Here is a 144179-nt window from a genome sequence, read left to right as displayed (position 1 = left end):
TCATGGAAAGATGGAATTACTCTGGATCTTGATTGTGGTGTCATTTACAAAGCCATTTACACCCGTTAAAATACATCACACATACACTTGAAAGTTGTGCATTTTATTTTATATAAATTATACCCAACAGAGTTGATTTATTTTTCAAAGAATATTCCTCCCTCAAAGTAACATAATAGGCATTTTAAAAGTGAAAAAATGTCCTGTTTTCATTGATATAGAAAATGCCTTCCCGCATGACTATCTATCACAAACGGTCTTTCATGACTTTTAAATTCTAATGTCTAAGCAACAAGCAGTAACAACAGTTACCATCTATTTAGTGCCATCTATAAGCAAGATTCTCTGCCATACACTTACAAACATTTCATTCTCACAACAACCCTGCAAGATAGGTCTTATCTTCATCTTCGGATGAGAAATGCAAGTCTTAGAATAGTTAAGCAATTTGTCCAAGAACATCCTGTCAGTAGAAAGTTGAGGTAGCAGTTATCCAAAAACTGTCTCCATAACCCATATTCTTTCTACTATTTGTCACCTTCCAGTTAATTCATATGTCAGACTTATTCCAATGCCATTTAGCCATGGGCACTAGGTAAACAGCCATTTCTAGTCTATTCATTTAATTGGTCTGGTCACAATGTCCTCGTCATGTTACCTTTAATGAGTCACTCATTTAATAATTATCCAAATAATTAAAACAAAGAAAGAAAACCAAAGAAACAAATACTTAACCTTCTTTCGACTTCACATGGCAAGAGTTTAATATGGTGTTTATAACAGGATAGACCTAGCTTCAGTACCGGGAGCCGGTCCATGCTTGCTGTTTCAAGGGACCTGGCATATATGGCATACTGTTCTTAATATGTTTGCTCACCTTCTTGGCACTATGTGTTTTAACCAAGGTCTCTGAGAAAGGTTGTTTCCCCAGGTTGGGATTTTCCCCTGAAGTTAGGGAGGGAATAAAACCTCTTAACTAAGTGCCAGGCGGGTAATTAATCACTTTAACTACGAACAATCATGCTTAAGCTACATAATCTTTACTCCCTGGAATGGAGATAAGAAACACCCTAACCTTTGAAATAGAGATTGATAGGATTGGAATCAACTGGTATAAATACAGATGTAAGAAGACAGAACTGGGAGAGACAGAAATTGGCACAGAACCTACACAGAACGTTCTCTAGAGACAGAAGAACTTCACTGGAGAGAACATGGCAAAAGATCCTGGACAGAAACTGGCCTCAGAACCTAGAGACAGAACCTAGCGAGAGAACATAGCAAAAGATCCTGGACTGAACCTGACTACAGAAATTGGCAAGAGAACCTGACTAGAACCTGGTGACTGAACCTGGCTGAAGAACCTGGTGACTGAACCTGGCTGGAGAACCTGGACAGAACCTGGCTACAGAACCTGGCTGGAGAACCTGGAGAACCTAGCAAGAGAACATGGACACAGAACCTGGCTGGAGATCCTAAGCAGAACTTCTCTGGAGATCCAGACCAGAACTTGGCTGGAGATCCTGGCTAGGCTGCTGATCAACTGAACACTGTCTCCGTGTCCTTCCTTCTTCGCCGACTCCGTCCACGCCTTTGGGAACCCCTGGACCCGCTGGGGCAGGACCCCGGCACTTCGGCAGTTTTTAACTGAGCATATTGCTTAATCTCTCTAAGCTTCTATTTCCTACATGAAATGAAAGTACTAATGACCACCTCATAGGGTTGTTGTGAGGATAAAGTGAGGTAATACATCTAAGAACTTTGCATTAGGCTAAGAACACTGTAAATGACTAGAGATAAAAATGTTTGTTATTAATGAGAGAGCAGATATCATTTTTTAGAAAAGCTGATTAATTGCTTATTTTTCTTATTATTGCATATTTCCTTATTATTTCCTTTTACTAGGGACCATTTTAGCAAGCCTGGAAAGACCCTGTGTATTCAACTCAATTATCTGGACTTCAGAGATTCTTTAGCCAAAAATCATTCTAAGGTTGTATACATTTAGTTTCCACTTAATATTTATTTAATATTTTCACTCAAACAATTCATTTAATATTTTCCATATTCCATTGTATTATTTGCCCTTATATTACTTCCAATAACTTATATGGACAATTGAGAATAAAGTATACAAGATATGCCACTGTCTTGTTCTCTGTAAGTAGCCCAGAACGATGGTCGAACTGTCCAGTGCCATTATGTGACCTATAGGAACATGATTCCCACAACTATGAGCTTCAGTTTTTCCCTTTTTATTTTCCACCCTCTGGAAGAAATCCCTGAAACAGTGAAAATGTCAAAAAAGAAAATAGGTAGAAGCCAAATAAACCAATGTTTGTAACAATGTACTAACTATAACTAACTGGGCCTGCTTTAAAAGACTCTCCTGGCTTTAAAAGGCATTATATAAAATTCTTTGATTCTCTGCTTAGGGTGTTATATAATTGAGAGAAAGTAAGATGATACAATGAGTAGTGTTCTAATAATAACAGAAAAAGAAAGTATGATTCTCAAAACTGACCTTAAACCCAATCCGGGGAACAAGTTTTCATCTTTACAGCCCCATCACAATCTTCCCTCCACTCTGCCTCTATTCCAAACGTAAAACACCCTCAAATGTTCTCAGAACTATCATTTTTATAGGGAAGAGAGAAAAACAAACTCCATGAAATTTGCAATAGGTTATTAGTAATTTGTCGTCTTGCTCCTCCTGGGTCTCCAAAGAAAGCAGTGCACCTTGGGTTAAGTTAAAGCAGTGGGCTTACTAGTAATGGTGGATTGTAACTATTTGTGTGTGACAGGCAGATAAGAAAGATGGCCCAGTTAAACATCAATGTCCTTTCCACTTCTCTCCTACCATCTTAGAGGATCACATGCAGGTTATCTTGGATTAAATAACTTTTAGGGTTCTGGGACAGTGAAGCTGAATCCAGAAAGAGCTGAGGAGCAGCAAACAGGCCAGGATGTAGAGCCAGAGTGCACAGTACTCTATCAGTTAAAAACAGAAACGACCTAGTACACCCCACAGCATGAACAGTTGCCTCATTGTCATTGGACAGTCCGTCAGGCCTAATCAAATCACTTGGGCTTCACTTGTAGGCAGTTTTGCCAACTGGCTGATTCCTTATTTTTGTGGTCAATATAACCAAATTACTTTGAACTTTGTTTCATTGAATTTCAAAGACCCATTCTCCTACCATAACTTCACCTCTTCTCATTTCTTCCATTTTGTTCTAGTTACTAACATTATTTACTTAATCACATATGAATATGCGTTAAAGATACCAGAATGAAATACTTTTCCATTCCCTAGGGTTAAGCTCCACTTTTCCATTCCCTAGGTGGCCCAAGGGGATAGGTAACCAAACAAGATATATTTAAAATTCATTATTTCTGGAATTCTCCTACCCAGTCTGTTTACAGATTTTTTTTTCCAGTTCAGTCTTGACACACAGACAAGTGTGTACCAACTGTCTACTTTTTATATTTGGGTGAGTACCTGGAAGTGGTATGTGGTAAAAGACAAGAATGAGGAGAAGGGAACACAAGCACACTGTTAACTTCAAGACAACCTTACTCCTTGCCTTCATTTTACTCCAAGTGAAAAGATTCCTGGTTTTTTATTTCACTCTGTTACCCATTTTGAATTACCTTTTTAAATGTGTTCATGTCCTCATTCACCTCTCAGTTCATCCCCCTGGTGTTGGATGTCATATCTACCTCTTTTCTCAATAATTTTCCCCTTACAGATCTCCAGCTTCACACTTTCTTTATTCTACTTCCTCTGATGTTTTCGAACTACACAGCATCAAAGCACATATGAGCATTAGCCTTGACCAAAGAATAGGATTTATGAGCTTCCTGAGCCCCAAACAAAAGAATTTATGTTCCACCCGGAGTCCTTTGACAATGGCATTGGTGTTCTGGAATTGGTTGTTCAGAAACACTACTATATGGTTTGGGCTTTCTATGTAACACAACTTTCCATTTATATGGAAAATATTATTCCCAAAATATAAATACAGTTAAGTATCAGAAACATAGCTTTATGACCACTTCCCCTTTTATGACAACTTCCCCATTTTGGGCCAGATTTTGCAGTTTAACTCCTTAATATTGATACCTTAGAACCTTAAATAAAAATTTTTAAAAAGTGACATCAGCCTGACCAGTGTGGCTCAGCGGTTGAACATCAACCCAGAAACCAAGAGATTGTAGGTTCGATTTCTGGTCAGGGCACATGCTTGGGTTTTGTGGACTCGATCCCCAGTAGGGGCCATGCAAGAGGCAGCTAATTGATGATGTTTCTCTCTCATCAATGTTTCTGTCTCTCTGTCTGCCTCCCTTCCTCTCTTTCTAAAAATCAATAAAAACACTTTTTTTAAAAAAGTGACATCATTCCATCTCTCTTCCTCTTATGGTATACGCTGCAAAATTGTCCACAAAAAGAAAGTCTCAATATCAAAGTGAAAACATCTGTGGATTTTACCAAAACTAAAGGTATCTTGATATAGCTGCAGTTACCATTATTATTATTATTTCAGTGCTGAGTAGAAGGAATTGTGGTTTCTCCAATATTGTGAATAATCGTTTTGTCATTAAACAGAGAGTACAATATGTGTCTAGACTAACTCCCATAGGGCTCACAAACACTTTCAATTGTCCCCAATGTGGTAGCCACATGTTTGTTTTCAGCTGGCTGAGTCTTAAGCCAGAGTTTAGAGAAAGTGGAAGAGAGAGAAAACCAATTAAGCGTCTCTTTAGGATGTGTCACAAAGGGTAATGCGCTTCCCCCCATAAAGTAATGCTTTTAAAGAAAATAAATATTGCACACCATTACTGTTCTCATTAGTTACTTATATTCTGATAAGAGTATAAAGACATTTTTAAAACTGTTGGAGCAAATTCAAAAATTGGTGAACCTCATTCAGCTATAAATTCTGAGAATGCATGAACTCATTGATATTCATTGAGTGCTCATGTGTGCCAATTACCATTACGGTATACTACACTTCAGAGCATAAATGTGTTCAAAGTATTTGTAAAGGAAATAAATGGATATTGAATTTCACTGATGGGAAATAAGTAAAAAAGGAAAATGGCAGTCTGCAAACTCTAGCTCACACATAAAATACATCCAATGTTTTAAAGTCCAACTGAAGTAATTATTCAATTAAATATTAATAATCATAATGAAACACTATAGTGAATGAATTGAAAGTAGTTGCAAGTACTTAGACATACACAAAAATCAGAGATTTTAAAACTAGAAAAACTACTTTAGAAAAGATTTGGATAATTCTTGATTCCTACAGATAACTGAGAGCCAGGGAAAGTAAATCAACTGTTCAAAGATACACAGCTTTTTTGTGTGAGCACCAGGATTGGAAACAAGGCTATTTTATCTGAGATCCAGCATAAACTTTCTTCCCTCCATTAGGAGCTGCTGTGGTCAGCCGCTCTGACAATGACCTCCACAGCAGAGGTCTTCCCTTGGGAACATGTGGTCAAGCACTAGCAGTTACAGGCTTCTCTCTTCTGGGGAATACACTTCATGGGTGCACGCAGAATCTTTTTCAGATGAGAGGTAATTATACACTCTCCCTTCCTGCTACTCCTATAATTTGGCCTGTCCATTCAAATTATATACACCTGCTTCTTTTTACTCTATCTTCTCTTTGTGGGTTTGGAGAAATTGACTAGTTTAATTTTAACCACAGCATCAAGTCCATAAAATGACAGCTGGAGATGTCTCTGACCTTCGCAGAAAGAAATGACACCATTGACCTGTCATCAGTGGGATTTGCACTTGAAGTTTTATCTTCATCATATAAGCAATAGGTTTGCTAATCCACTGGCAAGGTTCCATCTGACACCTCTTTGTGACCAAAGACACTATGGGGTCATGGGCAGAGCAAATCCAACTGGACTTAAAAAGAGCCAAACCTATCATCTTGGACTCAAAACTGTGTGCTCGGAGTAGTTGAGAGAAGCGGCCACAATTCCCCCAGTGTCAGTCAGGGTTCTTTAGGTGGCAAATAACAGATATTGACTCTGAACAAAGGAACACACTGGGAAAAAAATGGAAGGACCAGGTGTTCAAAGATATTGGTGTAACACAGCTCAGGGGGAATCTGTGTAGCAAGACCCCACAGACACGTCTTCAGTAGTGGGGAGAGTGGACCCCAACATTGTTGACTTCTGTGTCTTTCTGCTTAAGAGTCAAATTCTAGGGAGACAGTGTGATGAGCCAAGCTTGGATATCATGACCACTACCTGAAGCGGGGGAAGTCTCATGAATGCTCAGTTAGTACCACAATTCAATGGGTAGAGGAAGTTTCCCAAAGGAAAATAGTTGTTCAGAACAACAAAAACAACAAAAGGGAAATGGATGCTGAGCAGTCCAATTAGCAGATGTCCACAACATCACCAATGTGGAGAGACAGCGCCTGGCTGGCGTGGCTCAGTGGATGAGCATCGACCTATGAACCAGGAGGTCAGGGTTCAATTCCTGTCAGGGCACATGCCCGGGGTTGCAGGCTCGATCCCCAAAGTGGGCATGCAGGAGGCAGCTGATGGATGATTCTCTCTCATCATTGATGTTTCTATCTCTCTTTCCCTCTCCCTTTCTCCCTGAAATAACTAAAAATATATTTTAAAAAAACACGTGGAGTGGCAGAGACTAACAGAGATAGCTGAATATTTAAGTATTCAGCTCAAGGATGACACTAGCTCAGACAACAGCTCAAGGATGACACCAACAAAAGGTTATTAAAATCTGGTGTTGAGTCATAGTTTTAAGTCAAGCTGTTTAGCAGCAATTTTCCTTTGAAATGTCTCCAGCACTGCCCAAAACCTGTGTGGTATGTGAATATCTGGTCCATTAAGCATCTCTTTCCAACCTCCCACCCTATCCTCCTGCCCATTCTCCTCTGACCACTCCTACACCCTTCTCTTTACCAAAATCTGAAACCCAGCTGTTTCTTTAGCAACATTTTTGTTTAAGTTGGAAGATCAATCAAACATCATAGGACTTTTCGATATTTAACAAATGGTGACTGACATTTTTAAAATCCAAAGTGAAACCTAATTATTAGATGTAAAAGAGAGAGGGGAAAAAAGTCAGATAAAATGCTTATTTGTCCTGAGTGCTCTCTCAGGCAGTCTCACCCCAGCCCCTGCTCAATGAAACTTCCTGGTAGACACTGTTGAGGTGAAAGACGGTTCTTTACTTCCACTCAAAGTACAGATCAGGCCAGCATTCTGAAAAAGAGGCAGGTTTCAGTGTTACTGGCTTTTGTTCCCTGCAAAATTTCACTTTTAGTTATTATTCACTGTAGGAAACAAATTTGTAACCCATTTCTCATGTTACCAACACACAAAAAACAAAATTTGATATCCTGGGGTTTATTTGCTGAGGGCACTTCCCATAAAAGTGAGTGAGTATGCATTGGAAAATGTGTCTGGGTAACTCCTTAAGGATAAATGTTAGTCACAATCGTTCCACCTCCAACCCCCAACTCTCGCCCCTAGCACCCTCCCCACCTCCTGACTTCCCGCCTCTCCAGGGCTGGTGACCTAATAGCATTTTTCTTCATGCATATTTTGGCTTCGCCCCATGGCCTGGCTGCCTTCGTCTGTCTGAGTCTTTTGAAATTCCTGCATGTTCGCCCCAGATTAAACCGAGTGTGTCTCAGGATGTGTGTTCCGTTTGGTTCTTTTCCCTTAACGTTCCCTGTGCAACGTGTCTGGGGGGAGCGGGAGGGGGGGGGAGGACGGGACGGGGAGGCGGGAGGGGCAGAGGCGAGGAGCTGTCCCCTTGCACGTTTCCAATCGCATTACGTGAACAAATAGCGGAGGGGTGGCCAGGCCAGAACGGCTTGTGTAACTTTGCAAACGTGCCAGAAAGTTTAAAATCTCTCCTCCTTCCTTCACTCCAGACACTGCCGGCTCGCCGGGCCGCCGCGCCGCTCCCCATCGCCTTCCAGAGCGCTGGGAAAGAGCAGAGGCGGGTGCCACGTCCCAGCAGCCGCCTGGGCTGGAGAAGGGTCTGCAGCCCAACCTTGGCACTGCTGGCTGGGGACTACGATACCCGCGCTCCGCTGCCTTCCTGGTGGAAGAGGTCTCCCTCCCTCACGTGATTTCTGTCCAGTTTTCCTTTTCTCTGAGCTACGTCCTCCCAGAGTGGGGGCAATCGGAGAAGGGGAGAGATGCGCTTCGCCTGGACCGCGCTCCTGCTGGGGCCGCTGCAGCTCTGCACGGTCCTGCGCTGCGCCCCGCCGGCCGCCGGCCAGCAGCAGCCCCCTCGCGACTCCCCGGCGGCTCCCCCTCGCGACCCCCCGGCGGCTCCGGGCGCCTGGAGCCAGAAGATCCAATGGGAGAACAACGGGCAGGTGTTCAGCCTGCTGAGCCTGGGCTCCCAGTACCAGCCGCAGCGCCGACGGGACCCGAGCGCCACCGGCCCGGGCGCCGCCAACGCTGCCGCCCAGCAGCCGCGCACGCCGATCCTGCTGCTCCGCAACAACCGCACGGCGGCCACTCGGGCGCGGACCGCTGCCCCGTCGGGTGCCGCCGGCGGCCGCCCCAGGCCCGCCGCCCGCCACTGGTTCCAGGCTGGCTACTCGTCGTCCGGGACCCGCGACGCTGGCCCCGCGCGCGCGAGTAACCGGACCGCGTCCGCAGAGCGCCCGGCACTCAGTAACTTGCGGCTGCCTAGCCGCGTGGACGGCATGGTGGGAGACGACCCATACAACCCTTACAAGTACTCCGACGACAACCCCTATTACAACTACTACGACACGTATGAAAGGCCCCGGCCTGGGAGCAGGTACCGACCCGGCTATGGCACCGGCTACTTCCAGTACGGTAAGCACCCAAGTCTCAGGAACCACCCGGACACCCCTTCCCCAACGTGGCTGGTGGCTCCCCGACGTGGCTGCCAGGGCGCGGCAGGCCCGAGCCCCCGCAGATCCGACCCCTCCCCCTGCGCCTACAGAGGCAGCCCTGGAATCTGGTGCAAACCGCGCGCCTGGCCCCTCCTGCTTCCTTTCCACATTGCTCTGCATCCCCAGGCATCCCCCATTCTCCTGCTACCCGCAGCCCCACACTAAAACAGCAGTCCGGCTGGGTAGAGGTTGAGGAGTAAGGGACACGGAGGGACCAGTGGCCAGGGCAGGGGGCGCAGGGTTGTCTCACTATGCCCATCACCTGCTGACGTTTAGGTCTCCCGGACCTGGTGCCAGATCCCTACTACATCCAGGCGTCCACTTACGTGCAAAAGATGTCCATGTACAACCTGAGATGCGCTGCGGAGGAAAACTGCTTGGCCAGGTACGAGCTGGGATATCAGCGGCCTGGCTCCCCTCTTGGCTCCAGGGACTCATCAGGTTCCTGGTTCTGACTACTCTTGTTCCTAACAGACAAGAGTTGGGAAATGGTACAAGAGCTGGAAGTAGGACTTGAACTCCTGGGCACCGTGACCTGGATGGAGAGAGAAAAATTTTAAGATGTCTGTGGGTTCTGCCTTTCAAACTGCAGCACAAATCAAGGAGATGGAGCAAATCCTTCTCCCAAGTGTGTTTGTGTGTGTGTGTGTATGGGGAGGAGGGGTGTGGATCTGTCTGTTTTCTAAGATCCTTCAACTTTAAAGCCAACTGTTTCCAATAACTTTTTATTAAACAACTAACTGTACAATAACATGGAAAATATTGTAATCAAAGAGCTTGTTAATATACCCTTAAAAGACTGGGGGTTAATTTGGCACTGAGGAACCCCTTATTGGCAAAGGTTAAGTTTTCTCCTTTTGTTTGAAGCCATAATTAACTTAGCTATTTGGGTGTCACTACAGCCAGAATAAGACTATGAACAAGAACTTTGTTTTTCCATCAGTCCTAAAATAAAATCATAGTAATAGATTTCTCTGAAGTTGCAGCTGGGAAACCAGCGGAGGGAGCTAGAGGACGTTTTGATAGGTCTCAAAAATTTTTACACTGTAAAATAAGGTCATTAGTCATCAGTAGTATTTGAATGCATAGTCACACAAAATAGTATATTAGAAGGAACCCAGTAATGTTTATTCATATATTTCTTCCACTGTGACCCTTTATAATTTTCAGGCTAAAGGAAGAGAAGAAAATCGAAGCTCATCATTTTCATTCTTGAGTCTTGCATCACTAACACCATTGCACTCCCTATACTATTACAGTAATGCTGTTGTTTTGAAGACAGTGAAGTTACAAAATTATTTGTCTAAAATTATTTGTTTACTTTTTAGAGTGATTTCCCCACTTTACATCATAGTTATTTGTTCAAGAAATGTATTATTTAATTCAAAGTTCTTAACAGGTAAATATGGATGATTTTTTTTTTTTTAATTTGGGATAATTTCCACCTCAGTTTCACTCATTCATATGGTTAAAGTTGACATGATTATAAATATAAAGTTTACTTATCACTTGTTATCTTAAAATATTTTTCAAATTATTGATTTCAGAGAGAAGAAGGGAGAGGGAGAGATAGAAACATCAATGATGAGAGAGAATCATTGATTGGCTGCCCCCTGCATGCCCCCTACTGGGGATCGAGCCCAAAACCCTGGCATGTGCCCTGACCAGGAATCGAACTGTGACCTCCTGGTTCATAGGTTGATGCTCAACCACTGAGCCACGCCAGCAAGACTATAATACTAATTTTATTGTTTTTATATTTATACTGAGGATTTCCATAGTTGTCATTCACTCACCCATTCAACATATATTCACAGAGCTCTGACTACTTGCCAGGCACTCTTCTAAAATCTGGAGATTCCACAATAATCAGCAAAATGCCCTAACTCTTGAACCCATAGTCTAGTTGGTTGAGTGGAAGAGTTACCATTATATACTGAAAAGGTTTTGCTTGTAATTGTCTCTTTAGTTAATAGTCTGTGAAAATAATAATGTTTCTTTTTTTAAAATGACAGCTCAGCATATAGAGCAGATGTCAGAGATTATGATCACAGGGTGCTGCTAAGATTTCCCCAAAGAGTGAAAAATCAAGGGACATCAGATTTCTTACCAAGCCGACCAAGATATTCCTGGGAATGGCACAGCTGTCACCAGTAAGTGGATGGGCCTCCTGGGTACTTTTGAGTTGGTTTTGTATTTTTCAAATGATTTTTACACAAAGGGAGAAAATTGCTGTCTTTCACATTTAGAATTTTTCTCTATGTAGTCTGACATAATCAATGGAATCTGTCTTTAAAGTAATACATCAATTATTAGATCCTGTTATCTTTTAAATTAGAAACTCTAAGTCCAGTTTATTAAAACTGTTGATAGGGTTCAGTGATTGGATTCACTAGAATTTTACTTCAATCTATTTCAAGTAGATTTATAAAAAAGCCCATTGTAGCCAAGATCATCTGTAGTTAGCATTTAACAGTATTTAATAAAGACCACAAGTTGTTATTAAAAGGGTTCAGATACCTTTCTCAAAGAAAGGTGTATATGATATACTCCATGAGCTGAGAAGACCTATCTCCATCTTTCAAAAGACCTGTATCAATACAACTTTGCCTGTTCTGTCCTAAATTTAAAGATTTCCACATTAGGTTATTCTGTAATTAGCCTAGATAAATTGCTCAGGTGTTTATTGCCAGAAAATCCTGATATGTGCCCTTAAACTTTCTTCAGTTCGAACCATTTCCTTTTGTTCTCTTCCTAATGGGAGCAGATGAATAACTCAGCATGTTCTCTTTCATGAAATGATAACAATAGACATGAGCACCTAATGTGCTGATAAAATAGAATTATTCATTTCCAAGTAAAAGTTTATACTCATTAAAATAATAATGGTGGATAAAACATACCATTTTCTCTTTTGCATTTCAGTAATGATTTTAAATCTATGGGAACTCAAATTTCTAAAATCTCACAGAAACCTCCCAAGGGTCATGTGCTCTTCTTTTTTGGAATGAAACATCAGTATGGCAGCCAAGGGAGATATACTAGAAAACACATAGCAAGTTTCACTTAAACACAGAAATTTACTGTCTATTTCTATTAAATATTCAAAGATAAAACAGGGTATAATAGAAAAGCAAAACACTCAAAATATGTCTTTTTCTTCCAAGTAGCAAAGTTGAAAACTTCGTTTTTATAGACTTCTGACCCTGGGTAGAGGCAGGGGGGCGGGGGGGGGGGAAGGGGGGGTGAAGGGAGATAATGCATGAATCTGGCTTTAAAAAGATAAACATTATCTTAACTTTAATGTGCAAACAGACGGGTGGGGCAGCGGGAAGTCATCTGAAGTTCTCACTGCTTTTTCTCTCTGCCACTGCCCACTGTCTGTGTGTTGTGGGGCACACCAGACATTACCACAGCATGGATGAGTTCAGCCACTATGACCTGCTTGATGCCAACACCCAGAGGAGAGTGGCTGAGGGCCACAAAGCAAGTTTCTGCCTGGAGGACACATCCTGTGACTATGGCTACCACAGGCGGTTTGCATGTACTGCACACACACAGGTAGGCTGGCATCATCAAATCGGGCATCTGCAGGCTTCAGAGAGAAAACAAAGGGGTCTTCTATTTCTTTCCTCCCGCCTGTCTTTTACAAACTGCCTCATTTAGGGGTTATCTAGTCAAGATAGAAGATAATTGAGGAAACAAACGTGAAGGCTTGATGATCCAAATTATTTTGAAAGTATTTTATCATCACAGAAGGTCACTGCAGACTCATTATGTTCCACAATCAAAAGCAGCACTTTACTCTCTGAAAAAGTCTGAATGGTTTCCATATCTGCGCTCATTCTGTATTCTTTCACTGGCTTGGTAAGGAACTGTAGAAAGGATACCTGTTTTCCTACCTGCAAAACCTAGTATGCTAAAAATAGGATACCCGGTGATTATGGTTAGCAAAAGGAGAGAAAGTAGGCTTCTTAAAAAGCACTTTAAAAAAACTGTCTCTTTTAATCATGTAAATAAAAGCAGAAGGATACAGTTTCTTTCTTTACACATATATATTTAAGACTACAGTATAATTGATGTCAGATGTTCTTTGGATGAATTTTTAAAAATCATGCTGAACTAAGCAATTTGTGTGTCCTATAATGGGAAAATCTGTGTCAGTTCAAAGCCATGCCAGTATTTCCATAAGAAACTCTAATTTGTAAAAGGACATTATAATTTTACTCCTGCCGAAATCTTGGCAAGGAGTAGTGAGTGTATATGTCTCGGAGCAAGGGGAAGCAAATTCCAGGGCTGTGGCAGGAAGCCTTTGGTGACCTAAATGTTACTGCTGCTTCTTTCTCTAAGCTTAGAATATGAGAGCAATTGGAGGGGGTAGGGTTCAATTCCATGTGCCCTGAAGCAACACTTATTCTTTAAGCAAAAGAAGATATAAACTACCCATACCTTACAGATGTGCATCTACAGAAATTCCTTTTTCACTCTGAGAGGCCCACAGGACCTGCCTGTGAAGGGACCTAGTTTATTGTTTGTATTCAGAAAGAGACACTGTGAATAGCTCACTGCTGAAATACATGAATCTAGGACTACAGGTATTTATAGCACTTCTAATCTCTTAATTCTTGGGGTCACCCCACTTCATTTTGTATGGTAGCTTTCCCCTTAACCATCTCATTTATGTCCTATTAACTGCTATTCACCAGGTCTTGCATTACAGGCAATTTGTGTTTTTCAATTAGACTGGAATATCATTTAAAGGAAAAAATAATTCTCTCAAAGCCCCAATAGTGACTTAGAATAGTTGTATTATAATGTTGATTAAATGTATCTAATTATAAAACTAGATATAACTTCCTTATATTTATACTTTCATAAAAAAATTATATGTTAAATATATACAAAACTAGAAACTGTCAGATTAACTTACTGTATCAGTTGTGTTTTGCTAAAACCAAAACAGCTAATTTAGACAGCCTCAGGTAAGGTTCTACATTTAATCTGGTTTTAAAGCATGACTTTGAATATATGAAATACCTGTTTCCTTAATAGCCTTAAAAACTCCCATATTTGTTTGCTAGTTCAAATAACCAAAGCTCATACTTAACTTCTGCCAGCTGAGTCATGCTAGAGTACCAGTTTCAGCATTCTTTAAAGCTCTTTTATTTATTTGAAAGTAATATTAACATTGTAGCACTATTTAACCCTGGATTAAATAGATATCTATTCCAATGACATCCTTGTAATGCCATAAATTTAGTAGTAGCAACAGCAACAACAATAAGAGCTAGCGCTTATTAAGTATTTATTATGGGATAAGAAAGCAAAAATTATTCTATTACATATTTATTCCTCAACATACTGTTAATGCATTGGTATGAGCAAAGGTGGGTACATGGTTCTCACTGCTGTGGCACAGGTACTTCTGAGTGTGGCCTGTCCATGCTACATTGTGTGTGGTATGAGAGCACAATTCTTCCTCTTTCTCCCCAAATCAGGTTATCATCAAACCAGCACTGGTAGGACATGCTTAGATGATTTTGCCATATCTTTGGCGACCAAGGTGATATTAAGCACCAAAGCAATTTGGGGTGCTGAAATTAAATTGCAGTATTGAGTTAAAATGACTCTAGCATATGCTTTTTAATTTACTTTAGATTACCATTAGAATGAAAATACAACAGTAAAAATTCTTGTGAAGAACTAATAGATTTGAGACTGAACCTACAGACTTCAGTATGAACAAACTTCTTCAGACTATAACTTTCTGGAGAGCAAGGACTGTATCTCATTGGTATTCTTCTCCTCGCAGCCTGTAGAAGTCACTCATTTACTTGCTGACATGAATACCTTAGCAAGTGAAGTGAGGTGGGATGTGTACATTGAGACATACATTCATCCCTTTAATTCAACAGGATATTTCAGTGACTATATGAGAAAGGGTACAGTGTGGTGGGGAACATCAGAGACTCTGGATCCAAATGCCTAAACTCAAAACCAACTCAGCCACTTATAAGCTACATATCTTCCACGAGTTATTTGATCTTACTGTGCCTCAGATTCCTTATTTATAAAATGGGGATAATAATAGCACCTGCTTCATGTAGTTCTGGGAACTGAATTTATGTTTAAAATGATTCCTGGTATGTAATATATAATTACTGTTAGCTATTCAAAAATGCAATCATAGACCTTACCCTTAGGGAGCTTACAACCTTTAGTTAGATGTTTTTATATAGTATGACTAGAGGCCCAGTGCACGAATTCGTGCATGGGTGGGGTCCCTCAGGGTGACCTGCGGGGATCAGCAAAACCCACAGTCCAACACTGCCTGCAGCTTCTACCTGCCGCTCCCTCTCATCCCGGCCCCACTATGCCTGCCTAGGGCTTGCGCTCAATCAGTCCCGATTGGGAGAGGTTTGCACCACCATTGCAGTGCTAGTCATCTGTGAGCCCTGTGTCTGGCACTCTCCAGAGGGGAGTGGTCTGTGGGATGAGGCCGAAACTGGCTCTCCAACATCCCCCAAGGGTTCCTGGATTGCGAGAGGGCACAGATCAGGCTGCGGGACCCCACCAGTACACGATCGGGGCCAGGGAGGGACTGCAGGAGGGCTCCAGGGCGTGTCTGGCCCATCTCACTCAGTCCCTATCAGCCGGACCACATCAGCAAGCTAATCTACCAGTCAGAGCATCTGCCCCCAGAGGTCAGTGCACATCATAGCGAGCAGTTGAGCGACTTTAGCATATCATTAGCATATTACACTTTGATTGGTTGAACAGTCGACTGGTCACCAAACGACCAGACACTTAGCATATTAGGCTTTTATTATATAAGACTAGAGGCCCAGTGCACAAAAATGTGTGCACTCGGGGGGGCGGGGTCCCTCAGCCCGGCCTGTGCCCTCTCGCAGTCTGGGACCCCTCGGGAGATAACGACCTGCTGGCTTAGGCCTGCTCCCAGGTGGCAGAGGGCAGGCCCAATCCTGAGGTGCAGCCCCTGGTCGGGCTCAGAGCAGGGCCGATTGGGGAGTTGGGGCGCAGCCCCCCGTCATGCACAGAGCAGGGCAGATTGGGAGGTTGCGATGCCACCCTCAGTCACGCTAAGGGTAGGGCTGATTGGGGGGTTGGGGCACCGCCCCCTGTCACACTCAAGGCAGGGTCGATGGGGAGGTTGCGGCGCCACCCCGTCACGCACAGAGCAGGGCCAATCAGGGGGGTTGGGGCTCCATACCCTGTCACGCACAGAGCAGGGTCGATCAGGGGTTGAGGAGCTCCCCCTTGTCACTCACAGAGTAGGGCCGATAGGGGAGTTGGGACACCACCCCCTGTCACACACAGAGCAGGGCGGATCAGGGGGTTGGGGAGCTCCCCCCTATCAGGCACAGAGCAGGGCTGATCAGGGGGTTGGGGCGCCTTCCCCTGTCAGGAACAGAGCAGGGCCGATAGGGAGGTTGTGGCCCCGCCCCCTGTCACACACAGAGCCGCAGGGCGATCAGGGGGTTTGGGCGCTGCCCCCTGTCACGCTGATCCCAGTGCCAGGAGGCCTCTCGGCTCCACTGATCCCGGTGCTGGGAGGCATATTACCCTTTTACTATATAGAATAGAGGCATGGTGCATGGGTGGGGGCTGGCTGGTTTGCCCTGAAGGGTGTCCTGGATCAGGGTGGGGGTCCCCACTGGGGTGCCTGGCCAGCCTGGATGAGGGGATGATGGCTGTTTGCAGCTGGCTGCACACCCTTCAGGGTGGGGGTCCCCACTGGGGTGCCTGGCCAGTCTGGGTGAGGGGCTGAGGGCTGTTTTCAGGCTGGCAGTGACTGAAGCTCCCAACCGCTCCTTTTTGTCTTTTCTTTTTTTTATTCTGGGCCAGCTTTAGCTCTGGCTCCAGCTCTGAGGCCTCTGCTGCTGAAAGCAGGTATCTGGTTTGTTTGGGTTCTATAATCTTGAGACACTGTATCAACTCCAGCTCTGAGATCCCGGCCGGCTGAAAGCTGGTTTCTGGGGTTTTGTTTAGCTTCTATATTTGTTACAATGTTTCAAACTGTAAGCTCAGAGGCCGGCAAGGCAGGCGGGGAACGTTGGAGTCCTCCGTCACTGAAGCAAGCAAGCCTCATGTTCAGTTTAAGCTGCCTGGCTGCCGGCCGCCATCTTGGCTGGCAGTTAATTTGCATATCACTCTGATTAACCAATGGGAAGGGTAGCAGTCGTATGCTAATTACCATGTTTCTCTTTTATTAGATAGGATTATAATTCAGAGCAGAAAAGGATAAATACTATAAAAGCTATATACGCAAGAAAGTATCATGGGCAGAGTACAGGAAGTAATTTCCAAAGGTCGAAATTGGGGAAGGTTGTACTGAGAAGAGAATATTTTAGCTAAATTGATTAGTATGTGGCCTTTATTCTTGAGCTGGTGATAGTCTAGAATTTTGGTGGAGGTCTATTTTTTCACTTAAGAGTATACTTATCACTGGTGATTTATGACACTTCTATGAAGCTAGATATACTACTACTTATATTAGGCAGGTTTTTTGTTTGTTTTTGGCTGGAGGTGCTATAAGGCTGAGTAAAATATATTTCTCCAGGGAGATGCAATATAAATATAGTTGTACTTACAAACTCTTGTAAGTACTAACTTAAAATCTGATTTACAAATAATATGCATTCTCTCTCTCTCTCTCTCTCTCTCTCTCTCTCTCTCTCTTTTTTAATCCTTCATCCGAGGATATTTTCTCATTGATTTTTAGGGAGAGTGGAAGAGAGAGGGAAAGACAGAGAGAAACATCGATGTGAGAGAAACACATCAATTGGTTGCCTCCTGCACGAGCCCCAACCAGGGCCTGTGCCAGGGAGAAGCCTGCAACCAAGGTACGTGCCCTTGACCAGAATCAAATCCAGGACCCTTTAGTCCACAGGCTGACGCTCTATCCACTGAGCCAAACTGGCTAGGGTTAATATGCATATTCTTTAGCATATCTAACCATACACCATCTTTTTAAATTTTTTATTTTATTTGTTTTAGGGGTTGAGTCCTGGCTGCTATGATACTTATAATGCAGACATAGACTGCCAGTGGATTGACATCACAGATGTAGCACCTGGAAACTACATCCTAAAGGTAGAGGCCTTTGAGAATATATAGCTGTAACTTATTTCCACTGCAATTTGATAGATCCCTTTCTCTGGATTCAAATGTTACATAATCATGACCCTGAAAGCAATTATACATTTTCTATAACTATTTCTAAATGATCCCAGACATATGATGTTTTATTTTATATAAATATATATATCTCAACAGATAGTATTACAGATATCTCCCAAAATGTCTTATTTTAAAAAACTTGAGGGGAAAATATATAACCTCTCCAGAGTTTAATAACCATTTGCCTAAAACTTCACCCACCCTGCCTCTATGAGTTGAAGCATGGTAGCCCTATGAAAACAGGAAGAAATTAACCAGAAAACACTGCTAATAAAATCTAAAATTCAGATGATGTTTGTGTTGCCTAGGTCAGTGTGAACCCCAGCTACTTGGTGCCTGAATCGGACTATTCCAACAATGTCGTGCGCTGTGACATTCGCTACACAGGACATCATGCGTATGCCTCGGGCTGCACAATTTCACCGTGAGTCTGACTTCCCTAACTAAGTGATACTCTTTCCCAAGCATTTTAGCTCATCAACAGGCATTAAACAAATGATATTTGTTTCTATCATCAGTATAGCCTCCTTGCAAACTAGGCCGAAGGTAGAAAATGGTCTGCACTATCACATAATTGGAGCTGATCTTTTTTTGGCAATGCTAGAGAAAGAAGGGTGTACTCAGCTTTTTAGCATCTTAAAACTTAGTTCTGAAGCACACACCCACACACAGAGAACACACTGTTTGCCCAGAAAGCATGTGTGGAGGCCGAATATGTGAAATATGCAATACACAGTGTGGGTGACCTTGTGGGAGCCCAAACGGTTGGGTTTCCTGCTGCTGCCAGAGTCCATGACGGAGTTCTGGAGAAATTCCTAGAGTTCCTCAAAGTACATTCTGAAAAATCACTGCCTTAAAGAATGCAGCTGAAGGGATCAGACTGCCTGCTCTGTGAAAATCAAGAGTTCACATATCTGAGTTCTAGAACAAATACTAGGGAAATATTCCACAAAAGAAGGGATGTGTGGAGGTACCTTCATCATTTTCTTAGTACTGAAATCCTTCTCCAAATGACATCTTAGATAGAATCCCAGCACATTAATATTAACAGGAGTGGTGTGTTGATGACAGTACTTAGCGAAAGCTGGGCAGGTTTCCTGCTTGTCTGCCCATCTCACCCTAATGCAGTGGTTCTCAACCTCCCTAATGCCGCGACCCTTTAATACAGTCCCTCATGTTGTGGTGACCCCCAACCATAAAATTATTTTTGTTGCTACTTCATAACTGTAATGTTGCTACTGTTATGAATCATAATGTAAATATCTGATCTGCAGGATGTATTTTCATTGTTACAAATTGAACATAATTAAAGCATAGTGATTAATCACAAAAACAATATGTAATTATATATGTGTTTTCTGATGGCCTTAGGCAACCCCTGTGAAAGGGTTGTTCGACCCCCAAAGGTGTCGCCACCCACAGGTTGGCGACCCACAGGTTGAGAACCACTGCCCTAATGCCTTAAGCACTGCCTGCTTTAGTGTTGCTGGGTTAGAGAGTCTAAGAGTCTAACTACACATGCCACCTGTGAGCGGCACCTTCTGAACAATGAGCACACCATGAGAGTGATACTGACAACGCATCAGGTTTGCTTTGACGCTGGAGAGGCACCGGTGCCTCTGGGTCACACAGAAAGGTGTAACAGGTACACTAGAAACTCACAATTAATAGTAATTTCTCCCTGATGTACCAACCAGGACAGTGGTTCACCACACATGCACCAGTAGTTGTAGGTTTCCCCAAGACCACCTAAACCGGTTGTGCAGGTTCTGCCTTAGACCTGGGCTCCTGTCCCATGCTCCACTCACAGAGCCACCTCCTGTGGCTTGGGCTGCATTCACCTTACAGGGGCGCCTTTTCCTCATTCCCATGAATGAGCAAAGGCTGTGCTTTACAAGTGTCATCACGTGCCACTTTCCATCACATGCCATTCAAGGTCAATGAAGCTTGTAACTGCAAAAGGACAGCACTGAAAAAATGATGATTAAACATATTCTTCTGAACATGCCAACAACACAGGAAACCTGGATGGGTTTATGACCCATATAGTACAGAGTGATCACAGTGTAACTGCAAATCCCCAGAACAGCAATGGAATTTGAGCTAAAATAAATGGGTTATCTTAATTTTTATAATTCCTTCATTCTCTAATCCTTGGTACTCTCACACGTGCATTATGTATTTATTGAGGTCCTGTACTGGGTATTAGAGAGCAATGCAAGGATAAATAAGATTCCTGACCCTGTATAGCAATAATTCCAATTAATTACTTGTGAATCTTTGTTCAATGTTTGTCTCTTGTCCTACTGTCATAGCCGGGACCTCGCTTCTTGTCTACTGTAAACCCCTTACCAGGTATAGGTCTGCCAACATGTAGCCTCTTAGTCAATATTTGATTAATAGATAATTACCCTCTCTTTAGGGAATTGAGAGGATGAGAGAAATACACAACTGTAATAAACAAACAATGAGGAGTTCCACGAGAGGTAAAATAAAATGTAGTGGGGCCAAGACCTCTGTTATAATAAGCTAAGTGACTCCCAGGTACAACTGCTAGCTTTGCTCCAGGATGAGGTCTGGAGAGAAGACTCTGTTGTTTCACAGAATGTGTCTTGCTTTTCATCCAGTAGAATCCATTGAATTGGATGTTGCCAGACATTTCCTTTTTCTTTTTTTAAAATGTGTTTTTATTGATGTCAGAGAGGAAGGGAGGAGAGAGAGAAACATCAATGATGAGAGAGAATCATTGATTGGCTGCCTCCTGCATGCCCCTATTGGGGATCAAACCCACAACCTGGGCATGTGCCCTGACCAGGAATTGAACCTTGATGTCTTGGTTCATAGGTTGATGCTCAATCACCACTGAGCCACGCCAGCCAGGCTGCCAGATATTTTGAGCAAATAAAAATTGTTTCAGCCTAGAGTTGCCTTTTCTTTTTTTAACCAGTTGCCACTGACTGTAACTAAACTGCGAGAGTGGTTGAGATAGAATTTTGATAATGAATATTGATCAGATGAAAATGTGAGTTTAATAACCCATAGTTAGTGAATCATAAATAAGATCATACTTATCCATGAATGGAAAATAATGGGAGAAGTGCAGAAACCTCACCTTCAGCTGACTGCCTCTTACACTTTCACTTCCAGCCTCCCTTGCTAGGGATCAGAGTTCAGAGGAGGGGGAGATGTCCTCTGGCTGAGAATCAGGAGAGGCTTTAGGACAGCATTTGAATTGGGCCTTGAAGGCTGAAGAGGACTGCACTGGAGAGAGTTTGGCAAGAGCATGCTCTGAATGTCAGAGGGAAGGTGGGGTGAGGGAACTGGGGGGGGGGGGGAGAAGATTAACCAGGGAACTTATATGCATATATGCATAGCCAATGGCCACAGGTAATAGTGTGGAGAAGACCTGGAAAGGGTAGGTGCAGAGAGAAGGGGGTCAATGGGAAAAAAGGAGGAGGGACATCTGTAATAATATCAACAATAAAGATAATTTTTTTAAAAAAAGAGCATGCTGGGAGGAATCAACATCACTGACACCTACATGGCAGGAAGAAATTGCAGGATATGTTTGGAAAAGCAAGTGTTCCGGTTTGGCTAAAACATGTTTTATGGAGTGAAGAGTTAGGTAAAAAGGGTGGAGCAGTAAAATGGGACCAGATCAAAGAGAGCACTGAAGAGCAAGACAGAAAGTTAGAACTTCATTTTGGAGGCCATGCAGAGTCTTTACGGTTCTTGGGCGGGGAGCATACGTAACCTAAAGTTATGTGGTCAGTCTGGTGACTGTAAGTAGCAGTGGGTGTGATTCCCTTGGTAGCATTATTGTACTTTTTTAACTCTTAAAGACATATTACCTCTCAGTTTACTGATGTTTTTCACATGAATGAAATATTTGAGAGCATTCATTGGTGCGAACAAAGCACCCCGTTAGAAAGTGTGTGCCTTTAATGTATCCTCTTCTCCCTCATTTTCCTTATTGTATACAAAACATATAGACCAAGTGACTTTGCGGTCCAGTTCAGTTCTATGATGATACAATTAAGTTCTCTTCTCACAGGCATTACTGTTGGGAAATTTATGGTTTATGATTTGGACTAAGTGCATTCTTATTTCCTTTACATGGGGAATCTGTGATCATAATGTCAACACACTAATATTGATGTATTGGCTTTGATCCAGTGTCTTGCACATTAATGCCTCACTACACATCCCAAATCATGCTGGGAAAGGACTGATACAGGACAGTGAGAGGCCATGGCCCTGCTTCTTGGTGCACATGCCACACTTGCTCCATGGAGTGAACTCACCCAGGCAGAGCTGCTGTTCTGATGAGTCCTGCTTTACTTTTGGTTGTTTCAGTAGATTTTTTTTTAACCATAAATATCAGGCATATACTTTCTGCTGCTGACATAGTTACTTTCTTTAAATCAGTGTTAAAATCAAGTATTGGCCCTAACTGCATTATCCTGATATGCCAATGTTGCAGGTTCAATCCCCTGTCAGGGCATATATAAGAATTAACCAATGAATGCATAAATAAGTGGAAAAAGAAATTTATATTTCTCTCTCTCTCTCTCTCTCTCTCTCAAATAAAAAAATATTTTTTCTCAATCAAGTATTAATGGATAATTTCATAAGGTAACTGCTGCTTAGGTGGAGGAAAAATGAGATCTCAATTTTTTAAAAGGTTGACTTCAAACTTGTCTACTGTATTCATTCATAATATTATCAGGTTAATAACTTATCTTTTGTTTTTTAATATAGGTATTAAAAAGCAAGCCAAGACTCCCAATGGATAAATCAGTGCCTGGTGTTCTGAAGTGGGAAAAATAGATTAACTTCAGTAGGATTTATGTATTTTGAAAAAGAGAACAGAAAACAACAAATTAATTTTTGTTTGGACTTTTTTATAACTAAGCACATAACTGGATTTTGAACATTTAAATTGGCATTGTTTGGAAAAATTGTAATATTATTATCCACATTATTTTGTGAATTAACATGTTTCAATTCTGTAGTTGCACCCTTGGCTCTTTCAAAGAAATCCAAATTTATGCTTTTTTTGAAATTATAATACAGAAGAGAAAGTAATATTGCAATGAATGAGCCAAAATTACTTTGAACTGGGAATTTTCTAAAGTGCTGTAACTTCAGTGAACTACGGTAATCATTGGCTTATATATGTCCTGGCTCCTACTGTTTAAATAGGTATGGACACATTTGGTGCTGAGAAAGGAACAAATGTATTACCATTGGTCTCAAAAAATATTACTATATAGCAGAGAAATGGCAGTATATGTATTCAGATAGCTACATCCCTATATAAAATTTATGTTTACATTTTTTAATTAGTAGATAAACTTTCTTTCTGTCAAGTGTACAATTTCATTCTGACATACGTCAGTTTTTATTTTGGGACAAATTAAGTAATTGAGCTGCCCAACTCTCCCTGACATTTTTTGATGCTCCACTCTACTCTTTAATTTTCCTATGGGCAGAGACCTTTTAAGTGGCATCTTAAAATTACCCTTCTGGGAACTGGTATACATAGGACAACTGTGTCAGTGGGAAGTTATTCTGATGACAAACGTGATATATCCAAAGATAATGCACAATTAAGTATATTGAAGTACTAGCCAAAATTTTTTTCTTACAGACATAAAATAAAAAGCAAAATGAACTAGTCCCTCAAACTACAACTGTCTCTCAAATAATTTTTAAAAAGTAATGAAAACCATCTTAGAATTTTCCAATTTCCTACATTTAAAAAAATGTTCAGCTTTAAAAAGAGGAAGGCTAGACAGTTTTAAGTTATCCAGAATAGATGACATAATGTGTGTGGGTACAGGAACCATATCCTATGTCATCCAGGGAATCAGTCGTGTGTGTGTGTGTGTGTGTGTGTGTGTGTGTGTGTGTGTGAAATATAATCCAGATTAGCAAAGCACACAGCATTATGTACTTGAGGGGTTAGTGAATAAGGGTAAAAAAAAAAAATACTTTCGGCAAAACCAAAGGCTGTGCTGCATAATGAGACAGCTGTGCTTTTATTTTAAACTGTGAAGTCATGTGCCACAACAGAATTGGGAGACTTCCTTTTTTTCTTAGATTCAAAAGGTGCAGAAAGAAGTCAAATTACACTTTCAAGTTAGTGGTGCTTAAGCAGAAGTTTTTCTATATTAACCAGTATTAAAATCTCAAGCAAGGTACTTCAAGTGCCAGGACACACAGGTAGAATTTAAAAATGAGTTGGCCTCCGTGTATTACATGCCATGGAGTTGTAAAGTCAACACCATTCAGCATTCACTCAGTGCCTACAGCGGTGAGAGGTGCTAGAGATGGACAGTCATTGAGGGGTGGATAATGGAGGGCCACAGATCTACATCCGCCAGGGCATACTTCCCAACAGAGAACACAGACAGCTTAGTAGAGACCAGAGCTTTCACTGAGCTAGTATCTGAGCTATGGTATAGCTTCTTTGATGTACCTCTTTGCCTTAAATTGCTTTTTAGTTATAAGATTGCAGAAAGATACTTTCTTTTAGATTATAATATTTTCAAATATTTTAACATACTTACTTTTTAGAAAAACGAAAAACTACTGTCAGTATTAATACTGAGCCAGACTGGCATCTACAGATTTAAGATCTATTAGTACAAGATTCTTACCCCTGTATTAAAAGCTAGCCAATATCATGGCCTTTGGATACACGAGATGATACATTTACTATCATTCATTAGGCCCTCCATTTGTCTGTCCATCCATCATCATTTGAGGGCCTAATATATCCAGGCACTGACATGCTAGGCATTAGGATATAAAAAAGATTTTCTCTAACCTCAATTAAGTATTAAAAATGTCATTATTATCCTTTAGGTTCACTTTATTTCATTTTTAACAATTATAAGTACATGTCTAAAAATTTTTATTTTAAGCTCTATTGTTTTTCATGACCATATTTTATTTTAAAAATAAGTTAAAAATTAATAGTTATATGCATGTATGTGTTACTAATAATTAAAAATATGTTTCCAATCCCTGAACTGTCTGCTTTTTAAGTATAAAATGTATTATTTGATTGATTTTGAAAAAAAAAAGTTTCGATTAGGAAGTAAAGATTCTTACTTAATCCTTATGCATTCTTCCCTCTCAGTCATTCCTCAACACTCCCTTAACACTCAATATTTTTGAACCTCAAGGGATCTCTTCTTTGAATAACCACAAAAACTCATAGAAAATGACTAGCTGGTAAAAGTTATCCATTAGTAAAATAAGCAATCCAGCTTTATAAACCCTAAATTAAAAAAATTAAACAGAAAGTAGAAATAATACAAAGAATGTTGAGTAGTGAAAAGAGACTGGCTTTTAAACTAATAAAGACTGTGAAAAAAATGGGCTAAACAGGGAAATAATTTAATGAGTCTTCCACACACCATATTAATGGCCTCATAATTATTCAGACCACAGTCTGGACTAAAGATGTCTTGACCTTGGGGGTGAGGATTCAGTTTCCCAGCAGTACCGGAACATATGAATCTATAACTTGCCTATTTCTAGGAAATCTTTACACTTTTACATAATAAATTTATTCACAATTTCAATCACTAGGCATTATTTGTAATAATGAACAATAATTGTTTTTTATTTGAAACCTCATAGAATAATCACATTTAAACATTCCAAATATTCAGATTTCAGAGGACATGCCATGCATTACGATGATCATGGCACTGAGAAATCAGCTTTAGCAAACTGTGTGAAATATACAATTTCTGGTCAGAAGATGTCTTATTTTAAAAATAGCTTTTTTGACACTAACAGTATAGTAACTGATAAGTAAAAAGTTACCCCTTTCCTACATTTTTTATATTTAGAATCCATATTCACAAATAATACATTCAAACAACAGCTATATTTCATTTTCAGCTACCAAAAGTCCTGGGCCACTTTTAAACACTTCAAGCATTTCATTTATCTTTTAAACTAAAATGGTGCTGAATTATTTCAACTTGAATGTAAAAATGTGTTGTCTTAGTTCAAAGGATATATAAACATTTAATTAATATATAACTGCTTGCTACTAACTACATGTCATTTGATATTGTAATACTTTCAATGAAATTTTAGTTTCTTCCAAAATTTCCAGGAATCCTATTTGTAAAACATCTGTAAGTTTTTTGAGGAGCTCTTAATTTACATGCCCTGACACTGGTTTTATAGTCTTTTTTTACACTCTCACATTCTTTCATTGTATGCTATACTACGAGTGCAAAAATGCCTTGAATAAATGATTTCAAGTATCCATACTGGTCATTTGTTGTTACATATAAATAAATGATATGAACTTCATTTTAGGTTAAAATCTAAAAGCCCATGTATATGGTTTGTGGTTTTGCTTAGTTGCCTTTTGTATTAACAAACTGTTTAATAAGCTCACACGACTTGAAATTTGTCTATGATGGATAAAAAGAAATCTAGTTGATGTTTTAAAAAAGAAACTATCATATATGAATGGATCCTAACTTTCATCACCATTACCAGTCACTTCAAGGACACAGAGCAGGCATTGAGAGAACGACCACATTCTGTTTTAATTGGGATTTATAAGAAATATGCATAAGCATACATACACTCAGGGGACACATTCAACTCAAGCTACAAACTAGCCATAAAAAGAGAAACATATGGAACATTGCTATCATAGAAATCCTTATTTAAATGTTTACCAGATTAGCCTGGAAGCTGATAATCTGAGAAAACAACCTGCCTCAAACTGTGGACAAATGTTTTTTTGGGGGGAGGGAAATTCACAAAACTAACCCACAAAACAATTCACCTTTAAAGAGCTCTTACAGGTAAAACAGATGTAGGCTTGTGGTTGGCAGTTTGGAGATTTAAGTTGTAGAATATCTGGTGATACTCTGAACGAACAATTTTCTGCTTCCCTAGCCTACTCAAGGTAAAGTATCTGAATACACTTTCCTTATTAATGCAAAAGATAATTTTCTTTGTCCCATCAATGTTCAGTATTTCTCACACTGTTCAATATTAGCTCATTAACCAAGATGGGGAGGGCAGATCATTCACTTTTGTCAGAAAACTTGACTGACTTATGCTACTCATTTATTATTTGTAATCCTTGCCACAGATATTAGTAGAGGATTATTAACCCACAGGTTGAATATATCACTTGTGTTGCAGTAATCTGTAGCTTACATTTAAACAAAGCTCTTGCATCATACCTCTTTTTAATTTGAAAAAGTAAAATATTTATTACAGAATTAGGAAAATATTGATTTCCTCAAGCATGTATTGAGGGAGTCTCATTTCACAAGACAATCTACAAAAAAAGAACCAATATAAAATAAGAAAAATGTTACCTGTGGCAGATATTCACAATACATATTACCATATTCAATAATTCTAAGAAGTCCTGTAGTAAAGAAACCACTTTATAACTTTATTATCTAGTGTTTCTCAAATTTGTTTTTCCATAAATTTTGTTTTTAAGATAGCATATACTATGCTGTCAAATGTTGTTTTTTCATGGAAAACTCTGGGATATGCCATATTAATTAATTATCAGCTCATAAAAATGAGATTATTTGAAAATTACTTAAAACATTATATGACAGTAGCAGCATTAAAGAGATAGGAAACAGGAATATCTGAAACCCACCAATTCACTGCCTGCCTAGAGGTATGATATTAGGGAAAATAACTTTTATAACAATTGATAGTTGGGATGCTGCTGGGGCTAAGATTCATAGATAAACAGTCTGGTAGTTGTGATCACGTCACTTTTATTTTAGGACTCTTTGATTTCTGGTAATAGAAATATACTTAAACTTGTTTAGTCCAAAGAGGAATTTATAGGTTCATGTAATCAGACAGAAAAAAGGCAAAGGTAGGTGCCGGGAGCCAGTCCATGCTTGCTGTTTCAAGGGACCTGGCATATATGACATACTGTTCTTAATATGTTTGCTCACCTTCTTGGCACTGTGTGTTTTAACCAAGGTCTCTGAGAAAGGTTGTTTCCCCAGGTAGGGATTTTCCCCTGAAGTTAGGGAGGGAATAAAACCTCTTAACTAAGTGCCAGGTGGGTAATTAATCACTTTAACTATGAACAATCATGCTTAAGCTACATAATCTTTACTCCCGGGAATGGAGATAAGAAACACCCTAACCTTTGAAATAGAGATTGATAGGATTGGAATCAACTGGTATAAATACAGATGTAAGAAGACAGAACCGACAGAGACAGAAGCTAGGCACAGAACCTACACAGAACATTCTCTAGAGACAGAAGAACTTTGCTGGAGAGAACATGGCAAAAGATCCTGGACAGAAACTGGCCTCAGAACCTAGAGACAGAACCTAGCAAGAGAACATGGCAAAAGATCCTGGACTGAACCTGACTACAGAAATTGGCAAGAGAACCTGACTAGAACCTGGTGACTGAACCTGGCTGGAGAAGCCGGACAGAACCTGGCTGGAGAACCTAGCGAGGGAACTTGGCTACAGAACCTGGCTGGAGAACCTGGAGAACCTGGCTGGAGAACCTAGCAAGAGACCATGGACACAGACCCTGGCAGGAGATCCTAAGCAGAACCTCTCCGGAGATCGAGACCAGAACTTGGTTGGAGATCCTGGCTGGAGATCCTGGCTAGGCTGCTGATCAACTGAACACTGTCTCCGTGTCCTTCCTTCTTCGCCGACTCCGTCCACACCTTTGGGGACCCCTGGACCCGCTGGGGTTGGACCCCAGCAGGTAGGGTTGTCCCTAGAGTAGATGGAACCAGGAAATCAAACACCATCAATGTTCTCGCTATTTTCTCTCTGGGTGTTCACTTCATTATTTTGGTTTAGTTTCTCCATGACGATAGAAACTTTGTTGTCTGCAGATCTCATTACACATTTACACAGCTTATTGAGCAGAAAAAAAATGGCATTAACCTATAGCTCAAATTTGATAAATTCAAGGGAAGGTATTTCGTAGGATCAGGCTGAATCATGTGTCAATCCCAGATCCAATCACTGTGGAGACCATGAGAGGTCCCAAAGGAGTCAAGTGCTCTTCTTATTCCATTATAAATGTCAAGAAGACAGGGTCAAGTAAGAGAATGGCTGCTTACAGACAAATTACATGACTGCATTTTTGCTCTATGTGTAGGTGTGAGGGGAAGGTGGGGGAAAGAAAAAGGATTCCCCAGAGAAAGGGGTGAGTTATTAAGGGTATTTTCAATGAGAAGTTTACTGGGAACCAACAATCCACCTACTTATGCCAGCAAAAAGATTAATAAAATCAACATATATATATAATTCAACTCAGAACCTTTCTTTCCAAGCTGTTCATCCACCCTATTTCTGTTAAGAGAACCCCATATTCTCAGAATCCAAGGGCTGACTTTTTCACAAGAAGGACATAAAGTCACCTTCCTCTCCCTTTCAACATGATTTCCCTCCCCTACTGGCAGGTCTAAGCAGTCTTCTCCCTCCCACCTCACCGTCAGTGTTTCATAAAGTCTTAGTAGATTAGCATTTCAGAAGGGAAGCTCATTCTTATAGGTGAGAGAAGATCCCAGTTCCTTCTAATTCAACCAGTCACACTGGAGTTGCAACAGGTGGGTCATTCAAAAAAGAAAAAGGGAAAAGAACAAGAGAAAGAACCATTTTTTTAAGGTTTTGTTTCTCCAATTGCTACCCATTCCCACTGAACCCTCTACCATCCATCTACCCTGTTGTTTGTCTTTGACCATCAGTGAGAGACTCCATCTAGAAGGAGTACCTTAGGGGAGGCGGGTATTGCACTCTTTATTTCTATTAGTTACACTGTGCTTTTAACACATTACAGTCCCTATAGAGTGGGTGCAGTCAATGGTGAAGTAAAGGGGCAGGGAAAACTTCAGAGAAAAGCACAGTAAAATACTAGTGTTCTGGAAGAACTGCAATAATAAATTAGAGATTAGGATGAGATAATAAATAGTCAATATACCCATAGCTCTCCCAATATTCTCTCTTGATATTCTCACCATCTTTTAATCTAGATAAACATGTACACATGGTTATGCTAGGGTGAGGTGAGAGTAGTATACAGGTGTGACAACTCACCCGAGAGGTTTTTGAGCCTGAGTCTGAGATACAACTGTTAAATTGGCTTTGCGGAGAAGAAATCTAAGAGGATGAGGTCAGTGGAATGGGATGGAAAACATACACATGGTGCAACTTCTTCACTAATTTAGGCAACCTGCTCTCTGGAAAAGGACTATTAAGCCAAGACTTTCTTCAAGACCGAGGCTGACCAGAGATGCATTTTAGTCCACAGGGAATTATCCTGTTACTCTTTCAGAGTTTGAGAAGGCTTATCAGGAGCTAGGCACACATAACCTTATTCCCTGTCTCCCCAATTTTCTCAGGGGAATATTTCTGAATATTAGAGACATGGAAAAAAATGACATATTCTCCTTTTCTCTCTCCTCATGTAGGGATTTCACAATTTAACTACAGGGGCCCTCTAGAATTCTTTCTCTCTCAGTGATCAACAAGAGGTAAATGTGAGCGCTTTAACCTCAACAACTGGTCTCAGTTGAATCTACCAGGGGAAAAAGAAAAAAAAAAAAAGGTGTAAGAGTGAACTTTGCCCTATCACAATAATTTGGATCTTCACCCAAAACCAATACTTCCATCCTTGGAACACATCATAATTCCCGAACTTGTACACTATTTCAAGCCTCTGGGGTCTTACCTGGACTGCTCTGTGTCCAAGTAGAGTTGTTTTTCCCTCCTTTTGGTACAGATTCAAAACCCTCTGCCTTTCCACTTTCCTTCTTCCAGGGAAAAAGAGGAGAGGAGAAGAGTGCAGATTGGTTTGGCTCAGTGGATAGAGCTTTAGCTTGCAGATTGAAGGGTCACACGTTCAATTCCAGTCAAGTGGGGGGAGACAGATATGAGGGGGAGAGATGAGGGGAAGAGGAAGATGAGAGCCTTTCCTAAAAAAAAAAAAAAAGTGCATTTTATTAAGAACCTTCAATGCTTGGGCTCATGGGAATTCTGGGTTCTCTTGACTGAGCAGAGGAGACAAACAGTTCAGGGCAAAGGGGCCTTAAGTATCTGGGGAGTTACATCATCTCCAGGGGGTCCCTCAGTCTGGCCTATGGGGATCAGGCCAAAACTGGCTCTCTGACATCCAGAGGGGTCCAGGATTGCACGAGGGCAGTTCTTGGGTGATGCACCCCAGAATCAGGCTCCCTCCTCTTTAGTTGAGGGTGTGTCACCCGAGAACCGTTGCTGCCAAGTCACCACAGCTCGGCAGCTCCTGCGTTGAACGTCTGCCCCCTGGTGGTCAGTGCGCGTCGTATCTACTGGTTAGAGCATCTGACCCTGGTGGTCATTGTGTGCCATAGCTACTGGTTGGAAGGTCGGACAGTTGCTTAGCCTTTTATAGATATAGACTAGAGGCCCTGTGCACAAAAATTTGTGCACTCAGGGAAGGGGGTCCCTCAGCCTGGCCTGTGCCCTCTCGCAGTCTGGGACCCCTCAGGGAATGACCACCTGCTGGCTTAGGCCTGCTCCCCTGGGGATTGGGCCTAAGCAGGCAATCAGACATCCCTCTGGCAGCCCGGCAGCCCTCAGGGGATGTCCACTTGCCAGTGGGGAGCAGGCCTAAGTTGCAGTCGGACATCCTTAACACTGCTGAGGAGGCAGGAGAGGCTCCCACCACCACCGCTGTACTGGCAGCCATCAGCCTGGCTTGAGGCTGAGCAGAGCTCCCCCATGTGGGAGTGCACTGACCACCAGAGGGTAGCTCCTGCATTGAGCGTCTGCCCCCTGGTGGTCAGTGTGTGTCATAGTGACGAGTCATTCCCAGTCTTTCTGCTGTCAGGGTCAGTTTGCATATTGCCCTTTTACTATATAGGATAGAGGCCTGGTGCATGGGTGGGGGCTGGCTGGTTTGCCCTGAAGGGTGTCCCAAATCAGGGTGGGGGTCCTGCTTGGGTGCCTGGCCAGCCTGGATGAGGGGCTGATGGCTGTTTTCAGGCTGGCCACACCCCCTTTAGGGTGGGGCTCCCCACTGGGGTGCCTAGCCAGTCTGGGTGAGGGGCTGAGGGCTGTTTTCAGGCTGGCCGGCGACTGAAGCTCCCAGCCTCTCCTTTTTTTCTTTTTCTTTTTTTATTCTGGCATATATTTACCTTCTATAATTGAAACCTTGTTGCTGTCACTGGAGCTGAGAGCCGGCTCCAGCTCCGTGGCCACGGCCAGCTGAAAGCAGGTATCTGGGGTTTGTTTAGCTTCTATAATTGAAACTTTGTTGCTTTTGGAGCTCAGAGCCAGGCCGCGGCAGGCGGGGAACCTTGGTTTCCTCCATCACTGGAGCAAGCAAGCCTCCTGCTTGCTTCAGCTGCGTGGCTGCTGGCCGCCATCTTTGTTGGTGGTTAATTTGAATATCTTCCTGATTAGCCAATGGGAAGTGTAGCAAAGGTACCATCAATTACCCTTTTTGTCTTTTATTAGATAGGATGGCTTATTTAAAGATGCCAGTTCACTGGTGATCTCAACCTCTATCTCTGCAGATTGAGTTTATCTGCTTCAGATTCTTCTCTGTCATGGAGAAAGTTCTTCTTCAGGCTTCGTAATGATCACCTTTTAAGTCACTAAACCAAATTTATATTTTCTGATTAGTCCATTCAAATGGACATTGTTGGCCTCCATGCAGGTAAAATAGAAAGGTGACTAGATGATGTAACTCCCCAGATACTTAAGGCCCCTTTGCCCTGAACTGTTTGTCTCCTCTGCTCAGTCAAGAGAACCCAGAATTCCCACTAGCCCAAGCATTGAAGGTTCCTAATAAAATGTATCTTTTTTTTTTTTTTTTTTTTTTTTTAGGAAGGGCTCATTCATTTTCTTTTAATGGTCATTGATATCTTTGGTTGAAATAGTTTCTCAGATTTTTAGCCAATCACCTATTTGGGACTTTTAAAAATATATATTTTTTTTATTGATTTCAGAAAGGAAGAGAGAGGGAGAGAGAGATAAAAACATCAATGATGAGAGAGAATCATTAGTTGGATAGTCTCCTGCATGCGCCATAATGGGGATTGAGCCTGCAACCCGGGCATGTGCCCTGGCCAGGAATCAAACCATGACCTCCTGGTTCGCAGGTCGATGCTCAACCACTGAGCCACCACAGCTGGGTGATAATGAGCAGTTTTGACCTCAAGGTAGGAGACATGAAATATCAAGAATATGGATCATTTTATAGGACAGGCCTAGCAGTATACGAACTTGGACAAACTAGGCAAAAGCAGGATTGATCGGAAAGGAGGCTGATGGCCCTTTAGACATACTTCCACTTTGTATTCTTTTCCTAGGACAAGAAGCGTTTGTTTAGGATGGCTGCCTTTCCTATTTGTTGTAATGAATGTTTATATTCAGCTAAAGAGTGCTACATACAGTTTTTATATGTTGAAAGCTTTTCAGCTAAGAAGTAGTCTTTAGGTATCAATTATTATTTTAATGCTAAAATTTAAGAAACCAATAATTTTATAGGGAAGCATGCCCCATTAGCATGTTGATTAAAAAGTATCTGTGAAGATTGGATCAGGAACAGAATAAAGCTTTGTGCATGGGTCATATGTATATTTTTTTTCTGGTTAGAATTGGGAAGTATTCTTCAATTGGTCATTTATAAAAGTTTAGAGAATTTCAAAGAGCCTTCCTTGCTGTAATTCTGTATGTGCTTTTGTATGCCCAGGTGGGCAGGTGCTTGAAGTTGTTTTTCTCTATAAAGCTGCAAAAACAAAATAAAACAAAACAAAACCTTCCCCAGATCTGCCTGTCTTTTAATGTTGTACAGCCTTCATTTTAGTTTGAGTTAAATTCTTTGTACATGTGCCAGGGGTTATTATTGTCAACCTTCTTCAACCTTGGCCATACTATACTTTGTAAGGTTTGGATTTTTTCCCTTTGCACTTGGGCACTGGAATTATAATCATACTAGGGGCCCAGTGCACGAATTTGTGCACCTTGAAAGGAACTGTGGGCCACAAGGCTGAGGTGGGCACAGGAGCAGGTCTCAGCCCATCCTTCACGTCCCTGCCTGGCCCCTCCCACCATGGCCCTGGTCCCCTGTCCGCTGGCAGCCCCACTCCTGCTGCTGCTGCTCCCATATACTGACGGCGCTGGCCCCCCTCGCACCCACTAATGACGCAGAGGAGAAGAGAGAAGAGGAGAGGAGAGGAGAGAAATAATACTCATTTAATTGAGCTAACTAACTACTAAGGTAACTGTTTCTTATATCTAGTTTGTATTCAAATTTCACCAATTGTCTTATAACCTTTTTCCTTTTTTTAAAGTTGGTTTGTTTGAATCAGGATCAAACAAGGACCACACACTGAATTTGGTTATTAATGTGTTTTAAGTCTTTGAAAATAATATATATTTCCCTTTTATCATTTTTTGTCTTGCTATTAATATGTATGAAAAAATAGGTATTTTTATAGAATACCATTTGTCTTATAGAATTTTTCACTTTCTGGATTTGCAGATTTTATACTGGTAGTGTTATTTAATACATTTAATGATCACTGCTAGATCCATTACTGATGATCAAAAGTGATTTTTTTAAAAAAGAACTGAGACTATTTCATAATGCTTTTTCATTTGAACTGAACTATTTGTTTCTTTCATTAATGTACTTTATTAAATAACATTTAATGTGAAACTTGATAATTGACCTTTTTTCCCCCCTTTAGTAATCTGAGATAGTTCTGGAACTTTATGAAAGATATTCAAGGTGCTGTGCTCTTTCATAAGAAAAGCCAAAGTGTTGTTTTTGGAGCTGTTTTTGTCCTGTGCGTGTGTATTTTTCTCCCATTATTGTCGAATGTAATTATAATCTTACACAAATGATCTGTTGATTTGAAATATCATGGGAACACTTTGACCTAGAACATTTTCAAAGAGGTTAGTTACTGGATATACAAGCTAAGGACAATTTACACAAGTATAACTTACTTTTTCCTCAGATTTTTGTATTTTAAATATGGTTTCTCAATTTCTTGTAGATTTTAAGAAGCCTAACTGACATTCAAGGCTTCCTTTATCAGGCCCCAATTCCCATTTCATGGTTTCATATCCTACCATTGTATATTCTCACCTATGGTCCAGCCAGACAACTGACTGCTTTCCTTATGTCTCTCATATCCCCAGGGATAAAGTACTTCCTTTAAACACATAGGGCCTTTATCTCTCTGTCTCTTAGGTACTTGTTTATTTTTTATAGATTCACATATAGTGTGTCCTCCCAAAGTGTATACACACAACTTTAATAATTATAAAGGTAGTATTTATTAAAATATATTTCATTTTCAAATCGGAGCTATCAGCTGTTCAAGTGTGTATACATTTTGCGGGGGACACCCTGTGTATACATGTTGTCCTAGTAGACTTCTAGTGTACAACTACTGCTTCCTAGCTAATACCCTTGTGTTTTTATTGGGATGAAAAATTTTTTTTTACTGATCTTACTGGGAAACTTTGAAAAATATGGAGAATACAGTATTATTTAACATTTTCACATCCACATTTATAAATGATTTTGCTCCTCCAACCCCACCCTCTATCGTCTTTATGAGGTTTAGTGTGAACATTATCCAAGCTTCAGTAAAAATGGCAGTATGATATAGTTGCTAACAACAAAGGTTATCTAAGTTCACATCCTAGCTTCACCGCTTAACAGGTACATGACCTTCAATAAGTCACCTAGCCGCCAAAGACTAGGGTGATAAAACAGAATGTAAAAGCTATAAACATTCATAAGGCAGAAATAGAATAACTAACAAACATTGAGAGAGGGGAAAAAAAGAAAATGGAAGTGTGCTACTTCATACTTTTATAGCTAGAGTCAAAATCTGCACTTTGACTCCAGATATAAATAAAGCAGATAAACATATACATCTGTCTATTCTTAGATTAATTAATACAAAGACAACCTTAAGAAAAAATAATACCACCGATTAATATTCAGTAGTGGAGGAAAACATCCTGAGAGAAAGAATATGTTAATTTAATCATCATCAGAATAAGCAGTAAATAGATACTGTCCAAAGCAGGGCTTGACAAATATGGACTATTAGCTAAATTACCACTAGTTGTTGTAGATCAAGGTTATCTAAATATAGCCAAGCCAATTTGTTTACAATACCACAATCAAGTAGCTGCCAAACAGACCTTATGAACTGCAGAGCCTAGAATGACCTGCTACAGAAAATGTTTGCTGACCCCTCTCCTAAAGTAATAGGGTATTTAGTATATTAAATCTATACTAATAATAGAGAAATATGCAGATTATCCATTACAGTGTCACGTCGCGACCAGATCAGCTACAAGGCCCAGGGTAGGATAGGATACAATAGGAGGGGATAGGAAAGGAGAGGGAGAGGAAGGCAGGCCTGCATGCAGACAGACCAAGAGGAGAAACAGACATACAGCATGGGAACAAGAAAAAGACGCAGGAATGGAAAAGGGAAGGAAATGCAGGGCTGCACACGGGAGGGGGTGGTGACCGCAGGGAGGGTTGGGGGGAGAGGGAAGCAGGTGCACCCAGCGAGGGGTAGGGCAGGAGCCCCACCCAGACACAGGAGGAGGGCGGTGGCCCCCTGCACGGGCCATTGGCGGGGAGGCGTCCACAGGTCCAGGACGGAGTGGTGGATAGTCCGAGGCCTTCTGGGTGAAGGCGCTCCCACTTCGCAGCAGCAGCAGCACCCGGGCCGCGCAGGCCTCGGCCACCCTCACTGGACTGGGCGTCCCGGGCAGGGAATGGGAGCAGGATGGCGGCAGGGAGGCCAGGGAAGGGGAGGGCAGCGAACACCTGGTGGGAGCTGAGCCCTGGGCTGGGGGTTAACGCCACCCCTCCCCCAAAACGGAAGCTTTAAGAAGGGAAGGAGGGAGAGAAGAACTTTATAAAGGAATCAGTAGAGAGCAGAGTTAAAGAAGGAAAGAGGATGTATGAGTGAACTGTAGGAGCTATAATGAAAATCAAGTATAGTTGTGTACTGGGGACAGATTTTAAAAGTAGGAGTCAGAAAAGAAAAAAGATAAATGATAGTGAATAATTAGGCAGGTAGATAGATAGATATTAAAACAGTGGAAGTAAGTGGAGAAGAATACATGGCAAAGGTAGGACAAGAGAGAAAAAGAGAGGGGAAAAAAGTTTTAAAGGGGAGCTGGTAGAACTTAAAAGGAGAATGGGAAGAAGGAAGAAATGGGGAAGGGAGCAAAGCAGGTCTGAGGGAGGAAGTGAAGAAAAAAATTAAGGTGGGAAGGAAGGAAAAGGGGAGGGAGGAGGGATAAAGATAAAGGAAAGAAGGAATGTGGTGGGGAGGGTAAGAGAAAGATGGGAAGAAGGATGATGGAAGAGAAGTAGGAAATAAGGAGGAAAGAAAAGTTTATAAATGATGAGTCAGTAGGAAAAAGGAGAGAGGGAGAAGCCAATAAGGAAGTCAAATACAATTGTGTATGAAGGGGATAAGATTTAAACAAAAAGTTAATAGGGGCAACCAGGCTGGCAGGGGAGGGCAGTTAGGGGGATCAAGCAGGCATGCAGAGTGGTTAGGGCAGGCAGGCAGATGAGCTGTTAGGAGCCAGATGTCCTGGATTGCGAGAGGATGCAGGTTGGGCTGAGAGACCCCTTCCTCCCCATGCATGAATTTTGTGTACCGGGCCTCTAGTATAATTATAAAGAAAGCCTCTATTAAAAGATATAAATATTTCATATTATAAAAAAAATCACTGACACAAAAGTTATCTAAAATGTATGATAATGTAACTGACAACTGTGTTAATGTAAGAAAATATTCAAACCTGCAAAGAATTTTTGTTGAGTTTATTTGAGCCAAACTGTTGACAATTGCTGGTAAGCAGAATCTCAGTGTACTGGAATATTGAGATAATGCTCCAGAGAATGGCAGTTTTCACATTATTTTATACATTACAATAAAAGGGGGAGACATAAGTGGGTTACATGAAATCCACTGGTGATAGATTAGGAAGGTTAGGGAGGTAGGAGAAAGCAAAGTGGGGAAACCTCTGAAATTGGATAAAAAGTAAAATGATAGACACCTACTTCTTTTACATAGGTGGGTACAGGACAGTCAACAGTCAAAAATTAATAGGATAACAATAACAATGAGGGAATTTGTGGTCTCGCCCTAGCACACTGGTGTGTTGGTTGTGCCCTGAGGGGTCTGGAAAAAGGGAAGTTACAGGTTACCCTGACATTCCAATGGTATGTTATCAAAGATGCAAAAGACAACAGACAGGCTTAGTTAAGGTAAAGATTGTCCTTTGTCAGGGAAGAATCTAGCCCAGGACATGACTACTGCTTTTAGTTAAAAAGCTTTAATTTCAGACAATCCTTTGTGGTTATTATTAGGCATATTCTTGTGCTCCATTATGCCCCACTTGGGGCTCTTGCTCCTCTTTCTGTGACCCTAACATTTGGTGCTGAAACCCAGGAGGGTCCCATGGGGAGGAGGAGCCATCGCCCCAGCTTCAGTCACCCCGAGTTTGCTACTCAGAAAGCAGCAGACAGTGGCAGCTCAACCTGGGCTTACCTCCGAATCCTACTCCAGTGACATGATTGCCGGCCTCAATTAGGCCTTCCTCCCTAATGAGCCCTCCTGAACCAGTGAAAGAGGAACACATAAGGCCAAAAGGAGTAAAGAATTATAAATTTGTTATTACATCTGCTAGCAGAAGGGCTGAGACCAAAATGGCATCAGTGGGGCAGAGTAGGGGGAGCAGGATATTTATGCCTCTTATAAAGGTCAGAGTAACCAGTCAAACCAGGTGCAGGTGGGGGCCAGGTGTAGGTGGACCACTGGAAACTGGGTGAGACGGTTCACTAGAAACCAAAGGCCGTTAATCATGAAATCTATGAGAATAACAGAAAAATCGCCAGGAGGGGCACAATGGAGCACAAGAATGTACCTAGCATTCCAGAAAGGCCTAAGAGCTTCAAACAGGGCATAATGGAGTGCAAGAATGTGCAAACCTTCTCCTCCTCTTATTGTGTATGCAGGTCTACTACATATCTCTCAAAACCTCCTAAGTCCTTACTATCGCTCTCAAACCCTCACCTTAACACATCACCTCCTCCACACCACCAAGTCTCGCACAGGACTGCTGGCTCTGTCTTCCCCTCTCACCAACTGGCTACCTCAGGCATGTCAAACTCAAAGGCTAACACTGGCCAAATAAACAAGGTTTAAGTTTATGTGGGCCGCAAAAAAACAAAAGCTTTAATTTTCACAGAATGAGGGTTTATTTTGATAGAGACATGCTGAATACAAAGGGCTGAAATAAATGTGTAATAGAATATTTTAATAAAAATTAATATTTTTTCTTGAACATTAACTTACTGGACACTGAATAACTGCACAAATAAGCATAACGCAAATAAACCTATTTTTCTTGTTCTCCGAAAGTGAAATATTTCCTGTTGCACACACCAAACAAATTAGTCCAAGACTAATGATGTGGCAATCAGCTGCTAAAATATTCGCTGGTAGTATTAGTCCAGAGAAATGATGTGCCTGCGCGTAAGGTGCGTAAGGGAAATTAATGCAACACGATTATAGTAATCAGTCATTACCGAACATTGTAGTTCATTATTAATAATTATGTATAACAGGATATTGTAAAAATTAAGTTACGAAATTTTTATTAAAATGTTTCTTACGCCGAAACCGGTTTGGCTCAGTGGATGGAGCGTCGGCTTGCGACTGGAAGGTCCCAGGTTCGATTCCAGTCGGGGGCATGTGCCTGGGTTGCAGCACATCCCCAGTGGGAGATGTGCAGGAGGCAGCTGATCGATGTTTCTCTCTCATCAATGTTTCTAGCTCTCTATCTCTCTCCCTTCTTCTCTGTAAAAAAATCAATAAAATATATTTTAAAAAAAATGTTTCTTACATACTGTTATATTGGCTGGGCCGTAAAAATATTCGTTGTGGGCCACATTCGGGCCGTGGGCTGAGAGTTTGACATGCTTGAGCTACACAGTGGCCAACCTGGTTGGCTCTGATGCAGTCCCTTGATCTGACCCGAGATGGGACTATCAGGTCAGTTCTCCAGGGCACTAGCTCATATGATCACCTGTCTCATTGCCAGGTTCAAAAAGACTGCCCATTAGGCATTCAACTATGACAAACTTAATGAAAGCAGCTCAGGACCATGCCGATGCCCTCCGTGGACAGGCCTGGCAACCTTCCTTTCCTACTATCAGAGCCTATCCAAAGACCTTTCAGTTTAGAGGAAATTGCCTGAAGTATTGTCACAGTACAGGCCCAGATAGATTTACTGGCAGCAGATAACCCTCCAAAATCGGAGAGGACTTGACCTCCTTCCTCACAGCTGAGAAAAGGGAGTTACGCCTATTCTTAGAGGAAGAATGCTGTTTTTATACCAATCAGTCTGGCATAGTAAAGGATGGGGCCAAGAAACTAGTTGATAGGGCTTCAAAAGCCTGACAACAACTTTCAAAATCTTGGGCACCTCGCTACAGAATCTTAATTGGCTTTTACCTCTAGTTCAGTGGTTCTAAACCTTGGCTGCACATTAGAATCACCTGGGAATCTTTCTAAAATCCTGATTTCTGGGCCTCACCCTCTGGAAATTCTGTTTCTTTGTTACTAATGTTATGGCCCCACCCCATAACAAAGAAACAGAATTTCCGGAGGATGAGGCCCAGAAATCAGGATTTTAGAAAGATTCCCAGGTGATTCTAATGTGCAGCCAATGTTGAGAACCACTGCTCTAGTTGGACCTCTTAATGCTCTTCCTGGCACTCATCTTTGGCCCATGCATCCTAACTGCCCTTTCCTCCTGCCTTCAAAACCACATTCAGACAATCATCCAATAGATCCATAGGGGAAATGATGTTATTCAGACCTAGAGTAGATATCATCCACTCCCTTAATCACTGACTAATTAGGGACATCTCTACACCCCACCTAAGCATGAAGAAGTTACAGAAAAGTGAGATCAGCATCCCTCATCAACCCCAACTTACAGAGAGAGAGAGAGAGAGAGAGAGAGAGAGAGAGAGAGAGAGACAGACTCTGAAATGTTAGGTCCTTTTTGTACTCCATTATGTCCTGCTTGGGGCTCTTGATTAACAGCCTTTGGTTTCCAGTAAACCTCCTCACCCAGTAGTTTCCAGTGGACTGCCTATACTTGGCCCTTACCTGCACCAGGTCTGACCTGTTACTCTGACTGCCCTTTACAAGAGACATAAATATCCTGCTCCCCCTACTCTGCCCTGCTGATGCCATTTTTGTTTCAGCCTTTCTACTAGCAGATGTAATAATAAATTTATAATTCTTTACCTTTTGGCCTCATGCATTCTCTCTCCTTCAGAGACCCAAACAGTTACTTTAGGTCTCTAGTTATTGCAAGCCTCCGCGTAGGCCTTCCCTGGGCTAGTCAGGTTAGAATGTGTCCCCTTTTCATCCACGGCCTACCTCAACGAAACAGTCAGAAAGCAATGAGGTATCTTCATATAATGGGAGAAAATAATTGCTAACCAAGATCAGTTACCCTATTAGACTGTCATTTGAGAATAAAGACATTACTCTGACAGACAAAATCTAAAAAGGCTTACCAGTAATAGATCTTCACTAGACAATGATGAAAAATATGTCCTTAAGGAAGTAGGACAATGATACTAGAAAGAAGATTGGAGACATAGCAAGACTGATAAAGAAACTGGAAAAGATGTATGTAAATTTATATAAATATTGACCACAAAGTAATAATGATCATGTATAACTTGGAGAAAAAGTTAAAAGGCAGAACTAAAATACTTGACCTAAATGCATAAGAGCCCAGCCCATGTGGCTTAGTGGTTGAGCAATGACCTATGAACCAGGAGGTCATGGCTTGATTCCTGGTCAGGACACATGTTTGGTTGTGGGCTGGATCCCCAGTAGGGAGAGTGCAGGAGGCAGCCGATCAATAATTCTCATCATTGATGTTTCTATCTCTCTCCCTCTCCCTTCCTCTCTGAAATCAATACTAAAAAAAACGATGCACATAAAATAAGAAAGAGATCAAAGAGTTATGAAGCCTATGTTTTGCTGGTAGGCTGGTAGAGTTACTGAGATTAATTTAGATTTTAAGAAAATATTCACTTAAAAATTTAAAGCATAGTTTTGAAGAAATACCAAAATAGCAGAGAGAGAAAATGGGGCTGGGGGGTGGCGGAATTGAAATTGAATAAAAGTAGGGAGAAAACCAGTAGTCTAGAAATCACAAAGTATCAGATCCTTTTGGACATGGCTAAAGTGCACACTAAGAAAGCACTGTATACCTTTACCTAAACTAATCTAGAAAAAAAAGTACAAAAATGTAAAATAAGACAAAAGAGTAAACTAATCCAAACTTGTAGAGGTAATTTTAAAAATCAAGAGATTATACTGTTTGGTTCTGCAAATAAAACATATATCATGGATGAAATGGTTACATTTAAAAATATGTAAATTGAATTTAGGTGAAAATCTAAACAGATAAATTAACATAGAAAAAAAAAAATCTGTCAAAATGCACCAGGCAGAGATTGGTGTTTTTTGTTTGTTTGGGTTTTTTTTGTTCAGTTATTCCACCAAATCTTTAAAAAAGAAAAATCATATAGTCATTTTCATAAATGCTTCAAAGACATTTGATAAAACTCAGCATCTATTCTTAATTAATAAAAAATACACCTCATTAAGAAGAATAAATCTTAACGACATAAAACATATCTAAATCTAAAAGTCAATTTCATGCATACGGGGAAAGACTAAAAGCATCCCCATTAATGCCAAGAAAGGATAAGGAGGTCCACTTTTAGTGCTATTATACAATGTTGTACTAGAGTTACTAGCCAGTCCAATAAGCTAAGAATTTTTATATTAGGTGCAGGTAAAATGATCATTTTCTTAAAATGATGAAATTCAGAACTTGCAAGAATGCAAGAGAAACAATGGAGTAACTATTAAAAGTTTTATCAGGTGGCTGAGAAAACTGTCAGTATACAGAAGTTAAGAGCTTTCATATACAGCAACAATAACCAGTTAGAAGGTTAAAGAGCAAATATCATTTATAACATGAATAAAATAAAATATTCTGTTTGGAAACAAAGTCAAAAGACTAATGAAAAATGGGCATTCTTTGCAAATCATAATAAGTAAAAGGCTTATTTCTCTAAAATATGAAGAGCTCCTAAAAACCAATAACAAAAAGATTAAGAGTCTAAAAAAAAAAGCTAGTAAAAAAACAGGTCATAGAAATGAAAATACAAATGGCTAGGTTGATTGGGCTCACTTTAAATCAGCGGTTCTCAACCTGTGGGTCGCGACCCCTTTGGGGGTCGAACGACTCTTTCACAGGGGTCGCCTAAGACCATTGGAAAACACATATATAATTACATATTGTTTTTGTGATTAATCACTATGCTTTAATTATGTTCAATTTGTAACAATGAAAATATATCCTGCAGATCAGATATTTACATTATGATTCATAACAGTAGCAACATTACAGTTATGAAGTAGCAACGAAAATAATTTTATGGTTGGGGGTCACCACAACATGAGGAACTGTATTAAAGGGTCGTGGCATTAGGAAGGTTGAGAATCACTGCTTTAAACTAATGACAACATACTTCAAGTGGGCTCCTAATGCTGCCCACTAATCACACTGCTTCTTATTTCAATTATTCTCATTTTTTTCCTAGAGGAAAACATTACCTTCTCTCCCATTCTCATTCTGTACTGTTACTCACCAAGTTTGAGCCATCCCATCTCTCACCTGGATTATTCTAATAGCTCCTACCTGGTATCTGCAGCTATTCAACTATAGGAATCATCAATAAACTGAAGGGAAAAAAACCTTGTATATATCCATGATTATTTATTCAAAATAACAATATTTATTCAAATATCAATAGAATATGTGTTCAAAAAGTAAATATTTAACTGAGCACCTACTATTACTGAGCATTGTTCATGTTTGGGGCATGGCAGAAAACAAACAAGCAAAAAAAACAAAAAAAAAACAAAGTCTGTGCACTCACAAAACATATTCCAGATAGGGAGACTGACACCCATATAAATATATGTGTCAGATGATGAATGTCATAGAAGAAAAATCAAGCAAGGAGAAAGCAACTGTCACCACTTAATGTTTTTCTAAGGGCAGTCAAAGAAGCTCTCCCAAATAAGATGACATTTGCACAGAGACCTGTGAAACTTAGGGACAGAGCCTTGCAGATATCAAAGTAGAGAACAAATTCAAGCACTAAAGAAAGTAAATTCTAGGCATTAATAATGTAATTATAGTGCTTAAAAATCTTCAAAAATTTGATGAACCTGAAAAATCTCTCCTTTATCACCTATGATAAAAATAAAAATTCGAAAGTAGTTCACACCTATTTCAGGTATGAGCTAAGTTGGTTGTTGTTAGTACATGTGAAAATGATTAACTTCTGTCCACAACAGAGAGGCCTACACACTGAGTATTCACACCATGTTTAGTTTAAAAATAAATACAAATAACCTTCTTCCCTTCAATGACCCTCTAAATTTTGGCTGTTTTTACTGAAAAACATCCTTTTAATTTTATCCTGAAAACAACATGGAGAATGACTTTCTTTCAAAACAAGTTCTCTCTTGAAGAGAAACACATGTTCAAAGAACAAACAACATTCCAGTATCTGACTTAAGGCTACTTAATTTTGGCAGGATGATGTCATACTTAGGCTACTAAACATATTCCTGTACATGGTTCTCAACCTTCTGGCCCTTTAAATACAGCTCCTAATGTTGTGTCCCAACCATAAAATTATTTTCGTTGCTACTTCATAACTGTAATGTTGCTACTGTTATGAATCGTAATGTAAATATCTGATATGCAGGATGGTCTTAGGCGACCCCTGTGAAAGGGTCGTTCGACCTCCAAAGGGGTCGCGACCCACAGATTGAGAACCGCTGCCTGTACATACTATTTCTTCTGCAATTCTATAAGTCAGGCCTATTCATGGAAGCAGACCCATCATTTTATGCAATTAGAGAACAATAAAGAGAACATGTTTGAAGTACAAATACATTCCCAGTAATAAATAATTTCTAAGAGAAATTGAAGAGAGAAATATCCATGCGAGAGAAACACATCAATTGGTTGCCTCCTGCATGAGCCCTGACCAGGGCCTGGGCCAAGGAGGAGCCTGCAACCAAGGTACATGCCCTTGACCGGAATTGAATTCGGGACCCTTCAGTCCCCAGGCCAATGCTCTATCCACTGAGCCAAACTGGAGAGATCCAAGGGCATCACTTCTTATCCTGCCACTCAGCCTGGGCTCCAGTGACCAGGTCCCAGGGAGCACGGCAGGCCTCAAGCCCAGGAAGTAGCAGAAGTGGTGCTGAACACAATGAGTGACCAGAAAGTAACAACAGCAGCTGAAGTAATAACAGTAATTGCTATACTCCCATTGCTAAATACCAGTGAGAGTACAGCAGCAAGGAGAGAAGTGGAACACTGGTATAGGTATTTACTTACTTAAACTTATCCAGAGCTTACCAGGAACCAAGCACTCTCCTAAGTGCTTTATAGTTATTAACACCTTTAATCCCCACAATAATCTTATTGTTGGTCACAATTTTTATTACACCCATTTTACAGATGAGCCACAGATTAAATAATTTGCCAAAAGCCACATGGTTAGTAAGGGATAGGGTCAGAATTTAAACTTGGCTCCTACAACTTCCAAAGTACCAGTAGTAGAAGCAAAAGTAACAGAGGCAGACGCTGAATGCTAACGATCGGAGCAGCAACAATGGTGGTAATAGTGTGGGCAATGGTGGCAGAAGTAGTCATGGTAATAGCACCACTAGTAATGGTAGTTGCGGTAGTGATATCAGAGAGCGGTAACAACAGTAATCGTGGTGGCAACAATAACAATACTGGTAATGAGATGACAGTATTAATAGCAGCAGTAACAGTTACAATAACTGTCTTTGAACACCTACTATGTTCCAGGCATCAGAGTGAGGTGCTTCCACATCATTAATCCTCACCAAAAGCTATGAGGAAGGAGTTCTGACAGCTTACAGCCAGGGTGACTAAGGCTTGCAGTGGTTCAATGATTCCCTGGTGTCACACAGCTGGGAAGAGACAGAGCCAGGCCCTTCTACCCCCAAGGTTTGGTTCTCTCTCCTTCTGGGGTCCTGTGTCCACCCCCTTCCCTGAGGCTGCCTAAGAAAGCACAGCCCCTGCTTGTACGCCTTCACCTGGCACCATTAGAAGGACAGTCTATCAACCCACACCCCCTACTCCTTGTTCCCAAACCTACCCCTCAGCCCGCTCCAAACACATCCACTCCCTTTGCCATGACAGCTTGTAGAGGTTGAAGGCAAAGATCTTATCCTAATCCACTGATTTTTTTTCAAATCTTCTTGCTTATAACATGGGTTCCTGACCTCTCTCCACCCTGCTTGCCCTTCCCCAGGCATGATGTCTAGAACAGGGCCAATTCTGGAAATGGGAGAGTAGTAGAAGAGTCACCTTCTTCCCTCTGGCATGACCTCTTTTAAAACAGCTTGAGATTACATAAGCTTCTCACTCTGGTGATGTTCTAAGTTGACAAACCCTTGGTCACTCCTGGGTCTGCTTCTCTTTGACCTGCCTGACCCTGGGCCCTTTCTGTGGTTCTCTGAGATCCTCTAGCTCAGTGGTTCTCAACCTTCCTAATGCCGTGACCCTTTAATACAGTTCCTCATGTTGTGGTGACCCCCGATTTCATTGTTACAAATTGAACATAATTAAAGCATAGTGATTAATCACAAAAACAATATGTAATTATATATGTGTTTTCCAATGGTCTTAGGCGACCCCTGTGAAAGGGTCGTTCGACCCCCAAAGGGGTCGCCACCCACAGGTTGAGAACCGCTGCCTTGTCACCAATGGGAAGTAGAGAGTTTTCTCCCACAAGTTTTTGGTTGTCCTCTCTGAGCATCAGATTTAAGGGATTCTATAGTCAACCACTCATTGTTCCCCTCCTGAAGGACACTGGTTCAGTGGTAACTTAGTAAATGTTCCTCAGGGAAAGGGTTCCCAGGTCAAATCAGTTTGTGAAACTCTGAGCAAAACAGGCTCCTTCCCTGGAGAAGTCAGGGCCTTTGTGAATCTTTGCAATGGGCCTGGGGCTCTCCCAGAAAAGGGTATACTTCCCAGTGTTTCCCAAATCTGGTTCTTTAAATGACTGTTTTTCTAAGTATGTGACACACAAATACATTCCCCTTGAAAAGAAAAGTCTCAAATTACAGTTAAAGCTAAAAAAAAGTAATATCATAATATATATTTAAATAAAATTTAAAAGCTATAGTTAAATAAAATGTAAAAGTTATATTTAAAATTTCTTTGTAAAAAGAAAAGAAATAAAAATATCCAAGAAAACTTTGAGAAGAAAAAAAAAGATAAGAGTGAAACAAACTACTAAGTATCTAAAGAAAATACAAGGCTATAATAATTTAAAATATAACACTGGATCAGAGAAATGGATAAGTGAAAAAGAGAAAGAGCATAGAAGCACTTCGTGATTATACAGTGACATTTCAAATCAGTAGAGAAAGGATAACCCAACTACTCAGAAATAGCATTAGAACAATATTCATTTCAAAAAACATAGAATAGTTAGATCCTCACCACATAGCATACATGTATTAAAATAACCCTAGCTGCAGAAACAGATAAATACCCTAAATCTGTCACTTAATCAAGTACTCACTGATTTCTTGCTCATGTAAAGTTCAATAGGTGGTTGTATAGGGTTGGGGGATCTTCTCAATGTAACCATGGTTTATAGAAATGTCACCATCTTCAAAATCTCTCTTTCAAGGTTGCCCAAGATGTCAACATTTAGCTGGAAAACAAGGAAAGAAATATGGGAGAATGCTAGGAAAGTTTTGTGGGACAGGTGAAAATCATGTAATCATCTTTACCCATATTCCATTGGCTAGCATTTGCCTACCTTTAAGGAGGCTGGGGAATGTAATTTAGCCAGTTACTTAAGAAAAAGAAAAGTAAGATTCAGTGAAAAAATATATATATATATATATGAAAGTTTTTAATGCAGTATGCCCTTCTGGTTACTAAGTATCCTACCAAATCTAGAGCACATTTCCTCTTTCCCCAAGTGAGACAATCTAAAATTCTACCTAGTTATTGCAACCAGCTCCAAGTCCAAGAGCTCTGAATGACGCATGGTTTTTTTTTTTCTGTCAGTTCTGAATTTGGCCCATTAAGGTTCAGTGACACTTGCACTAAACACACAACTTATAGAAATCTCTCTACTGCCACCTGGCCCAACCTACTATGTTGAAGAAGTACAGGAGACACACAGAGGCACTGGTTGATCTGGCAGGCATTTTGAGGTCCCTATGATATAGCAGTGGGGACATCTTCTTAATTTGAACTTTGCTAGGTGGAAGAAACTACTTATTTAAATGTTCTTCCTGGATTTACCCTTATGCAGGTTCTCTTTTGTCCATTGTCACATTCAAAATAAATGAGGGGGACTGTGCCTTCATTGGGGTCCTTTACAGTTTTCGTAAACTTTACAGTTTTCGTAAACTTCCCTGAGCAAGTTTGGGAGCCCCCAAATACCTTTAATGACAGAGCATCTTTAGGCTGCTGAAACACAGGCTTGGAATTTCATTGCCATTACAAATAGGCAGATTATTGTTTTTTGAGGGAAAGTTCTCTCTATTCAGTGACATATGCTAGTAGCATTTCCCAAAGTTCTTTCTTAAATGTAAATCTCAAGCCTGTCTTATTTTTCTCTTCCTTTGCCCCATACCATCAGGTTTAGGAGAAAAGACCACACCTTTACTCAGGTGTGTAATGGTGGAGCCAGAAGTCTTCATGGACCTTTGTGTATATCTACTATCATCTGGGACTAGATGCTTTTCTATCATTTTACATTTTGTTTTTTCATGCTGCCAAAGTAACAAATTATTGCCACATCCCATATCTTTTTTTTCTAGCACCTTGATAAATGCAGGTAATAACAATCAACATTCATTACCAACATTCCATTTTCTAACCTCATTCCCTAGAGCAAAGTGTTCCCTAGACATGTGATCCACATTCTAATTGCAAATGACCATTGAACAATCATTTTATCACTGCATGACACAAATTTGTTTTCTCACTCTGGATATTAGCTTTTATCTTAACTATCTGTTGGACTAATGCCATGTGTTTTGAATTTTTTTAATAATGGAATTCTTGTAGCAACAACTTCTGCATCAGAGTAATGATACCTGTCCTATTAAAAAAAAAAAAATCCCCAATTTTCTGATTTAACAGAGTGTTTTTCTTTTGTTTGTTTTTTTAAATATATATTTTTATTGATTTTTTACAGAGAGGGAGGGAGAGGGATAGAGAGTTAGAAACATCGATGAGAGAGAAACATTGATCAGCTGCCTCCTGCACACCCCCACTGGGGATGTGCCCGCAACCAAGGTACATGCACTTGACCGGAATCGAACCTGGGACCTTTCAGTCTGCAGGCCGACACTCTATCCACTGAGCCAAATCAGTCAGGGCACAGTGTTTTGTTTTTTGTTTTTTGTTTTTTAAATAACAAATCCAATTGGCTTAAGTGGAGGAAAGGGTTGATGATCATGATTCTCAGTCACTTAGGTTCCCAGACTGATGGCTGTTTTTTCATTTTAAAAATAGGGTCTTCTAATGTCTTCCTAGGAACGCACATCCATCTGAGGGATAAAAGAAGATTGGAGGATAGAAGAGGATTTTATGGGCCAGACCTGGAAATGTTTTATAAAGTTTTCACCCATATTCCAGTCAAGCAATTCTTAAGTCACAAGACCCCAACCTAACTTTAAGAGAGGCTGAGAGATGTTGATTACTTGTGTACTAATTGACTTGATTATGCAGTTTGCCAATCTCTGCCAGGATACACAGGGGTATATTCCAGATGGTTAAGAAAGGTGAACATAAACCTATAAAAAGTACTAGTGGAACTACAGAATTATTTAGGGATGTCAAGAACTCTTCGGGGCATGGGAGTTCCATTGACCTACTACAGAGAGCACTCAGAGGATGGGGGCAGAGCAAAGATTAAACTGTCCTTGATGGTGAAAGAAAAGGCTGCTGTTCAGCAGGGAGGAAATACCCACCAGGATCCTTCTTCCCTGCTGAGGAAAAAGCCTTAAGCTACTGTAAGATCATCAGATACTGTCAATCAGGACACAAGTAAAGACTCACTCTAGCATGGGTAAAAGGAAATACACTCTGCCCGTGGGAAGAGTCAGGAGGCCATCCTGCAGCCAGACTTGGGGAGGGGCAAGAAACAGTCCAAGCAAGATTCACCAAACATACAGTGAAGAGTTTAGCTGCCACAAAGAAGAGGGGTAGGAACATTGAGAAAGCCATAATCCTAAAATCTACTCACAATCTAAGTATAAAAACCATGAAAAGTATTTTAAAGATCAAGGGCTCAAAGAATTCCCATGGTTCTTTTCAGAGGAATTTACTAGAAACTGAACTTCATCCAAACAAAAAAGAGTGGGAAAACTTTAGCAATTTAGTTTTAATATAACTTAATTGCAAAAATAAGATTAAAACTAAGAACAATCCTATATAATAAAAGCCTAATATGCTAAGTGTCCAGTTTTCTGATCGTCTATTCAACCAAAGCGTAATATGCTAGTGATATGCTAAGGACGCTCAACAGCTCCCTATGATGTGCACTGACCACCAGGGGGAAGACGCTCCGACTGGTAGGTTAGCTTGCTGCTGGGGTTCAGCTGATGGGGACTGGAGCCCTCCCGTGGTCCCTCCCTGGCTGGCCAACCTCCCGTGTCCCTCCCGGCCCTGATGGTGCACCAGTGGGGTCTCTCCCCTGGCCTGCGCCCTCTCGCAATCCAGGACCCCTAGGGGATGCCTGAGAGCCAGTTTCCGCCCAGTCCTGCAGACCAGGCCTAGGGACCCCACTGGTACACGAATTTGTGCACTGGGCTTATAATGTTATGTAACAGTGCTCTATGCCTTGTGTTGTATGTTCTAATAAAATAAAAACAATGCACCTAAAAATAGGAGAATGGAGATGAAACAAGGAAAGTAGAATAAACTCATTAACTGTGATTTAGATAAGTAAAATTTAAGAAATGTTATTAAAAATTGACACTACAAATTATAGATAAAAGAAATAAGGAACTAAGGGCACTAAACAAGTTGTAAGCACAGATAACTACTAAAACAAAAATGTTAACCTCCCTAAATACCAAATTTAGGGATTTTTTAAAATATAAAACATAGCAAGCACATTATAAAGAGAAACAATGAATTATTACAGCATAAGTCTGATAATTGAAAGCAAGCACATTCATGTTATCAACAATTTTGGAAGGGTTTAATGTGTTTATCAAAAGGAAAGATTTTCAACTTTCATAAAGACCCAACTATATAGTATGCTCTATTCAAGAGACATGCATAAAACAGAAAGGCTAAAAATAAAAGGATAGTCAAAGGTATTCCAGGGAAATGGCAACACTAAGAAAGCAGGAGCAGCAACACTGATATCAGATAAAGTAAAAGTCAAACAATGGTAGAGGAAGATTTTCTAACTGTGATTCCAAATCCATATGCAAAAATGAAACAGAAGAAAATGAAAAGAGAAATGATATATCTAACTACATATTAGTAAGTGGCAGACAAGCATGATAAAAAGGAAATCTAAGACAACTGACAAATTTGGAAAAAATATTTGTAATATATATAACAGATAAAGGGCTAGTATTTATTTTAATATAAAAATAAATCTTAAAAATCAGGGGGAAAACACAAAAACAAAAAACAACTCACTAGCCCTGGCCAGTGCAGCTCAGTTGTTAGAGCATCAGCCTGCACACTGAAGAGTAGTGGGTTTGATTTGTCAAGAGCATGTACCTGGGTTATGGGTTTGCTCCCCGCCCTTGGTCAGAGTGCGTGTTGTAGGCAATCAATCGATGTGTCTCTCTCAAATCAATGTTTCTCTGTTTCTCCCTTCCCTCCTCTGTCCCTTCCACTCTCTCTCTGAAAAGCAATGGAAAATATCCTTGGGTGAGGATTAACAAAAACCCAAAACAAAACAAAACGAAGTAACTCCTCACCAATGAAAAAAAGGGCAAGACAATAAATTCACAAAAATTGACTCAAACTTAAAATTAAAAAGTATTCAACTGTACCCATAAGAAAAGTACACAGTAAAACTATATTTCACTCATCCAACTGGTGAAAATAAAAATGTAAAAACACCAAACTCTGTTGGAGAGCTTGTGAGGAAACAAGCCTCTCATCCACTTCTGGTAGAAATACAAATTGGTACAACCTTCACGGAGAAAAATTTGGCAATTTTAAAAATGCATTTACCTTCCAACATAACATTCTTAGCTCTAGGAACATACCCACAATATGAAAATGCATCTGTTTTTCATATTTTCTTTGCAACATTGTAAATGTAAACTATGAAAAATAATCTATATACCCATACATTGATGTATGGTTGAATAAACTGATAAGATTACCCAAATGAAATACTATAAAGTTTGTTTTGTTTTAAATGAATATTTTAATGAACAGATTTTCAGTGATTTCCAGGATATATTTTTAATGAAAAATAGCAAAGTTCATGAAAGCATCTAGGGAATGCTAAATTTTGTATAAAAAAGAGGAAATAACAAAATGTACATACATGTGTTTGTGCAAGTGAACACAGCAAAGATACACCAGGGACTAATGAGATTGATTATCTAAAGGGAATGTATGGGGATGAGGTGGAAAGTAGGGAGTTGCCAATTCTCTGAGAATAGTGCATTGTGTGGCTTTGACTTGTAGAAAATGTTAATGTTTTACATACATAAAGAAAAAAATGAGTCAAATTAGCAAGAAAGAAGGACGAATACTTAAAATTATATACCATCAGAAACATATGACCAAAATTACATTTCAAATGAAGTACTACATAGAAAAAAGGAGGGAGAAAGCACAAACCCAGATAACTTTATTATTTTTTTTAAATTGAGATACAATTCACATACCATAATATTCACATTTTAAAGTGCACAATGCAGTGGGGTTTTGTATGCTGAGAAAACTGAGCCACCACCACCATCCAATTCCAGCACACATTCATCAATCCAAAAAAAAAAAATCAGTTCCAGAATCCCTTCTTCTCCATGGATACCAAAATTCACAGATCCTCTATATAAAATGGCATACATAGATCAATGCAGGCGGCCCTCCACATCCACAGACTCCCAACTACAAATAAAAAATGCAGGTATTCATTAAAAAGATCTGCATATTGAGTGGATCCATGCAATTCAAACCGGTGCTGTTCAAGAAGCAACTATATTTACTTTCGTTTATTCAATCATATGTTGGGTACTTGTTTCCTCTTTTAGCTATTACGAATAATGTTACCATGAATATTCATGTTCAAGTTTTTGTTTGAACATGTTTCCAAAGTTCATCCATTGCCAATGTATATATCAATACTTCTATCCTTTATATGGCTGAATAACTCCATTTATGTACAGTTGACCCTTGAACAATTCTCTTAAGGTATACAGCTATGAGTGGAAATGTGGCATCATATGAGACTCTCATTATGCCTATGTTGGCACACTTGGTGGTATCCCACAAGTCTTTGTGAATCTGTTCATTTTAGGGTTTTTTCCTGTTCCTCAGACTGGATCACCTTAATTGGCATAAATGTAGGTTCACCTTATCGTTCTTTTGCCTGCACAAGTCTGCTGTGGAGCCCTTCTGCTAATTTTTGCTTCACTTACTGTGTTTTTCAGCTGCTGCTTCTTTTTGTCTCATTATCATTTCTATCTCATCATTGATATTCTTTAGTTGGTGAGACACTGTTCTCCGACTTTCTTTAGCTCTTTAGACATGGTTTCCTTTGGTTCTCAGAACATATTTAAAATAGCTTATTTAATGTCATTGTTGAATAAATACAGAGTATGGGTCTCCTCAAGAAGTTTCTATTGATTGCCTTTTTTCCCTCTGTATATGAGCCAGACTTTGCTTCTGTATATCTTGTTTTCTTGAAAACTGAACATTTTAAATATAATATTGCAACTCCAGAAATTACAGTCCCTTTCCCCACATCGTTGTTACTGGCTTTTGTTGTTTAGTGACTTTTAAAACTATTTTTGTGATGTCTGTATTCTTTGTTATGTATGCCACTGACGCCTCTACTTCATTAACTTAGTAGTATACTAATAACTGGACAGAAATTTCCTTAAATTCTTGGAATCAATACTTCCCTGATTTTGTTGACAGGGCTCTGTGTGCTGGGACACACCTTCAACACTTGGCCAAAAAGTTGACAATTCCACCTGAGCCTTCATTTCCTGCTTGTGCAAGCTATCTACTGTGTCCTTTCGACATATAAGTCCTTTCTCTAGCAGTGAAAAATATGTATTGTGTAAGCCAACCAGAGATGAGAGTTTAGGGCAGGGGTGGGCAACCCCTGGCACGCGTGCCAAACATGGCACGCCAGTAACTTTTGCTGGCACGCAAAACCCTCTCTTATAATCTTCCATTTACAATTTTCTTCTTAATATCGACTTTTTTATTTTTCAGATAAATTCAGTGTAGGTGCATCTTAGATAAATAATTTTACATAACAAGTTACCTTAAAGACCATAGACATGGATTGACGAGAGAGGGGAAGAGCAATTTCTATGCCTCTGCCTTAACTCTCCCTGCCTTCCTAGATCCAACCAATGTTTTGGTTTCATCCACATACGCTTGTGAATCTTTGTTCTCAGTGATGAATTTTGTTATGTCTCGTAATAGGAGCAGCCTGACGGATGAAAGTAGTAGTTCGTGCATATCTCTGAAGGTCACGAAATATAAACCTGATGTAAAATCTCTGTCATCAGTGATGCACCAGCAAAAGTCCCACTGATAATATCAAATGGAGTCATGAAATTTTCTGTCCGACTATCAGTGTACATGTATACATTAAAAAATAAACATATTTTTCATCATCATATACTGTGTTTTTGTCGCTCGAATGAATTTTATTATTTCTTCAAGGTTCTTCACATACGTACAGCTTAAGAGATATCAAGTAGGCGTAACGTATTCTCAAAAAATTAGGGTTGGCACACAGAAGAATTTTGAGTCAGAGATTTTGCTGGTTTTGGCAAGCGCTCACAAAAAGGTTGCCCACCCCTGGTTTAGGGCATCTTCAGCTTTCTCCTGAACATGCACAGTGTTAAGCATGTGACTTCCTTAATTCCAAGAAATATGTCAGAACTTATCAGATTTCCCAAGGATATTAAATTCTTCATATTTCTTTTTAAGCTTTTTGATGAAATTTTTGTTTGCCCCAAGAGTTATTCACTGTCTCAGGCAGCTATGATGTTGAACAATTGCCTCTCTTTGTTTTCTAAGTGATCTCAGGAAATGGCTTTATGCACTGGGCAAGCTCTTTGACACAAGACAAATTTGCAAGAGGAGCCTTCCAGTGAACTACCAAAGTAGTCAAATAATAACAATTCTGATAATATATCTATGAAGCTGACCCCCAGTGGCTGTCAGCTGCTGGTTTTCAAGACTACCAGGTTATATGAGAAGTGGGGGACGAGAGTAGGGCAAGTTAAAATGTCACAAAGGTCACTATTCTTATGAACATTAAGCCATTTTTCTTGAAAATACTCCCTGGATTGCTGTAAGCCTTTGGTTAATTCCATAGCTCTGAAAAAGTTGATTCTGACGATATGGACAGTTTTCTCATTGCTTCTGACAGTGAGAAAAGTTTCTGGATGCTCTTACTCCACCATTTTTGCTGACATCATCCCAGATAACTTCCAAACTTAGTTTTGAGACCATATGCCCTCAGGCTAAAGAAAAAAGCATTCTGAACATATACTGAAGTTTGGTTAATGGACTTCTGTTTTACAGAGGCATTATTAGCAATTCTGAAACTAACTTCTGTGTATTCTCCTGTTGAGAAAATAAGTAAATATATTGTGAAAGGCTCCCAGTGGTCAAATTAAGGACAATTTGAGTATCAAAATAAATAAGGGGTTTTTATTTCTGACTGTTACATAATAACTGAAACCAGATTTGCCCTTCTACATTAAGCAACTAGAAAACTTAATAAAATTTATAAAACAAAGGCTTTGGGATAATGGACAAAAAAAGCTGTACAGGATAAAAAACCAAATAAGTTGAGTGCTTCAGCTCACTACCTGGTAGTTCAGTGTTTAGATAAGCTAATTTGACTAGATTGTGGGAGGAAAAATACAGAAGAGGAAGATGCACAGAAAGGGTCCTAGATGTACAGAAGGGTTCCTTCAAGTTGATCATATAAGACTGATCTATACAATGCATATGAAGAATCTACCAACGCCAGGGGAAAAAATCACTAGAAAATAGAGGAACAATACCAAGAACTTACAGTCCCAGGAATAGTTTGTGTTCTCACCAGACACAACAGAAAGATTTCCTTACAGACAAAGCATAAGATAGTGACTTAGTAATGGGGCCAAATGAGCCCTACACTAAGGTTTCCCAACCTTAGCATTGTTGACATTCTGACCTTGATAATTTTTTGTTGTATATACTATAGAATGTTTAGCAGCATTCCCGGCCTATTATCAGCAAAAACAATAACAATGTATAATAGGGTTACAAGCAGAAGCAAAATGTATGTAAATAACAAAACAAAGGCTGGGAGGAAGAAAATTAAAGTGTACTGCCCTGCCAGTATGGCTCATTAGTTGAATGTCAACCTATGAACCAGGAGGTCATGGTTTGATTCCTGATCAGGGCACATGCCTGGAGTTTTAGGCTCGATCCCCAGCAGGGGGTGTGCAGGAGGCAGCCAATCAATGATTCTCTCCCATCATTGATGTTTCTCTCTCTCCCTCTCCCTTCCTCTCTCTGAAATCAATTTTTAAAAAAAGTGTACTGTAGATCAGACTGTGATAAAGATGTATATTCTAAACCTTATAAGCCAATATTAGACACAACCAAATAAAAAATAACCAATAAAAATAGAGCTATCCATGAGATCACAATGAAATAAATTTAAAAACTGAATAGTTCTTCCTTAATATAAAAAGCCAGCTAGTATTTGTAGAAACAAGAAACGTTTTTCTTTTACTCTAGCAGTAATTGTTTCAGTTAAGAATTACGGCTGAATGGTAGAACTAGTCAGTGAAAGTTTTAGAATAGTCTATAGTCTAAAAGTACCTCCCTAAAAATAATTATTCATTACAAAGAGGAAAATACTAACTTTCCAGTGGGGAAATCTCAGACACTACCTGAAACAAGAAAATTAACATCACCAGTAATAGGTCACATCAACATCACCACCTGCCTCTTAATACGCACTAGGATAAATACAACATCCCTCCTGTGATATTCCTGCCCAAAGTGCCTAACTTGAATTTAATAATGGGGACATCAGACAAACCCAAATAAAGGGACAATGCTCAGTACTTCTGAAAAATGTCAATGTCATAAAATACTAAAACAGACTCAAACTATTATCAACTAAAGAGATATGGCAACTGAATGTAAGGTATGATGTTGGCTTTTCTGTTGTAAAAAGACATGGGGACAATTGGAAAAATCTGAGCATTTGATAATTGGACTGTGGTAATACAAGAGAATAGAGAATGACTGTTTATAAAGAGAGAATATAAAGGGTGGAGGGGAGAGAAGGAAACAAGAAAAATGAAATGGGAAAAGGATGAGAACAAGAAAGCAGTTGGAGAGGGAGAAAGAGTGGAGGACAGAAAGAGAGGGGGATAAATAGGAGGAGAAGGAGTAGGAGGAAAATGAGAGGGAGGTGAAAGATGAAAAGTACATGTAAAGAAAATGCAGTAAAATGTTAATGCAATAAAAGTTTACGGAATTTGGGTGCAGGATAGAGTGTGGTAAAAACCTCGGCCTTGCTGAAGAAAATAATTGTCTTTGCCTTCACCTTCTTGAAGGTAATCTGTCATACCTGATTGGACTATCTTTGATTAGGGTAGGAGCTGGCTACACTAAAAAAAGACAAACCATGTGATTTACCACAGGGGCTTGGGTCATGTAGTATCAGTCCCTTTGGAACAATTATGTAAGCAATCAATCAATCATCCCTAAATATTGAAGGCACAGTAAAAATCCTGGATACAAAACCTTGAGAAAGCTCCTCAGATTGGCAATCTGCATTTGATGGCACAATGATAATATGTCCTGAGGACAAGAGAAGCTTTGCATTTAGAACCCTCATAGATATTGCTTTATGCTTCTCTTCCTATGGCTGTTTATAACTTGTGTGCTTTCCCTGTGATAGGTAAACTTTGTGAATAGGTTTCAGCGAGCTCTACAAGTTTTTCTAGCGAAATTATTGAACCTCAGTGTATGGGGAAACCTCCATCCATCCCCCTCCCCACATACCACCTCCGAACCTGCAATTGGTGTCAGAAGTAAGAGTGGTCTTGTGTGGGCTCTTCTCTCTAACTTTGTAGTTGGCCCCTAACTCCTTGCAATTGGGGTAAAGTCTTTTTCTTTTTAAAATATATTTTATTGATTTTTTACAGAGAAGAAGGGAGAGAGATAAAGAGTTAGAAACATTGATGAGAGAGAAACATCGATCAGCTGCCTCCTGCACACTCCCTACTGGGTATGTGGCCACAACCAAGGTACATGCCCTTGACTGGAATCGAACCTGGGACCCTGAGTCTGCAGGCCGATGCTCTATCCACTGAGCCAATCCGGTTAGGGCTTGGGGTAAAGTCTTAAGCAGACTTGGCAGTCTGGAAAATAGTATTCTCAACTTAGTAGCTTGGCTAAATCTGGGTAGACACAGAGACATTTTTCTTTCACTTTTTTACTGTAATAAATTTTCATAATTGAAATTAATTTCAATCTAACATAACTGAAATTATGTCAAAATAAAATTTGAAAGAAAAAAAAACAAATTTTGCATTCAACACAGAAATAATTTTCTTTCCACACAATATCTTGAATTCCATTGCTCAAGTTATCTAAATTTTTAAGCTCATGGAAAATGTAGAAATGACTCTCTAGAGCTTGTGAATTCCTGCTAATCAGAAGGCTTTCCCTGACATTAACTTTTGAAGAGATTTTATTATTTATGTATATATATGTGTGTGCGTGCACACACACACATAAACATTTTTATTGCTTTCAGAGAGGAAGGGAGAGGGGAGAGATAGAAATATCAATAATGAGAATCACTGATGGGCTACTTCCTGCACGCCCTCTACTGGATGTGCCTGCATTTTGCTGAAAAACAGGATGTGCCTTGTCCAGGAATTGAACCATGTCCTCCTGGTTCATAGGTTGATGCTCAACCACTGAGCAATGCCAGTCGGGCTTGAAAGGATTTTTAAAATCTTAATTTTTCTTTTAATAGAAATACTATGATGTACAGAGTAGCCCCCTCCTCAGTGAGTCATCTTATAATCTTTCTGTTCAGCTACTGTAGAAATGCTCTTTTAATCATAACTCCTTCAATCTATGATTCCTCAAAAATGTTTCTATAAGAGCACATGGCCACGTAATTAGGTGTCAAACATTTTGAATTTAACAGAAATATTTATATGCAGTGAAATAGAAAACTAATTTTTGGTTGTGTTGCTACATTTAAACAATATGTTACTTAAATAATTAGAATATTCAGAAATCTAAAATTATCCTGGGAAACTAAAACAATCAAAAAGTACAAGATCATTACTAGTTAAAGCTATAATATTAATATTTTTTGTATAACAATATTAATATTTTTTGTATAATTTATTACCTGTGTACCCCAAATGAACATTACTCTCTCTTTTTTTTATTGATATTAGAGAAAGAAACATCAATTTATTGTTCCATCTATTCATGTATTCATTGGTTAATTCTTGTATGTGCCCTGACCAGGGACTGAAACCACAACCTTGGTTGTACTGGGAAGATGCTCTAACCAACTGAGCTACCCGGCCAGGGCCAAACATTACTATCTTAATCTTAGTTTTACTAACAAGAATAACTTTTAGCAGAGGTTATCTACTTTAAATAGCTGTAATTTCCTCATAGTTTTCAATTATTATTTTAAATATATCTCAACTTTTATTCTCAAGGCAAAGAAACACAGACCTAATCCAGTGAAATATACTTCATGATAAGCACAACTGAGGAAATCTGACTAATAATCTCAAAATTCTTTTCTAAAGGGAACGTTCTGGGCATATTTTTAAAAACCAACTAATGCAGTAGATTTGTGCAAGATTTATGTAAACATAACTTGAACATACTTAAAAAAGAGAAATAAACACAACAAACTGATTTCTATACCTCCTCCAAAAAGACTTATCCAAATACGAGTTTAAATAATGGGATGGTAAAAAATAAAAAGAAGGAAAACAATTTTTTAGATGGAAAAGTTCACAAAAAGAGGTACTAATTAATCATCAAACGTAATTTTTTTCCCCTGAAACACAGCAATTTTAGATTGCTGCTCTTTTCGCCTCCTGCTTGCTTCCCATGAAGGATGAAGAGGCAGCTGTGTCTGCTGTTTTGTATTTTCTGGTCCTCTTGGTGCATTCTTAATAAACTGATTTTTGAGTTGAGGGTCATTTTGCTGAAAACCTGGGAGAAGGAAGCAAAAATAATGAAAACTAAGTATATACCCAAAAAACATGCACAAAATATATATTTTATCTTCTCAAATCAGTACTTAAGAAGAAATTTAGTTTTACTGAAATGGAATACCTCATTTTAAACCTAAGTCCAATAGAGCACAGTTTGAAGTTGAAATATACATTAGCAGTAAATGTTGGGACACATGCTTCCTATCCTTGCAAGTGGATGTATATTCCTTGCCTCTTAATATATGCTGTGATATCTTAAGAAATATCATTTGCTTATGAAATCTGTGTGTGAATCAGATGTAGCCAGAAAGCACACGTCTTTACTAAGATACTGCATCTGACAATGTTGATAGGAGAGATTTATTTTTAAAAGAGATTTATTGATTTCACTCCCTTCTGTTACTGAACAAAGTTATTACTACAAGGTAAATTACTAAATCTACTCCAATACAAGACAAAGTTTTGTCTTAATCATGAAGCTACAAAAGATATGAGATTGACAACTTATATTCTAGCCCAGGGGTCCTCAAACTTTTTAAACAGGGGGCCAGTTCACTGTCGCTCAGACTGTTGGAGGGCCGGACTATAGTTTAAGAAAAAACTATGAACAAATTCTTATGCACACTGCACATATTTTATTTTGAAGTAAAAAAAACAAAATGGGAACAAATAACAGTATTTGTATTTGCATGTGGCCCGCGGGCCGTAGTTTGAGGACCCCTGTTCTAATCCTTATGGCATCTTATATTATGAGGCACTTCAATTACATTACCTTGAACCAACTACTGTTTGGGAGAGATATACTAGCTTGAAAAGACCTGAATCAATGCATGTTTATAGAATCAGAAAGAAATGGGGGGGGGGGGGACAAAAAAAAAATTAAGAAACAGGGAGGCAAAAAGTTTAATATAGATAGATGTATTAAGTTTAACATAGGATGCATAATTTCTCCACTTCAATTTAGACATCACTATCAAAAGCCTTTTAAAGATCTCCTTTAAAAGCAAATGGGATAATCTACATATATAAAAGCCTAAGCTGCCATTCGACTATTAACTATGATGCACACTGACTACCAGGGGGCAGACACTCTGACCGGTAGTTTAGCTTGCTGCTGGGGTCTGGCGGATCCAGACTGGGCGAGATGGGCTGGACACGCCCTGGAGCCCTCCTGCAGTCCCTCCCCGGCCCCAATCATGCACTGGTGGGGTCCCTCGGCCTGGCCTGTGCCCTCTCGCAATCCAAGACCCCTCGGGGAATGTCGGAGAGCGGGTTTCGGCCTGATCCCCACAGGCCAGGCCAAGGGACCCCACCGGTGCACAAATCCATGCACTGGGTCTCTGGTGTTTTATAAATAACTAGAGGCCCGGTGCACAAAAATTTGTGCACTCGGGGGGAGGAGGGTTCCTCAGCCCGGCCTGTGCCCTCTCGCAGTCTGGGACCCCTCGGGAGATAATGACCTGCTGGCTTAGGCCTGCTCCCGGGTGGCAGAGGGCAGGCCCAATCCTAGGTGCAGCCACTGGTCGGGCTCAGAGCAGGGCCGATTGGGGAGTTGGGGCGCCGCCCCCTGTCATGCACAGAGCAGGGCGGATCGGGAGGTTGCGATGCCACCCTCAGTCACGCTCAGGGTAGGGCCGATTGGGGGGTTGGGGCACCGTCCCCTGTCACACTTAAGGCAGGGTCGATGGGGAGGTTGCGGCGCCACCCCCTGTCATGCACAGAGCAGGGTCAATCAGGGGGTTGGGGCACTGCCCCGTCACTCACAGAGCAGGGCCAATCAGGGGGTTGGGGCGCTGCCCCCTGTCACGCACAGAACAGGGCCCATCAGGGGGTTGGGGCGCCGCCCTCTATCACCCACAGAGCAGGGCCGATCAGGGGGTTGGGGCGCTGCCACTCTCACACTCTGGGCAGGGCCGATGGGGAGGTTATGGCTCTACCCCGTCACACATACAGGAGGGCCCATGGGGGCGGGGGGGGGGGAGGGTTGGGGCGCTGCACCCTGCCACACACAGAGCCGCAGGGTGATCAGGGGGTTGGGGAGCTCCCCCCATCAGGCACAAAGCAGAGCTGATCAGGGAGTTGGGGTGCCTTCCCCTGTCACGAACAGAGCAGGGCGGATAGGGAAGTTATGGCCCCGCCCCCTGTCACACACAGAGCTGCAGGGCAATCAGGGGGTTTGGGCACTACCCCCTGTCATGCTGATTCCAGTGCCGGGAGGCCTCACAGCTCCGCTGATCCCGTGCTGGGAGGTATATTACCCTTTTACTATATAGGATAGAGGCCTGGTGCATGGGTGGGGCTGGCTGGTTTGCCCTGAAGGGTGTCCTGGATCAGGGTGGGGGTCCCCACTGGGGTGCCTGGCCGCCTGGGTGAGGGTCTGAGGGCTGTTTTCAGGCTGGTGGGTGACGGAAGCTCCCAACCACTCCTTTTTTTCTTTTTTCTTTTTTTAATTCTGGGCCAGCTTTAGCTTTGAGGCTTGGCTCCAGCTCTTAGGCCTCCGCTGCTGAAAGTGGTTTCTGGCCTTTGTTTACAATGTTGCGATCCTGCTGGCTGAAGCCCGGCGAACTAAAGCAGGTTTCTGGGGTTTTGTTTAGCTTCTATATTTGTTATATAGCTGCTTAGAGTTGCAGGTCAGAGGCCTGCAGCGGCAGGCGGGGAACGTTGGAGTCCTCCGTCACTGAAGCAAGCAATCCTCATTTTAGTTTCAAGCTGCCTGGCTGCCGGCCGCCATCTTGGCTGGCAGTTAATTTGCATATTGCCCTGATTAGCCAATGGGAAGGGTAGATGTCATACGCTAATTACCATGTTTCTCTTTTATTAGATAGGATTGCATACAGTTTCCAAAATATCATGTACACATTCATATTTTATACAAATCACCATGTGCTCCAGAAATTTATAATACTCAGAGTGGCTCTAGTGATGAAGAATGAAGAGTTTAAATGTTAAGTGGAACTGTTTCATGATAACAGATTTGAATGAGACAGTATTTCTAAACTAATATTTTTTATAATTATGCAAAGTAAATTTGCACATGTGAGTAAATTGGTAAGTATTATGAATTAAAAAGTTAAGCAAAAATAAACAAAAAAAATCTCTTTCACATGGGTCTCCTCAGGGAAAAAATGGGTGTGGCTTTAGTTTAGTTATCCTATGTTTGTGAAAATAAGGTAAATGAGGCAGATGGCCTCGTGTTTACCAAACTTGGTCTTCTTTTCCTTCTAGGTGCACAACCATAATGTATTTCCCGTCACACAACAGTTAACTGAGGCCATGTAACTTGAGTTACAGCCAATGAAAGCTTCTATTGTCTCTCCTTTATTTTTTGTAGTATAATGCCAAAGAGCCATCAGTATACTTATCTTTTATAATTTCTAATCACTTACCCCCCAAACTCCAAAAACATGAAGCCTGCTTCCTAAGTTTTCATTGCCAACTGTTTTATCTATCTTTAGCACACAAATGCTCATTTTCAGTCTCAGATATCTATTTTCTTACCATCTATCAATGAACTGCTAAGCTAGTGCCAAATTTTTATGTTTTATTAAAAAATATTTTTATTTATTTTTAGAGGGAGGGAGGGAGAGGAAGAGAGAGGAAAAAAAGAAACATTAATGTGAGAGTGCAAGATCAATCGGCTGCCTACTGCATACCCCCTACTGGGGACAGAGCCTGAAACTTAGGCATTTGCCTTGACTGGGAATCAAACCAGTGAACCCTTGGTACACTGGACAACATTCAACCAATTGAGCCAGTGGCCAGGGCCAGGGCCAGTTTGTTTTTTTCATGTACAGGTCACTAAACTCAGAGCAGTCACATCCATGACTATTCTGTGGATGCTGCTGCACCACAGCATCACTGAATAATCCTGGGCTGAGCTGGATGAGCTTTTGGGTTGGCTTTGTTGGGAAGGAGGTCAGTGTGCTCTACGTGTGGGAGGAAAAAAAAGGGCATCTGGTGATCAAAAGGATGGTGATTATGTGATTATCTGTTCAAGAAATTCCACTTTATTTTTTTTTCCTAGCCACAGAGTCAGTCTGCATTTCTTAACTCCCATGTGGCTAGATATGGGGTCATATAAATGAATTTTGGCTAATGAAATGATAACAGAACTGATTTCTGCCACTTAAGGCCTGGCCCATGATAACCTTCTGCAAAATTTTCCATGTACTTTATTCCCTTCTGTTGGCCAAATGGAGAATATCTGGGAACTGCAAGAGGAAGAATCCAAATGAAACTTTATCCTTGAATGACTATGCCCCTCTGCTGATTCATGCTGGACTGTGATGTGAGTGAGAAACAAATTTTTATTGTTTTTAAATCAGTGAGAGTTTGGAATATGCACAGAAGTCAGCCGACCCAAATATATTAAACTTGATTTGTTATAAATTAATTTAAAAACACTTTGAGCTGGCCAGAGTGGCTCAGCTGGGTGAGTATCGTGCTGTACACTAAAAGTTTGCTGGTTTGATTCCTGGTCAGAGCCCATCTCTGGGTTGTGGGTTAGGTCCCCAGTTGGGACATATACAGAAGGCAACAGATCAAAGTTTCTCTCTCTCTCTCTCTCCCTCCTTCCTTTCCTCTCTCTAAGCATGTCCTCAGGTGAGGATTAAAAAAGAAAAAAACACACCAAAAACTTTGATTTTACTCTCAACCCAGAAAGTAACATACTTGTTACTGAATGTTTAACAGCACAGTGTTGACTAAGATAGAGCTCATATAATAATTTACTTAAAGAATGCATTAATTTAGTTCAAGATAAATTAAATACACCCAATATTTCCTAATAAGATTTGTCTATATCTTTCCCAATGACAGGACATAGGGAAATAAAACAACTTAAATTATAAGATGGTAATTATAAGATGCTCTAGTTCCATTTCTGTGGGTACATAATTCATTGAGGCTATTGAACAATGAGAATTTTTCATCCTTCCACTTTGACAAAGCATTGCTTTATTGCATATGGAGGTTAACCAGCCATTAATAACATACCTGGGGTGTTGCTTTTTGGAGCCTGTTCTCTGTAATTCCTAAAAGAAGAAAAACATCATTAGGATTTTTAAAAGATAAGTAAACCTTCTGATTTAACAGTCAGAGAAAGATAAATACCATATGATTTCACTTACATGTGAATCTAAAGAACAAACACAGAGATATAGAGAACAGACTGATGACTGCCAGAGGGGACAGGTTTGGGTGACTGGATGAAAAAAATGAAGGGATTAAAAAGTACAGATTGGTGGTTATAAAGCAGTCACAGACATATAAAGTATAGCAGAGGAAATACTATGCATGGTGTCAAGTGGGTAGTAGAAATATTGGGGGCAACACTCTGTAAAGCATATGATTGTCTAACCACTATGCTGTATACCTGAAATGAATAATGTTGAATATAAACTGTAATTGAAAAATAAAATTTAAAAAGAAAAAATCTTCTAACTTAATATCCTATGGTTACCTTGTGTCTATTTTTGAGGTCTATCTAGACAAAGAATTCAAAAAATCTTTTCACAGGGGGAATGAGTCATTATAACAAAAATTAAGACTTACATTTAGTAGGAAAGAAAAGGGATAGTGATATGTTATTTTCAAGTGAGAAAAAAAATGTTGACTTTCGAGGCAGGTTTGGGAGATGTTAATTATTTTCAAGGCTCCAAAGATGGTTGTGTGTCTTTTCTATACTCTTTATATTTATTTATTGATTGATTGATTTCATAGAGGAAGAGAGAGAGAGAGATAGAAACATCAATGATGAGAGAGAATCATTGATTGGCTGCCTCCTGCATACAACCTGCTGGGGGTGGGGGGAATCGAACCGGCAACCTGGGCATGTGGCCTTTGGCCGGAATGGAGCCTGGGACCCTTTAGTTCCCAGGCTGACACTCTATCCTCTGAGCCAAACCGGCTACAGCTTCCATACTCTTCTTAAACTTCTTTCAATATCAGTTTTCTATTGTATTAAAATGATCCCTGACCTCTAAATATATAGAAAAACAGTTCACTGAAGAAAATAGCTAATAATGAAGAAATAAGCTTGCCATGTGTAAAGATACCCCTACCTGATTAAAATTACAAATGAAAATAAACTTATTGATTTAAAACAGAACAGCTGTGAAAAGTGGTATTTAATAGCAGAGACAGAGACAGCAGCATCAACAAACATAAAAAAGCATTCTGGAAAAACTCCGGTGTTAGTGCAAGCAGCTGTACTGAAATAGAAATACATAATAAAATGATGGATGGTTACAATAATGGCCATAGGTTAACAGAAACAAAACAACAAAAAAACCCACCACATTTTTATTCATTTTGTTTAAAGAGTGAACTATGTGAGACATTTTCAAAAGTTATTTATCAAAAGCTAATTCAAATTTTTAAAACTTTGATAATTGAAGGGATAAACTTAAATTAGCTTGAAAAATTATTTGGCTATAACATCTCATTTTCTTATGAAGCTGGATATAAATGTGTCATTGACATTTGTGTTTTTGTATATATTATCCTAATATAAAGTGGGAGAGATCCAAGTCACAGGATGTAGTTTGAATAAACTAGAATTATGGAGGGGAGGTAGTCTCTTCTTTCACTATTAGGATGTATAAATATGTAATATTTTTAAAAATTAAAAACTAATAATTATTTCAGAATACAAAAATATAATTACCTTCTAGAGCTTTTAGATCCAGATAAAGAATGGAAAAACACTGATTCAAACTTCCTTGCTTCTGTACTTGGCTTGTTTCTGTCATTTCTTATACTCTCACGGGTTTCAAGTATATCTTCTTCAGGGAACACTTTTTTGGGAGATTTTTGTTCCAAAACTGAAGAAGGACAATTACTTTCCTTCTTTCGTGTCCGTCTGACTTTCCCAATGAAGAAGTCATCTCCACTATCACTATCCTCAGACACGGAAGACTGTTTGTAAAACCTTTCCTCTGTGCTATCATCAAAATATTCCTTCTCTTCTTCATGTGATTCTTCTCCATCACTGTTATCACCAAGTGAACTATCAAAGGCTTTCTTTTCTTGGTTTTGACTTAATGTTTTCATTCTGGGGTCAGCAGGCATCTTCTGCTGTCCAGAGGGAACTACAGGATCCTTTTCAGAAGGCTGTGATGGAGAATTTGGAATATCCACTGTTTTGAGTCCATGTTCCATCTTGACTACTTTTTCTTTTGAACTATTTATTGGTTTCTTTGCTAATATTTTGGCTTCCTTGTCTTTTTGCTCACTGATAATAGCACTTTCATGCTGCAACTTAATGGCATTATCATTTGAACATGAAGTGTCCTTGGAATGATTTTCTTCTGAAGCATTCCTTGATGACTTAACTTCAGCATCATTCTGTCTTGCATCTTTGAAGGCTTTGACGGCAGCTGCAAGAAAAATAGCACACAACTTGTTTCAACACTGAAACAACACAAAATATCAATGTTTAGTTTAATATTCCTTATATTATTTAGGAACACTTGGGCTAATTTATATATTATATTAAATACAATCACGCTCCACATAATGACATTTCCATCAACAATGGACGCCATATATGACAGTGGTTACATGACATTATAATGGAGTCTAGGTGTGTAGGAGGCCATACCATCTAATTGTGTAAGTACCCTGAATGGTGTTTGCATAATTATGAAATCGCCTAATGATGCATTTCTCAGAATGTTATTCCTGTTGTTAAGTGGTGCATGAGTATATATATATATAACAAACAGTCTGAATTTATAAAGAAAGCTACTGACTTTTTAAAAACCAAACTTCGAGTAAGAAAGCTCAGGAGTATCCATTTAAAACATAAAATGAGAAAAACCCATCATTTTATGCCTTGGAGTCTCGAAGAACAGTAAAAACTTTACTGAATGCAAATAAATAAAACAAAATGATAACTTTAATTTCTATAGGAATAATGCATTGATATAATTGTAGAGCATTATGAATTGGCTTTCAGACATAAAAATATTCAGACATAAAAATATCTTCCAATCTGTGACAAAAGCATTTAATTCTTTCAATACATTTTATAATACACATGCACATAAATGAAAATCATATGGCTAAGTAGCAGACACATCAAAAATAATATGAATTACATCAATAATTAGAAAATCAATTGTATTCAATATAATCATGAATATAAATTACATATATTCAAATATTAGAATTTAGAAAAAAATATGAATTAACTTGGGCTACAGACCACCTTCTTGATAGTTAGATAATACTTTAGGTATCAGATACCTTCCATATTTTCAAGCCTCTACTCATACATATGGAAATATTTGAAAGAGATATTTATAACAGAAAAGGTCCATGAAAGGCAAAAGAACCAAAAACACAAATAAATCAATAGCCATTTTTCAAAATAATATGCACAAATGCATTAATAAGTACATGGCTTTAATTCATACCTTTAAGCATATCTATTTTCTTCTTCAGAAGAGGGTGCATTGCTAATCTGGCAATTGCTCTTTCAGTCGCAGTAGATTCAGGCTGCAAATTGAAACAATAAAATTCACGCTGATAAAAATACCACTGTCCTTAGATAATTATAATTATTGTGTAATCAATGAATAAATATTGTTTGGGTACTTAATGTCTTTCTAAAATTGTGGTAGGCATCACATGTGATTTTTAAAAAGTATAAAAAAATATATCGCTCTAGCTGGTTTGGCTCAGTGGGTAGAACGTCAGCCTGCAGACCAAAAGGTCCCGAGTTCGGTTGTAGTCAAGGGCTCATGCCCTGGTTGTGGGCTTGATCCCCCATAAGAGGTGTGCAGGAGGCAGTCAATTAATGATTCTCTCTCATTAATGATGTTTCTATCTCTCTCCCTCTTCCTTCCTCTCTGAAATCAATAAAAAATATATATTTTTTAAAAAGTATAATATAGCTCCTGCTTTCAAAGAACTGAAAAGATCAAGTTAAGACTAAATTAATATGAAGGAATCAAATGATATATAGTATTAAGCTCGGTGATATAACTTATGACTATATAATGTTTGAACTTTCATTTAATATACACCTAGAAATTATCTAATCCTCTATATACTTTGAATGTCCAATATCACTATTGCATTCTCAGAACCTTCCACTACAGTGCCTGGCTTACAGCCAAAACTTTATAAATATTTGATGATGACTGAACAGGAACAGATTACACATCATATTTAATGTATTTAAGAATTTAGAAAATTCATAATGCGGGTTAACTGCTTTAAATATCATCTGTAGGCTAACACCTTCCAAATTTCTACTTCCAGTTTTAATTTGGGCTACAGACTCATATATCCAACCACCTCCTTGATAGTTGTATAATTCTTTGATTTTCTTCTCAAGCCCACTTTTACTATAGACTTTCCCATCTCATTTCTTTTTCTTTTTATTTTTTTAAATATATTTTATTGATTTTTTTACAGAGAGGAAGGGAGAGAGATAGAGAGTCAGAAACATCAATGAGAGAGAAACATCGATCAGCCGCCTCCTGCACATCCCCACCGGGGATGTGCCCGCAACCCAGGTACATGCCCTTGACCGGAATCGAACCTGGGACCTTTCAGTCCGCAGGCCGACGCTCTATCCACTGAGTCAAACCGGTTTCGGCTTCTTTTTAAATATTTTATTGATTTTTTACAGAGAGGAAGGGAGGATAGAAAGTTAGAAACATCGATGAGAGAGAAACATCGATCAGCTGCCTCCTGCACGCCCCCTACTGAGGATGTGCCCGTAGCCAAGGTACATGCCCTTGACTGGAATCGAACCTGGGACCCTTGAGACCGCAGGCTGACGCTCTATCCACTAAGCCAAACCAGTTAGGGCTTTCCCATCTTATTGTAAGTAATTTTAACTTTTCTGGTTACACAAGCCTAAAACTCTAAGGATTCTTCTACTGTATTTTTCTTTCCTTTACATCTCATAATTAGTCCTTCAGCAAATCGTATGGTTCCAACTGCAAAATATACTCACTTCTTACCATTTCTACTCTTACTACCTTTCACCAACTCACCAACGGTCTTCTCACTTGGACAAATGCAATAATTTCATACCTGGTCACTCTCTTTAGCATTTTGTTCCCCTACAGCCAATTTTCCCTCTAACAGTCACAGTGAGCTTTTAAAATATAACCAGATCATGTTATCTGTTCTTGATACTTAGGCTTTTCCATTGCAAGATCTTCCCTACCTGGAATACTCTACTCCCAAATATATATATATATATGGTTGATCATCTCACTGTATTCAGGTCTCTGCTAAAGTGTTGCCTAAACTAACACAATGCTTTCCACCATTCCTCATTTATTTCATATCACCTAATACTTCATGCCAGTGCAGATATTTGCATATCAGTAAGGCAGACACTTTATGTTCTTCATTGCTGTAGACCAGGTTCAGGGAACCTTTTATTTTCCTGCCAAGGGCCATTTGGATATATATAACATTTTCGAGGGCCATCCAAAATTATCAGCTTAAAAATTAGCCTGCTATATTTGGTCAAACATTTAATTAACTCATCCCTAATGCCTTGGCAGGGCCAGACCAAATGATTTTGCAGGCCTTATATGGCCCGTGGGCCAGACATTCTCCACCCCTGCTTAGACCCAGTGCTGAACAATAACGGTTAATAGTTGGCATTCAGTAAACATTCCATAAAGCAAGTGAATAAATTTCACTAGTGTGTGAAAGAAGAGCTACCAGCTTCAAACATCTTTATTTTAAATTTATCCTACAATGTTAAATAACCCAATATAAGGTTTTTTCCCTTGCAAGTAATATAAACTTTTGAATATCTAAGTAAAAGCAAGATGGTGGCAGTTTGAAATCTACTGTTTAGAAGACTAATCTAGGTAATGTCACCCAGAATAATGTCTTCAGATTATACCTGGTGAAAATCCTCTGCCAGGACTTCCTGCTACTATCTAATTACCTTGCGTACTGCGCTGCATAATCTTCCCCTAAAATTTATGTTCAACTAGAAACTCAGAATGTGACCTTATTTAGAAGCAGGATCTTTGCAGATTTAATTTAAGAGATCACAATGGATTAGGGTGGGCCCTAACATTTGGTTACAGAGGCACAGAGAGACAGAGAATGAAGAAGGCTGAGGCAGAGATTAGAGTTAAACTGCCACAAGCCGAGGAAGGCCTAGGGACACTAGAGGTTGGAAGCAGCAAGGAAGGGTTCTTTCCTAGGACCTTCTAAGGAAGTATATAGCCTTACTGACACCTTGACTTCATATTTTAGCCTCCTGAATCATGAGAGAATAAATTTCTGTTGTTTTAAACCATCTAATTTGTGGCATTTTGTTATAGCAACCTTAGGGTAACTAATATACCTTGATTGTGACTCTTACACATCTCTGTTCAACCTTCTCTAAGAAATGTAGTCCACTGGGAGACCATTCATTACATACAGTATCAAATCAGTCTTCTGTTTCTTCAGTACATTTCTAGGTTTCCTGATGCAACACTGGACTTCTTACCCATTTTATCCACCTTAAAGAGATATGAGAGAATCTGGGAAGAAAGCCTTTTGCTGGTATCCTGAGTCACTCAGTGACAAGCTCGAATGCTGAAGTTTATGGGTCAAACATGCTTGCTTGAACTTTACAGAAAGCATATTAAAAACTGTAGCACAGCTTTTATGTCCAATGAAGGACATAATTTTTCAGGTTGAAAAGGCTCAACACAATATATGAAAATAGTCACATCAGAATACTGACTTTACAAGCTTTCAGAAGAAAAAAGCAAACAAACACAGCAAATCACACACACAAAAATAATAATTATATCACATACACTCACATACACAAATTTAGGAATCAGGATCAGAGGTTAAAAGACAATAAAGCAATGCTTCTAAATTGCTGTAGGAAAATAATTTTCAAACTAGGTAAGAATAAAAATACTTTGAGACATACAAGGTTTAAAAAAGTTCACATCCATTGAATCATTCTCCCACGACGTAGCCAATGCCTCACCACTAATATGAAGGATCCAGCAAATGAGGAAGGCATGGGATATAACAAAGAAGAGATCCAGGCAAAAGAAATGCCCAGTATAGTGACAGAAGATTTAGAATTAGAACACCTTGTGTATTAAATATTTTTAGAGGAGATTTCAGTAAGTGTTGAGGGGTTTGGTGCTATGCTAGAGAGAACACAGAAAACTAACAAAACAAACATAACAATGATAAACGATAGGAAATAGAAATATTATGGAAAGGGTAAAGTAATCACTCACTACATGACAAAGTTAAAATAACAATCACAAAATGTTCGTTTAATCTAAATTTGTATGTAATCCTATTAGTCCTATATAATAAAGAGGTAATATGCAAATTAACCATCATGCTGTCACAAATGACTCCGCCCACAGTGGAGGCGGGGTTCCCATAACGAGCGATCAGCAGGGAACTGAGGCTGCGTGGAGCCGGGCCAGAGGACCTGAGGCTGCGCCCCAGCCTAGCGGGGCTTGGTGGGGGACTTCAGTGCTGGCCTGGGGGACCTCAGGCCGCACCCCCCACCCGGCGGAGCTTGACAGGAGACCTCAAGGAGCGCCCCTTGCCCTGGCCTGGGGAACCTCAGGCCACACGCCCTGCCCCAGTGCCGGAACAGGGGACCTCAGGCCGCGCTCTTTGCCCTGGGCTGGGGAACCTGAGGCTGCACCCCCACACCTGGCGGGGCTTCACGGGAGACCTAAGACTAAGCCCCCCGTCTGGCACCGGAACATGGGACCTGATGCTGTGCCCCCCCAGCCCGGCGCCAGGTCAGTGGACCTGAGGTTGCGCCCCCCAACCCGGCGGGGCTTGACAGGGGTGGGGCTGGCCAGGTCTGGGTCTTACACAATTTCAAGGCACACGCGGGAGGGTTGGCACTTCACTCTGGGTCCCACGGCGCACCCCAGACTCTAACAGGAGGAAGATTTTCATATACATTTTGCTAATTTTCTTTCATCTCTTGACACTTTTATTATAGAGAAAGGACAAATAGCAATATTAAAATATTTCCTCTAATTATTCCCTTTTAATGTGCACAAATTTCATGCACCGGGCCACTAATATATATTAAAAGGCTAATATGCAAATCGACCGAACTGTGGAATGACCTGTCGCTATAACACACACTGACCACCAGGGGGCAAACGCTCAATGCAGGAGCTGCCCCTTGGTGGTCAGTGCACTCCCACAGGGGGAGTACTGCTCAGCTGGCTCATAGCTGAAAAGCACAGTGGCGGTGACAGGAGCCTCTCCCGCCTCTACTGCAGGTGAGCAGTAAGGAGAGAGGGGTCCTGGACTGCGAGAGCCCTGGATTGTGAGAGCGATGTCTGACTGCTGGCTTAGACATCCCCTGAAGGGTCCCGGACTGCGAGAGGGCACAGGCCAGGTTGAGGGGACCCCCCACCTGCAGTGCATGAATTTCATGCACCGGGCCTCTAGTCTACATATATTACGTTAGAGGCCCGGTGCACAAAATTCGTGCATGGGGGGAGGGGTCCCCTCAGCCCAGCCTGTACCCTCTCCAATACAGGATCCCTTAGGGGATGTCTGACAGCCGGTTTACCCCCCTGCCGGCTGGTTGCCCCATGCAGCCTGCTGCTCAGTCATTTGGTCGCCCCTCACTAACCCCACTGCCGGCCAGGTCGCCTCACACAGCCTGTTCAGTCGCGATGGTTGCTTAGGCTTTTATATAGATAGATATGACATGGAGGAGGAACGAGATAGAAATCCTTACAGACCACACAAGAAGTCAACAGCTAATGCTTAAAGAGTAATCAACTTAATTTGAAAGTGGGGAAAAACTAATAAAGACCTGTCATTTTCACAAAAAATCTTGTAGAAGTATTTGACTCTTATATCCGGTGGTAGGCAAGCTGGCCAGCTGTCACCTGTTGCCTATCTTTTAAAATAAAGTTTTATGGGAATGCAGCCCCATACATTCATTATACAACCAACCATATGCACTCTAGAGTCCTGCCCTTCTTTCAGGTTCCACGAGAAAAGAACATACTGCAGCAACAACTATTTATCTGTAACTGCTTTCTTCAGTATATAGCAACAAAATATTTGTTTCAAATATAATCTCCAACATATGAACATCTGTATTTGTAAAATAGGCAAATTAGAAAGTGACTATTCTCATCACATGGGTTAATTTCACATGCTTTTAGATAAAAAATTCTGGGAATTCTAATAGATTTTGACTAAATGTATTCACGTAGAATTGCTCAAAACATCTACCACTGTTCTCAAATCCCTGCTTTGACAACTTGCTAAAAGCTTTGATGAATTGGGTATTTTTCTTTCCAGAGTTAGCTACAACTTTCCATCTTAGTTATAAAAAGTTTTAGAAGAGTAGTGGTAATACCTGCACATCTAGTGTTGACTCTAGGTAAATACTGTTTTGTTAAGAATCATTTTATCGCCGAGTTCATTTACCAATGTTATTTCTCTGCCCTGAAAAATATCCTAGAGTGACTTAATGATCCAAATTCTGGAAATTCTATGTTTTTTAAAGGCTCTAGAACAGTGCTTACCAACTAGTGGTCCACAGACCAGTGGTGGTCCGTGAGGTCCAAAAGGTTGGCAACCGCTGGTTTAAGGACACCTTCGGAGCAGTGGTGGCCAACTGGTGGTCCATGGACCACTGGTGGTCGGTGAGGTCCAAAAGGTTGGCGACTGCTGCTCTAGAGTAAGTTTTAAATTTTACAATTATGTATTAATTTAATAAATGAAGATGTTATTCTTATTTATGTCTTCCTCTCTAACTATATTTTTATGTTGCAACCTTTGAGGAGGACTTATTTGGGGGAAAATACCAGGTTAATAAGAAGTTAAATTGATTCAAAAAGAGCCATTGCATTGCATAATCCAGGACTGCCATTCACATAATTAGAGTTGTGCAGTATATAGTTTATGCAGCCATATATAACAGCAGAGAGTTTAAAAGAAAAAGGTCTGAGTTAGGAAACTGATAGGTAATATTGAAATCAAGTCAAGACAGTATAATTGTTAAATAAAATCTTTGGTCTGTGTTCCCCTTACAAATTCTTAAAATTTATATTTAAACAATTAAATAAATGATTTTTAATTGCTTTTTGAAGAATAAACTTAAAGAAAAGTTTAAAGTATTAATTTCACATTTTTTTTTACTTAAGAGAAATGTTTACTTAAATGACTGCTGAAATTATAAAATTGGTATTTTTAACTAACTTTCTTTAAATAAACAATTTAAGAACTACATGTATCAAAGTAAGGTTTCTGAATTCAGTCTAGAATGAGAAGTTGTTGAGAAACAAGTTTTCTTCCAAATTATTTGAGATAACTTTCATTTTGTGACCCAACTTCAAGGCCCTTTCAAACCTTTTGGGAAAGAGATCAAATATAAACATTTAAAAAAAGAGGCTTGTGAAGCAAGCGGGCTCAGGCTCACACCTTTGGTCGTGCTTTGGGACTCTGCTGCAATTTGTTTAAAGCACTAGGCTAAGTGTAGGAGCTCACAAGAATAAGCAGGCAGGCCCTGCCATGAGACCTTCTTTCTCTCTCTTTAATTTCTCTCCAGTCCATCCTCTTTCCTCACTTACATCTCCCTCTTTATATTTACTCATGCTTATATTTGCATTTATATAACATGACTTATGATGTGAAGGTATGGTCTTGAAGACAAACACCATCTTTTGAGGTTTATGATCTTGCACTAATTTAAAAGGTTAAGACAAATGCACAAATAACGATTCCAAGGCAGAGTGTGATAAACTTCATAGAGAGACAGAAAATGCTATGGAAGTTTACAGAAAATTTTCAAATAGAGTCATACATCTTAAATTTAAATAAATTTATTTTGAAGCTAAAAGACTAAGTAGTCTCTGTGAGCAAATAGTTTTTACACCTGCATGAAAGTCCTCACAATATTGTGGGGTATGAAAGAAACCACAGGTTTCCTTATTTAAAGTTGACACAATGTTTGCCATGGAAAATTCTCAGGAAACTGTGGTTTAACACACCTCCAGTTTCTTCCATTTCAAATAAATTAAATAAAAAAGGGAAAACACCTAATTTTTTAATGGAAAATTTTTATTTTGGCATATGGGTATTTATTGTGAGCACAAAGCATTTGGTGTTCAATTTTGAAAACCATTTTGAGAATGTACATAGAAATATAAACAACAATCTAAAAATGCAAAAGCTCTTTTTTTAATATATTTTTATTGATTTCAGAGAGGAAGGAAGAGGGAGAGAGAGATAGAAACATCCATAATGAGAGAGAATCATGGATTGGCTGCCTCCTCCAAGTCCCCCACTGGGGATCAAGTCCATAACCCGGTCATGTGCCCAACCGGAATCAAACCTGGGACCTTTCCGTTTGCAGGCCGATGCTCTATCCACTGAGCCAAACCGGCCAGGGCAGCTAAAGCTCTCTTACATGCAATGTTCATTCCTTTGAAAATATGCCTAAAACAAAGTGATTTTAAATGAACTTGTAAAGGTACACTGCTAGTAGCAGTGCTTTTAATTGGACTTAATTTCAATTCTGTGTTTTACCTAAAGATATAAATCAGTCCATTTAGATGGATTCAAAGAACTATGGCAAACTAAGGTTTAGAATTCACATTTAAGAGCACAGGAGACCTTTCTGCATTTGTTGAATTCATAATCCCTATGATACTATGATTCAAAAATACAGTCTTACACATATGGAAACTTATTCCATCCTTTTATCCAAAACTTTCAATCTGTAGGCCAAAAACCGAGAAACCTGGGTTTAGACCTTGGACCTGCCATTTCCTACTATCTGACTGTAGGAATATTTTTTACCTTTCTGGGCCCATGGCCTCATCTATTAAATGGGATTATCATCATCTTCCCTGAGAAAGCTAGCATATATAAAGCACCTAATAAGCCAGGCAACTGGTATTCATGTTAACAAGTATTACTTTGCTTCCTCTTATCCTACAGTTGTTTACTATAACTGTCTTTTATTTCTACTGGATTACATCATCCTTTAGAAAAACTGTTGTACATATATACAATGGAATACTATATGGCTGTAAAAAGGAAAGACCTCTTACCCTTTGAGATGGCATAGACAGACCTGGAGCTTATTTTGCTAAGTGAAATGAGTCAGTCAGAGAAAGACAAATGCTATAGGATCTCCCTTACATGTGGCAGCTAAGGAACAAAGTAAATTGGCAAACAAAATAGATCCAGAGGTATGGATACACAGAACAGACTGACAGATCTCTGAGGGGAGGGGTTGTTGGAATGGATAAAATAAGGTGAAGAGATTAGTCACAGAATGTATATGCAGAGCCCATGGACACAGACAACAGTGTGATGAAGGCCAGGGGGTGGGGAGGGCTGGGTACTGGTGGGCAAAGCAGAGCAAGGAGGGGCAGAATGGAGGACATCTGTAATAGTGTCAATAAAAAAAAATATTACCTCTATTCCCTTCATATCTTTCACAGTGCCAATTGCTATGCATGCAACAGATGTTTTGAATTGAGACACTCCTGAAATTCTGGCAACAGCTGTCTGGAAATGTCAGCGCTCCAGTCCCTAAACTCTCTAGCTTTAAACTCTCATCACATACATATTAACTGGCTACTTAACCTTTGTACCCCGTTTCCTTGATTTGAAAAATAAAGACATTACTATTATTACTCCCTCCACCCTCCTCACATATGAATACTTTCTCTATGAGATCACTGTTTTACAGTGTTTTAAGATCAATTGAGATAAGAATACATAAGGAGAAATTGTGCAAGCTGTAAGATATTCCACAAATTAGTTTGTTCTGGTCTATTCTGATGGTCACATAACCTCAAATGTACAGAGCTCTATGTAACAGACTTATTTCCTATTTGGTCATCTTCCACTGAGCTCCCTTCCTGCGGCAAATCTATATATATAAAAGCCTAAGCAACCGGCTGACCTGACACACACTGACAACCAGGGAGCAGAGCTCACTGCAGGAGCGAAAGAATAGGCAGGGAAACATGGAACAGAGGGATGAATCTCAGTGGGAAGGGGGTAGAGGGGAGGGCAGGAAGAGATTAACCAAAGATCTTATATGCATACTAGAGGCCCAGTGCACAAATTCATGCACCGGTGGGGTCCCTCAGCCTGTCCTGCAGGGATTGAGCCGAAATCGGCTCTCCGACATCCCCCTATCTGAATTACTATTACAAATCTCAGGACTATATATACAAATGAATTTACTATTAGAAATAATGATAAGGTAATACTGATGTTTGTTTTTCCATTTTCAATTTAAATATTTTAAACACTGGAAGGTTGAACAAAGGGATGTAAATGGAAGACAGATGATAATCTAAAAAACTGATTTTACACATATTACACATATGTTAACTGATGTTAACCTTCCAAAGGAAAAACAATCTGGTTGAGAAGTCAAAAAGAAAAGACACAGGATATTTTATTTTGGATATTTTCCAGTTCAAGTTAAGTAATAAATATTGCCAAGTGTTACTGTTAGAGTTTAGATAAAAACATAATATTATTAAGGAACTAAAAATAAATTGCTTTTTACTCTTACCACAAATTAAACATTAATGAAATACCTTTAGAACTTAGAGACCAAAAAGTTTAAAAAATGTATTCTGGTAAAAATCTTAAATTACATATTTTTTTAAAAACTCTCAAGAGAAAGCAAAAATATATCCTGCCATATTTTTATACAATTACCACTATTCTATTTAAGATGTCATTATTTAGCTATAACAAAACTTAGTTTTTCCTGCTCTTTTATAAATGACTCCTATGAAATAATATTTACTGAAAAATCATAGTAGTATAAAATAAAGAGGCTATTGTAAAATCATGCTCAATACTTTGGTGTTGCTTCTATGACAAGGACAATGATGGCAAGAACAAGTCCTCATGCTCCTCAAACAAATAAAAACATTTTCTATTCTGGCCCTCTTCCAATAAAATGCTTTTAACATTTAACATATCTAATGCCAATTAATTGTAGAGAAGTCCGTGCAAGTCTACATAAATGTAGAACAAGAGTATATTTTTCCTTAAGGCTAGAATAGACAACCTGACATTTATAGTTGGTGATTCCAACATACTTCTCTCAGTAATCAATAAAACAGGAAGAAAATCAGTAAATATATAAATCACCTGAACAACATCATCACTCAATTTGACCTAAGACACTTATAGGACACTGATCCCAATAGAATACATATTGCTTTCAAGTGCACATAAAACAGTCACCAAGATAACAAATAATCAAGTTAAAATAATAAAAACCATAAAAAGTATGCTCATGTATCATAAAGAAAACAGTAACAAAGATATATCTGGAAAAATCAACCAAAGATCTTGTATGCATATATGCATACATAACCCATGGAAGCAGACAGTGGGGTGGTAAGGGCCTGGGGCGGGGAGTGGAGGGGGTTGATGAGGGGAAAAAGGGGATATACGTAATATTTTCAACAATAAAAATTTAAAAAAAGATATACCTGGAAAATCCCCTATTTACTCAGAGATTAAAGAATATAGTTCTAATTAAACCATCATTTAAAGATAAAATTTCAGGGGAAATTCAAAACATTTTGAACTATAAAATGAAAATATGTCAAATATATGAGATGTAGCTAAAGTGGTGCTTCGATGGAAACTTATAGCATTAAATGCTTACATTAGAAAATAAGGTACAAAATCAGTAATTTAAGCTTCCATATTCAGAAACTAGAAAAAGAGCAAAGTACAAATGCAAGAAAAAACAAATAATATAAAGTAGAGCAAAAGTCAATGAAAGCAAAAACAGAAAAATAATGTAGAAAATCAATCAACCCAAAATCTGTTTTCAGGTAGAAATTCTCTTAATTGTAGGCATTAGCAAAATGAGTGGAAATATAAAAAGGCAAATAGTAAAGAAGCAGGAGTTGCAAATACAAGAAGCAGAACAACTGGGTAAAAGTCCTAACTGTACAGCATAACAGTGGTATAACCTTAATTGTCTCACTTCATTTTCTCAGTTCTTCTCATTTGTAAAAGGGAATTTAAAAAAGTCATTCACAGGGTGAATGGCAGGGGTTAAGGGAAATATTCATGGAAATTATTTGGAAAGAATAAAAATAACAATTGTTTGAATTAGTAAGATTGACAAACTGTTATCTAACACATAAATATCATATTATGTCAACATTTAACATATCTAACATCAATTAACTGTAGAGAAGTCAGTGCCTTTAAGGACCTTGAAGGTGTGATAACACAGCAAAGGAAATTCATAAATTACTATAAAATATTTTTTTGGGCCCTGACAGGTTTGGCTCAGTGGATAGAGTCGGCCTGCGGACTGAAGGGTCCCAGGTTTGATTCCGGTCAAGGGCATGTACCTTGGTTGCTGGCACATCCCCAGTAGGAGGTGTGCAGGAGGCAGCTGATCGATGTTTCTCTCTTATCAATGCTTCTAACTGTCTATTCTTTCCCCTCCACTCTGTAAAATATCAATAAAATATATTTTTAAAAAATATTTTTTTGGTGGCAAAATTGAAGGTCAAGTGGGGAAAATTCATTATATACTAATAATACCTGGCTTCTTCATAAGTTTTCTCATTAAGGAAAAAAGTAAAAAATATAAATAAGGAACTTTAAAAAAAAATACAACCCACTGCAGATATACCTTTTTGCAGATTTTTTCAAAATTGATATCATCACCAAGAGCAGATTTAGTTACTATATCAGGTTTCAACTCCTGTAAAAAAATAAAACAAAATAATTTTAGTTATGAGTCTAATTTTAAACTCATTATTATTATGAGATAAACTTCTTCCTCTGTTTTGCTCTTAAGAATCTGATGTTAAGTGAATTTTCAACTTTTAGAAGATAACAATTTCTATCACACAGTAAGAAATGACCATGCTTAGAAAAAAGTCACAGCCAAATGAATTTAAAAGCTAATCACCCCACAACAGTTATATTCTATGAAAGCTAGAACATTCAATGTGCTATAAAATTCCAGGATAAAAACATTTCCTTAATAAAAATAAGATTAAAGTAATTCAAAATGTTAATTTAAGAATTACATTTACAGAAATTTTTAATTATTTTAATGACATTGGCAATTTCATCAATTTATAGAGACTGATGTTCCAAGTGACTGATACCCCAGTAAATACCTGAAACCGTGCATAGTGCCAAATCCTATATACATACTATGTTTTTTCCTATACATACACTAGAGGCCTAGAGTACAAATTCGTGGATGGGTGGGGTCCCTTGGCCTGGCCGGAGATTGGAGCCGATTGGGGCTGTCTTGCCCAGTCCCAATCGGGGTCAATCAGGGCCAGCTGGCTGGGGGGAGGTACCATGGGAGGTTGGCTGTGGGAGTGCACTGAGCATCTGTCCCCTGATGGTCAGTGTGCATCACAGTGGCCGGTCTACCAATCATTTGGTCTACTGGTCATAACAGTCACTTAGGCTTATACACACACACACACCTCTGATAAAAATTAATTTATAAATAAGGCATAATAAGAGATTAACAACAACTAGAGTACAACAATGATAAAACTGAATTATAACAATGTACTGTAATGAAAGTTATGTGACTATGGTCTCTCTCTCAAAATACCTTGCTGGACTGTACTTACATTTTCACTTAAAATAAGCACTTTATGACCTCTTTGGCATGTTTGAATTGCCAGCATCACTACTCTTGCACTTTTGGGCCATTATTTAGTAAAATAAGGGTCACTTGAATACAAGCACTGTGATAGCATGGCAATCAATCTGATAAACCCAGATGGCTACCAAATGACTAACAGGTGGGTAGCACATACAATGTGGATACACTGGACAAAGAGATGGTTCACATCCTGGGGGGACACAGCAGGACAAGGTGGGATTGCACCATCTGCTACTCATAGAGGTGCACAATTTAAAACTTATGAACTGTTTATTTCTGGAACTTTCCACTTAATATTTTCAGACTGCAACTGACTGGGTAACAGAAGCTGAGGATAAGGGAAGACTACTATACACTAATTCTTAACTATATCACCAGTGGTGTTGGGGAAAGTTATGTTTCCAACCAAACTATTTTATATCAGGCTATGGAGAGGGACACTGTATCAAAACAAAAAGTAACTTGAAGGCAGTGACCACGTAGACATTTTAAATTCCAACAGGTTCTCATTAAGGTTGGGCTTTTAATTTAATAAAATATAAAACCTACTTGTATTTTCCAAAATGTGATGAAACTAAAATATGACGTTTAGATTAGGAGGGGTTAATTCCCAATACAAAGAATTATAAGGTGCCAAGAAAAGTCTGGATTCTTGGAGATTTTTCTTTTTTTTGTCTATTGGAAAACGAGGCAAGAAACGCATTTCTCTGAAATAAGAAATCTGAAATAACTTGTGAGAGAGTACTGACATACAAATCTTCATACTTTTTCACAGATGGGAATTGCATTATGGTTATTCTTTAGTAACAATAAAAACCTTATTTCCTAAATATTGTTCTACTGTTTGTTAAATACACTTCTACCAGATGGAAATTCAATAGGTTACACTCTGTCATCATAGTCCCAAGAAATTAAAAAACAACAAAAACCCGCAATAACCTTTGTCTTCTTCCTTCATCATTCTTGTAAAAAAATGTCACCAACAATTTCCATGTTGCAAAATCTAATGAACAGATCTCAGTCCTCTTCTTATTCAACACTAAAGGCCCAGTGCATGAAATTTCTGCGCTTGGGGTGGGGGGTGGGGGTGGGGTGGGGGAAGGGTCCCTCAGTCTGGCCTGCACCCTCTCGCAGTCCAGGAGCCCTCAGGGAGTATCCGACTGCTGTGGAGGCAGGAGAGGCTCCCACCACCGCCGCTGCACTCACCAGCCGTGTGCCTGGTTTAGGGCTTCTGGCTGAGCGGCACTCCCCCTCAGCCAGTGGGAGCACACTGACCACCAGGGGGAAGCTCCTGCATTGAGCGTCTGCCCCCTGGTGGTCAGTGCACATCATAGCCACCAGTTGTTCTGCCATTCGGCTGATTTGCATATTAGCCTTTTATTATATTCAACATAGCAGCAGCATCTTCCCTTCCTTGGCCTGTTATCACCTTTTCATAAGTTAATTCCTTTTTCCTATTTGATATACTTGCTTTGTATGACTTTCAGGACCCATACTCTTGGTTTTTCTTCCTTAGCCTCCTTTGCTAGTTTTTCCTCTTCTTTATAGCTTAATAGTGGACCAGAATTCTGTCCTTGGTACTCTCACCATTATCTAATACTACCTTAGTGATTTCATTTAGTCTCATAATTTTAAATATCACGTACAAGTTAACAACTCCCCAAAGTCTCTTATCTCTAGCCCATTACTGTCTTCTGCACTCCTTCACATCATCACTCCTAACCCTTCCTACTCCGCTCTAATTTTTCATAGCATATCATCTACTAACATACTAATCTATAATAAAAGGGTAATATGCTAATTAAACTGGACATCCTTCCGGGCATCATTCTGGACGCAGCCAGGGCCGGAGGGAAGCAGCTTGGTCCCGGTGCCTGCCAGCGGCCGGAAGGAAGACTGGGTCCCAGGTGCCAGAAGGAAGCCGATGCTGGCAGCCAGGGGAAGGAAGGCCTACTCTTGCACGAATTTTCATGCATGGGACCTCTAGTTACTCTACTGTCTTCCCCAATTCCTCCCAAATAACAACACTGTCAATTTTTGTTTCTCAGGTTTATTTTAAGTACCTAGTAAAGCTCATGACATTTGATAAATGGTTAAAGAACACTTGTTGAAAGAATGGATACTGCAGTTATTTTCATTTGTTAGGTAGTATAAATTGGTAAATTGAATACTTCAGCTATCTCATAATAGTAGAGCATAAGCTAGGCCTGCTAGTAAACACTGCCCCTGTTCAAGAACTATTACAAATAGTACATTTAATAACTATGTCTTTCACTCATTTAATTTTCTAAATTAAAACAAAAAAACCCTACAATTGTTAATATTGTCATGCTGAGATATGAATCTAAATCACTATCAAACCTAATGCAACACTTCATGTAGGGAAAACTGGTAAAATAATCTAAAAATGTTTTGTATTTTTTAATTTTTTAAGTACTTCCTTTATAACTTCTCTAAAACAAATACAATAAAGTATTATAAATTTAAGTCTCCCATTCTACAACTTGGGAAGTTATGGTCACTTTTTAAGAGTCAGCTTCATTTAACAGGAAGCCTTCCATGAATCTCCAAAGAAGTACTAAATGGCCCTCCTCAATAGAGCTATAGGTGTTTTACCCACTATTCAAATTCTCTGTTCACGTGTCCATCTCATTCATCAGACTCTAAGCTTCTCAAAGAAAGCATCATATTAGTTTCTAAATTTCTATAAACAGAGTACTTGGTAAACAAAGTACAGACCTAATAAATTTTTGTTGAGCTGAAATAAAGTGCTTTGGATGGCTCCAAGATGACATGATAAAAGTATGTGAACTTTTCTGGCAAATTACAGGACTAAATAACATCTGGCAAAACTTTTGTTTTTTGAAACCTACAATACTAACTAAAATAGTAAGAATGATTTCAGCTCTGGTCTAAAGTTACAATGTAACACAGACAATGATGGTGGACTGGGGTGTATAGTAAATCATCAAAAGACCTCTATTCAGAATTTCTCCATATTGAATAGTTTTGACATTATTTTTCAAAATGGTATTGAAGGCAATTGCTATCTTAAGTAATATTTCATCTATGCCAGTTACATGGAGTAAAAGACTAAAGAGATTCAAAATCTTTTTAAAAATTATTAAACCAGTACCATGCTAAGAACAATGATATTGCATTTTAGTGGTACAAAAACAGTATCAACCCAACTTCTTAAAATTTTCAGAAAACGACAGAAGTGGCTTTATTCTTCTTTGCTTTTATAATTATAACCTTCTACATCTTAATGCTAATTTTACTTCAAAAAATTCATTTCAGGTGGTATTTCAAAAACATGGTTTTGATCTGCACAGGTTCATCTACAAGCAATTTTTCAATAAATATAGTCAGCTCTCCACATCCCAGGGTTTTGCATCCACAGAATCAACCAACCATGGATCAAAATTGATCGCAGTTTGGAATCTGCAAATGCAGAGGGCCAACTGTATGCATTGCTCTATGCCATTTTATATAACAAACCTGAGCATCCACAGATTTTGGTATTTGGCAGGTGAGTGTGTTGTGTATGTGTGTGTGTGTGTGTGTGTGTGGCAGGTGAGTGTGTGTGTGTGTGTGTGTCCTGGAACTAATCCTGAGGGACAGCTGTAGTTCAGCTTTTGGGGGAGTCAAAAGTTACCCTGCTTTTCCACTGAGCAGGGTGACGAAGATGTTGTTCAAGAGTCAATTGTATTTAAAATTCAAATTCTTAAACCTAAAATGGAAACTTAATAGAATCTCAAGCATTATTATTAAATGATGCATAGGAAAAAAGAAACTAAGAAATTTGCAAACAATTGACAGAAATTTATCTTTACTTTGATTAGCAAAATTTAATGTGAGGCATGTTACTAAATAGCCTTCTAAAATGCAGAACACTGGGCACTGTATAAAAAGACAACCAAAAAGAGTAGAGTTTATAATGTGCAAATGACCTGACATCATAACACAAAGGAAGATATAATACAGTAGATTGTTAAAAACTGATTACCTAAGTACTATATATATGTATGAAGATAAAATATGCAAGGTAGTTTCTGTTTAGTTCTCAATAGTGGGAATAATAAAAAGATAACCCAAATACTGGGGTTCCCTTCTCAATTTGCACAAACCTTGCACCCATGTGATATTTGTCACTAGGTATGAATTCTCATGCGTCTCTCCCTGCCAACAAAAGCTCTGTTTTAGAGGTTGATAAAGGGTTTGACAATGATCCATTCTGGTTTTGTAAGAATATGTGTGAGATGATGGTGAAAGCCGTGTGGTTACCAGAGAAAGTTAGAGAAACTTAAAAACAGGAATGTACAAAGTATGTGTAGGGATATAAAGTTGACTGTATTATGCAGAAAAATGGGGATGAGAGATAAAGTTGATCAGGATGAGAAGAACCAACTGATGAATTAGCTTTTACTACCCATGAGGAATTAGACCCCATCTAGTAGACAATAGAAAGGTAACTTAGTTTCTTGAACAAAAGAGTAATATATAAAACAAAGTAGGTTTACTATTAGGAAATTTTACTAGTGTCAGGTTTTGCTGGCAGCCAGTTAAAGAATTACTAAATGTCTACAAACAGTACTGTCTCACTTTAGTTCCAAGTTGACTTTCATATTTAAAGCTGAATCTTCATATTCTAAAAACTAAACTGTAATGCATCTTTCTACTATAAATTATTTTCATCAAGCTATGAAATTACTGATGTGAGCAAAAACTAAAAAATATGTGAAATTCAAATAGTCCAAAGATGTGCATTACATTTAAAAGTAGATATAAGCTAAGGAGAAACATAATCGAATAATTTCATCAAATGAAGCTGCAAAACCCTCTTGGAATTAAATAGTCCTATCTCTCACAGTAGAAATACCTTTTAGAAAATAGGACAAAACAAAAATAGTTTAACTCAAGTGATTAAACACGATCACATTTTTTTATGCCAAATAAAAACATCTAAACTGTTCTTGGAACTTCATGAAATTACCCACTTCTGAATATTCAAGGAGGCAAGCAGAGAAATGAGATGCAGAAATTACATCAGCCTGAAGGTTCTACTTAGAGCACTTCTGCAATTTAAAGGAATAAATCAGGGTAGACAGCTTTTTCTTTTCATTTTAGAGATTGTCTTCTTTCTAACAAAATGCCTGGCCTCGGGAAGAAAAGTTTACTATTGTGTAAATATATAGACAGTAAATAAAATACTTAAAACTATTTTATTTTTGTCTTCCCAATAACATGTTAAGAATCAAATAGAAGAGGTGAGATCTGTACAGTTATTATTTTTGTTATTATTCAGTATATCAAATAAAAAGAGGACACAAATATAGCTTTATTTGAATATTTTTATTTTTTAATCCTAAATATATCTATATATATTTGCAAGTTTAGTTTTCCTTGCCCAGCACCAAAGAGTTAAAGGGGGGGGGGGGGGAAGCACCTCAAACTTAATAAACAATTACATAAGCCCATAGAACATTTTTTCCCCTTCAGTAAATGACCTAGGAAATTCATCAAAAGGCCTTAGGAAAATTATATTAGGTGACTGAGGCAGTCTTTCCCTATAATATTGGAATTAGTCAACTAAGATATAGGGATGTGCTAAACAGGATTTAGGAATGTGTTAAAAGACAGTGGTTTTTAACTGAAAAATAAAGGATAATCTTTAAAATCTCAAGGAAGTCAAAACTATTTAATTACAGCTCTAATTCCTTTAAGCAGTTTCTCTAGAACTTCAAATGTCCAGTAACCTTTCTCAAGGACACAATAAAATCTATACTTGTTTCTTTCTAAAAATTTATTTTTATTGTTGCGGGTATTACAGATGTACCCCATTTCCCCACCCTTTCTTCCCCTTCATCCAGCTTCCACTCTACCCTATGCCTTCTCTCTCTCTCTCTCTCTCTCTCTCTCTCTCTCTCTCTCTCTCCCCTATACCTTCTCTCTCTCTCTCTCTCTCTCTCTCTCTCTCTCTCTCTCTCTCTCTCTCTCTCATTTCAGAGAGGAAGGGAGAGGGAGAGATAAAAACATCAATGATAAGGGAGAATCATTGATTGGCTGACTCCTGCATGCCATGCCCCACACTGGGGATTGAGCCTGGAACCTGGTATGTGCCCTGACCAGGAATCAAACTGTTAACCTCCTGGTTCATAGGCCAACGCTCAACCTCTGAGCCACACCAGGCAGACTACCAAAGCTTTTTATTCTACTCATCTACTGATGGGCATTTGGGCCATTTCAAGATCTTAGGTATTGTAAATAACCCTGCTATGAACATAGAGGTACATTTATTCTTTCTGATTGATGTTGCAGGATTCTTAGGATATATTCCCAGAAGTAGGATGGCTGTTCCATTTATTATTTTTTGAAGGCTCCCAATGCTGTTTTCTACAGTGGCTGCACGAGGCTGAATTTCCAACAGCAGTGTACTAGGGCACCCTTTTCCCCACATCCTCACCAGCACTTCTTTATTTATTGATGGTAGCCATTCTGGGAAGTGTGAGGTAGCACCCCATTGTAGTTTTAATTTGCATCTTTCTGATGATTAGTGACGTTGCGCATTTGTTCATATGTCTCTTGGCCATTTGTATGTCCTCTCTGGAGAAGTGTCTATTCAGATCTTGTACCCATTTTTAAATTAGATTGTTTGTCTTTCTTTTGTTGAGTTGTATGAGTATTTTATATATTTTGGAAATTATCCCTTATCAGATGTATCATTGGCGAATATGTTCTCCCATACAGTGGGCTCCCTTTCATTTTGTGGATGGTTTCTTTTGCTGTGCAGAAACCTTTTAGCTTGATGTAGTCCCATTTGTTTATTTTTTTTCCTGTTGTTTCTCTTGCCCTAAGAGATGTATTGGCGAAAATTCTGCTTCGTGAGAAATCTGAGATTTTACTGCCTCTGTTTTCTTCTAAGATTTTTATGGTCTCACGTCTTACATTTAAGTTTTTACCTATTTTGAGTTTATTCTTGTATATGGTAAGTTCATGGTCTAGTTTCATTTTTTTTGTATGTAGCTATCCAGTTTTTCCAACACCATTTTTTGAAGAGACTGTGTTTACTCCATTGTATGCTCTTGCTTCCTCTGTCAAACAATAATTGACCACATTGACATGGGTCAATTTCTGGAGTCTCTATTCTGTTCCATTGATTTATATGCCTGTTCTTGTGCTAGTGCCAGGCTGTTTTGATTACAATGGCTTTGTAGTATAGTTTGATATCCAGTATTATGATTTTTCTAACTTTGTTCTTCTTTCTCAAGATAGCTGGTGGAGTCTCTTTTGGTTCCATATAAATTTTTGGAATATTTGTTCTAGATCTGTGAAATATGCTAATGATATTTTAATAGAAATTGTGCTGAATCTATAGATTGCTTTGGATAATATGGACCTCTTAATGATAATTCTTCCAAACCGTGAACACAGTATAAGCATCCACTTATTTTGTATCTTCCTCTATTTCATTTTTCAATGTCCTACAGTTTTCTAAGCACAAGTCTTTTACATCCTTGCTTAAGTTTATTTGTAGGTATCTTTTTTTTTCTTTTTGCAATAGTAAATGCTTTTTTTTAAAGTTATTTTTACTTTCTCTTTCTGAGAGTTCATTATTGTTTTATAAAAGTGACATCAATTTCCAGATATTAATTTTGTATCCTGCTACTTTGCCGAATTCATTAATTAACTTTAGTAGCTTCTTGGTGGCATCTTTAGGGTTTTCTATGTACAATATCAGTTCATCTGCGAATAATGACAGTTTAACTTCCTCCTTTTCAATTTGGATGCCTTTTATTTTTTCTTCTTGTCTTATCCCTGTGGCTAGGACTTCCAGTACTATCCTATCTAATAAAGAGGCAATATGCAAATTGACCATCACCCCAACACACAAGATGGCTGCCTCCCTGTGGACACAAGATGGCCAGCAGGGGAGGGCAGTTGTGGGCGATCAGGCCCCAGGGGGGGGCAGTTGGGAGGGACCAGGCCTGCAGGGGAGGGCAGTTGCAGGGGACCAGCCCTGCATGGGAGGGCAGTTGGGGGAAATCCGGCCAGCAGGGGAATAGTTAGGCATTGATCAGGCTGGCAGGGGAGTGGTTAGGGGGTGATCAGGCTGGCAGGGGAGTGGTTAGGGGGAGATCAGGCTGGCAAGCAGAAGCAGTTAGGGGCAATCAGGCAGGCAGGCAGGCAGGCAGGCAGGCAGGTGAGTGGTTTGGAGCCAGCAGTCCTGGATTGTGAGAGGGATGTCCAGTGGGATTGGGCCTAAATGGGCAGTCGGACATCCCTCAAGGGGTCCAGATTGGAGAGGGTGCAGGTTGGGCTGAGGGACACACACACCCCCCTACATGAATTTCGTGCACTTGGCCTCTACTGTTGAGTAAGAATGGCGAAAGCAGACAACTCTATCTTATTCCTTATTTTAAAGGAAATTACTTTTAGTTCTTGCCAGTGAATATATCTCCACGTGCTAATAGCTTAAAGAGCCTATATCAATTAATACTAGAATAACGTTACAATCAAATTTGTTTAAAATATTATGACAAATGCAGCAAGGAATGAAAATGCTCAGAAACCTAATCATAGCTACTAATTCATGGTACTTCGGGAATTGATAATTTTGATATTTAGCTTCCAGATATTGTTTTTAAATGTTAAATGCACAAACAAAATCCTTTATAGATAACCAGGTGTTCTATCTTTAGGAAGGCCCAACTATTCTAATTATGTCAAATTATAAACAAATTCAATTTTGTCCCCAAGAGGCAATGATGATAAATCATTTCATTATTTTTACTTTTCATTTAATAATGAGCATTAATATTATAATGCAAAAGCACATTTCTTTTTCTTCTTTTAGAAACAGCACATTTCTTTATAATACCTAACTATTCTTGATAAAATTGTGCACTTAATACTTAAAGTAAGAGATGTTAGGTTTGTAGAGTATTAAGAATATAAGCTACTTATTCAGACAAATTTGTACTGCATCCTGGCTTTAGCTACACTCTAGTAGTGTAACTTCGGGCAGAGCAATTCGTTTGTAAATCCCTAGTTTACACATCAGTAAAATGAGGCTAAATAGGAGTTTTGGAAAAATACTATGAAGATTACAAATAATACAAAGTAGGTGTACAGTTGTATGTGAAACAGTTTATTCTTTTTTTCTTTTTAAATATGTTTTATTGATTTTTTTACAAAGAGGAAGGGAGAGGGATAGAGAGTTAGAAACATTGATGAGAGAGAAACATCGATCAGCTGCCTCCTGCACACCCGCTACTGGGGATGTGCCTGCAACCAAGGTACATGCCCTTGACTGGAATTGAATCTGGGATCCTTCTGTCCGCAGGCCGACACTCTATCCACTGAGCCAAACTAGCTAGGGCCAGTTTATTCTTGTATTACTATTTATTCTTGTATTATTTTCCATGTGAACAATTGTAAACCTACTGTCGCCCACTCCTGTATATTTATGCTGTAGCAAAGAGCCTGGCACAGAGTAGGTGCTCAGTAATTAATAACTAAAATTACTATTAAATTATTAATTAGCAGTGCTTTTACATCTGAAGTTGAGCTTCCTAGTGCTATAAATAACATATAAGTCTGGGATGTGAAGCTGTTGCATTAAATGATATCCTTGCTATCTAACTGGGATTCACTTAAAGATTATCAAGGAACTCATATTAATTTGGTAAATCAGTAACATTAATATTTTTCATTTAACTGTCTCCTTTTCCAGGAAACCATCCCTGATTATTAGCTAGCAGCAACCTCTTTTTTAAAATTTTCAAAGCACCTCTCATAACTTAGTCTGCTCTTAAAAGTATGCATACCAGCCCAACAAAATGGCAAAGGCAACAAAATCTCAGACATATGCCGAAGCAATTTCTTCACCGATACAGCTCCTAGGGCATTGGAAACGAAAGAGAAAATAAACAAATGGGACTACATAAAAATAAAAAGCTTCTGCACAGCAAAAGAAACCATCAACAAAACAACAAGAAAGCCCACTGCATGGGAGAACATATTTGCCAATGTTATCACCAATAAGGGTTTAATCTCCAACATTTATAGGGAACAAAATACTTCAAAATCACCCGGAATTTTGTTGTGAAATCTTTCCTGCAGAAAATCAAGAACCCATACTCCATAGAGAAAAATGGCTATTAGGAAGATAAACAATACAATCAAAAAATGGGCAAAGGACCTAAATAGGCACTTTTTGAAAGAGGACATTCAGAAAACCAAGAGACATATGAAAACATGCTCAAAGTCACTAATCATCCAAGAGATGCAAATCAAAACAACAATGAGGTACCATCTCACACCTGTCAGAATGGCTATCATCAACAAATCAACAAATGACAAGTGCTGGAGAGGATGTGGAGAAAAAGGAACCCTTCTGCACTGCTGGTGGGAATGAAGATTGGTGCAGCCACTGTGGAGAACAGTTTGGAGTTTCCTCAAAAAACTAAAAATGGAACTCCCATTTGACCCTGTGATCCCACTTCTAGGAATATATCCCAAGAAAACAGAAACACCAATCAGAAAGGATATATGCACCCCTATGTTCATAGCAGCACAATTCACCATAGCTAAGATCTGGAAACAGCCTAAGTGCCCATCAGCAGATGAACGGATTAGAAAACTGTGGTACATCTACACGATGGAATACTATGCTGCTGTAAAAAGGAAGGAACTCTTACCATTTGCAACGTCATGGATGGAACTGGAGAGCATTATGCTAAGTGAAATAAGCCTGTCAATGAAGGAAAAATACCACATGATCTCACTCATTTATGGATAATAAAGACCATTATAAACTTATGAACAAAAATAGATACAGAGGCAGAGCAGCCTCGAACAGACTGTCAAACTACAGCGGGAAGGCCAGGTAGGGTTGGGGGGCAGGAGGAGGGTGGTAAGAGATCAACCGAAGGACTTGTATGCATGCATATAAGCATAACCAATGGATATAAGGCACGGGGGAGTAGGGGTGGCCAGGGGATTGTCAAGGGTGGGGAAAAAAGGAGACATATGTAATACTCTTGTAATACTTTAAGCAATAAAACCATTTTTTTAAAAAGTATGTATACCAGCCCTTCTCTGATAGTATAATACTTTTGCAGAGCAAGAACAATGAATTACATTGCATATTACATTCCATAAAGATAGGCTTAATGGATGTCTCCTTAGTGCATGGAAAAAGTAATTCAGTCATTGCTTCCTAATCAGTTATCTCCCCTACAATCAATCCTCCACTCTCCTTCAAATTTGTCTTTCTAGAAAATACATATGACTACTTAAAAACCTTTCATCATCCATATTTCCTAAAGGCTTTAAATGATAATCTCATCTACCATTAAGCCACTATCTTTAACCTTTTGGTCCTCTATCCATTTCATATTCCAGCCATGACACTGACTACTGAAGAAATACTTGCTAAATGGCTGCTTTATGCCAATTAGTACACTAAGCACTGGAGATAAAAAGACAACATTCTACCCTCAAAAGAGGAGACATTTAAAGAAATAAATATATTTCAATGTGCTAAATATTGTAAAAGAAGTTTAAGTACTGAGCAGCTCTTCCAAATCACACCAAGTACTTTCAGATCTATATACTTTGTTCTCAGTGTGCTCTATTTACCAGGACTGCCTTTTCCAAAGCAGAATCATATGTATTTTTCAAGTTCCAACCCAGTGCTTCCCATTCTGTAAGGTCTCCCCTAAATCCTGTCAATTAACTAATCCCTTCTCTAGGTTCCTGAAACTCTGATTATAATATAATATAGTATATATCACAGAGAGATTCATATGCTTATTTCCCACAGAATAGTATGTTCCCTGGCAGCAGAAATCTATTCATCTATAAACATAGGAGGTTCTAAATTAAAATTTATTTAACTAGCCTGAACTTATAACATGGAATTTGTAATAGCTATTCTTGAAATTCCTAGTCTTTTTTTAAATTTTTAGTTTTTCTTTTTCTTTTCTGGTTGCAAATTTTATGAATCTTAAGAGATATATGATCATTAATAAACTGTCATGCTATCTTAGACAGTGAACAACAGAATTATTAATGACAACTAAAACCCACACATTCTATTTTAATATATTGAGTTTCACCAGAAATTAAGAATTAAAAAAGTGAAGATCTTTCCTTACTTTCTTACCTTAATATACCTTTTGAAGAGTTTGGTTAGTTTTTATACAGAAGAAGGGCAAGAATATTAGTAAAGTATACATTTTCACTGTAAACTGCCAAAGAACCATTTTTATAATTTAATAGCAGGTAGAGAAAACAGAATAAACTTCATATTTAAGGAAAAAAATAGAACACTACTGAGTTTCTCTTGTTGTCACAAGATATTAACACTTTGAGTAGCAAAATACTAACATTAGCTACTCTAACATATCGGGGGAAAAGAATGCATGGTTCCCATTACAACAGAAATCTAACAATGTAAAATATGTGGGCATGTTAGTGAGTATAAATGTTTATTTATTTATATTTTTAATTTGTTTGAGAGAGAGAAAATGACAGGGAGAGATTGAAACATTGATGGAAAAGAAACCAATTGGCTGCCCCTGCATACCCTTTCCTGGGGATGGAATCCAAAGCCTGGGCATGTGTCCTGACCAGAAATCGGACTGGTGACCTCCTGGTGCATGGGCCAATGCTCAACCAACTGAGCCATACAGGCTGGGTATGAGTATAAACGTTTAAAAATAATGTGTCTCTGTTTAATCCCAAATTCAGGTGACATCCCAGTTGAATAAAAAAGAAAAGCCCATTTTCTAGACTAGTTATTTATTGTTCTTATTACTGCCTTCTCTAGGACTCTATGTCTCCCATTGTGTGTTTCAAACAAACTATGTTGTAATATTTGCCTCTTTTCTCAATCACCATATTATTTCATGCTAACATTATGATAGTAGTATTGGTTGTCCAAATTTGTTAAATTAACAGTTGAAAAGGGCTTTGGGTACTTGCACAATTAGGAGGAACATTCTGCCAAGGTTCTAAGTTCAAATTTGCAGAATTACAAAACTTAAAAAAAAAATCAAAATAAAACAAAAAGAGATAAAAAACATTTTTGACCAAAACCTCGTGATAATCCTTTCTTACTTCCTGTTCCCACACTAATTCCTATTCACATACTCAGAAGCCTCTGAAGTTTATCTGAACTGAAACAATTCCAAAATCAGTTTATTATTTTAAAATTAAGTGTGTATAATGACTGAGTAAATGGTAATAACATTTTCATCACTTTTGTCAACAAGGATCTATAACTTTTCCTGTTTCCAAATAGAATCAAGTAGTTTCAAAACCAGGGGTGCATACCATTTTTATTTGTCACAACTGCTCTTAATTTAAAATATAAAAATATTTTAAGGCCACCATATGCTTGATATAACATCTTTATATCAACACAGCCTACAGTGAAAATCATGACCCCTACATATTAAAAATGTAACACTGCTAAAGGTTAGAGGACTTATTCAAAATACTGGCTTAAAGCTGTAGAAACCACATGCCAGGAAGCAAACTGGGATTCCAACATGATGATCTGTTTCTAAATGTTGTTTCATGTGTGTGAGGAGCGCAGTATATATATAATGATCTTTTAAAACACCACTATGACTTCCTGTTGATCATTTCAAATGTCACAAGCTGAGTACAAAAGAATATTAAATCAGGGCATCTTGTTCTGCCTTAAGAAGCAATAAAAGTTGTTCCTTTAAAAAAAACTGAATGAGAAATTAAATGGCCTTAGAGAACTGGCCAAAGGTGACTATAAAATGAAGAGCCTATCCATTTTTCTATTTCTGACACTTAACATTAAACCAACTAAAACACAAAAACAACTCTGGTTAGAGACTCTTCTTAGTAATAGTTTAGTAATATTCTACTTATATATTGAGACTCAGAGCAACCTCAACGTTCTACATATGACAATAAAAATAAGAAATTTTACATTAAATGTCACTCAGTCTGCTAGCCAGGCAGCATCATTTATCACACACCTGACACGTTACCAGGTGTTGGGGACAAAGAACTGAGTAAAACAATGTATTTTCTAAAGGTCTCTGTAAGTAGGAGGAATGGCATGAAAGCAGATTCATTCAATATGATAGAAATATATGAAGGATAAGGATCTGTATAGAAGACGTGGTGAATAATTCTTTTCAGGGCAGAGTGATTGTGTCAGGGGAGGTTTCCTAGAGCAAGTAACATAAGAAGTGAAGTAAAGCAGCTGAAGTAAAGAGTAAGTCTTTATTCAGATGGGAGAGGTGTGCTATGTGTAAAAATGCAAGTAGGCATGAAATAGATTGATATGCTTGGGGTTCATAAATTATAGTTGGTACAAAAAGTACAGGATAGGTAGATGGTATAATTGGAGAAAAAAGGTATCTGGAGTATAGATCACAAAGGGCCTTGTATGCCACGCAGGACAGAATCTTGATCAAATCTGCATTTTAGAAAGGTCACTGGTTACAGTGCAGAAAGTGATTTGAAGTGTGGTAATACCTAAGGCAGGAAGTACAAGTGAGAAATAAGAACCTGAACTAAGAAGTGGTTACATATTTAGAAGATAAAAATAACAGATCTTAGTGAAGGACAAGATATGAGAATAGAAAGTAGCTAAGGTAGAAGGGAATTCAAAACAATTCCTAGACTTCTGGCTTAGGAAACTAGATGAATGACAGCGTTAAAACCAAAGTCAGGAATAGAAGAGAAGAACATCTGATTAGAGTGTGGGTGGTGAGGAACAAAATGTTAGAATCTATATTCAGGTACTGACTTCTTTTGGAATATCTCCTTATCCATCTTCTTTTCTTTACAACCCATCACCCTATCCCCTAATACTCCAATGCCACAGCTGATTAGACTCAGACCAGTGATAGACATCTAACCCAAGATGGCCCAAGAACTTGAGTCAGTGTGGGCTGAGGTTGCCACTATCCCATGACCTTAGAAATACCTAAGGAATGAGAGCTGTTTGGAAAGTCAGAGAGAAGGGGAGTGAAAGAGAACAGAATGGGCAGGATAGGGAGAAGATGAGGAAAAGCAGAGATGAAGCACAAAATGGAGGAAAAAGGAGCAGGAAAGAAACACACAAACAGAACTACCTGAGTTTCTGAGAATCTCCAGATCCTGATTTTCATCCCTGCTGAGGTTAAAATTCAGTGCCTGCCCTTAGGCTTCATAAGAAACCCCACCTTAACCATGCTTTTTAACTTAGCTCAGTGAATCATGTAAAATGTTGAGTTTTGGGTGCACCTAAAAGCACTAAGTAGAGTTGAATATAAGAGTGCAGACTGCCCTAGCTGGTTTGACTCAGTGGATAGAAGGGTCTTGGGTTCGATTCCGGTCAAGGGCATGTATCTCGGTTGCAGGCTCCTCACCAGCCTGGGCCCTGGTGTTTCCCTCACATCAATATTTCTATCTTTCCCTCTCTCTTCCATTCGCTCTAAAAGTCAATGGGAAAAATATCCTCCGGTGAAAATTAAAAGAATGCAGACCTTCAAAAATGCAAGTAGCCATGTTAACCCTTTGCGGTCCAATGTTATTTTTGGAATTCAAACAGTCTGGTCCAAATTAATTGACGGGATTGAATGTTGAACTTTTTAATGTTCTTATTGCTCGATGTTGGACCTGCTCCTAGCGCCTGGTCTGTCGAGCCAGCCTCGAGGTTGGACCGAAAAGGGTTAAAGAGTGTAAAATGAGAAGATAAAGAAAGAACTTTGGGGGGACAACAGCATCTAAGAGTCAGTATGAATCTTATTCAAGGACACTGATAAATAGGCAGGTAGATAAATTAAGTGAGTTGCTGAGGAAATGGGAAGTGAGGAGGCCCAGTTCCCAGTGGTTATGCTATTGGAGGTGAAGATGCTATTCTAATAAGGGGAAAGGAAGAAACTGAGAGGAGTTTAAAGAATGATGATGGGTTTTAAGGCATAAACTAGTTTATTAGCTAACTAATACCCACCCAGTTAGGGGCAAAGTTTGAAGCTACAGGTGAAATAAGGAATAAGTAATAAAAGAAGAAAAAGAAAGAGACATAGCACATTAACAGGTTTTGGCCCTGAATAGGAAAAGAAGAAAGCATGGGACCAATAAGAACCAACTATCAGTCTGGGATGACTTTGTGAAGAAACACAGACCTATAAAAATTTTTAGAAAGTTTCATTACATGTTTTTTATTTTTTATTTATATTTTAAATACATTTTATTGATTTTTTACAGAGAGGAAGGGAGAAGGATAGAGAGTTAGAAACATCGATGAGAGAGAAACATCGATCAGCTGCCTCCTGCACACCCCCTACTGGGGATGTGCCCGCAACCAAGGTACATGCCCTTGACTGGAATCGAACCTGGGACCCTTCAGTCCACAGGCCGACGCTCCATCCACTGAGCCAAACCTGTCAGGACTACATGTTATTTTTTAAATACCAAAAATGCATGTCTCCTCATTAAGGCAAAGAAGATTTTCATATCTAAAGAAAATCATCATCATTATAAAAAGTTAGATGTTTCAAAGGGTAAACATCTAGAAAGGTCCTTACCCTGTCAACTAGATAAAATGAATAAGAAATTGCTGATTTAGTAAATTAGAATTTAAGTGGTATAAGTCCTACAATGATATGTAAAAACATGTCAACCACTGCTTTGTAAATAAAATTAAATTTCAATTAAACTACTTCAAAACAAAAATATTGTTTCACTGAGAAGCTATAAAACCTACATTTTTTGCTCATTATTGTAAGAGCAGGTAGCAAAGGTAGTAAACTCCAATCTAGTTGAGATTAAAGAATAGGACATGGGAGCAAATGACTTAAAAAAAATCTACGCAATCATCTTAATTTTGTGGATGAAGAAACTAAAGCCTACAGAGGTCAAAGTTTATAACCTGAATTCCAAGACTTAGAATTCAGTTTTGTACTTTTCAATTCATACTCATTCCACTTTTTTGTTTGTTTTTCTTCTTTCGGCCTATGCACAGAAGTGTTAGACAAAAAGATTTTATATGTTCTGACAAAAACGTAGGCAAACATATCTAAAGAACACTGCTCTGTTCCAACTGCTCTGAAGACTGTTGCAAACAATTAATCCAGTTCATAACTATAGTCACATAGCTGAAAACTTCAAACTGTCAAGTACTAAAACAGCTTTATTCAATTTTCAGACTATTAGCTATTCTCTTACTATCTTTGTGGATTAACAATATCATTCATTCCTCTCACAATGTTCACAAAGAAGAGGTTTGTAATTGCTATACAAAGTTTTCTCTCATTTTTACATTCAACTACATCATAATCCTCCAGAAATACACAATAAAAAGATTAACATTATTAAAAAATTATTGTAAAAAATTAAATTTACTCACCAAATAAAATACAAGAATGGCAACAATCACAGAAAAAGATGTTGAATTATTAGTTATTAGTGGTCTACAAGTTAAAAAATATTGCTATCACATCTTATCATGTGATAGGAGTAACTGGAATTCTCACACATGATTGCAAGAATGAAAAATGGTATATGGAAAAGTATTTGGAAATTTTTAAAAAATTAAATGTAAACTTGTCATATAAAATCCAGTATACTACTTCTAGGTATTTACCCAAATAAATAAAAACTTATGTTGAAAGAAAAAAAAAAATTAAATCGCAACATACATTAAGATTACCAAAACTTGTGTGCGCTCCCTCCTAGGAACACGCCCGCACCTTTCTCTTCCCCCACAGGCCTGCATCTCCTTAACTCTAAGGGACCCCATGAGACTTGCAACCAGGGGAGCAATGGACAGTGGCTGCATATCCTGGGCTAACCCCCGACCCTGTCCCTAAGGCCTCCTGTTCTCTGACTCTCCAGTGAGCTAGCAGCAGCACCTCCTTGGCTCACTTCTTTCCCATAATGTTTCTGGAGAGCCAAAGCAGCCCCGGCGCCTAGTCTCTCTCCTGTTGCTTCTTCTATCCTGAGCCCCTCCTCAGTTTCACTGTCTCCAGCTTTATTAACATACTTCAAAATCACCCGGAATCTTGTTGTGAAATCTTTCCTGCAGGAAGTCAAGAACCCATACTCCATAGAGAAAAATGGCTATTAGCACTATCTTCAATATTGTAAAAAAAAAAATAAATAAAAATAAAAAATTAAAATCTTATTAGAGAAATAAAAAATAAAAAATTCCAGCAGAAAAGGAGAAACAATTAACTGATTAAGTCACAAAGTATCAGTCACTACTGGGTGAAAGACTACAGAATATTCAGTTTCAAAATTATCACCTCACAGATCTATATATATAAAAGCCTAAGCAACCGTTATGATGGAACGACTGAAACAACCAGATTGGTCGCTATGACGCACACTGACCACCAGAGGGCAGACGCTCAACACAGGAGCTGTCCCCAGGCCCCTGGCCCTAGTCGCCAATGGAGACTGCTGGCCAACCTCCTGATTTTTCCCTGCCGGCCAGCAGGCCCAGATCGCCTGATCTGGGCTGGGGCCCTGGGCTGGGATGGGAAACCAGGGGTGGGTGGTGGCAGACGTGGCCCCTTTCTCAGGGAGACCAAGGGTTGGCACACTCCTTGGAGCTGGTGGCCCACCTCCTGGGTCCCTCCAACCGGCTGGTAGGCCCCAACTGGCCTGCCACCCACCCACCGTGGTTGCGGTTGGCCCTTCCCCCCCGCCGGCGGGCCCCGATCACCTGATCAGGGCCTGTAGGCCAACCTCCCGGTCCCCCCCCGGCCAGCAGGTCCCAATGGCCCGATCGGGGCCAAGGAACTGGGGATGGGTGGTGGCAGACATGGGTGGTGAGTGAAGGAGGAGGCAGAAAGACAGGGAACCTGATCGGCCCTGATCGCTGGTCAGGCCTAAGGACCCCACTCATGCTGAATTTCATGCACCGGGCCTCTAGTTACTTAATAATTGCAAACAGGAAAAAGGAGAAATCTGGCAGATAACATCTAACCAGGGGTGAGGAACTGCTGGCCTGAGGGCTGAGCCATATAAAGCCCACAAAATCATTTATTCTGGCCCTTTCAAGGCATTAGGGGTGAGTTAATTAAATGTTTGACCAAATATAGCAGGCTGATTTTTAAGTTGATAATTTTGTATGGCCCACAAATGATGTTACAAATACCCAAATGGCCCTTAGCAGCAAAAAGGTTCCACACCCCTGCTCTATACCAAGTGATTGGAACTAAGCATCACCAGTAAAGGGACAAACTAGATGTGATACAATGTATTACTACTCTATATTGTAGCATTATAATTTTTCTCTAGGTTTAAAATAGTTTCCAAAACATTGCAAGGAGATATAAACAAAAGAAGGGGGAAAAGTCAAAGGAAGACTTACAAATCAGAGAATGAAGAATTAAAACAGATGCTGGGCAATCACTTCTTTACTGGGAGGAAACTCAAGTATAAGTAGGTGATGGAGTTTAATCTATTTGTTAATATGCTGATAACTGGTCCTCCTGGTAAACAAACTAATGACTTTTGTTAGAAGGAAAGGCCTTATCTGAAGAATGTTCCTTTCCCTAGTTAAGGATGTTTACAGTACACAAACCTAGAATCTAAGGATTTCTAAGGTATGGCACACTGAGCTACACAACCTTGGGGTGCAGAATGGGAAAGCTTCCAAATCTAAACTCCCTCTGTGATGAGATCATAACTAGACTTCCTACTTAGAGATTTCATCTACCCTGGGCAAGAAAGTGCATGTCTGATGTAGAATGGAAGGACCTGTGGAATCACTCCGAGTCCCAGATCTACCCTTGCTTTACCTTTGCCTCCTGATTGCATGTATCCTTGAAATGATCAGTAAAGGTGGATTCTAGGTAATATCTCTAACATATGAATCTGATTTGACAAAATGACTTTTGTATTAGCTTACAAATAAAAGATAAAACTCAAAAATAATTCTAATCTGCCCTTGTCAGTGTGACCCAGTGGTTAGAGTGCCAGCCTATCCACTGAAGGGTCATGGGTTCAATTCCAGTCATGGGCACATACCTAGATTTCAGGTTTCTCTCACATTGATGCTTCTCTTCCCCCCTCTCCCCCACCCTTGTCCTCCCTCTTCCTTCTTACACTCTCTCTAAAAACCAATGGAAAAAATATCCTCAGGAGAGGATTAACAACAACAAATTATAATCTTAGATGAAGAATACCTCTTAATACTATTATTTTAATAGAATAAATGAATTAAATGTTAATTTGACACAATTAAAATGGTATACTTGCAAGATAAATAAGGCATGTTTTACCATATGGCAAACTTTTTTGTTTGTTTTTTAATCCTCACCTTGAGGATATGTTTTCTTATTGATTTTTAGAGGGGGATAGAACCTGCAACCTAGGTATGTGCCCTGACCGAGAATCAAACCTTTTGGTGTACAGGATGACACTCCAACCAACTAAGCTACCTGGCCAGGGCCATATGGCAAACTTCTTTTTAAGAATACATATGAGCCGAAACCGGTTTGGCTCAGTGGATAGAGCGTCGGCCTGCGGACTGAAAGGTCCCAGGTTCGATTCCGGTCAAGGGCATGTACCTGGGTTGCAGGCACATCCCCAGTGGGAGATGTGTAGGAGGCAGCTGATCGATGTTTCTCTCTCATCAATGTTTCTAACTCTCTATCTTTCTCCCTTCCTCTCTGTGAAAAATCAATAAAATATATTTTAAAAAAAAGAAAAAAAAAAGAATCCATATGAAAAAAAAAAACTAACAAAATCATAGCATGTAAAATTACAGAGAAGAAAACTCAATACATTTTTAAAACATATATAGAACCAGAAATATCACAAAATTCTAATTAATATATGACATATATGATAAACATACAATTCAAGGGCAAACAGGCTAATGATTTTGTTAGAAGGAAAGGCCTTATCTGAAGAATGTTCACAATAGAACCCTTCTAAATATGTCCTTTGAAATAAGATTCTGCTCATTTTATAGCTGTGGTGAAATGAAATGCAAAAGATGTGATATGTTATTTTGTTTACGTATTATTTTATTTGACTTTGCATAATAGCGACAGATCATAATCTACAACTCTTTTCCCATCTGTGATCCACCAATGACAATCACTTAGAAACAGGCCATGAAGAGCATAAGCAAAGGTGCTTTAAAGATGCGTTTAATAACAGAGATTTGAGCATGTAAACTTAAAAAAGAATGAAACAAAAGGAGTTTTAAAATAAAGAGTAGCAGGCAGAGCCAAGTCTTACAGAATAACATTCGAGTTCTCACTCTACAGGAATACTCAGTATAGGAAAAGTCATGGTCTCAGAGAGAAGGAAGTTAAAAAAACACACACAGAAACCAGCGTGAGGTAACTGGGCATATGCATGTAGTTCTGAGGAATTAAAGAATCTGGACACGTGTTGAACACCTCCTTTGGGTCTTTTTTTCTTAGAGGGCAGCTGTCATGGTTATTACATTATCTCATCTGGCCTTGAGGAAAGTAGAGTGTATTTCAGAAGTCCTGATTTACTGAAGAAGCACAGTAAAACTGCCCAGGCCATTAGCTTTTAGTTAGGAAGTCCAACAACTACTTGACCTTGGGCAAGTTGCTTAAATTCTGTAGGCCTTGGTTTCCTATTCTGTAAGATAGTAAGAAAAATGACATCTATCTCATGAGATACTCAATATAAAACAGAGGACAAATAAGGCATCTTATACCTTATGGAAAATTTCTTTTTAAGCTTTCATACAAAAAAATTAACACAGTGTCATGCACATAGTAAATAGTCACAGAAGAAGCTAGTTATATTACCTTTATTATTAAGGAAGGGATTTCTTGTATACTTATATTAATTTCATTGTCTGCCTTAATTTTACTATTTTTTTCTTCAGCTAAATAACTTTGGGATCTATAAAAGCTGATCAGCTACTTTAATTTCCAAGAAAAAGAAATTGTTTCAGAAGCCAGAATTTACACTAGTATCAGAGTTAAAAGTAGGAATACTATTAGAAAAGGCAAGAGTTGGTATTCATATATTATATCTACAAAATTGGAACCTATGATTTCATAATATCATAAAGATCAGGCCCTCCACCCTAGCCGGTTTGGCTCAGTGGATAGAGTGTTGGCATGAGGACCGAAGGGTCCCAGATTTGATTCCAATCAAGGGCACATGCCTGGGTTGCGGCCTCAGTTTGACGTGCAGGAGGCAGCCAATCAATGATTCCCTCTTATCATTGATGTTTCTATCTCTCTTTTCCTCTCCCTTCCTCTCTGAAATCAATAAAAATACATTAAAAAAAAAAAAAAAAGATCAGGCCCCCCTTTTTTTCTCTTGGCCAGAAATAAACAAACTCCCATTTCTAAAAATATTTTAGGTTTTCTCCTTGAGGAAGTCATCTTGCAACAAAATACCCTATTATCATAGAAAGCAAGTATAGGACAGTATGTCATGAACAAGACTATAAAAATGTAGTGGTATATGAGCCAAGGAAAAAATTCATCTGGAAAAATGAATAAGTAGAGGTTTTTCTTCAAATTTAATTGAGACTGTGAGTTTCCTGTTTTGTGACTATTTCTTTGATACTCCCATGTATATGATAAACTGTTCTTTAAGAAATTTCAAATGACCATTCACTTAAAAAATGCTCTATATATTTGTTTCTTTTAGAAAAGTAGACCATTAAAAGAATCATAAATGAGGAGTAAAATTAGACGTGTAAGAAAAGCAAACATAGTCTTACTCTTTTTTTCTGTTTTTTATATTTAAATTTAATCCAACTTTTAAAAAGCATTACAAAAAAAAAGTTTAATTCATAGCATCCAATTCAGACCATCCTAACCCACTGCCACGAATACAAGGGGACAATATGTATATACTATTAATTTTATGAATTCCAAGACGATACAGGCTATGCATTTTAGCTTTTTATGAGGCAACAATTCCATAGTGGTCTTATACAATCACATATACACACAAAATAAAACTATGAATGTGGTACAGTAATGTTGCAAACCTAAGAACTTTCTCACTGAGTCTGATTTGCTATTCCTGATGAGGTTTAAGAATAAAAGAAAACAAGTTGCACATATAGATAAATTAAGACAACTTGTTTTTCTGATTAACTTAATTAAATTCATTATTGAGAGTTACAGAAGGAAAGTACTCTGAAGATTAATGAATATCTTTTGTTTTCAGAGTCTCACATACTACACATAGGCCTATTATAATGTATCCTTTCCATTAAAAATAAAATCAGCAATTATATAGTAGCTCAAAGCCTTTGAATAATTAAGGACTACAAAAATGACAATTCAGAAGAAATTACGGGAAAAAATATAGGTAAGGAATGTAATAATTCAGTAAGGACCTTGATTAAGAGAAACTGAAAGACACAATGGGATACACAATAACTTCTTATCTTAGAATTATCCTCAAAACAAGAGTATCCAAACATTTTATCTCTCATTTGAATTTCATGATAAATAAAAGGTATATGAAAAGGCCTAAATGATGTATCATTCAAAATGACAATTAGGAGGCAAACATAGAGTATGTTGACTGAATAACTGGGGGGAAAAAGAGGGATTAAAACATTAGAGAGGATAAATCAAATGTATTTCATAAATTTTGTAGTCCTGCGATTAAAAATAATGCCACACTCACACAAAAATGAAAAAATAAAAACACCTCACCCCGAAAAGAAATGATGTCCTATATCTGTTTCTACTCAGATTAACTGTGAAAAATAACTGACCTATAAAATACTTTACTATCCCTTCAAAAGGAAAAAAAAATGGTGAGAAACTTTGATAATTTAACTCAATTAAAACAGTTTTAGAGAGTTCAATCATTCTTTTATCTATCTCAAAACTTGGAAGTGCCCAGCCAGTGTTGCTCAGTGGTTGAACATCAATCTATGAACCAGGAGGTCACAGCTTAATCCCCAATGGGGGTGTGCAGGAGGCAGCCAATGAATGATTTTCTCTCATCATTGATGTTTCTCTCTCTCTCTCTCTCTCTCTCTCTCCTTTCCTCTCGAAATCAGTAAAATTAAAAAAACAAAACAAAAAAACCCTCCTCTTGGAAGTTATACCAAAATGTAATAGTCAAACACACATGCAAAACGACCCTACAATTAAGATAATTGCTAGTACCAAATGTTGTTTTTAAGTTCTGCAATAAAAAAGTCTCCCAGACATTTAATAGTATGTCATTTGGTAAATGAAAGTTTCCACAAAGTAAGAGCAGTGAGAAGACCTAAAAATTATGCTAGTGAAGAGTCTGGCTGAAAGAAACAAAAATATGGATCATTTTGGTCCAATACTAATTTTATTTCGAGTTACTACAGAGCTGAATAAAATGCTGACACCATCACACAAAAATTTATTGAGTTGGCAATAGGCAAAGCATGATGTCAGCCACCAATATCCCCATCCACATTACCAAATAGCATGAACACTTCAATTCTTGAACTCAACTTAGACTACATGCCTAAAGTTACAGTAAAAAAAAAAACCTTAGGCATGAGGCATTATTAAACACAGATGAGTTTATTTTGGCAGTATTTTGATGCAAATTAGTCAAGTACTTTAACAAATTCAGTAAAAAAGAAAATGCAAGCTTCAACATATTACAATTTTCTAAATGTGCTACATTCTTCACCAAACAGACCCATAAAATAAGTCTTGGTCAACATACAATAATATTCAAATAAGTAACCCAACACACACACAAAATGCACACTGAGAGGAGAGACAGAAACACACGCATACACACAGCTGCACAAGTCCTTACCTTCATGGCATGAATTTCTTCAAGCAATCGTTGTGCCCGCCTTTGGTTTTTTAACAGCGCATCTTCAGTACCCCTGCAAAAATACATTACAATATGTAGACAGGAAAAGCATTTATTACAGACTCATATCATAATGAAAAGTCTCATTTCTTTTAGAAAAATATCATAAATCTCTAAATAACAAGCAAAGTCATCCTGCACTGCTTTCTCCCCTTCCAACATATATCCCAATTCTATTAAAAAACTCAAGTTCTTGGCAATACCAGGCATTATCCTGGCATAATATTAAAAATTATTGCTGCTGTTTGCCTTCTAATTCCTTAATGGGAAGGCCAAATAATACTTTTTAATTAATCAGTTAACAGCACATTGTATTTAATATAAGGTCCATAACTACAGTTAAAGGTTAGATATAATTTTATTAAATAAAAATTTGTCCTCTGGAATTAAAAGAATATACAAAGATGTCAAATATCTGATTATATCAGAGAGGAAACCCATCTTCTGCAACATTTATGAAAGAAAGCACTAAAAATTAATCAGGAGCAAAACACATTTGAAGACTTTAAATAACATACTTTTTCTCTAATACCAGTAACACTGAAAATACAAAATGCTATTTTTTCAAAAAATTAGATGGAACACAATGTCTTGATAAACACTTCCACAAGGTACTGAAGATTTTAAATTAATTAGCAATTCAAGAAAAAAAGTGATATAAATTTTTACAACTGATTCACAAAAGGTATTACTAGATTTGCTCAACTATACCATATCTTAAGATAACTTCTAACAACATAAAACACATACATAACCCCAAAGGACTTTCATTTTGAAAAGGTCAAAGAGATTTTTGAAAAAAATAGAAGCAGAATTCATCATGTATTTTAAGCAAATATGATTCAAATCATGTAACATGCTGACAAAGCACATTTATCTCACTCAGATCCTCTCTAAATATTTTTTTTTTTAAAGTGCTGCATGAGTAAGATATTTAATTATCCCTCTTAGGTCCCACCCTCAAATTTTGTAAATATTGAATTAAAACAATTTTTGACATTTTATCAGTCAGAAGGCCATAACTTGAAATGACTCACTTTTTTGACTTCAGTCTGCTAACACTTCTGACAAGTTTTCGGATAACCAAAACTCGGATTCTCTTCACTTCTTTTCTCATCTTCACAACCTTTGAAGAATAAAGCCAAAATTTGAAAGGTTATTAATTCAAAAAGAAACATACTTTATTTTGAGTCTTTATATTATAGGCAAAGTCTACCACTTTATCCAAATTTTTGGTTAACTATATTTCTAGTTGGATGAAATCAAACATTTTTCACTAAGAGTGAATAAAGGAATACATCAACATTTTAAAATGTGTCTGAGGACTCAAGAGAAAGAAGTTATCTTACAAAAAAGTCACAGCATTCCCAATGATTAGTATTTTAATATTACTAGGGGCCCAGTGCACAAATTCGTGCACCTTGCAAGGAACTGTGGGCTGCGAGGCTGCAGTATGCATAGGAGCCCATCCTCGGTCTGTATGCCGGCAGCACTGCTCCCACCGCCCCTCAGGAGCAGGGGGAGGTGGAGAAGCCCTCGGGGCGACCAGCGCTGGCAGCCGCCACTCACAGCCACTGATGGTGCCAAGTGATTGGGACTGGTGCACCGGCACAGGTAGCAGGTGGGAGTGGCAGCTCTGGCACGGGCTGCAGGTGTGAGTGGGGCCGGCGCTGGCAGTGGGTGCGAGTGGTGGCTCTGGCGGCTGCTGGCCCCAATCTCGCCTCAGAAGCAGGGGGAGGTGGAGAAGCCCTGAGGGGCGATCAGGGCCAGCAGCCGCCGCTTGCACCAGCTGACAGCGCCAAGCTATCAGGGCCAGTGCCGGGTGCCAGCAGTAGGTGTGAGCAGTGGCTCCGGCGCCAGCAGTGGGTGCAAGCGGGCAGGCGCTGGCCCTGGGCAGGACTGCGGCATTCGCAGGAGCAAAGGATTTTCAGTAACCACCAGAGGCTCACCCCGATAACAGCAACCGGCAGCCTGCCTTGGTCTAGTGCTCCCACTCACCTGCTCCACCATCCCACCACGGCCGACACCCACAATGTTCCACGCATGTCCCCTGGTGGTCAGCGCAAGTCACAGCGACCGGTTCGGTTGTTCCGGTTCCGCCGTTTGGTCTATTTGCATATTAGCCTTTTATTATATAGGATACTTATTATAGCTTATTGGGCTTGGAACATAATAAACTGAGTTTTCTGAGATCAGAGATCATCATATCAATCTTTGTATCCTTGTGGCTTAAAGTAGAGCTTCAACCATCATGATGGAAATTTAATTTATTGAATGAGTGTGTTAACAAAAGCAAATGCATGAAAGTGATCATATTTACTTACTTATTACCCCTTGCATTTATTTTTAGCAATAATTTATTTGAGGCATAACTTTAAAAGAATTGCCAAAAACACAAGGGCACATTGTGTGTACTCACACACATACACAGCACATGCTTTAAATCATCCCATTAAAGAACAATACTGAATTCCAAGAACAAAAACACAAAAACAAAAAAAATTGTATTGGCCAAGAGATGGGAATATTCTAATGATAAAGAACTACATGTTATAACAGCACTTAGTACAATGGGATGCTATCATTTTGAATTTATGTTTGTCTGTCATTAGGAGCCATACATCTTGTAATTCCTCCTGTATTGTCTTTATCCCCTCCTCCACGTTAGGAACTTCATCAAATTCATTTCAGATATCATCTTTCTCATAAACGTTCAATGACTTCTTCAGTTAGAGAAAACCACTCCATCCTTGGGATTCCAAATATACTTTGTAGGTAGATTCTATTTCACCATACTGTCATTAATCACTGTGGCTGTTTTTAGTGTTTTGTTTTGTTTTGTTTGTTTTTCCTATAGTTTTTGAGCTCCTAGAAGACAGGGAATTTGCAATATTTACATAGTAATTTCTGTGCCTTTCCAGAGTACCTGGCATACACAATCCTACAAATTCCCTTGCCAAAATAGCAATATCAAGGCTCTTGCATTTGGCTGTAATAGCTTCTTTTACCTTTCATGAATATCATTCACGCTCTGTATTACATTGAAGATACTGACAACCAACTTATAATTTCTCTCCACCCTAAGTTTTGACATCATTCTTAGTGACAGAAATGCCCACTTAATAACTCACCCAATATATCCTCACTTCTTGACGTGCTCTTTTCTAATTAGCTAATCTATTCCATCTCAGTGACCCACTTCCAAGGTCACACTGTAGTCCTTATCACTTATAACCATTCTATTTCTAAAATGATTAGTTGAAATATTCCACAAGATTACAATTTTTTAAAAATATATTTTTATTGACTTCAGAGAGAAAGGGAGGAGGGTGTAATAGAAACATCAATGACGAGAGAGATTCATTGATCGGCTGTCTCCTGCACACCCCACATGCCCCACACTGGGGATCGAGCCCACAACCCAGGCATGTGCCCTTGACCAGAATCGAACCTGGGACCCCGCAGTCCACAGGCTGATGCTCTATCCACTGAGCCAAACCAGCTAGTGCAAGATTACAATTTTCATCTGCTTGCTTATTCAACTCCACCCACCACAATCGTCTCTGACTTCACTGGATCAGCAATTCACTTACCCCTGTACTTTCTCTCAAACAGTTAGTCCTCTGCTTTTGATTTTCCTCCTTTAGGTACATGATCAACATTGTACCTCCAATTTGATCAACATGATCAACATGTACCTCCAATTTAGGTACATGATCAACATTTGCCAATACCTTAAATTCCCCTATGGTTAGCAATCCCTTTAGTAATCTTGAATAAAAAGAACATTCTGAGTTCTTTATCACAGCATCCCAATAGCCAGGAAATAGTTAATACATTCTATCTGCTATAAATTCACCATAATTAACCTCAAACAGGCTTTTACTTCCTAGCAATCCTACGTATTTTTTTTTGGTCAATTCACTCTACAATAACTAGTTTAAATCTGTCTGCTTTCCTAAAATATCTAACATTCCTTTTCATCTCTCTTTTAATTTCATTGAGAAAATAAACATTAGATGGGAGCTATCACCTTTCTACTACCATTAATACAAATTTATTTGCATCATTCACCCTATTCTATTAATAAAGTTGTATTATCCTATATAATAAAAGGCTAATATGCAAATCGACCAAATGGTGGAAGGACTGGTTGCTATGATGCAGACTGACCACCAGGGGGCAGATGCTCAATGCAGGAGCTGCCCCCTGGTGGTCAGTATGCTCCCACAGGGGGAGCGCAGCTCAGCCAGAAGCCGGACTCACAGCTGGTGAGTGCAGAGGTGGTGGCGGGAGCCCTCCCACCCCCAGGTGCACAAATTTTATGGACTGGGCCTCTAGTAAGAAATAATCGCACACGTATCTCATGTTAATCTTTTAACTGTTTTGAATCTCATCCTTTCTGCCATCCTAGAACCCTCACTATACATTATTCCTTTCTAGCATTGTCAATCTCTGGATTATTCCCATTGATTTTTATCATGCTTGAGTCATTTTCATTAAAAATAAGACAAACAAAACATCGTCACTACAAAGTTCACAAGGAGCACCCTGTCTTCAACTGCCTCAGAGCCAAGCTTTGAGAGATGTTCAAAGTCATAATCATCATTTTCATGCCACATAATTCCAGTCTGTGGTGTCTAAGACATCAATGATTTCTAAATGACCCTGAATACAACAGGAAATTTTCAGACTTCATTTTACTTGAAATCTCAAAAGCATCTAACACTGTTCACCACTTCCTCCTTCTTGAAACACTTTTCCAAGTGTTTACATGACCCATGACAGAATACTCCCCTGATTTTCCTTCTGCCCCTCTAGCTTCTCCCTTTTGGTCTTCTTTGAAGGCTCATCCACCATTTCCTGTCACGAAGTGTTCCAAGTTCAAAGGTCAGTCCTAAGCCAGCTGTACTTTTCACCATCCATTTTTGGCCTTAAGTGATCTTATTGTGTGAATATTTTTTTTTCAATTTGCCACCTAAACAAAGATGACTCAAAAATTTATACCTTCAACTGAGATATATCTTTCAGCTCCAGACCCAAGTGTGCAACTGCCTACTCAACAGCTCCTTTGGAGTAGCTTAAAATCACTTCCACCTCACACTGGAATCCATGTTCTTCATCCCCAACTGGATCCCTTTTTTGGTGTTTCATGTTTCAAGGAACAGAACAATCTTTTCGTTATAAACCTAGGGCTCACTATACATAGCTCTCACTTCTAAATCTCTCACAATAAATCTATTACCAAGTCCTGTTAATTTTATCTCCTAATTATCTCTCAAATTGTACCACTTTTTCTATCTTGACCTCACCTAGCTATCCCGGTTGAGTTTGGTAACTCGTTTCCCCACTCTTGCCCCTCTCCAGTTTCCGAAACTCAGTGAGAATACATTATTAGCCCTAGCCGGCTTGGCTCAGTGGATGGAGCGTCAGCCTGCGGACTGAAGGGTCCCAGGTTCGATTCTGGCCAGGGGCACATGCCTGGGTTGCGGGCTCGATCTCCAGTGGGGTGCGTGCAGGAGGCAGCCGATCAGTGATTCTCTCTCATCATTGACGTTTCTATCTCTCTCCCTCTCCTTTCCTCTCTGAAACCAATAAATATATATTTTTTAAAAAAAGAATACATTATTAACACAGAGATGTCATGCCATACCTTCCTTTCACTCTCTTCAATGGTTTCCAATTGCTTAAGATGGCCACATGGGCTCTTTTTGAGTTCTTTGTCTTTACCATGCTCACATCTACCAGCAAGTCTTCACATTCACTGTTTCCTCTGGTAGATATGCTCTTCCTCCCCATGTCAGCTTGTTAACATCTGATCCTTCTGATTTTTGGCCTATTTGTCATTTCCCAGTAAAGTCATTTTTTGGGCTCCCTGAGTCGAAATTCCCAATTATAAGTACTTAAAGTACATATAAAACTTACCATGAATATATAATTTAATTTTAATACTTTATTTTTAATCTGATGATATTTAATGTGTCGTTCTCCCAGTAAGTTATCAATTGAATGAAGGTCAAGTATCTTGTTTTACTCAACATTATATCTTAACACCTAAAATAGTGGGTGACATACAGTTAAGTGTGTTCAATAAATATTTGTTAAATAAATGACCAGAAAGGTAGAAACAGTCGCTTGTTCATTCACCATTTCAAAAGAATACTATAGTAACAGAATGCAGAGCAATCAGGTTTCTTTTCCACTAGATAGATAGGTTAACCTCTTTGGAATCTGTTTCAAAGTTAGGTCTATTTAGAAAAAAGTCATCCTATATAATAAAGAGCTAATATGCAAATGGTCATCACGCCCTCATGCCCTCGCGCCGGAACTGCTCAGACACTCAACACTGGGGAGAGAGGAATGGGACCAGCCAGGCACAAATGAGCTTGCAAGAGAAGAATAGGGACCAGCCAGGCACAAATGAGCTCACAAGAGAGGAATGGGGACCATCCAGGCTGTGGCCTGGGAGAGGGACAAGCCTCCTGCCCCACAGTCCCGGGTGCCTGTGGCTGCGGACCGGATGAAGCCACCCACTCACAGTCCCCTGCGGCTGCAGCCGGCCCGGGTCCTGGGTGCCTGCAGCCAGCTAGAGGGAGGAAAGCCTGGGTCCCGGGTGCCTGCGACTGGCCAGAGGAGGGAATTCTGGGTCCCAGGTGTGGGGCAAGGCAGAGGCAGTTAGGGACGATCAGGCCAGCAGGAGAGCAGGCCTAAGGATAAGGATATCCGACTGCTGGATTGGGAGCAGGTCTAAGCCATCAGTCAGACATCCCTCCGAGGGCTCCTGGAGAGCGAGAGGGCGCAGGCTGGGCTAAGGGACCCACCCCACCAGAGTGCACGAATTTCATGCACCGGGCCTCTAGTACTTACATAAATGAAAAGCCATTTTGACTAGGTTTAAGTGGGGAAAAAAAAGCACAGCATAATAGGGTTAGTAATACATTTTTTGAAAGTTAAGTCATTCATAAATAAATAACAAGTGATAAATTTTGCCTTAAAATATATTAGCAAATGTTTCTAATTGCTGTACCCTGCAGGTGCATGAGATTATATACCATTTACTAACCACTGTTAGCCAAACTTAACTAATAAGCAGTGGGCTGAGTTGGTCCTCGGTTACATTCCAATCATGGGAAAGCTAGACTCCAATTTTAAAATTCCAATTTAAGAAGTACTATGTTTGTCATTACTACATAAGGGAATCTAAAAGCAAAGGGAATGCTTCATGTACTTAGTTTCATGCCAATGTCAAAAAATATTTTTCTAGGTTAACTTCCTCAGCATTCATGTACAATAGGAAGAATATTTAACAGGTTTATTTTTTTTACAGAAAGCACGTTCACTTTATGTAATAATTTAATTATACTTTTATTTTTCTCACAACTACTTGCCTAAAGCACTTAGTTTTCTCAAAGTATTTAAATTTATTTTTGAAAAACGGATGAACAGCTACCAATAGACTTTTAGTTAGAATTTCAAGGGGTGCCAAATCATTTGGCACCTAGAAATTATGATGCTGGTTGATAGATAATGCTGCAGTTAACAAAAAGGACTAAAACAACCAATATCATTAGAGAGCTGGAAAATTCACTTCGATGAATTTTCCAACCAAAAGCAAATAGAACTTTCATAGTTAGAAATGAAATAAGAGTATGATACTGTCTGTAAGGGAAAGGATAGAAATGTGAGCAAAGAGGCATAGAAATGGAAACGAAATGTACTGACAGAAGAAAAACATGAAAGAAAAGTGGAAAGAGTTTGAAGACAGAAACTGAAGGACAAATTGGAAGGTCATGATCATCAAGACTGAGAAGCCTAAACTAAAGTGCTTCCAAGCAGCAAAATAAATTTAATATAATCTCCAAGAGCAGATGAAAAGAGTTAACACATCTCACACACACACACACACACACACACACACACACACACACACCTTGAAAGTGAGGTGTCACCTAGAACCTAGACCAGTGATGGCGAACCTATGACACGCGTACTCATTTTTTTGGTTGATTTTTCTTTGTTAAATGGCATTTAAATATATAAAATAAATATCAAAAATATAAATCTTTTTTATACTATGGTTGCAAATATCAAAAAATTTCTATATGTGACACAGCACCAGAGTTAAGTTAGGGTTTTTCAAAATGCTGACACGCCAGGCTCAAAAGGTTCACCATCACTGACCTAGATTTACAGATGCCTCAAATAACCTGGTAAAATCTGAACATAGTAATGTAACATGGATCTCCCTTTGGACAGATAGTACAAAAATATGACCTAAAATAAATTAAGTGGAAAGCTAATATAACTACTTGCAAAAAGGCTATGTAAGCATATGGGGAAAAACAACATAAACACAGGAAAGGGAACCATGAAAGCAAAAGCTGGAAGTGTCCAACTCAAGGAAATTCCAAACTGTACTGGAATAACTCAATTATTGGGACAGATGTATCATAGCCCAACACTGAATCATGCAATTAAAATCTTTTCTATGGTTCTATATTCCAAGCAGCCGATGTAAATCAAATAGACAGGAAAAAAAGTATGCTTACAATGTGAGCATTACTGTCTACATTAGATATATTTCTTAATAAACAGGCTTTCTCCTTAATATAGTCTCCAATAAGCTTATGGTTAATGCAAATTTGCTTTGAGAGATTGAGCTATACTTTCAGGATAATAACAGCAAGTTTCTGATCTACAAAGCTGAGAACAAACTTTGGTCCACAACATAATACTACTTTGGGTTGATTTTTTTTTTGCATTTGAATGCTTTTATTAAAAGTTTAAAGTAGGTGTTTAAATAATAATATTTCCATTTTAAAAAACTACTCTATTTTCCAATTATAACTAGCATACAATATTGTTTCAAATGTGCAACGCAGTGATTAGTGATTTATATGCATTATGTCACCCCAGAAAGTCTAAGTATTCATCTAACATAATACATAGATAGTTATTACAATACTAGAAGTCTGGTGCACAATAATTTGTGCACTGGCGGGGGTGGGGGGGGCGGGGGGTGGTCCCTCAGCCCAACCTGTGCCCTCTCACAGTCTGGGACCCCTCAAGAGATAAGTACCTGCTGGCTTAGGCCCACTCCCGGGTGCCAGATGGCAGGCCCGGATCCCGCGCTGCGTTGGGCGGCCGCTCGGATCGTGCTGCCACCTACCTCACAGGCCCGGATCCCGGGCTGGGGCAAGCAGCGGCAGGGGATGTTGCTGCCACCCACCCCAGCCGCCCCACACACAACAGGCCCCGATCTCCCGCTGGGGCGGCCGGCAGCTTGGGATTGCACTGCCGCCAGCCCCAGGCAGGGCGGCGCAGCAGGATCTGCCTGCAGTATGCAAATTAGCCGCCATCTTTGTTGGCGGTTAATTTGCATATCATGCTGATTAGCCAATGGGAGGCATGGCGAAGGTACAGTCAATTACCATGTTTGTCTATTATTAGGATTATTGACTATATTCCCTATGCTGTACTTTACATTCCTGTGATTATTTTTATAACTGGCAATTTGGACAGGGGATGGTGGTGTGAATTGACTCTTCATTGACTATCTGCTAGCCAGTCAACTAGCCAGCTTCTTTTTGATAATGCATTGACTTTGCCATTTATTTGAATTAACCTGTAACAAAAACCCACGGTTAGTATAAAACCATTACTCCAAGAGCTAGTATTGTTCTAAGGGAGCTTGCAGTGCTAAGAAAACTGAGTATATCTGTGTTTCTTACAATACATTAAAACTTCTGAAAAAAACAACTTCTGCTTATTCATTACTAACTTATCAGACTGACAAAGACAAAAAACTAGGATAACACATTCTTCAGTGAGCTGTGAGGAAGCAGGCACTCTCATACATTGCTGGTAGGAATGCAAATTGGTATACTCCTTCCAGAGGAAACTTTAGCAATACCTAACAAAAGCCTACTTCTAGGAATCTAGGTAGAAGACACACCCCCAGCAATAGCAAAAGGTTATGCATAAGTCTATTTATTGCAGCATTCTTTTTGTTTGTCTTTTTTTGTTAATCCTCACCCCAGGAAATTTTTCCCATTGCTTTTCAGAGAGTGAGTGGGGGGAGGGGGCAAAGACAGAGAGACAGAGAGAAAGAGATAGAGATAGAGATAGAGAGAGAGAGAGAGAGAGAGAGAAAGAGAAAGAGAGTGAGAGAGAAACTGATGTGGAAGATGGATACAAATCAATTGGTTCCCTCCTAAATGCCCCAACAGGGGCTGGGGATTGAACCCCTGACCCTTCAGTGCTTGAGGTGACACTCTAGCCACTGAGAAACACCTGCCAGGGCTCACTGAAGCATTCTTACAAAACGTTACATAAAAGATAAAATATTATATAAGGTATACACAATGTAGTATTTTAAACCAATGTAAAAGATTTGCATGTATCATGGATAAACACTGAAAATGTTTGGCGAAAAAACTAACTTTTAGAGTGATATGCATATGATATCACAAAGTTTAAAAATATACAACACAATACTATTCACTGGATATAAGCATGAGTATATATGTTACTAAAATTATAAAAGCTATGGATGAAAAAATAACACACTAAGAGTGATAATTACTTCTGAGGATGAAAATACAGTGGGTAGAATGAGGCAGTCTAATATGGCAAAATACTGACATTTGCTAAATATAGAAAGTAGATTACAAGGACATTTGTTAGATCACTTTCCATATATTTGAACTATTTCATGGTTAACAAAATTAATTATGGTTTTATATGGAGGACTTCTTATTTGGCCATTATTATTGAATTATATTTCTTTTTATTTCTAATGAGCAACAATGTAAAAATTCTAGAATGCTTGGTAATTATCTACCACTTAATCATTACTGAGAATATACTGCCACCTAGCAAAACTTCCCAGAATAGTTTAAAAACAAAGCAGAAAATGATTCCCTTCTTATGGATGGATTCTATTTACTATTTCAGTAAAAATTATTTAATAGTACTACACACTCAATTATGAAATAGCAGTTTTGCAACATCAAAAGCACATAGTTTCTGACAGTCTTATCTTTTACAATACATGGAGGCAAACGATTTGTTCTCTGGCATATTAGCTTCTATGTTTATTATCTTATAGGAAATGGAAAGCAACTTTCTAACAGGCTTGTTGGTAATCTGCAATCAAGAAAAACATGACAGTTTTATATAAAAGCCCCTGGCCCTTGTATGAAATTAAAGTATCCTGACTATTTTATATATCACTGCTACCAAAGAAACAGATGACTGAAGCAAACTCAGCTCTAGTTTTGCCTATCCATTACTCCGGTGTGGCAGTGTGGCTGGTTGAGCGGCAGCCTATGAACCAGGAGGCACATGCCGGGGTTGCAGACTCGATCCCCAGTAGGGGGAGGGCAGGAGACAATCAACGATTCTCTCTCATCACTGATGTTTCTATCTCTCCCTCTCCCCTCCTCTCTGAAATCAATAAAAATGTTAAAAAACAAAAACAACAGCATGTTTTTCAACTGTGCATCCTTTCTCTAGTTCTAGTAAAAAGGGAGAAAAAGTCTTACATGTAGGAGATCCTCCTCCACATGTAAATATTAGACTCAGATTGAGCTATCCATACTTCCATGTGTCCAACACATATTTACTTGTAACTATCTGTAGACACGGTACAATGCTAGAGGTTAGGGAAGTTCTATAGGGCAGTCCACATAAAGTAATGGTGAACATAAAGCATGCATTAAATAATTATAGGATGAAATAAAAAGTTATAGTTTATTATTTTAAAAAGGTAAAATTTTTACATTACTTCAGAAGAATAAATGTATTTTAGGGACCTAGAGTCAGGAAATATTCTGTAAATGTTAGCCTAAATTTATCCTTGGAAATTTTTTAAAAGAATGGAATTATTAAGGGTAGAAGACATTGAAAGTTAGCGTAATAGGTACCTCCGGAGGCAGGCTTTTAAGACACTTTCGGTACTTAAATATACTATAACTTTTTAAAAGAAAAACCATAATAAAAAATTACAATACAAGTAATTCAATCAAGTAAATCAAAGATATGAGTGCCAACATCCTAAAGATAATACCAGAACTTTATAGATGAATGCCTAAGGACTCTTAACCCTTCAGAGACAGGCATACAAACAAAAAATTACACATAATTTCTGGCAGTTAGAGGATCCCTGAAACACATTCTTGGATCTCAGTTAAGGAGGGCTAAATTAAGTTACTAAGGATCATAAAAATGATGCTTCAAATTCTCATTCAACAGATAGGTACTGAAGATATGATAGTGAACAAAAACTTAGGTGGAGGGAATAGAAATCTCTCTCACATTCACATACACACTAAGCAACTATTGCAAGCTTACCTCTAAAATGAGGTAAAATGGTTCTACAAGAGCTTATAAAAGGGGTAATGAAGGTCAAGAATGCTTTCCCTGAAAAAGTATGAAATGGACTAATGAGAGAAACAGTTAAAAGCAATAGCATAGGCTCTGGAGATGCTGTGCTAAATCAGGGGTGGGAATGTCTGGCCCAAGAGCCGTACAAAGCCAGTGAAATCATTCAATCTGGTCCTGCCAAGGTATTAGGGGTGAGTTAATTAAATGTTTAACCAAATATAGCAGGCTAATTTTTAAGCTGATAATTTTGGATGGCTCTCAAATGATGTTGTTATAAATATCCAAATGAGCCGTGGCAAAAAAAACTGTTTCCCACCCCTGTGATAGATGGTGGAAGAAGGCCAGTGTAGTTGAAGAGACAGAGGTGGGGGTGTTGGGGTGGGGAGTGGTATAATAGAAGATGGAGAGATTGGCTTTATTTAGATAGGTCTTGACAAAAAGCAATAGGAAAATCATCAAATAGGTTCTAAGCAAGGGAGTCACATGATTAAGTTTGTTTTGAAGAGAATACTTCAGCTGCATTAAAGGGAGTGACAAGGTAAGATTTACATTTTGAAGAAAGCACTCCAGCTGCACTACAGAGATGAGATTGGAGGGGAAGAAGAATCACAGGTAAGTAGCTGGGATATTATAGTAGTGCTGGTGGGAGATATAACACGGACTAGGATAGGGGTAGTAATGAAAAAATCTGAAAGATAACAGTGAATTTGAACTTTTTTTCAGGTACATTTCTTCTTTGGAAGAGTTAATTCATTTATTTTACCAATTTTCTATGAGATGGTTCCTCCTAATTTTCATGAGGTATTTTACAGTAATGGCATTAGCCATTTATCTGTCATATTTGTCCTAGTTCTTTTCTTAATTGGTTTTGTCTCCCTCCCCTCTTTAGGATGTTTTTCAAATTTTAGGCAGACAAATCTTTATCTGCTTTTCCCTTTGCAGTTTTCCTCCCATTAAGATTATATCACCATGTCTACTTTTCCCCCCACCTTCATATTAGAACATGTAAGATTTACTTTACTAGATGTATCAGTTAATAATGCGGATTATTCTCAATAGATGAAGTTACATATATGTTGACATATATGCGATTTGATATGTATGCTATTTTGTTGTATTCACAGCAAGTTTCAAAACTTCATATGTCAAATTTGCTGAAGGTGTTAACATCATAGATATTTCTACACTTAAAAATGTTGAATTTTGTGCAAAAAAAAGAATATTTGCAGGAAGTTTTAATTCATTACTTTATTTTGAAGAAAAAGTTATCGTATACTTTAGGAAGCTTATGGTGAAAATGCTGCATCTCAAGATACTTGTGGCCCTAACCGGTTTGGCTCAGTGGATAGAGTGTATGCCTGCGGACAGAAGGGTCCCAGGTTCGATTCGGTCAAGGGCATGTACCTTGGTTGCGGGCACATCCCCACTGGGGGGTGTGCAGGAGGCAGCTGATGGATGTTTCTCTCTCACTGATGTTTCTAACTCTCTATCCCTCTCCCTTCCTCTCTGTAAAACACCGATAAAATATATTTTTTAAAAAAAGATACTTGTGAACGCTGGTTTAAATGCTTTAAAAGTGATGATTTCGATGTGAAAGACAAAGAACATCCAGGTCAACTGAAAAAGTGTGAAGACCAACAATTACACGCATTATTGGATGAAGATGTGTGTCAAACTCAAAAACAACTTGCAGAAAGATTAAACGTTGCTCAGCAAACAATTTCCGGTCATTTACAAGCAATGGGAAAAATTTTATTTTATTTTTTATTTTATTTTTTAAAATATATTTTTATTGATTTCAGAGAGGAAGGAGGAGGGAGAGAGAGAAACATCAATGATGAGAGAGAATCATTGACTGGCTGCGTCCCTGCATGCCCCCTACTAGGGATGGAGCCTGTTGGCTGGAATCGAACCGAGACTCTTCAGTCCATAGACCGATATTCTAGCCACTGAGCCAAACTGGCCAGGGCATAAAGAACTAGTATTTACTGAGCAATGACCTGGTGCAAGATGGGAAAGATTTTAAAAGAAGAAAAATGGGTGCTACATCAACTGAAGGAAAGACAAATGGAAAATCGAAAAGTCACCAGTAAAATGCTTCAATAGCACAAAAGAAAGTCATTTTTGTGTCGAATTGTGAGTGGCGATGAAAAGTGGATTTATTTTGAGAATCCAAATGCACAAAATCATGGGTTGATCCAGGTCAACCATCAACATCGACTGCAAGGACAAATAGCTTCGAAAAGAAGACAATGCTCTGTGTTTGGTGGGATCAGGAAGGTGTGGTGTATTATGAGCTTCTAAAACCAGGTGAAACTGTTAATACTGGTCACTACTGACAACAAATAATCAATTTGAACCATGCTTTGATCATGAAACAACCAGAATGTGCCAGAAGACACAGCAAAGTAATCTTGCTTCATGATGACGCACCATCACACTTCAAAACCAGTTAAAGACATTAAAAGATCTTGCCTGGTTAGTATTAACCCACCCGCTGTATTCACCAGACCTTGCTCCTTCAGATTACCACGTGTTCTGATCGATGGCACACGCATCAGAGCAGCACTTCAAAACGCACGAAGAAGTGGAAAATTGGGTCTCAGAATGGTTTGCCTCAAAACAAGAAAAGTTCTATTGGGACAGTATACACAAATTACCTGAAAGATGGGGGAAATGTGTAGCTAGTGATGGACATTACTTTGAATAAAGCACTTTTGATGTTTCTCTTGAAATTATTATGTTTTCTTTGATTACAAAATCCGCCATTATTAACTGGTACACCTAGTAATGTGAGAATCTAAGCTTCCAATTTGATAAGTTCATTTAGTCATCCAGCAAACATTTATAGAGCACATATGCTGTAGGTGACAGACATACACACAAAAAAAGAGAAACAGGTAAACAGGTGTTTTCAGAGTAGAAAGCACTCTAGTTGCACAGAGAATGGATACTTAGCCCAGATTGAGGTGAATTAGTGAAGACTTCCTAAAGGTCAAAATTTATTTGGAAGAGGCCTGGAAATGAACTCAATGGAAAAAAGAAAGAGCCTTAAATGAGGAGTGGCATATGTCATTACTACTCTCAGAGTAATTTCAAAATTGAGCAGAACTCACTAGTACTTCCAGTGAACTCCCATTAGATCTTTTATACCCTAATGCAAAAAAGCCCACTAAATATTTTCTGGAAATAACACAAGCTTATCATATGTTGATAAATATATGCGAAGCATCTTTAATATTTCCCTCTCTAATCAATCCTGTACTCCACTGCCAAGAGAAACTCAGATTTATTGGCCTGGCTGTAAGGAAGTAATATATTTCCGTTTCATTTCCTACTTCATCCCACAAGGTCTCATCAACGGAGAGTTTCAATCCCTATACCACCCAAGCGGTTTCCTACTACCATCCCTTTTCTGCTTATACTGGTCCATCTGTCTGGAATGCCTTCTTCCCCTTCACTGAATCACTGACCTGAAATTCCTGCATAAGATTCTTAAATCTCAAGAACAAATACTGCACTCACTTCGCTTTGCCTTTTCTGGAAACTTTTCTGTACTAACAGTTTTCCTGGGCATTATTCTGAATCATAGGTGAGTTTTCCTACCTGGTGTAAGTTGCTTGAAAATAGAAAGTGCCTTACACAACGGTGTAATATAAACAGTGAGCAGCTTACAGCAGACACATGTATCCACTGAATAAATAACTATCTTTGCTGTAGCTGTGAGATCCTAATTTGAACTTTGCTTTTCCAGCTTAAGTTTAATCTCCAGATGATTTATGACTCCCTGGAATAGAAGCAAAAACTGTAAAGAGAACAGTGGCAGAAACGATAGCCTAGTGACATGAGCACGCTACGGTGATGAAGGCAAATGTTTGATGAGACTGGAATTAGCACGAGCGAAGAAGAATTGGGGGCCACAAGTATAAACAGCTCTTAAAGTTTCGCTGTAAATAAAAGCAAAGAAATGGGGCTTTCTCTGAAGGAGAAAATGAGGTACTGAGCATACATCTTCGTAAAAGATATGACCTCATACGGGGTCAGCAATTTCTCAGGAAAAGCTACATAAGGTAGGTAACGTGTACGGGGAGTTTACTGATTGTCAGGTACTGTGCGAACACTTTACGTATTCCAGTTAATTTAATCCTCACAACCTGTACTATACTCTGAGTTTAGTTATACAAAGGAGGGCACTGAATATATATACATAAAATAAACCCCCCGAAGTCCCACTGACACAAATTCCTGGGTCCAGACGTCAGGGATACGTCTCTAGCTTCAGCCACCTAGAAACCTGAAGCGGAGTTACCGCTGCATCCGCCGAGTTCCGGACACCAGCCCGGGCCCCCCTGCAGGCTCCTCTCCGCACTTCCCATCCTCACCCCGGCCAGACCACGCGCCCTTCAGAGGAACGCAGAAGAGCCCTTCGAGGGCCCTCAAGGTCATCCCCACAGGCCCCCAGAACTCGGTGCTCACCTCGTTATTGAGGTTCAGAGTCCCGGGCTGGGCCATGGTTGATCTAGGAAGCGGCTCCGCAGAGGCACGTGAACACAGTTCGCCTTTGCCGTCGCCGTCGCCACGCCCCCTCAACGGTGGCCTCTTTGGTCCAAAACTCCTTAGTCGTGTGCGCAAACGCTTGAATCAATGGGACACAGGCGCTGAGATAGGACAACTTCCGGAGCAGAGGGCTACGCGCCGGAATTGCGTGTTCCTATGGAAACCGGGCGTGAGCGGTGGCCCCTGGGCGCTCTGCGATCTGTTTGTAAAGGAATTTTTCAAGATGCTGGTTTTATTGTATTCACTTGTAGACTGGGCCCGCGTTGTAAGGACCTTAGTCCTTTTTGTCCCAGTGGAGGTGAGAGAGCTTTTTTGAAAGCATCACTTGAATCACTAGGTTTTGCTCTGAATTTTTATTTATCTAGTACATGTGAAGATTCTTGCACGCCTTATTAGAGACATCTTTTTTGTTTCAGCCGCACGTTATAAGTTAGGCATGAACATGTTTTTCCTGCACACTGTAAGTTTAATTAGATAATGAACGTGTAAAGCAAAACCTGGACACACATTTGCCGCCGCCTGTGGGAATGGATATTAAATTTAAAGTATTAGCCTGCAGGCAGAGGAGACTTGAGGGAGTGAGTATGAATTAGGTAATATATTGATTAATACTTAACACCCGGAGTACTGAGCGTAACATGAATCAGGTACTGGGACACATGATCTCCAAAATAGTAGAAAATCCAATTAGATAAAAACAATTATTCTTATCTTACAGATGTGGAAACTTGAAGACTCCGGGGCTGGTTGTAATCTGAGGAGCCCAGTACAAAATGAAAATGCAGAACCCCTCATCCAAAAAGTAGGAAAAAGTTTCTTTCGTGGTTTATTGGCCTGTCATATTTCTTATTGGTATTTAGTCTGTTGCTCCCTCAATCACAGGAATACTGGTGGGGCTAGTGCACTCCCTCCCAGGTGCCTAGGAGCCCTGCCCCAGCAATCAGGGAGGGGGGCCTGCGCTGGGCATAGACAGGGCTGTGGGAAGCCAAAGAACCCAAATGGGAGGATGTGAGACCAAGCCCTTGATGTATGTTCCACTGCACTCACAAAACTCACCTTCACAGATAAAAGTATTAACAATTTCAAGAGTCTGATGAAAAAAACATTTAATCCAGGCCCACTTCTGAACTCTGTCCAAGAGACAGCACTGTCCGGAGCCCATGCTCTTAACTACTGATTCTGTACTCAATTTACAGCAATTCATGATTTTTATTTGGATTAGGATTCTTTTAGTTTAATATATGACTTGAGCACAAATGAATTAATGGCTGACTTCCTTGCAGTGTCACATAAAGGTAGTTTTTGTTTTTTGTGGGTTTTTTTTGCCATGAATAAACCATACACTGACTTATAATGGTCTCCTTATCCATCAGCTTCCCTTTTTAAAGATGAGCTCCTGCCCTAGCCAGTTTGGCTCAATGGCTAGAGCATCGGCCTGCAGACTGAAGGGTCTCAAGTTCGATTCCAGTCAAGAGCACATGCCCGGGTTTCGGGCTCAATCCCCAGTAGGGGGCGTGCAGGAGGCAGCTGATCAATGATTCTCATCATTGATGTTTCTCTTCCTCTCCCTTCCTCTCTGAAATTATATTATATATATATATATATATATATATATATATATATATATATATATATATTTAAAAAGATGAGCTCCTACATAGGGGCTTTTTCAACTCAGCAGGTAGTAGACACTACATACATAAATACCTAGGGAGAAAATAAAAAGAAAGAAAAAAACGTAAATACCTAGGAAAGGATGTTTTAAAACTAAATGTAGAACTTTATGGGAAAGGTGTTTTTTATTTGGGAGAAAGGTGTTGTTATGATTTCATAATGCTTCATAAAATGTATTCTTATTATGAAGTTTGTCTGTGGCTCTTAAAGGCTATAGTGTTTACTCATGACCACACCTCTTGTTTTCTAACACCTCATATTTCTAGCAACTACTGCCTCCTCAGACTTGTCCTTATATATTCTTTGATGAACAAATCACATGACATTATACTTTAGTATGCTATAGTTTGTTTGTGTTTGCAGGAAGGAGATATATATATATATATATATATATATGTATTTGTATATATACATATATATACAGTATATATACGTATATATGCATATACACACACACACACACACACACACACACACACACACACTAGTAGCCCGGTGCACGAAATTCGTGCACGGGCGAGGGTATGTTTCTCAGCCTGGCATGCACCCTCTCCAATTTGGGACCCCTCGAAGGATGTCCTACTGCCAGTTTACAGGGATCGGGCCTAAATCATCAGTCGGACATCCCTCTCACAATCTGGGACTGCTGGCTCCTAACCGCTCACCTGCCTGCCTGCCTGCCTGCTTGCCCCTACCTTCCCACCCCACTGGCCTGCTCATCCCCAACTGTCCCCCCGCTGGCCTGCTCACTCCAAAATGCCCCCCCCCCTGCTGTCCTGATCACCTCCAACTGCCACCCACTGATGGCCTGCTTGCCCCCAACTGGCCCCCCTGCTGGTCTGCTTACCCCCAGCGGCCCCGCCCCCCACCAGCCTGATCACCCACAACTCCCCTCCCCTCTTGGTCCCTAACCGCCTCTACCTCGGCCCCGCCACCATGGCTTTGTCCAGAAGAACATCTGGAAGGTCTCCCAGTCTAATTAGCATATTACTCTTTTATTGGTATAGATATATTTGTCTGTAAATATGATTATGATTGCAGATAGGAGTAGGACCAGGTAAAATTTTATAGAATGGGCCTTTTATTACAGATGGTTTGCCATGTATGCATTTTTTCTAAAGAAGTAAAAATTACTTTAAAAAGTGTTTCAGGAAGACTTTGAGAAATTTACAGTATCTGCTTTTCTTCCAAGAAAGTTGTCACTTTTATGCCAGAGTGAGAATTATTTGTATGCTTTGTATGTCAGCATTGGGCCACTGTGACGGTGGGGGGGGAGCACTTGACTTGAGAGTAATTATCTTGCTCACTGGCTGGGAGGGAGGGTGTGTGGCAGAGGAGATAAATACTTGGTTCTGGATTATTCATAGATTGCTGACTTTCTGGACTGATTGTGCAAGCCCCTTCTTTTATTGATGTCCACCTTCTATTGACAGACATCTACCCTGGTAAAAAAATGAGATGAAACTCTCTTTCTTTTCATTGTAAAAAGCATTTGAATTCCTAAGGTGTGATAAGGCCACCCAGCCATCCACAGTCAAGGTACACATTTTCATGGAGGATGTTCCCACTCTTGAATAAATTAAAACAATTTTTTTCTTTTAAACTTTCTTCTATAACTGTTTTCTTGTTACTTAAAAGCTAGTTTTTTTGAAACTACTTGCAAAGCTTTTCAAGCTGTATATGTCCTTGGAATGAATTTATAAATAAGAATTGAGCCCGGCCGGTGTGACTTAGTGGTTTAGCATCGACCTATGAACCAGGAAGTCACAGTTTGATTCCAGGTCAGGCCACATGCCCGGGTTGTGGGCTTGATCCCCAGTACGGGGCGTGTAGGAGGCAGCCGATCAATGATTTTCTCTCATCATTGATGTTTCTATCTCTCTCCCTCTCCCTTCCTCTCTGAATCAGTAAGAATATATTAGAGAGAGAGAGAGAGAGAGAGAGAGAGAGAGAGAGAGAGAGAGAGGGAGAGAGGAGTATATATGCTTGTAAATAACAAAACATGTATTTGATGCTCTTACAAAGTCTTATTTTCTTTCATTAAAACTTGTGCAGTAGCCAAAACCGGTTTGGCTCAGTGGATAGAGCGTCAGCCTGTGGACTGAAGGGTCCTGGGTTCGATTCCGGTCAAGGGCATGTACCTTGGTTGCGGGCACATCCCCAGTAGGAGATGTGCAGGAGGCAGCTGGTCGATGTTTCTCTCTCATCGATGTTTCTAACTCTCTCTCTCTCTCTCTTCCTCTCTGTGAAAAATCAATAAAATATATTTTAAAAAAAAAACAAAAAAAACTTGTGCAGTATAGGGAACTCCATAGATTCTCTTAATTTGAAGAAAGTTAGAGGGAAAGGTACTAATTCAGAGTTCCTTGGGAAAATGTGTCACTTATATATTTTTTTATGTTTATTTTTTTAAAATCAAAAACTGAAATATTTTCTATTCAGAAAATATATTTGGATCTAAATATCTTCTATAATTTTAACCCTAAAATATCAATTTAAATATTTTAAAAATGGTTGGGATGTTTGTTTTTTTAAATAAGTTAGGTTACTGGAGCTCTAGATGTTACTGGATCACCTGGGGTAATTTTCTGATTGGAAAATTAAGAATTATAGTCAGAGGGAAGGACATGAGAATTTTTAAAGAACATATTCAATTTACTTTAGAAGCCGAACCTCTCTTATCATGTGACTTGTTTTGTATGTTTGTTAAACTATATTATCACATAAGCATTGCTGCTATTGGGACAAACAGTGACAGTTGATTCAGGTCATTTGAATGTCCACTGTCTGTTTTAATTTGTATATTTGTTTTGACTCTGTCATATGCTCAAACTTCAGTGGAAGTCATGAGAACCTATTATTTTTGCCTGTTCCCTCCTTTACGTTGGAAATATTCTTTTTTACTCAGAGGGACCTTAACTTTGATATAAGGGATTGTTTCCGGCACCCAGCGCCCGGGGTGCCGCTGTGCCTTCAGCCCTGGCTCTCCCTTCGCGATCACCAGCTGGGTGCAGGCAAAGGCAGCCCTGGTTCTCCGATCCAGGGCTGGGGGGCAGGGGCAAAGGCGGCTGCCTTTGCCCCTGCCACCCGGCTCTTCCCTGCCACCTGGTTTTCTGATCATCGTTCTTCCCTCCTTCCCCTTTCGCCTCCCATCATTGCGCTTATGTATGCAAATTAACCGCCATCTTTCTTGGTAGTTAATTTGCATATCACCCTCATTAGCCAATGGGAAGCGTAGCGAAGGTATGGTCAATTACCCTTTTTGTCTTTTATTAGATAGGATGTTACATTTACTTGATTATATAGCATTTTTGTTCCCTGGAGGGGATGTCAGTGGCTGGAAAACATAAGTAAAGTATTTCTTCCTTGTTCCCTTTTATATCTTTTAAATTTTGTACCATGTGGTAGTATACACTTTTAAAACAAAAATTAAAATATATTCTCATTTTTTTTGTTACAATTGTCAATGGCATATGTTTTCTCATTTCTGCCTGTGTTAGCTGATAGTGCCAGTATAGATAGAAGCTACATATTTTTATTTTGGATATATTTGTTATGCAATCACTTATTCAAGTGTTTTGTTGGGTGTGTGTTTTTCTGAAGGAGAATTTTCCAAGTATATCATCATATTATCAGAAAGAAAATTACATCTATTTTTTAGTATTTATGCCAATTATTTTATTTTAGTGTATTATTATACTAGAAATTATAAAACAACAAGTAATAACAGTGATGGTGGATATCCCAACTTGTTCCTGATTTTAATGGAAATGGCTTTAACATTTCACTATTTGAAATGATATTTGTTGTTCGTTATGGTGAATAGTTTAATAAAATTCAGATAGTTTTATTTTTCTAGCAGCTTTTTTATGGGTAGAAATGGTTGCTGAATTTTATCACTTGTCTTTTTAATTTCCATTGCTTTGATCATATTGATTTTCCCCTTTAAAGAAATTCCCCCACATATGTTCTAATTTTATTGTAGCTATTAGAAAAGTATGGTTGTAGATGTTAGCATCAAGCGTGCCTATCTTCAGAATCCAGCAATGAGCCCGCTCATCTGTGGACCCTGCCAGCTGACCTGTCCCTATCCCACTAGCTATCCGGCCTGTGGACCCTGCCATTTGGCCTATGCAGAATCTCTGGCCGAGGTGAGTGGGGAGTGACTTTGAGGGCCCTCACTTTAAACTCCCTGATGACTCCAGTCTGTAAGGTCTACCAGAGGTGAGAGCCTCTTCAGATGTGCAGCCAACAATTCAAGGCTACTAGGATCATGATAAGTCAGGAAAACACGAGACCACCAAAGTAACAAAATGAAGCTCCAGTAACCCATCCAGAAGAAATGGAGAACTATGAACTGCCTGATAAAGATTTGATTTCAAAATAATAATCCTAAAGAATTTCAAAAAAACCAAAACAAAACAAAGATATAAAATAAAATGGAATCAGGAAAACAATAAATGAACAAAATAAGAATTTCGACATCCTTTCTTGATAAAATCTCTAAACAAATTTGGTATAGAAGGAATGTACCTCAACATAATAAAGGCCGTATATGACGGTCCCACAGCTATCATCATACTCAGTGGTGGGAGGTTGAAAGCTTTTCCTCTAATTTTAAGAATAAGACAAGGATGCCCACTGTCACTACACCTATTGGATATGGTACTGGAAGTCTTAGCCACAGCAATTTGGCAAGAAAGGGAAGTGAAGGCATTCAAATTGGAAAAAAAAGTTAAATTATCTCTGTTTGCAGGTGACATGATCTCATGTGTAAAAAAATTCTAAAGATATAACAAAAAAAACCCACCTATTTGAACTAATACACACATTCAGTAAGTTGCAGGGTTAAAAAAATCAACAAACAAAGATCAGTTGCGTTTCTACACAATTACAATGAACTATCCAAAAGGAAATTAAGATAACAATCCTATATATAATAGTATCAGAGAGAATAAAATACTCAAAAATAAATGTAATAGAAAAAATATTTTTGGGTGGGGATTAACAAAAATAAATAAACAAACAAACAAATAAACAAATAAACATATCCCTGGGTGAGGATTAAAAAATAATGAAGAGAAATTTATGAGCTGGTACTAACAAGGTGATTGTAATGTTACACCTTTCTCTTACTTGGATGAGTCAGTAAAAATTATTGGGAATCCTGTCTTTTGTTAAGCATATTTTCAATCTTTAGTACTCAAACTATCATTCGTAATTTACCTCACAACAGATTGACACACAACTGTGTGCTTCAGTCCCTCCTCAGGACCTCTGCATTAAGTTTTTCAGTTATTTTGGCTCTGCCCTTTCAATCCTTTATCCCCTGGATGGCAGTGTTGTTCTCCAAATTTCACACTACAGTGGAAACTTTGAATGTTAGAGAAAACAATCTAAATGAACTATGATAGCGTTTTCTGAATTTGAAAGAAAATAGATCCCAGGTTTTATATTTCTTTAATATCTAAGATTAACCCCTCAGGTTTCAGTTTTTTATTTAAAGTAAATTACTAAACAATAATAAACCCAGTAATTGAACTACTAATGGATTTATTTAAGATTCAATGTTTTATGTTTATATAAATAAAACATACTGAAGGTTATAACTAGTTACTGTGTAAGAGACAGGAAATTTTTAAGTCACTAGGCTAATATGTTTGCTAAATGAATTCTCCAGCATCTTTTTGTCTAAGTATCATTTGAATTTTTATGGAGTATTTTGATTAGATTTGTCACTTTATATGTCTAGGAAATCTAAAGAAAAGTTTCTATTCTTGGAATTTTAGATCTTAAAATTTTGAAATAACTAGTTAATGTTATATAACCAAGTTTTACAGAATCTGAAAGGATGCAGCTGATACTTAGCAATTTAGCATTTTGACTAAGAACTTTTTTCTGGAATCAGACTAGCTGATATCAAATTCTAATTCTGTCTTTTAATATCTATGTGCCCTTGGGCAAAATATGTAAGCTCTATGTAACAAGATTATTTATGAAATGGGTATGATAATCAATCTCAGAAGATTATATTGGTGATTAAATGAAAATACAATGTAGAGACTTCCTGATAAATATATACCTCTCAATAATTCAAACTGCTATTATTTTCCATGATCTCATTTTATCTTGATTGTGAATTTGTGAGATAGGCATAATACATACGAAGTATTCATTTCTTAAGAATAACAAATATGCTTGAGATCATAGAGTTATAGATGGCAATCCAAGTCTCTTGACACAAAATCACTGGTAGCAGATTTATAACACTATGATAAGAATGTATAAATTTAAAAAAAAAGAATGTATAAATTATACTAATAATCCTATCTAATAAAGAGGGAATATGCTAATTGACCCTCATGCCATCGCAAACATGGTGGCACCCACAGCCAATAAGGAGGGAATATGCCCTCAAAGATGACGGCACCCACAGCCACAAGATGCTGATGCCCGGTCCCCTCAGCCCCACAGGGCGGCAGGTACGTGCCCCCCTCAGCCCCTGGGGGTGGGCCCGGCCACTCTGCGCTCCTGCCTACGGAGTACCCCAGTCCCCTCAGCCCCACAGCTGCCCAGGCCACTGGAGGCTCAGGTAACCAGGGCCGGCAGAGGCTTGCGCTGCTGGCAGTGGCAGCAGCAGAGGGGGAATAGGGCGTTGCCTTCCCCTGATCTCCGGGTTGCCTCCCACCCCTGAGGGCTCCCAGACTGTGAGAGGGGGCAGGCCGGGCTGACAACCACCCCCCTCCAGTGCATGAATTTTCAAGCACTGGGACCCTAGTTTATCATAACCATGTTATTCTTTCTCATTCATCTAATTACTTATTGAATGTTCAGTAATTAATGAGCTAATGTATTTTATGAACTATAAATCCCTTCATATATATAACTTATTTCTTTTGTTTTCCAATTAACCCAAGATAGGCTACAGATTATGTAACAAAGTCTATAATAATTTAAAGGTAAATTCAGAAAACATTATTAAAGCCCAATTCAGATTAATTTTCAAGATAGTGATTGGCTTTGATTCATTTTAATAAACATTTAAAGGCAACTCTCTCTCTGATGGCTGAGGACAATTGTAAGACTCTACAACAGTGGTTCTCAACCTATGGGTCGCGACCCCTTTGGCGGTCAAATGACCTTTTCACAGGGGTCGCCTAAGACCATCCTGCATATCAGATATTTACATTACAATTCATATCAGTAGCAACATTACAGTTATGAAGTAGCAACGAAAATAATTTTGTGGTTGGGTCACAACATGAGGAACAGTATTTAAAGGGCCAGAAGGTTGAGAACCACTGCTCTACAAATAGAAAGTAAGGGAGTTGAACAGAGATTTGATTTTTAATGTGAAATGAAACCTTGCATCTATTCAAGGTAAGGCCAATGAAAATGGTTTGGTACTACACATAAAGCAGAACTGTTTTGAACTATAGAAACAATGTGTTATAAATTAAAATTAGAAAAATGAGGCAAAGGGAAATAAAGGCAGGAAAATAAGATAGAACCAAAAGAAGGGTAATATGTAAATGGATGTCACAATGTCGTATATCTTATTTTAGGGATGAGCTCTAGATTAAACTCTAAGATTATAGTGCTAATCTATACAAAAGCATAAGTAACCATCGCAACTGAATGAACGACCGAACAGGCTATGTGGGGTGACCAGGCCGGCAGGGGGGTCAGTGAGGGGCGACCAGACAATGGAGCAGCAGGCTGCATGGGGCAACCAGGCCGGCAGGGGTGGCAGTGAGGGACAACCAGATGACCGAATTGCAGGCTATGTGGGCCGACCAGGCTGGCAGGGGGGTAGTTTGGGGCAACCAGGCTAGCGGGGGAGGGCTATTGAGGGCGATCAGGCCAGCAGGCACAGGCAGTTAGGGGCGACCAAGCCAGCAGGGTGGGCAGTTAGGGGCTATCAGGCCAGCCGGCAGAGGCAGTTAGGGGTGATCAGGCTGGCAGGGGGGCAGTTAGGGGTGATCAAGCAGGCAGGCAGGTGAGCGATTAGGAGCCAGCTGTCCAGGATTGTGAGAGGGATGTCCGACTGCCGGTTTAGGCCCGATCCCTGGGATCGGGCCTAAACCGGCAGTCGGACATCCCTTGAGGGGTCCCAGATTGGAGAGGGTGCAGGCTGGGCTGAAGGGACCCTCCCCCTGTGCACAAATTTCATCACTAGGCCACTAGTCCTATATAATAAAACCCTAATATGCAAATCGACCAAACAATGGAACAACCAGCGTAATGACCGGTCCCTATGACATGTATTGACCACCAGGGGGCAGACACTCAACCCCCCCCTCCCCCCCAGAGGGAGTTGACTAGTGGTGGCAATTGGGGGGCGGAGCTGGCCAGCAGGCGGTGCCAGGCTGCTAGCCAAGGCGGGTGCCAGCAGGGGCCCCCCCAATTGCCCTGCCTGCTAGTCACCCCACAGATGGCCCTGATTACCAGCCAGGCCTTGGGACCCTACCCTATATAATGGGAATAGTCTCTTAGATTTAAAAATTAAAACCTGGCGAGGCTACTCTAACACTGAAAAAAAAGGATGATGCAGCGATGACATGCATGGACTCTGGCTTGTACATTTTGCGGTCAGCCCTGATTCTGACACTTATAACTGTGTGACAAAGCCAATTACTTAACTTCAGTAATTACACCCATAAGATGGGGAAAATGATACTACTGCCTCTGAAGGCTCATGTTATGTACTACTTTTTATAATTAGGGCAAAAAAATGTAGTTGCCCCTACAACAGCAAGATGCCTTTCACCTGTATGAAAAGTATGGTCACTGATGCATGCAGCATTCTGGATTGCGAGAGGGATGTCCGACTGCCAGTTTAGGCCTGACATCCCCTGAGGGGTCCCAGATTGCGAGAGGACACAGGCCGGGCTGAGGGACCCCACCCCCCGTGCAAGAATTTCATGCACAGGCCATATATATATGCAGTAATTTTGATGCTCTGAATGTCTATAACGTAAATTATGTCTTGTTTTTAGAAAGGCATTTAATGTGATATTAAGATCAGAGAAGTACATCTACTAGGCCTTCCTCTCGGAAACCATCATGTCATAGAAGACATTCTCAACATCTTTAGAATATACAGTGATTTTTTTGTTTACTATGTATCTGTCATTAAAAGGTACTTATATTTTTATTTTCTACTAGGGGCCTGGTGCACAGATTCGTGTACCTGGAAAGGAACTGTGGGCCACAAAGCTGCGTTGGGCACAGGAGCATATCTTGGCCCATCCTCTGTGCCCTTGCCCAGCCCCTTCTGCCATGGCCCCCAGTCCCCTGTCTGCTGGTAGCCCCACACCCGCCTCCGCCACTCCCATGCACTGACAGTGCCATCCCCACTTGTACCCGCTGAGGGCGTGGAGCTATTGGGGCCTACACTGTCAGTGGGTGTGAGTGGGGCTGGTGCCATCAGCAGGTGCAAGTAGCAGCTGCTGCCCTGATTGCCCCTCAGGAGCAGGGGGAGGTGAAGAAGCTCTCAGGGGCAATAGAGGCTGGCAGCTGCTGCTCACACCCACCAAAGGTGCTGAGCAATAGAGACCGGCGCCGGGCACCAGCAGCAGGTGCAAGTGGGGCAGGCACCGGCAGTGGGTGTGAGCAGTGGCTTCGGTGCTGTCAGTGGGTGTGAGCGGCGGCTGCCGGCCCTGATCACCCCTCAGGAGCAGGGGGAGGTGGAGAAATCCTGAGGGGTGATCGGGGCCGACAGCTGCCGTTTGCACCCACTGATGGCGCTGAGCGATCGGGGCCGGTGCCAGGCACTGGCAGTGGGTGCAAGCGCCAGATGAAACCGGTGCCTGGGAGCAAAGAATTTTCAGTAACCACCAGAGGCTTGCCCCAATAACAGCGACCAGCGCCCTGCCTTGGTCTGGTGCCCCAGCTCACCTGCTCCATCATCCCACCACGGCCAACACCTGCCATGTTCTGTGCTCTGCCACCTACTGCCGATGCCCACCATGTTTCGTGTGCACCCACTGGTGGTCAGCGCATGTCATAGCGACTGGTGTTTGGTGTGGAGAGCAACTACAGCGTTTGGACAGGATCAAGCCTAGGACTGATGAGAGGGCACGTTCCTTTTGTGCCAAAATCACATACAAGTCCCAGCTTGGAGGGCAAAGTCCTCCCAGCACAATTATAGCCAAAGGTTATGTTTGTATATAAGCTTGACCTTACAGTCTGACCTTGTAGTCCTAGATAGCTGAGGGATGTGGGAGGTATCAAACAAAGCTTGATAGAGTTCAGAGGATTGCAATAACAGGAAAGAAGCAGATTTGAAACTCGCAAGAACATTGTAAATATCTTGACCACTCCCTTGTTTTGCTTTGTGTGATCTGACTACAGAATAAAGATTCGGCTTACAGCTGGGGTCCCTGTGTCCTCATCCAGGCGCAGTGATCTACCTGGCCCCAACTATATTCTCTTGTCTGTTTTTTTAAATCCTTTATCGCCCCTCCTCAGGTTCACCACTGGCCGTGCTGGATGTGGTTCAGTCCAGTTGTTCTGTGGTTCAGTCTATTTGCATATTAGCCTTTTATTATATAGGATAGCTGGAGGGCATTCTAGGTTTTGATTCACCAAAGTTTTGTTTCAAAATATTAAAGATCAAGTTTTAATAAACAGTAAGAGTGGTTCATCTCCCAGTCTTGAGAGACTAACAGTGTCTGCGATTACTTTTCGCTGTAAACAACTAGGAAACTGGATTAAATGTATGGAATTTCACATATAATTCATAAATAACTTTTGTACATTGAACAACAGGCAGCAGAGTGTTGTGATCCCTGAAAGAAAACAAACAAATGAATATAAACCTATTTAAGGTGTTATTCTATGCTCAGTGTCACTATTAATTATACTTGTTCTTAAAAAAAGATATATTTTGTTATGAAGTTATTTTTTCAATCTTTAATTTCTTTATTGATTAAGGTATTACATATGTGATCTCATTCTCCCCATAACCCACCCCCCCACTCATGCCCTCACCCCCCTGTTGTCTGTGTCCATTGGTTGGGCTTATATGCATGCATACAAGTCCTTTGGTTGACCTCTCCCCTTTACCCCCACCCTCCCCTACCTTCCCTCTGAGGTTTGACAGTATTATTGCTGCTTCTGTCTCTGGATCTATCCCTGTTCATCAGCCTATGTTGTTCACTATATTCCACAAATGAGTGAGATCATGTGGTATTTATCTTTCTCTGACTGGCTTATTTCACTTAGCATAATGCTCTCCAGTTCCATCCACGCTGTTGCAAATGGTAAGAACTCGTTCTTTTTTTACAGCAGCATAGTATTCCATCGTGTAGATGTACCACAGTTTGCTAATCCATTCATCTACTGATGGGCACTTAGGCTGTTTCCAGATTTTAGCTATGGTGAATTGTGCTGCTATGAACATATGGGTGCATATATCCTTTCTGATTGGTGTTTCTGGTTTCTTGGGATATATTCCTAGAAGTGGGATCACTGAGTCAAATGGGAGTTCCATTTTTAGTTTTTTGAGGAAACTCCAAACTGTTCTCCACAGTGGCTGTACCAGTCTGCATTCCCACCAGCAGTGCAAAAGGGTTCTGTTTTCTCCACATCCTCTCCAACACTTGTTGATTTGTTGATGATAGCCATTCTGACAGGAGTGAGATGATACCGCATTGTTGCTTTGATTTGCATCTCTTGTATGATTAGTGACTTTGAGCATGTTTTCATATGTCTTTTGGCCTTCTGTATGTCCTCTTTTGAAAAGTGTCTATTTAGGTCTGTTGCCCATTTTTTGATTTGATTGTTTATTTTCCTTTTGTTAAGTTGTATGAGTTCCCTATAAATGCTGGAGAGTAAACCCTTATTGGTGATATCATTAGCAAATATGTTCTCCCATGCAGTGGGCTTTCTTGTTGTTTTGTTGATGGTTTCCTTTGCTGTGCAGAAGCTTTTTATTTTGATATAGTCCCATTTGTTTATTTTCCCTTTAGTTTCCATTGCCCTAGGAGCTGTATCGGTGAAGAAATTCCTTCAGCATATGTCTGCGATTTCACTGCCTGTGGATTCCTCTAGTATTGTTATGGTTTCCTGTCTTATTTTTAAGTCCTTTATCCATTTTGAGTTCATTTTTGTGTATGATGTAAGTTGGTGGTCTAGTTTCATTTTTTTGCATGTATCTGTCCAATTATCCCAACACCATTTATTGAAGAGACTGTCTTGACTCCATTGTATGCTAGTTATGAAGCTTTGAGTTTTAAAATTATTCTATTACTAGAGGCCCTGTGAATGAAATTCTTGCACAAGTAGGGTCGCTAGGCCTGGCCAGCGACCAGGGCCAATTAGGGCCTTCTGGCTGCCAGCCGGGGCCTGCCTTTGTTCTGCACCACCCCCTGGTGGTCAGCGCACATCATAGTGAGCAATCAAAGTCCCAGTCTCCTGACTGACCTCCTGAGGGGACACTTTGCACAATAGCCTTATATCTATACTAATATAAGGGTAATATGCTAATTAGACTGGGAGACCTTCCAGGAGACCTTCCAGACGTCCTTCTAGACAAAGCAATGGTGGTGGGGCAGAGGCAGAGGTAGTTTGGGGCGATCGGGCCAGGAGAGGAGGGCAGTTGGGGGTGATCAGGCTGGCAGGGGGTCCAGTTGGGGGTGAGCATGCTGGCAGGGGGGAGTTGGGGGCGAGCAGGCCAGCAGTGGGGGCCAGTTGGGAGCAAGCAGGCCAGCGCGTGGGGGGGCCAGTTGAGGGCAAACAGGCCAGCGGGTGGGGGGCCAGTTGGGGGCAAGCAGGCCAGCAGTGGGGGGCACTTGAGGGTGATCAGGCTGGGGGGGGTGGGCAGTTGGGGGTGAGCAGGCCAGCAGGCAGAGTGGTTAGGGGCGATCAGGCAGGCAGGCAGGTGAGCGGTTAGGAGCCAGAAGTCCCGGATTGCGAGAGGGATGTCCCCAGAGGGGTCCCAGATTGGAAAGGGTGCAGGCTGGGCTGAGGGACACCCCCCCCGTGCATGAATTTTGTGCACTGGGCCACTAGTATATATAGAGATTGTATTATTTTAAGCACTAAAATCACCCCTAAATACCATGGTGCCATTTATTTTGTTCCCTAACACCTATATTTCCTGTGACTTGGTACTTATAAAACATTTCATTGATAATATTGTGTACTTCCATGAGAAGGCATGAATATGTGACTCTTTCTGGAATATCAGTACCTATTATGATCATTGTCTAGCACCATTAATTTCTTAATGGTTCCAAAATGGTGATATTTTAATTCTGTCATTTCTTTTTCATTTAGGAGTTGTTCTGAAGAAAAACTTTTCCTTTTCAATTACTTGGTTATTAGGGTACAGTTGTATTGGAGAGGCAGAATAAATACTTGATAGCCTTTATCGGTTTTAAAAATGAATTGGTTTCCTAGCATGATTAATAAATTGACTAAGGAGTTTTCTGGGTTTTAAAGAAATGCTTGTTTTAGAAAATAAGTACCAGCTTTGGGGAAAATAATCTACATCATTGAGCTTTTAATCCCACTCAGTTGCTCAGTTGGTCAGGGAATTAGTAAAGGTAGATCATATATACTACCCTGTAGCTATCAGAAGTTACATGTGGGCTATTCAACTACTTCCTCTCTTTTCTTGATTCATTTCAACAAATCAAAGTGTTCCTGGTCCTTAATGTTTTTTTTTCTCCCTAGGAGAAAAACAAAGGCCAAGAGCAAGAATCCTAAGGGGGGGGGGGGGGAAATGGGATAGACAGAGGGTTATATATTATTTTAAGGTGAAATTCACAAACCCATTAGGTTGTTTGGGGAGGTTGTAGATAGGCTGCTGTTTGATTAAGCATATTGATTTCCCAGAATGAACTAGAGTAGGAAGACCCAGAGACACATCAAAGTTAAAAAAAGAAAAACCCCTAGCTGGTTTGGCTCAGTGGAGAGAGCATCTGCCTGTGGACTGAAGGGTTCTGGGTTCATTTCCAGTCAAGAGCACATGCCTAGGTTGATCCCAGTAGAGGGCATACAGGAGGCAGCCCATCAGTGATTCTCTCTCATTTATGTTTCTACCTCTCCATTCCTCTCTGAAATAAATAAAAACATATATTTTTAAAAAGGCTTAAAAAAGAAGGAAAGTTCTATTACTAAGTTGAGGAAGTGATTTCTGATCTGGAAACTAGACATAAAGGAAAGAATGTTAGAGGCTGCATAAGCTCTAGGATGAAGAGAAAACAAGACCAATGATAAAATCAAAAGTTCCAACATAATTGTTTTTAAAAAATTGGAGTCCAATGGGTCATTTTCATTGAGCCGTTTATGCAAGACTTGAGCAAAAAGAGAGGAAGAAAGAGATTTTTAAAATACTAAGTGCTCAGTTCTTAATTTATTCTTGGGTGACCTAATTTGTTTTAGATTTGAGGGAGGTGGTTATTATGTTTGATTATATGCTGATTTGAGTGCTGTGTATATCTTTATCAGAATAGAACTTAGTTTTAAATGGAGTTACTCTCATTTTTTCTATTTGGATGATAAAAGCACTGTTAATTCTAACAGTTCTTAAATTAAGCAACCATTAATAATAACTTCTTCTCAGAAATTCTAGATAGGAGGATAACAATTGCTTGACAACCTCATTAGCCTGCCATTTACAAATTACCTGTGTTATCTTCAGCATTGAGATTCAGCAGCACTATTGCAGGGGTACAGCCAGACTATAAATTAAAGAAGCTGCTAGAATTCTTACAGTTGCCTCAGTTTTGAAACATATCTTGTAGCTAAAAGAGGATTATATTTTACTTAGCATATGACCTGTTATTAATATAAGAAACATTAATAACTAAATAAATTTTAAAACCCTGAAACTGAAAATTCAGTGGAACCCAAGGAACAATCTACACTAATAAAAGGCAACATGCAAATTGACTATACCTTCGCTTATGCCTTAAGCCATGCCCACCAGCCAATCAGAGTGACTATATGCAAATTAACCCAACCAAGATGGTGGGCAGCAGCCACGGAGCTGGAGCAAGCAGGAGGCTTGGTTGCCCCAATGATGGAGGAAGCCAAGCTTCCCGCTTGCCGTGGTGGGCTCTGAGCTCCACTCAAAGCAACAAAATTTCAATTATAGAAGGTAAATAAATGCCAGAATAAAAAAGAAAAAAGAAAAAAAGGAGAGGCTGGAAGCTTCCATCACCAGGGACTTGGCCAGCCTGCAAACAGCCATCAGCCGCTCACCCAGGCTGGCCAGGCACCCCAGTGGGACCCCCACCCTGATCTGGGACACCCTTCAGGGCAAACCAGCCGGCCCCCACCCATGCACCAGACCTCTATCCTATATAATAAAAGGATAATATGCAAACTGACCCTAACAGCAGAAAGACTGGAAATGACTGGTCACTATGACACACACTGACCACCAGGGGGAAGACGCTCAATGCAGGAGCTGCCCCCTGGTGGTCAGTGCACTCCCACAGGGGGAGCTCTGCTCAGCCACAAGCCAGGCTGATGGCTGCCAGTACAGCGGTGGTGGTAGGAGCCTGTCCCGCCTCCTCAGCAGCGCTAAGGATGTCCACCTGCAGCTTAGGCCTGCTCCCTGCTGGCAAGTGGACATCCCCTAAGGGCTCCCAGGCTGCCAGAGTGATGTCTGACTGCCAGCTTAGGCCCAATTACCCAGGAAGGGGACCTAAACCAGCAGGTGGTCATCCCCCGAGGGAGTCCCAGACTGCGAGAGGGCACAAGCCAGGCTGAGGGATCCCCCTGAGTGCACAAATTTTTGTGCACTGGGCCTCTAGTCCTATATAATAAAAGGCTAATATGCAAATTGACTGAACAGTGAAACCACCAGTTGCTATGATGCGCATTGACCACAGGGGGCAGACACGCAACACAGGAGCTGCCCCCTGGTGGTCAGTGTGCTCCCACAGAGGGAGCACAGCTCAGCCACAAGCCGGGCTCAAGGCTGGTGAGCACAGCAGTGGTGGCAGAAGCCTCTCCTGCCTCCACAGCAGCGTGAAGGATCCTGCAGGGAGCTGGCCTAAGCCGGCAGGCAGACATCCCCTGAGGGATCCTGGACTGCGAGAGGGTGCAGACCAGGCTGAGGACTGCCCCCATACCTGTGCACGAATGTCGTGCACCAGGCCTCTAGCAGTATAAATATTCTTCTATCAGTGGGGTTTAAGTTCATTCTTCATTTGCTTTGTATTACAAGACTGAACAGTTAGAACAAAAATAGATAGAAATTTTTTAAAAGTTTTAAAAGAAATTGTATTTTGTGTAAGAATAATAAATATGTCTCTACTAACTCTGATAGTGTGTCAAGTTCAAGTACTGACAGATGTGGTTCAACAAATGTCAACTTTGATTAGAATTTTGACAGTGTTCTGGCATTTAATGATTTTATGTCCATGTAGTCTAGAATACTGTGTCTAACAAGGACTGGGAAAAACAGACACATGAAGTTGACAGAATGGTGAATAACCCATATATAACCATTTTTTTGTCCAAAAAAAAGCCCAAAGCTATAGTTTGAGGATTCTATTTTGCTTTATAATTAAGACTTTTGCAAGTTAGTTTTCATATGAAGTAAAGAAATGGTCTTTCCCCTTGGAAAAAATGAATTTCTTTTCAGTTTTCAGAAAGTGAACTTTTCATTTTCATAATCTATATATATAAAAACCTAAGTGACCGTCGCAACCGAAACAACCGAACGGATGACCCAACAGGCTGTGTGGGGCGACCAGGCCGGCAGTGAGGGCAGTGAGGGCCAACCAAACAGCTGAGCAGCAGGCTGCATGGGGTGACCAGGCTGGCAGGGGGGGCAGTTGGGAGTGATCAGACCAGCAGGGGGGTGGGAGTGAGGGGCAATCAGACCAGCAGAGGTGGGCAGTGAGGGGTGACCAGGCTTGCAGGGCGGGGGGGCAGTTGGGGGTGACCAAGCCAGCAGGGGCAGCAGTAAGAGGTGACCAGGCCAGTGGGGGAGGCAGTTAGTGGTGACCAGGCTGGTGAGGGGGGGAAGTTGGGGGTGACCAGGTCAGCAGTGGGGGCAGTTTGGGGCAATCAGGCAGGCAGACAGGCAGGTGAGCAGTTAGGAGCCAGTGGTCCTGGATTGTGAGAGGGATGTCCAACTGTTGGTTATCCCCCAAGGGGTCCTGGATTAGAGAGGGTGCAGGCTCAGCTGAGGGGAACACCCCCCCTCCCCCATGTACGATATATATAACACTAGAGGCCTGGTGCACAAAATTCATGCAAGAGTAGGTCTTCCTTCCCCTGGCTGCTGGCACCAGCTTCCCTCTGACATCCGGGACCCAGACTTCCCTTGCAGAGGGAGGCCCTGCCCAACCGCTACAGCCTGCTGGCCAGTGGCCTGGGTCTCTCTCTGCGGGGAGATCATGGGGCAATGTCTGGGCCCCAATTATATCGCACCCGCTTTGGCTGGCCTGGTGCCACTGGATGTCATAGCATGGTCCTGAATGGTCATACAGGTGGTCATCTAGAAGGTTGTTGGACGGTCGTTCCGCTGTTCGGCCTTCCAGTCTAATTAGCATATTATGCTTTTATTATTATAGATAAGAACTCATAACATTAATAATTTTAAATGTAGAAATCGATTGCAATGTATGTTTGTTATTCTTAATGAAACTGATTTCTCCATGGATCCACTGATTGGAGAAATTTTATGCCCTAACTGTAGTGGAACATAATACCAAAAATAAAAATGTATTTATGAAATCATTCTTAATTTTTTTAAGAAGGAGTCTTTTATGGTCATGCATATTTAATATATTCATTAGGGTGTAAGTTTATTCTTCATTGGCTTTGTATTGTGGTTTTCATAATAGTACCACTGTGGGGCCATAGCCAAAAATAAGTAGGTCATCACTGCTTGTGGAATAAAGAAGCCATATGAGTTCCTAGGTTAAAGCCAGCAAATGATTTGGAATACATTAAGTTTTGTTTAATCAAACTCCGTAACTGTTCTAAGAAAGCAAAGACTATGTTTCCAATTTTGTTGACTCCATATTGCATTGGGGTATATAATAGTAATAGCTCATAATTACAATGTTATAGCTCTTGAAAGTATTACTAAATAAAAAATAGATAATATATCAAACTACTCTTTTCTAGCTATTGGCATATATTAACTTATTATTTAACACACATTTTTTTCAAGTCAGAATGTCTTATAATGTGTTAATCTTGTAAATCTCTCTTGAT

At 39.5% G+C, this 144179-nt stretch overlaps 2 protein-coding genes across 4 annotated transcripts; one reads left to right on the top strand and one right to left on the bottom strand.

Annotated features, from left to right (window-relative positions):
- Positions 1-8055: 8055 nt before the first annotated feature.
- Positions 8056-24131, top strand: LOX (lysyl oxidase; the record flags this gene model as incomplete). Of its 3 annotated transcripts, XM_081090223.1 has the most annotated exons (7): positions 8196-8868; positions 9225-9333; positions 10964-11101; positions 12353-12509; positions 17967-18062; positions 18458-18573; positions 22911-24131. In XM_081090223.1, 7 exons carry the CDS (start codon positions 8214-8216, stop codon positions 22915-22917), a joined length of 1278 nt encoding a protein of 425 aa, XP_080946349.1. The 3 variants fall into 3 exon arrangements, with proteins under 3 accessions (XP_080946351.1, XP_080946349.1, XP_080946350.1); XM_081090225.1 differs by lacking the exon at positions 17967-18062 and having other exon boundaries at positions 8056-8868; XM_081090224.1 differs by lacking the exon at positions 22911-24131 and having other exon boundaries at positions 8214-8868; positions 18458-18577.
- Positions 24132-59647: 35516 nt separating this feature from the next.
- On the bottom strand, positions 59648-124364 carry SRFBP1 (serum response factor binding protein 1). Its single transcript, XM_081089135.1, has 8 exons — positions 124230-124364; positions 108404-108492; positions 107307-107379; positions 81525-81596; positions 69283-69364; positions 67530-68241; positions 65858-65895; positions 59648-60860 (listed from the first exon to the last, which is right to left on the bottom strand). The coding sequence occupies exons 1-8, from the start codon at positions 124263-124265 to the stop codon at positions 60676-60678; spliced, it is 1287 nt and encodes a 428-aa protein (XP_080945261.1). The 5' UTR covers positions 124266-124364; the 3' UTR covers positions 59648-60675.
- Positions 124365-144179: the final 19815 nt, after the last annotated feature.

The sequence above is a fragment of the Myotis nattereri genome (genome assembly GCF_964212035.1).
Source record: "Myotis nattereri genome assembly, chromosome: 4".
Taxonomy (NCBI): domain Eukaryota; kingdom Metazoa; phylum Chordata; class Mammalia; order Chiroptera; family Vespertilionidae; genus Myotis; species Myotis nattereri.
This window is presented reverse-complemented; position numbering and strand designations above follow the sequence as displayed.

Excerpts from the sequence above, each read along its gene's own strand:
- SRFBP1 (XM_081089135.1), bottom strand. The coding sequence starts at position 124,265 with ATGGCCCAGCCCGGGACTCTGAACCTCAATAACGAG. Across the intron at positions 107,380-108,403 it reads AGCAGACTGAAGTCAAAAAA|GGGTACTGAAGATGCGCTGT; the intron begins GTGAGTCATTTC and ends GTATTTTTGCAG. Across the intron at positions 65,896-67,529 it reads GGATCTAAAAGCTCTAGAAG|GAATTACAGAGAACAGGCTC; the intron begins GTAATTATATTT and ends TTCTTCTTTTAG.